The sequence below is a fragment of the Bos grunniens genome, chromosome 18, assembly GCF_055505025.1.
Source record: "Bos grunniens cultivar Pamir isolate PY7600 chromosome 18, Bosgru_T2T1.0, whole genome shotgun sequence".
In the NCBI taxonomy this organism is placed as follows: domain Eukaryota; kingdom Metazoa; phylum Chordata; class Mammalia; order Artiodactyla; family Bovidae; genus Bos; species Bos grunniens.
In genome coordinates this window covers 47,522,886-47,644,223 of record NC_141182.1, presented here as the reverse complement: position 1 = coordinate 47,644,223, position 121,338 = coordinate 47,522,886, and the positions used below count along the sequence as shown (strand labels likewise).

Sequence of the window (121,338 nt, the reverse complement as noted above, 5' to 3'; positions counted from 1 at the left end):
AACCCTCCTATACTATTGGTGGGATGTAAATTGGTGCAGCCACTAGAGAGAACAGTATGGTGGGTTGTTAAAAAGAACTAAAAACAGAGCTACCATATGATTCAGCAATCCCATTCCTGGGCACATATCCCAAGAAAGCTCTAATTCAAAAGGATACATGCACCCCAATGTTCATAGCGGAAATGTTTACAATAACCAAGACATGAAAGCAACCTAAATGTTCACTGACAGATGAATACATAAAGAAGAGGTGGTACATGTATACAATGGAATACAACTCAGCCATAAAGAGAGATGACAATGCCATTTGCAGCAACATTGATGGATCCAAAAATTATCATCATAAGTAGGTCAGAAAGAGAAAGACAAATACTATGTGATATCTCTTATACATGGAATCTGAAATATGATACAAATGATATACAAACCAAACAGAGAGAACAGATTTGTGGTTACCAAGGGGGAGGGGGATAGAGGAAGATGGAGTGGGAGTTTGGGATTAGCAGATGCAAACTATTATATAGAGTGGATAAACAAAATGGTCCTTCTGTATAGCAAAGAGAACTGTATTAAATATCCTGTAAAAGGGAATTATCCGGCACTCCAGTGGTTAGGATTCCATGCTTCTGCTGCAGGGGCACAGGTTTGAGTCCTGGTCGTGGAACCAAGATATGGCAAGCTGCACGGTGCAGCCAAAAATTAACAATATCCAGTAATAAACCATAATGGAAAAGAATATGAGAAAGAATATATGTAGACATATAATTAGGGCTTCCCTGGTGGTTCAGATGGTAAAGAATCTGCCTGTGATGCAGGAGACCCGGGTTTGATCCCTGGGTCAGGAGTATTCCCTGGAGAAGGGAATGGCTACCCAGTCCAGTATTCTTGTCGGGAAATCCCATGGATAGAGGATCCCAGCAGGCTATTGGAGAAGGCAATGGCACCCCATTCCAGTACTCTTGCCTGGAAAATCCCATGGACGGAGGAGCCTGGTAGGCTGCAGTCCATGGGGTCGCTGAGGGTCGGACACGACTGAGCGGCTTCACTTTCACTTTTCACTTTCACGCACTGGAGAAGGAAATGGCAACCCACTCCAGTGTTCTTGCCTGAAGAACCCCAGGGACGGGGGAGCTGTCATGTTTTGGGCTGCCATCTATGGGGTCGCACAGAGTTGGACACGACTGAAGTGACTTAGCAGCAGCAGCAGCAGGCTATAGTCCATGGGGTCACACAGAGTTGGGCACGATTGAGCAACAAACAAGAAAGAAAGATACATATAACTGAATCGCTATTGTACAGCAGAAATCAACACAATATTTTAAATCAACTATACTTAAAACTTTTTTTAAAAAGCATAAAAATTAATTGCCTAATTATCCAACTTAAAATGTGGGGGAGAAAATGGCAATAAACCAAAAGAAAGTACAAACAAGGGAATAATAAAGATAAGACTAAAAAATAAACCTATATACTGGAGAAGATTAACAAGGTCCCAAATAGGTCTTTGTGTTATCATATACCAAAAACTGTTAATCAAGAAATCAATCCTGAATATTCATTAGGACTGATGCTGAAGCTGAAGCTCCAATACTTTAGCCACCTGATGTGAAGAGCTGATTCATTAGAAAAGACCCTGATGCTGGGAAAGATTGAAGGCAGGAGGAGAAGGGGACGACAGAGGATGAGATGGTTGGATGGCATCACTGACTCAATGGACATGAGTTTGAGCAAACTCCAAGAGATGCTGAAGGACAGGTAAGCCTGGTATATTGCAGTCCATGGGGGTCACAAAGAGTTGGACACGACTGAGTGACTGAACAACAACAATCAAGATCATGTACATATTACAGGAAATAATAAATTAATCAACAGATTGAATAAAGACCCTCCCCCATCAGTTCCATACATATACGTTAATCTAATTTATGACTGTCAATAAGAAGGGAGATGATGGCCTTTTCATGTTCTGGAACAACTGGTGTACACACACGTAAATTATACTCTTTTATCTTTCAGAAACTGATTCCAAAAGATTTTATAACAACCAAAAATGTGGAAGGCAAAACAATAAACCTTTAAGAAGATAATGTAGGAGACTAAATTTAAGACCTTGGTGTAAGATATTGATTTCTTGAAACACAAAAAAAGAACAAGTCTTAACATTTTTTTTTCATAAATCTGACATTAGAGAACTTCTACTTATTGAAAGATTCCCTAGAGAATGAAAAGACAAGCTTTCAACACATATGACTAACACAAGATAAACATCCAGAATATTTTTAATAAAATTCTGTAAGACAATTTAAGAAAAAAATGAGCACATAACTTTAATATGCATTTCATATTAGACAAATGGCCAGTAAATATTTCCAGATAAAACCTTAACCTTAATTAGAGAAATGCAAAGTAAAACCAAAATGAGATTTCATCTCATATCCATCTACCAGATTGATCTAAACTTAAAATTCTGACAATTTCAAATGTTAGTAAGGAATAAAAGTTGAAAAATCTCCTTTGGAAAATACTGCATTGTCTAGTAGAGGTGATAATATTTGCATGTTCCAAATACCCTATGTTCAGTGATACAACATTCATAATATACATCCTAGGACAAAGGCCGGCAAACTATAGCCACCCCCCTCCCCAGCTAAATCCTGCCACTGCCTGTTTCTGTAAATAAAGTTTTATTGGAACACAGTTACACTCATTCATTTTTATACATATAATTTTTATTTATTTATTTTTGGATGTGCTGGGTCTTCATTGCTGTGCAGGCTTTTCTCTAGTTGTGGTGAGCAGGGGCTGCTCTCTAGCTGCGGTGCACAGGCTTCTCATGGAGTGGCTTCTCTTGCGGAGCACAGGCTCTAGGGTGCACAGGCTTAATTAACTGCTGCACATGGGCTCAGTAGTTGTCCTTTATTGTGCTCATCTTTGCATGAAATGTTCCCTTGGTATCTCTAATTTTCTTGAAGAGATCTCTAGTCTTTCCCATTCTATTCTTTTCCTCTATTTCTTTGCACTGATCACTGAGGTAGGCTTACTTATCTCTCCTTGCTATTCTTTGGAACTCTGCATTCAAGTGGGTTTATCTTTCCTTTTCTCCTTTGCTTTTCCCTTCTCTTCTTTTCTCAGATATTTGTAAGGCCTCCTCAGACAACCATTTTGCCTTTTTGCATTTCTTTTTCTTGGGGATGGTCTTGATCCCTGCCTCCTGTACAATGTCACAAACCTCTGTCCTTAGTTCTCAGGCACTCTATCAGATCTACTCCCTTGAATCTCTTTGTCACTTCCATTGTATAATTGTAAGGGATTTGATTTAGGTCATACCTGGATGGTCCAGTGGTTTTCCCTACTTTCTTCAATTTAAGTCTGAATTTGGCAATAAGGAGTTCATGGTCACAATCAGCTCCCGGTCTTGTTTTTGCTGACTGTATAGAACTTCTCCATCTTTGGCTGCAAAGAATATAATCAATCTGATTTCGGTATTGACCATCTGGTGATGTCCATGTATAGAGTCTTCTCTTGTGTTGTTGGAAGAGGGTGTTTGGTATGACCAGTGCATTCTCTTGGCAAAACTCTATTAGCCTTTGCCCCGCTTCATTCTGTACTCCAAGGCCAAATTTGCCTTGGCGTCTACCACACAATTGCACTCATCTCACATGCCAGTTAAAGTAATGCTCAAAATTCTCCAAGCCAGGCTTAAACAGTATGTGAACTGAGAACTTCCAGATGTTCAAGCTGGATTTAGAAAAGGCAGAGGAACCAGAGAGAGATCAAATTGCCAACATTCGTTGGATCATCGAAAAAACAAGAGTTCTAGAAAAACATCTACTTCTGCTTTATTGACTATGCCAAAGCCTTTGACTGTGTGGATCACAACAAACTGGGAAATTCTGAAAGAGATGGAAGTATCAGACCACCTGACCTGCCTCTTGAGAAATCTGTATGCAGGTCAGGAAACAACAGTTAGAACTGGACATGGAACAACAGACTGGTTCCAAATCAGGAAAGGAGTACGTCAAGGCTGTATATCGTCACCCTGCTTGTTTAACTTATATGCAGAGTACATCATGCAAAATGCCAGGCTGGATGAAGCACAAGCTGGAATCAAGATTGCCGGGAGAAATATCAATAACATCAGATATGCAGATGACACCACCCTTATGGCAGAAAGTGAAGAAGAACTAAAGAGCCTCTTGATGAAAGTGAAAGAGGAGAGTGAAAAAGTTGGCTTAAAACTCAACACTCAGAAAACTAAGATCACAGCATCTGGTCCCATCACTTCATGGGAAATAGATGGGGAAACAGTGGAAACTGTGACAGACTTTATTGTTTTGGGCTCCAAAATCACTGCAGATGATGACTGTGGCCATGAAATTAAAAGATGCTTACTTCTTGGAAGAAAGCTATGACCAACCTAGACAGCATGTTAAAAAGCAGAGACATTACTTTGCCAACAAAGGTCCATTTAGTCAAAGCTACGGTTTTTCCAGTATTCAGGTATAGATGTGAGAGTTAGACTATAAAGAAAGCTGAGCGCTGAAGAATTGATGCTTTTGAACTGTGCTGTTGGAGAAGACTCTTGAGAGACCCTTGGACTGCAAGAAGATCAATCCAGTCAATCCTAAAGGAAATCAGTCCTGAATATTCACTGGAAGGACTGATGCTGAAGCTGAAACTCTCAATACTTTGTCCACCTGATGCGAAGAACTGACTCATTGGAAAAGACCCTGATGCTGGGCAAGATTGAAAGCCACAGAAGAAGGGGATGACAGAGGATGAGATGGTTGGATGGCATCCCCAACTCAATGAACATGAGTTTGAGTAAACTCCAGGAGTTGGCAATGGACAGGGAAGCCTGGTGTGCTGCAGTCCATGGGGTCACAAAGAGTAGGACATGACTGAGCAACTGAACTGAACTGATGTGATATACTAGGATGCATACAGCAGTGCTTCTAGTATTCTTGTCAAATATATTTAAATGTAACCTAGTCGTGACAAAACAAGGAAATTCAGAATGTTAGGCTCAACATTCTAGCCTCTTCAATTCTTTAAAATGTTATTATGAAACACAAAACAAGTGAAGGGAATGCTGCTGCTGCTCTTGCTAAGTTGCTTCAGTCATGTCCGACCTTTCGACCCCATAGATGGCAGCCCACCAGGCTCTGCCGTCCCTGGGATTCTCCAGGCAAGAGTACTGGAGTGGGTTGCCATTGCCTTCTACGGAAGGGAATACTGCTCTGCATTAAAAAGATAGGCCCTTTTTTCACCATGTGAGAAAACAGCAAGATGGTGGCCATCTGTAAACCAGGAAAGGCTCTCAGAAGGAACAAAATCTGCCTGTATCTTGATCTTGGACTTCCCAGCTTCTAGAACTGTGAGACAAAAGCCGGTCCACTGCAACGTGTGACTTTGATTTGGAGTATGTATCAGTTTTTAAAATGCACATATAGGGTATCTGGAAACAACTGGGACAATGTAAAAGCAGATTATATATTAGATGATATTATGAATCAATGTTAAATTTTTTATGTATATTCATGGTGTCGAATACTCATAATATTGCACTTATAAATAGAGCAAAAAACAAACAAAAATAGGTAAATAAGCATAGACAGATTAAGAGAATGGTGCAAAATGTTAAAAACTGGTGAATCTAGGTAAAGGACATAGAGTATACATCATTATAATATTCTTTTGCTTTTCCTATAGCTTAAATTTTTAAAAATAAAAACAGTGAAAAATAATTATAAAAATACTTGAGAACCTGAGATCACTGAATAAATGCTTGACTCATATGTACTGGTATAAATCTAATCTATTGCCAGCATTGATAAAGAGTTTTAAAGAAAATGACCCAATGCCAGGAAAAAGAATATATTTACCAGTAATGTTCATGGGCAACCACTACCATGGGCTCTAGTTGCTGGGCTCAAGCGATAACTAATCCTTGAGGGTCTGGGCCATAATGTAAATCTGAAACTGCCCGCTAATAAACAGGGAACCTGGGTCTTATGAAAATTATTGCTTGTGTATTCTTTCCCCTTTGCAGTTTTCTCCATGGTTTTTCTGGATTTTATCTTCTTCCACAGAATTTAGGTTCCTTGACTCATTTCTTGCTCCAAAATCTTCAACATCTCCATTTTCTTTGAATTTTAAGATTAAAATTTCCATACATGAGTAATATGTTTTCCTTGTAAGGAAAAAAAGAGATTATCATTAATACCTAAAGTCCTCTTTGACACTCTCCCCCTTTACAATAAGTCCTCGCTTCTTGCCTCAAAGGTTACTATTGACAGAGGGGCATATCCTTCCAAAAATATATATTATTTTTTATATTAAATATATCATATAGTATGCTGGAAAAAGATCCTCCTCAGCTTCTGTGATCTTTATTTCTAAAGGTCTTTAGTTCTGGGGGGGGGGTCAAAGTACCTCTGTGAATCAGATAAAGGTGCCTCTACTTTCTCTGGAAAAGAAAAATCACATTTATACACATACAAAATGTCATAAGTTTAATATACAATAAGAAACCCATCTACATAGAATCTATTCATCTCAGGTTAGTAATTCCTGTTTTTTAAACAATAACCTTTTTTTCTCTTGCAAGCAATCATCACAACTATTCAAAAGCCAAAAGAGACAACAGACAATCAAGATGTGGCTTGAGACCTATGCACGTCTGTCTAATTTGAAACCAGAATGTGTCACCTCTTTAAAAAAACAAACTACATTTCCTATGTATCCTCTTGAAAAAATTTTGGTCCACTCTGACATTCTGACCCACTCTAAGTCAGAGCGATTTGACTATCTCTATTTCACATAGCTATACTGGATCAAGCACACAGGTTCATTCACTCAACAATCTTGGTTACCAAACTTGCTACTCCACAAAATTGGGAAGAAATCAAAGTATTTGGTGCTGCTGCTGCTGCTAAGTCGCTTCAGTCGTGTCCGACTCTGTGCGACCCCATAGACGGCAGCCCACCAGGCTTCCCCATCCCTGGGATTCTCCAGGCAAAAACACTGGAGTGGGTTGCCATTTCCTTCTCCAATACATGAAAGTGAAAAGTGAAAGTGAAGTCGCTCAGTCGTGTCCGACCCTAGCGACCCCATGGACTGCAGCCTACCAGGCTCCTCCGTCCATGGGATTTTCTAGGCAAAAGTACTGGAGTGGGGTGCCATTGCCTTCTCCTAAGTATTTGGTAAATGGTCCTAAAAATCAGATAAGCTTTATTAGTTCTTGATCTTCCGCCCCCTAAGCAGTGATGAAACGACAGCTCCATCTCTTTTGGGCTGGATGTTCACAAGTTTATGATTTTTTTTTTTTAAGAACAGGAGGTCACGAAGTAAGTGAAGACAAGCCCAGGCTTATCAACAGACCTACATTAAGTTCCTTTCTCTCTCTGAGTCAAGGTACGCTCATAGAATGGAGAAGGAAATAGCAACCCACTCCAGTACTCTTGCCTGAAAAATTCCATGGATGGAGGAGCCTGGTAGGCTACAGTCCATGGGGTCACAAAGAGTGGGACATGACTGAGCAACTTCACTTTCTTTCTTTCTATAGTTTCTTTTGGAGAAGTAAATGGCGACCCACTCCAGTGTTCTTGCCTGGAGAATCCCATGGATGGAGGGGCCTGGTGGGCTGCGGTCTATGGGGTTGCAGAGTTGGACACGACTAAGCAACTAACTCACACATGCTCATAGAAAAGGGGAACAGGGTTTGACCTAGAATTCAGGAAATCTGACTAATGCTGGACTCTACTGAAATTTACTCTTCTTATGTATAAAGTTATTTTATTGTTTTATTAACTGGATGCCTCTCAACCTTACCCAACAAAGTCCCCTTAATAGTAGAAAAGAATGAATGCCTACTTTGAAGGGCTGTGGTGGAGGAAAAAGCGGATACCCTAAGGTTGCCTTTGAAAATATGCTTCTTAAAAAAAAAACAACAGCCGACTAAGTTGATTTTGCATTCTTCCCCATAATTACATGTATTTGATCCAGTAGAAAAATCAGGCCTAAATTATTTGCCAAATGAACTGATGACCTTTTCCAGATTATCAAATTGGTGTTCAAGGAAGAAATAATTTGACCATCCATCTTTTTTTCACAATCACATATATGTTCTTTTGCTAGTCACACTCCTACAGACGTTCAGATGTAGGCATGATAAAAGTACATTTATATAAGAAATCATCACCAGTCACACAACCACTCTCAATTATGGACACAAAACAAACTACAAAGGCAGAGGCTCCATAATCTCTCAGACAATCCCACACAGTTATAAAATGCTATTACTATGCAGCTTCTAGTACGAATCACCTGACATCCAGCAGCACATAGAATCACACACAGGCAGAAACACAATCCTACACCCGGTCACTGAGGGACTCCTAGTCCACCCGAAAATATCTCGCAATGTCTCGCACATATTCACCTGCACCAAAGGGACACACAGGGTCTCGTGTCAATCTGACGCTCAAACTGATTCCCTGCATCTGCCCTATCTGCCTGTCCCACTTTGTCCTGACCGGCCAACACCACTCAACAGCAGCCGCAGTCTTTGCCCCAAAGGCTAGAGCCAAGCGCGTCCCACGCCTGCGCAATGAGCACAGGCGGGCTCTCCCAGAAATCTCCGGGGCGCGGCATTTGGAGCTAACTGGTTCTAGCAGCAGTGGGGTCCACGAAGCCCGCCGGGAGTTGGTGAACTAGGTCTCCTAGCGTCCTGGCCGTCAGCCACAGCCTGCCCGGAGTTGGACTACATTTCCCAGAGCCACCGCGTCCCGAAGCGGCTTCATTTCCGTTTTTTTCGCGTGATTTGGGGACGTCGCATGGGGAGAGGGCTGCGTCCCTGGAGGAGTTTGGCCTGGCTCCCGCAGGGCGGGCGAACCCGAAACCGGGCAGGGACTCCGGGCACCAGATCCTGGGCCCTGAACTGCACCCTCTATCGAGGTATGTCCGGAACGCCAGGGCGGAAACGCTCCGAGGAAGCGTCGTGGGGTGGGGGGGTGTGTGTGTGTGTGTGTGTGTGTGTGTGTGTGTGTGTGTGTGTGTGTGTGTGTGTGTGTGTGTGTGTGTGTGTGTGTGTGTGTGTGTGTGTGTGTGTGTGTGTGTGTGTGTGTGTGTGTGTGTGTGTGTGTGTGTGTGTGTGTGTGTGTGTGTGTGTGTGTGTGTGTGTGTGTGTGTGTGTGTGTGTGTGTGTGTGTGTGTGTCAGGCAACCTGGTATTGGTTACCGTATTGGCGAATGGGCGTGTACTACTGTGGTTTTGTGTGTAAGCGTTTGTGTGAGTGTGAGTTGTTTGTGACTCTGAGGATGTGGTAGTTCTGCTTTGACTGTATTCCTGACCGCTTGCTTCCCTGAGTGGAAATGTGCTTATGTGACAGTATAATTGTGTGTGGACCGTTTGTTCAAGACTGCGGCTTGCGACAGTGTTGTTGTGACAGGCTGTTTGGAAGTGCTTGTGTTACTTTGAGGTTGTGTGTGTGTTACTGGGGTTTGCCTGTGACTTTGAGGTGTTATGATCGTGTTTCTGTAACACGATGTTTGTGATTGCCTGTTTCCTTGAACTGGTACTTGGTTGTGTTTTTCTGACTATCTGATTGAATGACTGTGAAAAGAGTAAAAGTGTTGTTGTGAAAGGTTATTTTGGGCTTTGTGTGTCCCCAGCAGGGTGCTTGTATGTGCTTGAGTGATGTGTATGTTCGGTGTAGGATTGGATTTTCAGACTAGATGGTCAAACAGTGAAGTGTTAACTTGGTGATTGTGACTGGCTGTGAGACTGTGGAAATGTGATCGTGTGTGACTCTGTAAGTCATTTGTATGTTTCATAGCCTGTGACCTTATGGAAGTTTATCTGGATACAAAGGTAAAATTGCATCTTGGTATTTCTGGATTCATTCTGGGGCTGAGTCTGCCTATGGATCAAGAATCCCATGTGGGTACCTCCCTGGTGATCCAGTAGCTAAGATGCCCTGCTTCGGATCCAGGGGGCCTGGGTTCCATCCCTGGTTTGGGAATTAGATCCCACATGCTGCAACTAAAGATCCTTCATGCTGCAACTAAGATCTGGAACAGCCAAATAAATAAATATTACAAAAAAAACACACAAAGAATCCCATGTGGTCCTCTGAGGATGACTTCTTTCTCTTTTGATCACAGTGATTCATTTCCCCTCTTTTCACACATTGGCTGTGGTGCTTCATTTTTCATATTTATCCTTAGTTTGCTGTGGAATTTAAGATGTAACTTCCCTACTGCTTGCTGGTGCCCTCTCACCTTATAACCTTCAGGGTTTTGAATGCAGAAAAGTGACAGGAAGGAATAAGTCAGAAATTTGAACTCCTGATTCAAGAATATTAGTTATTTCTAAAGCACAGATTCTTGAGATGAGAATTTTAGAACTGATGGCACCTTCAAGACAGGTCACTGGGAAATGTAATGGAATTCCAGGAGTGGAAATACTTCCAGAGAGTGTTCTAGAAGAGTCAGTGAGAGACTTGGGAAATTGTATACTCCACTGCAGCTTGTCTCCAACAGACAGCTTTGAATTCAGAAACAGATTCTAGCCCAAGATGGCTGTGATCTTGGCCCTTCTTTCTAATACAGAAAGTGCAGAACTGTTCTAGTTTCCTTCTGATTTTCCTCTGTATTAAATGAGGGGTAGATTAATGGGGTGGGGGTTCTAATTTAGAGTATACCTTCAGAAAGGGCCAGTATCTCATGGTTCTTTTTTTTTCCCCCTCTGAGAGTAGCACCCAGAGGAAGGAAGAATGACTGTTGTACAGTCAGAAGCAAGCTTCAAGGTGTGTATATGTTTCCTCTTTGTTTCATGAAATGATTTTGTTTTTTCAGGACGTAAGAATCTTTTCTTTTTGAAATGTCCCACCTAAGCCTTCTCAAATGATGGAGGGGCCAGGCAATTTTCTGTAGACTGGGAGCAAGGAATTTATGTGCAGTTAATTGTGATAGATGCTTCCTGCTGCTGCTGCTGCTGCGTGGCTTTAGTCGTGTCAGACTCTGTGCGACCCCCACAGACGGCAGCCCACCAGGCTCCCCCGTCCCTGAGATTCTCCAGGCAAGAACACTGGAGTGGGTTGCCATTTCCTTCTCCAATGCATGAAAGTGAAAAGTGAAAGTGAAGTCGCTCAGTCGTCATGTCCAACTCTAGCGACCCCATGGACTGCAGCCCACCAGGCTCCTCTGTCCATGGGATTTTCCAGGCAAAGTACTAGAGTGGGGTGCCATTTCCTTCTCCAGTGCATGAAAGTGAAAAGTGAAAGTGAAGTCGCTCAGTCGTGTCCGACTGTAGCGACCCCATGGACTGCAGCCCACCAGGCTCCTCCGTCCATGGGATTTTCCAGGCAAGAGTACTGGAGTGGGGTGCCATTGCCTTCTCTGTAGATGCTTCCTGCTACTGCTAAGTCACTTCAGTCGTGCCCGACTCTGTGCGACCCCATAGACGGCAGCCCACCAGGCTTCCCCATCCCTGGGATTCTCCAGGCAAGAACACTGGAGTGGGTTGCCATTTCCTTCTCCAATGCATGAAAGTGAAAAGTGAAAGTGAAGTCGCTCAGTCGTGTCTGACTCCTAGCGACCCCATGGACTGCAGCCTACCAGGCTCCTCCGTCCATGGGATTTTCCAGGCAAGAGTACTGGAGTGGGATGCCATTGCCTTCTCCCAGATGCTTCCTAGCAGTGGTTAAATTGAGGAAGAAGGACCTTGAGATCCATAAATTTCAAAAGGAAGAGCTCTGTTGTGTTATTTCTGACATAGCAGCATTCTGTTTTAACTTTTTTTTTTTTCAGAGATACACAAAAGTGTAATGAACTATCACATGCCCACCTTAAAAGTTATCACTTGGTAATCTTATTTCAGTTATTCTGCCTTCAGTTCATAATCCCTCCTAATTTGCCTTTGGATTTCTTCTTTGTCGTTATGGGGTTATTTAGCAACACTTTATTTAGTTTTCAAACATTTTAAGGATCTTCCAGATGTTTTTCTGCTACTGATTTCTAATTTCATTCCATTATGTTCAGAGAATACACTTCATATGACTTGAATCGTTTTAAATTTATGAACATTTATTTTATGACCCAGAACGTGTGGGCTCTCCTATAAATGTTTGGTGTGCACTGAAAAGACTGTATTCTGTCACTGTTGGGCGGAATGTTCTGTGAATACTTGCTAAGACTGTTGGATTGGTAGTGTTTAAATCTTCTGTGTGCTGTACTCAGTCGCTTCAGTTGTGTCCAACTCTTTGCATCCCTATGGACCTGAGCCTGCCAGGCTCCTCTGTCCATGGGATTCTCCAGGCAAGAATACTGGAGTGGGTTGCCATGCCCTCCTCCAGGGGATCTTCCCAACCCAGGGATCAAACCCACATCTCCTGCATTGCATTCTTTACCCCTGAGCCACCAAGAAAGCACCCTTAAATCTTCTGTACTCTTATTGAGTGAGTTGGATTTACCTTTCTTTGTAATTTCTATCAGTTTGTTTCATTTATTTGGAGGCTGTATTATTAGTTACATAAATATTTCAGACTATATGTCCAGATGTTGAATTGACCCCTTTATCATTCTGAAATGGTTTCCTCTGGTAATATTCTTTGCTTGAACATTTAATTTATCTGATATTTAATATAGCCACTTCAGCTGTTTTTCATTAATGTTAGCATGGTATATCTTTTTCTGTGTTGTTACTGTGCAGGTGCTAAGTTGTGTCTGAGTCTTTGAGACCCCATGGACTGCAGCATGCTAGGCCTCCCTGTCCTTCACTATCTCCTGGAGTTTGCTCAGATTCATGTCCATTGAATCGGTGATGCTATCTAGCCATCTCGCCCTCTGCCGCCCGCTTCTCCTTTTGCCTTCAGTCTTTCCCAGCATTAGGGTCTTTTCCAGTGAGTTGGCTCTTCACATCAGGTGGCCAAAGTATTGGAGCTTCAACGTCAGTCCTTCCAATGAATATTCATCGTTGATTTCCTTAGGATTGACTATTTGATCTCCTTACAGTCCAAGGGACTCTCAAGAGTCTTCTCCAGCACAGTTCCCCACAGGCATCAATTCTTTGGCACTCAGCTTTCTTTAAGGTCCAGTCTTTTTCTGTACTTTTAACCTGTTTGTGTTCTGATAAAGTACATTTCTTGTAGGCAGCAGTTCGTTGGATCTTGTGTTTTTATCCAGTTTAACAATATCCGTTTTTTAATTGGAGTGTTTTTACTATTTGTATTTAGTGTGGTTAATGGTACAGTTTGGGTCAAATCTATCATCTTGCCATTTATATTTGTTTCATCTGTTCTTTCTTTTTCCATTTTTTTCTGCTTCCTTTTGGATTGAGAGGAAGAGTTTCAAAATAACAAGGCCAACATTTTTGCTAATCTTATAAATACAGAAAACAGCCCAGACTTCATGTAGTTCAATAGGACATAACCCACTAAAGGATCTGTAATCAAATTCTATGTTTTTAAAGTCACCTATAATAACCTTTCTTATAGGTAAACCATCAACTTGAGAGACACAGGCTCCTTTGTTTCACCTTGCTTTCTACTTTTAGGGATTGTCTTCCCACCACTTTGATTTAATTTTGTTTTAAAATCACATAAAATATTTACATATTTCTAAAATCAAAACTATAGAACAAGGTGAATTTAGAGAAGTCTAGCATCCATTCCTGTCCCTTTCACCTTGTCTCTTCCCTCTGTAGATAACTCCCTGTACTTGCCTTTATTCTTCTACTTTTCTTTCAAGTGATATATATGTATGAGTGCATGTGTTTGTATGTATCTGAAGTAGTGAATAACATTTGGTTGTTTCCTTTATATGATGTTAGCAGCCATTGATAATCTTTCCTTTAGAATCCATTATTTTATCAGAAGTTACAGAATATTATTTAATTCTATAATTTCTTCTGCATTTATTAGCTGGGATACTTCTACAAAGGGAACCATCCTCTCATCAGTGTCTTAGTTACTCTGAAGTATAGCTTATGCAAAAAAAGTAGAATAGGGAATTCCCTGGTGGTCCCGTGCTAGCACTCGGTGATCTCACTGCCCAGGCCCAGGGTTAGTCCCTGGTGGGAGAACTAAAATATAGCAAAAAAAAAATAGGATGAGAGCTTAATTTTACATCTCATTATTTTTCAGTGTCTTTCAAAATTTATCCTATGTTTTTCTTTTAAATTACCATTAAGAACTTGTTGATTCAAATATGTTTGGTATGTTCAGTCTGTAGCAGTTATTCTTATTAAAACTTAAATTATCTTTTACCAGTGGGATCTTCTTTACTACTTTACTACTTCTGACTTGGCTCTTTTTGAATTCCTTATGATGGCTTTTGGAGTCTTTGGTAGATTCCAAACTTTCTGGTGTGACAGGATGTTCTAAGCCCATATTTTCCTGTGTTAAATATGAAATCAGCCACTTCTATATGGAGCTGTGGTTCCTTTTAGTGGTAAACTGTTTTAAAAAGCCACAATTAGGGTGATAGTTTTCATTGCTTCTGGTTGTTATTGCTTGTAGGTTTTTTTGTTTTTTTTTTTTTTCTTGTAGGTTTTTATAGAGCTGGTTACATATGTATTTTTTAGAAGGAGAAAAATAGATCCTGAGTTTATACTGATATTTCCAATGAATTTAAAGGTTATAGTTTTTCTTAATTTTTACATTTGTATCTCTTTTTGTACTCTGGAAATCTTTATTCTTAATAACATTAAGATAACTACATATTTGCTTCATTTTCATTGATATTTGTGTACCTGATGTTATTATTTCAGAATGTAAATATTTTAGAATAAGAATGCCAATATAATTAATAACAGTATAGCTGCTGAAAAACAGTTTATATTTATTTTGTCTGTAGGTTATATTGCACTAGGAATCTAATGTCAAATGTATATATTTTAAAGTTCCTTGAAATAAACACTTCCTTTGTGTGTTTACCCTGCTAGTATTATGAACAGATAAGTTTGTTTCAATTTGCTTTTGGTTCTTAGGGATTTTTTTTCCAGTTTGATTTAATTTTGTCTTATATGAAACACAGTTCCAAAGTCAAATGGAGTCTATTTGATATTACCTTACAATTTTTTGTGTGTCTGTGTTAATGAGAGATATTGAACTATAATTTTTTTCTTGTAATATTTTTGTCAAGTTTGGTATTATGGGTTTTTTGCCTCAAAATGTAAAAAAGAATGTTTACTCTTTTTCCTACTTTCTGAAAAAGTTTATGCAAGAATAGTACTATATCAGCCTTAAATGTTGGTAGAATTTACTGGTGAAGTCATCTGGGTCCTCTCTGTGGACAGGGTGTTTTGTTTTTTACTGAAAATTCAATTTCTCTAATATCTGTGGGGCAGTTTCTTTTTTGTTTCTTCTGTGACTTTTAATAATTTGTCTTTTAAGGTATTTGTCCATATCATTCATGTTGTCAAGTTTATTGGCATAGAGTTGTGTCATCCTTTTAATGCCTATGAAGTCTGTAGTGTATTCTCCATATTGGTAATTTCTTTTTCTCCATAGACTTGCTAGAAGCTTATCAATTGTATTAATCTTTTGAAAGAACACATTTTTTACTTTGTTGATTCCCTGTCAATCCATTTTGGATTTTAATGGATCCATTTTTAATCCATTGTGGATTTTGTGTTTATTTCTTTATTTCTTTTCCTCTTACTTTGAGCTTCATTTGTTCTTTGGCCAGCTCCTGAATGTGGGAACCTAAATCACTGATGGGATCTCTCTCTTTTTACCTATCATTTAAAGCTATAAATTTTCCTTTAAATACTGGTTTTGCTACAGCCCACAAAATTTGGTAATTTGCAGCTTGTGGAATCTTAATTCCCTGACCTGAGATTGAATCCATGCCCCCTGCAAGAGAACTGTGGAGTCCTAACCACTGGACTTCCAGGGAAGTTCCAATAAGTTGTGTTTTCATAGTCATTCAGTTCAATCTATTTTCTAATCTCCTGTGATTTCTTCTTATGGGTTATTTAGAAGTATGTTTAATTTGCAGATATTTGAAGTTCCTACTAAAACTCTTATTGTTATTTCTAATTTAATTGTGTGTGAACCAAGACCAGAAAATATACTCTGAATGACTCACACTTAAAATATTTTTAGTACTTTGGTTGTGGTTATCCTAAGGGAGTTGCAGTCCAGGATTCAGGGCCCCTCGCCAGTCATGCTCTTAATGCACATCTGCCTTTCTAACCCAAGTGCCTCCATTATAATCTCTCTCGCCTCCATTATAATCTCTCTCTCTTTTTAAAGAGTACATTTATTTTACCTATTTGGTTGCTGCTGTGCACAGGTTTTCTCTAGTTTCAGAAAGCTGTAGTTGTGGCGCTGTGCTTAGTTGCTCTGTGGCATGTGGGAATCTTCCCAGACCAGGGATTGAACCTTTGTCCTGTGCACGGGCGGGCAGATTTTTATCCACTGTACCACCAGGGAAGTCCTTCAATACCTCTTTATCAGGTACCTCTGCCAAGAGTTCCTTATCATGGATAGGGAGGCAAACCTTGATACTTTGTCTCCACTGTGACTTGGTACTCAATACTCTTCTGCTCCTAGCCCTTCCTCTATCTCCCTCTCCATGAAATGGGAGGGGCCTCTTTTTTTGGTACTCCTTTGACAGTGAGATGATTCCACGCATCTGTATTTATCCTTCTGACCCTCTTTACGTGCTGTTTCGTGGGGGAAAATGGATCAGTAGGGGAGTCAGCACTTTCTCTTGGCTAGCCTCTTGCTTATACTAGCTGATTAGTAAGTGATTAAAGATTAAGGGCTTGACTGGTACTTTATTTTGGCTGTTGTCTTCATCAGCTTTTCTAACAACTGGCAGCTCAGCTCACTCTAGCACATCTCAGCTTTTGACAGTTGAGTGTGATGTTCTTGACAGTTGGGTATGATAGCAATTATATCACAGTGCTTGATAGTTTTGAATAAATCCTCTATACTGTTACTAATTTTTAAAAATTTTTGTTGTATCAGTTACTGAGAGAAAGATGTTAAAATTTCCAAATCTGATTGTGGATTTGTCTATTTCTTTTAGTTCTGTCAAGTTTTGCTTTCAGTATTTGATATTTTTTTGTTAAGTCTCTACACATTTAGGATGGCTATGTTTTCTTGATAAATTTATCATTTATTTCCAGTATTACTCTTTGTCTTGAAATCTATTTTGCCTTATATTAATATGAGTATATAAGCTTTCTTTTTTTTTAAATTTTATTTTATTTTTAAACTTTACAATATTGTATTAGTATTGCCAAATATCAAAATGAATCTGCCACAGGTATACCTGTGTTCCCCATCCTGAACCCTCCTCCCTCCTCCCTCCCCATACCCTCCCTCTGGGTCGTCCCAGTGCACCAGCCCCAAGCATCCTTATACTTAGCGTTTGTATGATATATATTTCTCCATTTAACTTTTAACCTATCTGTGTCTTTGTATTTAAAGTGTGTTTCTTATAGACAGCATATAGTTGGAATTTGCTTTTTGTCTTGTTTTGATATTGTCCTTTTATTGAAATAATTGGATTATTTACCTTTAAGGTAAGTAAAATTTAGTTTAAACCTGCCATGAATGGGAGCATCCACATAGGTCTTTTAAGAAAAACTTGGCACTGTTTGGAGTTTAATTAGTTCACTTAAATTTGTATCTTTAGCTCTGTGATGCATTTTTAATTGTGATTTTCATTTCACCTGAATTCTCTTTTATTGTTATGACGGGCATAGTTACCTATTGCAGCTGGAAGAAGTGGAGTTTCTAATTATTTGTTGAGCACCTGTATCAGTGATTCTCTGTAGAGGCAGTGACTTTCTGCAGGGATGTTTTAGAAATATAACTGGGTGCTTGTCAATGTTAAGATAACTGAACTGAGGTTGAAGGCTTCTGGCTTTTGAAAGACTGAAGCAAACCATGAATCTAGATCATAGGTTTGACAGCTTTTCTGTATAGGGCTAGACGGTACATATTTTAGGCTTAATGGGCCATATGGTCTCTTGCAACTCTCAACTCTGCCATTATAGTGTGGAAACCACCAAAGACAGTATATAAATGAATGAGTATAGAGTATAGATGTATTTCAGTAAAGCTTTATTTTAAAAGATAGTTGGTGGGCAATAGTTTGTCCAACTTCTTGATCTAGATGTCCTGCAGTACACAACAAAAAAATTGTTCAGTGACCCACAAAATGAGGACCACAGCTGCGGGCGGGGTGGAATGTGTTTTTTATTATTTGGGTCTAGAATCTCTCACATACTTTTCAAATTGTTCAACTTTTCTCTTTTACTATTAATTGCATAGTTTTACTATTAGCTAAATCTTCCAGGAATGCTATCATGGTTTGATAAAAGATTGTACTTTGTTTTATTCAGAAATTTACTGAGTTTTTAAAAACTGTTTTAAAAAGTTACAGCACTGGTGGCAATGCTGCTTGTGATATTTGACTTGCCAGTTAGCTCATACTTGTAGAAGTCTCTGTTTGTAGTTAATGCGTTTCCTTGATTCTACAGACACAGACACACAGACACACACACATATGGCCTTTATTTTAAAATGTCAACTGTAAGTGATGTCAACAACATGTTTTCTGTGGTTGTAAGCATAAGTGTTTAACTGTTTGTGCCTTCTGTGTTGTTGTGTATGATCATTAACATATTAAAATGTAACAGGTGGGCATTCTGTCTTATTTTTGGTATGAATGAGTGAAGTCGCTCACTCATGTCCAAGTCTTTGTGACCCCATGGACTATAACCTACCAGGCTCCTCTGTCCATGGGATTTTCCAGGCAAGAGTACTGGAGTGGGTTGCCATTTCCTGTACTGTATATAAATGTGTCTTATTGCCTACAAGTTTCATTTTAGAAACAGAGAAGTTGTAAATATTTTATTTTGTATATTGAGAGAGCATTGAGTTTGACCACGGTAACAGCCATCACCTACCTCTTTCACCCCTGCTTAGTGTGTATTTTGTGGATAGTAGAAAGAGACAGGAAGAGGTAAACAACAAAGATAACTCTGACTTATCCATATGGAGCTTTGTACAAAGCATGGGCTCATGGTTTTGTTTTTCCCTCCCCAGCACTACCTTTTCCAGACTGTGCTTCTCTAAAATAGGAATCTAGAAGATGATCAATCATGTCTCACAGCTCTAAAAACCATGGCTCAGGTAAACCAGTACCCTCTTTAAATAATCACTTTTTTACAGAGTATGTGCATGTTTGTATTGCTTATTCTGAAAACTTCCTTCCTGACTCACTGCACTCAGAAATGTGCTTTCTGGTTTGTTCCGTTGTTATAAGTGATAGTGTTTTCCCTAAGTATGCCTTTCTAGTCTAATTTATACTCACATGCTTAGGCAAAAATCCAATGAGCATCTTTGACTGGGAGCACTGATATAACAAAAGCAGAGACACAGAGATGTTTACACACCACACAGGAGAAAACTTTGAAATTCTCTTTAGACCTAAGTTTCCTGGTTAGACAAGGTAGGATTTGCTGTTTACTGGGCTTAGTGTCCGTACATAGCAAGACCTCATGCTTTGTGAGCTTTTAAGATTATCAGCATAATTAGGGATTGAATACAGAGGGATCAGGGATCTACCCTGGGAATCCTTGATTGACCAGTACCAATAACATGAATAATTTTGAGATTCAGCATGTTGGGCTAATCTTGAATGTGTAAGTTTAGATTATCCATGCCACCTTTCTGTTGCTTGGAATAAGGAAAAAGGTGAGTTTTTTAAGTGATGAATAGCAACAAGAAAGATCATTATTCATATGATGATGCTATTGAGAATTATAAACTCCCAAAAGTAAGAAATGCTTACAAGGTTTTTATATAACCTAAAGTATTTAAAGATGCACACTTACTAAGTTAGATATAGTCATTATATGGAGCTATTGTATAGCCTATTTTAAGTATTTATTAAATTGTTGGTAATAGGAAAATGCTTATGATGTAATGTTCTTTTTTTTTTGATGTAATGTTCTGATATTAATATAATGAACCTGAGGTTTCAGTAAATTCTTTCATTTTATACAAATCTTATAGAGATTTTATAAGATTTTACAGAAATATTTACCAAGTGTTTTTCTTTCTTAAATGGAGAAGAAAGAGAAACTCGCATTTATTGAGCATGTATGTATGGTATATAAGATACATATTATACAGGGTACTTTGTGTGCTATTTCTTTTAATTGGGATGTTTCATTTACTTTATGAATTTCCAGATTTATGTGTATAATGAGATATTCTATATGCAGCAACATAGATGGATAATCTATCTACAGCGACAAGCATAAAAAGAAACTTGAGAAGCACCAATTTGTTTAGTGTCTCATCCATGTAAAAGACTGCCCAGCCAAATTGCTCGGTTCCCTTCTTTGTAGACAGCTCTCTCCATCATCTCCCCTTCCATTGAAAAAGTATTTTCTTTATTTTCACAACTACTATTATGTTTCTGTTTCAGAGATCAGTGATGTTCAGGGATGTTGCCATTGACTTCTCTCAGGAAGAGTGGGATTGCCTGGACTCAGCTCAAAGGGATTTGTATAGAGATGTGATGTTGGAGAACTATAGTAACTTAGTTTCACTAGGTAAGAACATCTACCCCTAGTATTTCAGGATCTATCTTTGGAATGGCTGTTTTCGTTTCCATTATTTCAAGGTTGTTTTTAAGTAATTAACTGCATTTTGTATTATTCTCAAAGGGATAGTTTTAAATTGCTAGAAGTAGAATGGATAGTTTCATTCAGTTCAGTTCAGTCGCTCAGTTGTGTCCGACACTTTGCGACCCCATGGACTGCAGCATGCCAGGCCTCCCTGTCCATCACCAACTCCTGGAGTTTACTCAAACTCATGTCCATCATGTCAGTGATGCCATCCAACCATCTCATCTTCTGTCATCCTCTTCTCCTCCTGCTTTCAATCATTCCCAGCATCAGGGTCTTTTCCAGTGAGTCAGCTCTTCGCGTCAGGTGGCCAAAGTATTGGAGTTTCAGCTACAGCATCAGTCCTTCCAATGAATATTCAGGACTGATTTCCTTTAGGATGGTCTGGTTGGATCTCCTTGCAGTCCAAGGGACTCTCAAGAGCCTTCTCCAACACCACAGTTCAGAAGCATCAGTTCTTCGGCGCTCAGCTTTCTTCACAGTCCAACTCTCAAATCCATACATGACGACTGGAAAAACCATTGCCTTGACTAGACAGACCTTTGTTGGCAAAGTAATGTCTCTTCTTTTTAATATGGTATCTAGGTTGGTCATAACTTTTCTTCCAAGGACCATGAGTCTTTTAATTTCATGGCTGCAGTTACCATCAGCAGTGATTTTTGGAGCCCCCAAGAATAAAGTCAGCCACTGTTTCCACTGTTTCCCCATCTAATTGCCATGAAGTGATGGGACCGGATGCCATGATCTTCGTTTTCTGAATGTTGAGCTTTAAGCCAACTTTTTCACTCTCCTCTTTCATGTTCATCAAGAGGCTCTTTACATCTTCTTCACTTTCTACCATAAGGGTGGTGTTATCTGCATATCTGAGGTTATTGATATTTTTCCCAGCAATCTTGACTCCAGCTTGTGCTTCAATGAGCCCAGAGTTTCTCGTGATGTACTCTGCATGTAAGTTAAATAAGCAGGGTGACAATATACATCCTTGACGTACTCCTTTTCCTATTTGGAACCAGTCTGTTGTTCCATGTCCAGTTCTAACTGTTGCTTCCTGACCTGCATACAGGTTTCTCAAGAGGCAGGTCAGGTGGTCTGGTATTTTCATCTCTTTCAGAATTTTCCACAGTTTGTGGTGATCTACACAGTGAAAGGTTTTGGCATAGTCAGTAAAGCAGAAGTAGATGTTTTTCTGGAACTCTCTTGCTTTTTTGATGATCCAGCAGATGTTGGCAATTTGATCTCTGGTTCCTCTGCCTTTTCTAAATCCATCTTGAACATCTGGAAGTTCATCGTTCACATATTGTTGAAGCCTGGCTTGGAGAATTTTGAGCATTACTTTACTAGCGTGTGAGATGAGTGCAGTTGTGCGGTAGCTTGAGCATTCTTTGGCATTGCCTTTCTTTGGGATTGGAATGAAAACTGACCTTTTCCAGTCCTGTAGCCACTGCTTAGTTTTCCAAATTTGCTGACATATTGAGTGCAGCACTTTCACAGCATCATCTTTTAGGATTTGAAATAGCTCAACTGGAATTCCATCACCTTCACTAGCTTTGCTTATAGTGATGCTTTCTAAGGCCCACTTGACTTCACATTCCAGGATGTCTGGCTCTAGGTGAGTGATCACACCATCGTGATTATCTGGGTCATGAAGATCTTTTTTGTATAGTTCTTCTGTGTATCCTTGCCACCTCTTCTTAATATCTTCTGCTTCTGTTAGGTCCATACCATTTCTGTCCTTTATTGAACCCATCTTTGCATGAATCGTTCCCTTGGTATATAATTTTCTTGAAGAGATCTCTAGTCTTTCCCATTCTGTTGTTTTCCTCTATTTCTTTGCATTGATTACTGAGAAAGGCTTTCTTATCTCTCCTTGCCATTCTTTGGAACTCTGCATTCAAGTGAGTTGGAACTCTGCATTCAAGTGAGTATATCTTTCCTTTTCTCCTTTGCTTTTTGCTTCTCTTTTCACAGCTATTTATAAGGCCTCCTCAGACGGCCAGTTTGCTTTTTTGGATTTCTTTTTCTTGGGGATGGTCTTGATCGCTGTCTCCTGTACAATGCCATGAACCTCCATCCATAGTTCATTGGGTACATTTATCTCCTCTATCCTTTAAATATAATTGCTTATCGTCCTTCTGTCTTCCCTCCTGTCTTCCTTGATGATCAGGGGAGAGAAATGAATTCTGGGACACTTGTGGTATTGCCAGAAAAAGCAAGCTATGATTCATTGTTAGAATTTAGATCTACCAAAGCAACTCTAAATATTTTTTAAATAGGTGCAGAAATGTATGGTTTTTCTGACAACAGAAGAGCTTATAATTAATATAGTGAGACAGAGGATCAATGTATTTTACTAACTATTCAAGTAAACACAGTTCATTACAAAAAAATTCTCTTATTTGTGTTGTGTAGTTGAATATCATATTTTAAGAACTGCGTATTTTACAAAGAATGAATATGCTAGAACTGCCTTTTATTGGAAATTAGCTCAGGAAGAACCTGTGATTGTTGAAGAAAGTTGATTTTTTTTCCTATAGCAAAATAAGGAACAGAGCCTATATCAATGAGAACTTTAATAAGTGATTTTCCTACCTAAATAATGACTTTAGTCCTTGGACTCTTCAAGTCACTAGCATATAATTGTCTCTTGCTTCTTCCCTCCCCTTCTCCTGCCCCATAACAACCCTTTTATATAAATTTGAGGGTCAGTTACTTTCCAGACTTTTCTGTATTTAGATTTATTGCCTCCATTTAAAAAACTATGTTTGTTTATTCAAAATATATTTATTTATTGGGAAGACTATTCTCTGCCAATGATTGTAGTAGGCACTGGAGAAATAATGATCTAAACAAGGATCCTATTCTGCTGAAACTTACATTCTTGTGGGAGAAATACAAAAAAATAAGGAAATAAAAATATGTATGTGTGTGCATGTATGTGTACATACATTTATTTAATAAATATAGCAATTGCAGGTAGCAATAAAGAATATGAATAAAGATAAAGTAGAATAGGCAAATAACTAAATGGCAAATGGAGGGGTGCATTATTTTAGGTAGATTTTGGAAAAACCTCTCTAAGAAAGTAATACTTGAAGAAAGACTTTACCTGAATAAGGGCATGAGTCAGGGGGAACAGTATTCCAAGTAGATGGAGTAAATAGTAAGTATAAAGGGCTTGGGGCGGGCATTAACTTTGTAGGAAAAATAGGAAAACATTTTATCTAAAGAAAAGTGAATGACAGAGTAATAAGAAATGTAGTTAAAGAATAGAAAAAAAAGAGTTGACATTTTATTCTCTAAGGTGATGCCCTCTGAATCCTGGCCGAAGCAAATGCATATTGTCTCTGAAGCAAAGTAAGAGGGCTTTAAAATTCTCACAAATTAAGATCAACAAAAGATGAGCTCACAAATATCATCAAACTCACAAGGAAACAGGTCACAGGTGAGTGATAGATAATCTAAGGAAACAACAGATTATGTGGCAAATGATTTCACATATTGGAATTTTTAAATGTAAGTATAAACTAGTGGTGAAATATTCAAAGAAATAAACTGAATCACAAAGATGACAAGCAATAAAAGGTTTTTATAAAGGAACAGATTTGGAGGAGAACCAAATTGATTATTTCTAAAGGTTCTGTTTAGTTCTTTTAAAAAATATTAATAATCATTCTAAGATTGATAATTTGACTGCATGGAAATTATTCTCTTTATAAAAAGACATAAAAGATAAGCCTTGAATTTGGTGAAGATACTTGCAATGCATATTCAGAAGAATTAAATTAGTATGTGGAATATAAAAATCTTCTATAGATGGTTAAGAAAAAGGTAAAAGACATTTATAGACAGTTCAAGGAAAAGGGAATGCAAATAGCCAATAATCATGAAAAACTTTAACCTCATTAGCAGTCCAGAAATGCAAATTAAAACCAGTGAGATAATTGTTTCATACACACTAGATTGGCAGAAATTAAGAAGTATGACAGTATCAAGCGTTTACAACTATTTAAGGCAGAAGTATTATATACTTCATTATTCACAATAGCAAAAAAATGGAAATGACCCAAATGTCTGTCAGCTGAATGGATGAATAAAACTGATATATCCTTATAATGGAATATTAGTCAGCAATTAAAAAAGAATGAAGTTGTGATACATTCAACATGGATGAACCTTGAAAATATGCTAAATGAAAGAAGCCAGACACAAAGACTATTTATATGATTCCCTTTAAATGAAATGTCCACAATAGACAAATCCATAGAGAAAGAAAGTGTATTAGTGGTTGCCCAGCCCTGGGGTGGGGGCTGGGAGGTGAGGGTGGATAGAAAAGTGAAAATGGGGGAGTTGAAAATGGCTGCTAATCGATATGGGGTTTCTTATTGAAGTGATAAAAATGTTATAAAATTTGATTGTGATGATTGTTGCACACACAACTCTGTGAATATAGTAAAAGCTGTTGAGTTGCATGTATGCTAAATGAATGAACTGTAGGTATATGAATTATACATGAGTAGATCTGTTTCTTTTAAGAGTTCTATACCTTACTGACATTGGTATCAATTGGCATAACCACTTTGGAAAAATATTTAGAAATTATTTCCAAACTTATATACACTTTGGAAATAGCAGGGTTCCTTTTAAAATTTCAGGTCCAAAGCCACACCCCAGACCAATTAAATCAATGAATACAGGACACTGATATTATTTTTTTGAAGGTTCCTTAGGTTCAAATAAATGTTCTGACATGTTTGGTGGCTACTGTAATATGATATTATCTGAGAATTTATATTTTAAATTTAACTGTTATTGTCAATATGAATATGTTTGGATTTATTTCTCTCCTGTTTTAATGCTTTAGGTTAACTCTTTTTTTTTTTTTTTTTGAGTGTGTGGCATGCAAGGTCTTAGTTTTCCAGCAGGGATTAAACCTGTGCCTTCTACAGTGAGAGCACAGAGTTTTAACCACTGAACTACCAGGGAATTCCCTTGGCTTACTCTCTTGATCTTCTTTGATTCCTTTTAAAATCTTTCCTTAATTGGGATGGGTAGAGTTATTTTTTTTAGGTCCATTTCCTCCCTTGTTTAGTTTGGAAGACATATATCATTTATATGCTCTTACTGGTTATCTTTAATTTTTTTATCACATGCACTTTATTCATTTTAATGCAGTGCAGTTTTGTAGTTTACAGTAATTGTAATATTTGAAAAATTTTACATTTTAATGGAAGTTAAATATTTTACTAGATATTAACTGTTTTAATTAATAGTAAAACATAGTATTCTTTCCACATATAATATTTGGTTTGAATACTACTTTGCAGAGGTCTTGTGATAAACTATATGCCTCACTCTCATACCTAGGATTTCAGGGGCAACAATTAAAAACCACAGATATAAAGGATTGTTCAGTTCAGTTCAGTTGCTCAGTTGTGTCCGACTCTTTGCGACCCCATGAACCACAGCATGCCAGGCCTCCCTGTCCATCACCAATTCCTGGAGTTTACCAAAACTCATGTCCATCAAGTCGGTGATGCTATGCAACCATCTCATCCTCTGTCGTTCCCTTCTCCTTACACCTTCAATCTTTCCCAGTATCAGGGTCTTTTCAAATGAGTCAGCTCTTCACATGAGGTGGCCAAAATATTGGAGTTTCAGCTTCAACATCAGTCCTTCCAATGAACACCCAGGACTGATTTCCTTTAGGATGGACTGGTTGGATCTCCTTGCAGTCCAAGGGACTCTCAAGAGTCTTCTCCAACACCACAGTTCAAACCATCAGTTCTTCGGCGCTCAGCTTTCTTTACGTCCAACTCTCACATCCATACATGACCACTGGAAAAACCATAGCCTTGACTAAACAGACCTTTGTTGACAAAGTAATGTCTCTGCTTTTTAATATGCTGTCTAGGTTGGTCATAACTTTCCTTCCAAGAAGTAAGTGTCTTTTAATTTCACGAGTGCAGTCACCATCAGCAGTGATTTTGGAGCCAAAAAAAATAAAGTCAGCCACTGTTTCCCCATCTGATTGCCATGAAGTGATGGGACCAGATGCCATGATCTTCGTTTTCTGAATGTTGAGCTTTAAGCCAACTTTTTCACTCTCCTCTTTCATGTTCATCAAGAGGGTCTTTACTTCTTCTTCACTTTCTGCCATAAGGGTGGTATCATCTGCATATCTGAGGTTATTCATATTTCTCCCAGCAATCTTGATTCCAGCTTGTGCTTCAACTAGCCCAGCATTTCTCGTGATGTACTCTGCATATAAGTTAAATAAGCAGGGTGACAATATACATCCTTGACGTACTCCTTTTCCTATTTGGAACCAGTCTGTTGTTCCATGTCCAGTTCTAACTGTTGCGTCCTGACCTGCATACAGATTTCTCAAGAGGCAGATCAGGTGGTCTGGTATTTCCATCTCTTTCAGAATTTTCCACAGTTTGTGGTGATCCACACAGTCAAAGGCTTTGGCAAAGTTAGTAAAGCAGAAATAGATGTTTTTCTGGAACTCTTGCTTTTTTGATGATCCAACAAATGTTGGCAATTTGATCTCTGGTTCCTCTGCCTTTTCTAAATCCATCTTGAACATCTGGAAGTTAACTGTTCACATATTGTTGAAGCCTGGCTTGGAGAATTTTGAGTATTACTTTACTAGCATGTGAAATGAGTGCAATTGTGCGGTAGCTGGAGCATTCTTTGGCATTGCCTTTCTTTGGGATTGGAATGAAAACTGACCTTTTCCAGTCCTGTGGCCACTGCTGAGTTTTCCAAATTTGCTAGCATATGGAGTGCAGCACTTTAAAAGCATCATCTTTTAGGATTTTAAATAGCTCAACTGGAATTCATCACCTCCACTGGCTTTGTTTGTAGTGATACTTCCTAAGGCCCACTTGACTTCACATTCCAGGATGTGTGGCTCTAAGTGAGTGATCACACCATCGTGATTATCTGGGTCATGAAGATCTTTTTTGTATAGTTCTTCTGTGTATTCTTGCCACCTCTTCTTAATATCTTCTGCTTCTGTTAGGTCCATACCATTTCTGTCCTTTATTGAGCCCATCTTTGCATGAAATGTTCCCTTGGTATCTCTAATTTTCTTGAAGAGATCTCTAGTCTTTCCCATTCTGTTGTTTTCCTCTATTTCTTTGCATTGATCGCTGAGGATGGCTTTCTTATCTCTCCTTTCTATTCTTTGGAACTCAGCATTCAAATGGATACATCTTTCCTTTTCTCCTTTGCTTTTCACTTCTCTTCTTTTCACAGCTATTTGTAAGGCCTCCCCAGACAGCCATTTTGCTTTTTTGCATTTCTTTTTCTTGAGGATGGTCTTGATCCCTGTCTCCTGTATAATGTCACGAACCTCTGTCCATAGTTCATCAGGCACTCTTGTCTATCAGATCTAGTTCCTTAAATCTATTTCTCACTTCTACTGTATAATCATAAGGGATTTGATTTAGGTCATACCTGAATGGTAGTGGTTTTCCCCAGTTTCTTCAATTTCAGTCTGAATTTGGCAATAAGGAGTTCATGATGTGAGCCACAGTCAGCTCCTAGTCTTGTTTTTGCTGACTGTATAGAGCTTCTCCATCTTTGGCTGCAAAGAATATAGTCAGTCTGATTTCGGTGTTGACCATCTGGTGATGTCCATGTGTAGAGTCTTCTCTTGTGTTGTTGGAAGAGGGTGTTTGCTATCTACCTTGAAATGAATTGGTGGCTGCTGTGGCAGTGAGTAGAGATTTATAAAAAGATGTGAAATTGACATGTCTATGTCAAATACACATTTTATTTTCACAAAATTCTTATCAGGATTGTACCAGCAGTGTGTGACTGTACTCTTTTTCTACACTTTGATGAACATTGGATAATCATTACATTAAAATATGTGTCAATTTGTAGATAAAAATTTGAATGACATGAGTTTAAATATTTTAGGAGTATTTCTGTCTATTTTGGTCATTTAATCATTACTATTATTGTTTGTGTCACTTAAAAAACACATCCTTAAGAAAGGTGACAATATCTCCCTTCTCCCAGGACAATAAAGAATGTTAGAATACTTTCATTTTGATTAATCTTTCCAATCTGATATGTTATTTTTGACTAATATTTTAATTGTTTCCTTTAACCCCCCACAGTGGGCATTAATTTTGTTTTATAGTGGTAGTATTTGGTTGTAGATTTATTTGCATGATTATCTTTTTATTTGCACACTGTTCCTCTTCCATCATACCTTCCTATTGGGATTGAAATACATTAGGCAAGACCAATTATTAGTAAATACTCTTCATTTTATATTTTTTGCTTCACCTTTATTTTTACCTGATGATTTAAGTGGGTATAGAATTCTATGCTGACAATTATTTTTTTCTCAGTGCTCTGAAGATATTATTCCACTGTCTTCTGGCTTCTGTTGTTGCTCTTGAGAAGTCTGCCATCTGTCTCATTGTTGTTCCTTTTGTAAGTAATCTGTATTTTCTCTGTTTTAAGATATTTTCTTAAGATCTTAATATAATTGATTATATTGTTTTCTTTATTTCTAGAACTTTGTTATTTTCCCTCTCCTTTAGATGTTTTCATTTCTTCTATATTTCCTCTCGTTTTGATTTTATATTTTCATATATTTCAAGCATTTATATTACATGTATCATTCAGTAATTACAGTTCCTGGGAAACCAGTCTAATTCTTCAGTTTCTTGCAAGCATGGGGGCTCTTGTGTAATAATAAATTATCCATAACACTTTTTCTTCATTTGATAGAGATTCTAGGGCAAGATAAAAATGTTCCTTGTCATTTTCCTTTGAGGTCAGATGGATCTTTTTCCTTTCTCTTTTTCCTTTCCTTTCTCTGTAGGCCTTGGACAGTTCTGATTTTGTGAAGAGAAGCAGTGCCAATCCTTGACCTTTTTGTCTCTTGGGTTTTTTCTATACCGTTAAGATACAGACATTTAGGCAAGTGAAGTCAGCAAATGTCCCAAGGGTAGCTGTGACTTCAGAGCTAACCTCTGGCTTCTGATGATCTCTTCATTTTGCCCCCTTTGGATCTGCTTTACTTTTTTTTTTTTTTTCTTTTTTGAGGACTTCCCTGGTGGCTCAGACGGTAAAGCGTCTGTCTACAATGCGGGAGACCTGGGTTTGATCCCTGGGTCGGGAAGATCCCCTGGAGAAGGAAATGGCAATCCACTCCAGTACTATTGCCTGGAAAATCCCATGGACAGAGGAGCCTGGTAGGCTACAGTCCATGGGGTCGCAAAGAGTTGGACACGACTGAGTGACTTCACTTTCACTTTACTTTTTTTTAACTGTGGAATACTTGTAAAAGGAATACTTGTAATACTTTGTCATATATTACCTAGCATTTCTTGGTGTTTTGGGGAAATCTGACCACTGTTCATCTACTTGCAGTATTGAATCCTTCTACCTTTGAACATACTATATCTACTTTTCTTTTTATGTCCTCTATAAAGTTTCATTGCCTTTTTAAAAGATCTTGCACATTTTTTGGTAAGTAATTTCCTTAGTACTTCATAAATTTTGTTCATATTATAAATAGGAATATTTTGTTCTGTGAAAAAATTCATAGATATAAATACACATACATAGATAGAGTGAAATATTCATCTCTGTAAATTGATAATAACCTTACAGAAGTATCTAATAGTTTTTCAGTGGATCATTTTGGATTTCTAGGTTGATAATTTGCTCTCCGCATTTAATGTATGATCCTTTTATTTTCTATATGTACCATTAAAAGAAAACTAATCAGTAGAAGGAGCTGAGTATTTGAGTATATCACATTTTGAAAACAGTTAGTTTTGTTTTTCAAACTAATTGGGGGTGCTTCTAATGTTTAATTTAAAAATTTTCTATTAAATATGTTTATGTAGGTTTCTGGTTAATACCCTTAATTAGGTTAAGGAAGAGCCATTTGGTCTTAGAGTCTTAAAATACATTTTCTGATGTTGAGCTATTTCTGTGTTTGTAGGATAAACCTTATTTGATAATGATGTATTAGTCCTTAAATACACAGCTAGATTCTCTGTTGCTAATATTTTACTTTTAAAAATTTACCTATGTTTGTTTGTGAAATTGGATTGGTTTTCCTGAGCTTTCTTTGTCCAGTTTTGTTACCTGAGTTCATTTAATTTTGTAAAATGACTTGGATGGATTTCTATATTTTTATATGTTCAAGAACAGTTATATATGATCTTGCCAATAATACTGTCAGTCATCAGTATCTATTGCCTTTTAGGAGCATAGACATTGAACTCAAATTTTAAATTCTAATGTGGTTATTGATATATATTCAGATTTTCTATCTTCATGGGTCATTTTAAAAATTATTTTCACCCATTTCAGCATTTTTTAATTTACTGTTTAGTTATATATAGTTTTTTTTTGTCATAAGCACTTTTTAATTCCTTTGGATTTGGGGGATTTAAGGTCTTTTCTTTTCCAGTGTTTTGGCTTTGTGCCCAATCTGATTTTTTTCCTACATGTCAAAGTTCTGTATCATGTATTGGTGTTTGCAAATAATTAACTTGTAGTTTTGCTAGCCATTTCTATTCTTTCTGCATTCTAGTTTACTTGTTTATTGATTTTTAGATAGCTAATTGTTTTATTTCTCTCTCTCCTTCTTGAGTTGAACCTTAATTCTCTTGTTTTTAGTTATTTCTTATTTTCTAATAAATGGAGTTAAGGCTATAAGTTTTCTGTGGTACATTAGCTGAATCTCATGGGATTTCCCACAAGGTTGCTCTTGGTATTTAGTTTTAAATTGTGGGTTTTACTTTTCTGTCATTTTCCTTTTATGATAATCATTATATGGAAGTATCTTAATTACATTATATATTTTTTGCATGCTTTTGTAATTTCTAATTTTGTTGTAATGTGTTAACATGTCATCAGTTTTACCCATCTACCCATCTTATGTTCCAGTCTTCTCTGTCTTTATTTCTTGTCTGTTTATATTAGGTCCTAAAAGGGGGTAAGATACTGTTTCCTTCTACTTACACAACACTTTTGATCCTAGATGTGTGGATTTTCCCATACCAAACAATTCTCTAGTTCTTGGTGGACACCAACTGGGTATTCTAAAGTTTAACTCAGTTCTGACACTGACTCCCCAGAGTAGTACAGACACCACAAGTTAAGGACTCAGTCCAATAAGATTGACCACCACTTCAGATGACAATTCCAAGTTCCAAGTTGTCACAGGTACTTCTGACTGACTGGCTGTAAATCAGGGTTTCTCAGTGGCTATAAATCTCAGGTTCAATAATTTGCTAGAATGGTTCACAGATCTTAGAGAAACATTGACACTTAACAGTTTATTATAAAGGATACAACTCAGGAGCAGCTAAATGAAAGAAATGCGTAGTTTTTACTGTTTATGCTGGAATCAGCCTATCAATAATCAATACTGTGGCCAGACCAGCCCTTGTAGTTCTTATGATGATTGCAAGTATGTATCAGTAGTATGTATCAGGAAAACTTTAAGAAAATAGAAGTTTATTTACTTACAGGACCTGGAAATTACACAGCACATCTGAGGCCATACAGTGAGGTTATTAGGGAAGGGAGAATGCAGGAGAGAGAAAGAGAGCCAGCACACAGGCCTGTGTGAGCCTGGGGTTCTGCTTTAACTGGGATTGAGGATTTCACAGGCCCACTCATTAGTGAATTTAAAACGTGGAATTGGGAGTCTAAAGCGTGGGAAGATAAAAAACAAGTGGCCCAGTTTACTGAAATCAACTAAGGTCTCTAAAACAAAGGAGCTCACTGTGGGGATGCAGCCTGCCTCAGCCTGCCTCTACCTAGTTGTGTGGCTGGCAGCGTGTTTATTGGTGCAGACATGCTTGAAATGAATGCTTTGACAATCAAAGTTTAACTCATACTCTTGCATTACAGAAAAGAAAAAGAAAAAAAAAAAAAACACACCAACTGTAAGGCTTATACCATAGGAAGGTATGGAGAAGAGTTGCAGAGCTTCCATACCCTCTCCAGGTATACCACTCTTTTAACACTTCAGTGTATTCACTGACTCAGAAGCTCTCTGAATCCCTTCTGTTAGGACTTTTCATGAAGGTTTCATTACATAGGCATGACTGATGAACTCACTGGTCATTTGTAATTAATTCAACTTCCAGGGGATCTTCCTGACCCAGGGATGGAGCCCACATCTCCTGCATTGGCAGGTGGGTTCTTTACCACTGGGCCATTAGGGAAGCTCCAGCAACACATTACTGTGGCATGAAATCAGTTTAGTGGTTTTTGACTCTGTGTGTGAGAGAAGATGGAGTGGAGAGGAAAAAGATGACTAAAATGGTGTAGTATAGAATAAAATAGAAAACAGAATAGGCATTGTTTTATAAAACCAAATATATATCAGGTTCTGATGTGAAAGGTAAGTAGTACACAATGTTTGGAAAACACTGAGGTTATTTCCTATGGATATTATTTCCATATATATTTTTTCATATACAGTCTTTTCTACTATGGAAGTTCTTTTGAAATGACAACAGAAATTTTCCTCTTACCTTTCAGACTTGCCCTCAAGGGGGGCAAACAAGCTCTTATCTCCAAAAAAAGACATTTATGAAACAGGATTATCCCAATGGGAAATGAGTGCCAGACTTGAAAACTGTGATCTTGAGAACTCTAGTTCCAGAGATTATTTGGAAGTCAAAGGCACATTGGAAAAGCAACAAGAAAATCAGGCATATTTCAGTCAAGGAATGATCATATATGACAACATGTCTATTTTCAACCAGCATGCTTATTTATCTCAACATCCCAGGTGTCATTCTACTGAGAAACCCTATAAATGTAAGGAATGTGGGAAGGCCTTTAGACGAGCCTCACACCTAACTCAACATCAGAGTATTCATACTGGTGAAAAACCCTATGAATGTAAGCAATGTGGGAAGGCCTTTAGTCGTGATTCACAGCTCAGTCTTCATCAGAGACTTCATACTGGTGAGAAACCCTATGCATGCAAGGAATGTGGGAAGGCCTTTACTCAGAGCTCCCAACTTATTTTACATCATAGAATTCATACTGGTGAAAAACCATATAAATGCGAAGAATGTGGGAAAGCCTTTATTCGAAGCTCACAACTCACCCGACATCAAAAAGTCCATACTGGGGAGAAACCTTATGAATGTAAAGAATGTGGGAAGGCCTTTACTCAGAACTCACAACTTACCCTGCACCAGAGACTTCATACTGGTGAGAAACTCTATGAATGTAAAGAATGTAGGAAGGTCTTTACACAACTCTCACAACTTATTCTTCATAAGAGAATTCATACTGGTGAAAAACCCTATGAATGTAAGGAATGTGGCAAAGCTTTTATTTGTGGCTCACAGCTTTCTCAACATCAGAAAATACATAATGGGGAAAAGCCATATGAATGTCAGGAGTGTGGAAAGGCCTTTATTCGTGGCTCATTACTTATGCAACATCAGAGGATTCATACTGGTGAAAAACCCTATAAATGTGAAGAATGTGGGAAGGCCTTTATCCGTGGCTCACAACTTACTCAACACCAGAGAATTCATACCAATGAGAAGCCCTATGAATGTAAGGAATGTGGAAAGACCTTTAGTCATGGCTCACAACTTACTCAACATCAGAGAATTCATACTGGTGAGAAACCCTATCAGTGTAAGGAATGTGGAAAGGCCTTTAATCGTGGCTCCCTCCTTACCCGACATCAAAGGATTCACACTGGTGAAAAACCCTATGAGTGTAAGGAATGTGGAAAGACCTTTAGTCGTGGCTCAGAACTTACTCAGCATGAGAGAATTCACACTGGTGAGAAACCCTATGAGTGTAAGGAATGTGGGAAGTCTTTTATTCGTGGCTCACAGCTTACACAACATCAGAGAATTCATACTGGTGAGAAGCCCTATGAATGTAAAGAATGTAGAATGGCCTTTACGCAGAGTTCACATCTTTCTCAGCATCAGAGACTTCATACTGGTGAGAAACCCTATGTATGTAATGAATGTGGGAAGGCCTTTGCTCGTGGCTTACTACTTATACAGCACCAGAGAATTCATACAGGTGAGAAACCATATCAGTGCAAGGAATGTGGGAAGGCCTTCATTCGTGGTTCACAACTTACTCAACATCAACGAATTCACACTGGAGAAAAACCCTATGGATGCAAGGAATGTGGGAAGGCCTTTAGTCACGGTTCTCAACTTACTCTACATCAGAGAATCCATACTGGTGAGAAACCCTATGAATGCAAAGAGTGTAGAAAAGCCTTTACTCAAAGCTCACATCTTTCTCGACATCAGAGAGTTCATACTGGTGAGAAACCATATCAGTGTCGGGAATGTGGGAAGGCCTTTACTCGTGGTTCACAACTAACTCAACATCAAAGAATTCATATCAGTGAGAAATCTTTTGCATATAAGGAATGTGGGATAGACTTCAGTCATGACTCACAAGTTTATATATGAATTACCTGATGCTTGTAATTAATATAGAGAGCCTTCTCTGGTCATTAATTCATTATTATCAAAGAATTCTTAAAATGTGAACATGTAAACACATGTGCTTCATAAAGTTCAGAATCAGTGAATTTGTATGGGGGAAAGATAATGCTAATGTAATCCATGTAGAAAAACCTGTCATTACTGGAAACCTACTCAAATTTAACAAATTATAATAGACAATAATTCTGTTCATGTAAATATAGGAAGACTTTTAGCCATAGACATATGTCTTTTTCAAAATTATCTGACTCTTTCAGTTGCTTTCCTTTGTGACGTTTAACATGATAATTAACTGCTGCTTTGGTTTACTCAGTTATCAGATAGACCTAAGAAGAATACCTTCCTTATAAGATTCTCAGAAGTATTATATAAGTTATTAAATGTAAGGTTCTTAGACCAGTGCCTTCAACATAGCATTTTACAAATATTAGCTATCATTATTACTCGTGTTATTTTAGAGAATTTGCACGAGAAGACATTTATGAGTATAATGAATATTGAGAAATCTTTCACTAGCCCTGAACCTTGATTATTTGAGAGGAGGGCACTGTATGCTGTAATGAATATGAGAATGCTTTCATTCACATCTTGTCCCATATGCTGTAAGAGGAAATTCATAATGAGAAAAAGAACCCTATAGATTTAATCAGTGAATCGTTGAAGAGATTTGAATTGTAACAAAGTCCAAAAGCTCTTATTTTCTGCCATCTCTGACCACTAGGTACGAGTGTTACTTAGAAAGGAAAAAAAAAAAAAAATGGATAGCCAAAATAAATCTTTCTACGAAGAAATTTTTAAAAATTTGAATGCACAGCTTTTGAGTTAAACTAAAAAAACTGATATTATAGGCTATTTTGCAATTAAAAATGATGTGAATCTGTATCAGAGACTATTTCCCTACCCCAAATTCATTCTTTTTTCTTCAGTAATAGAGTTCTTGGCTGAAAAACTTTCTCAGCCTCCCTTGAAGATCTATAAGCTGGAAGAAGTGTTTGTATGAATAGAACATTTAAGAAATAATTTCCTTTTTTGCACTTTTTTGTTTCACTGCCTACAATGTGGATATTTAAATCTGCAGCTCTGGCAATTCTGTAGGAACTTTGAGAATGGTATCTGAGTATTAAGGATGATGGAACAGGATTACAGAACATGTCTCCACTTACATTGATTTTATGGAACAGCCATACCATTTTGGGTCTGCCTGCCTTCTGTATTTCTTTATATAAAATTAAACTTGTTTGTTGATGCTGTTGTCATTTTGTTATTGACACTAAAAATTACAATGGATATAAAAGTTTGTACCTGAAAGTGCAATGCTGTGGGTAAAAGAAATCTCAAATATGGCATTAACTTAGGGTGATGGGGAATGAGGATATATGCTCAATTCTGGCTAGAGAACTGAAATGAGCAGTCATCTTACAAGAAAGGTCTTGTACCAATTAAGGCTTTAATGTTAGAAGAAATGGTAGAAATGACTCAGAGTGTGTGTGTTGAATGTTTTTTGCTGCTTTCTTTCAGTAATATCCTGTGAAAGACATAAACTTAGTGTAGAATTAGCTAGAGAGAGCCTGCTAGCAGAGATTGAAAGCAATATTGCTTTATTAAGAGATGCTGTCTCAGGGCTGCAGGTGCTCAATCCAGTTTAATGGTACCTTCTTAATTTTGGAACTTGTGGGATTCAAAATAACAAAATTGATTCTCCTAACTGAAGCCACTTTAGAGTGGTCTTCAATAGCAGTCTGAACAAAAAAAATGAGACCATTGCCCCATCCATGGAAAGACACTGAGTCTCCTTCAAAGACTTTAAAGTATTTTCCCCACCCAAGCCTGTCATTTTAAAACTAGTTATATTTACTACGTTCCAGCTACTGTCTTAGGTGTTAGGATATATTAATGAGAATTCTAGCAGAAGGAGATGGAATAATAAATTGTAGAGTATGTTAGAACATAAATGGTATTGGGGGGGGTCTTTAAAAAGGAGTTGGGAGGAATATGATAATATTTGTTGCTGTATGAAATAGAATGACCAGAGTAGACCATGGAGAAGGAAAGATCTGAGTCAAGATTTGAAGGTGTGAGGGAGTAAGTCTGGTTATCTAAGGGAAGAGCATACTAGACAGAAAAAGTTAGAGCAAAGGCCTCACAGTGGAACTCTGCTGGTGTATTTGAGGAATATGGGGGAAGTTATAGTAGAGGTCTGTGTAAAGGGATGATTGATAGAGGAGGTCAGGTAACAGGGCCATATCTTGTAAGTCATTGTAAGCATTTTGGATTTTATTCTGAGGGAAATGGACAGTCCTTGGAGAGTTTTGAATGGAGGACATAATTTGTCATGTTGCTTTTGTGTTAAAAAAATAAAAACTGGGTACAAGACTATGGTATTAATTCAGATAAATGATGGTGGCTCAGACCAGGGTGATAACAATGGTGAGAAGTGATTGGATTATAGATACATGTTAAATATGATGGAGCAGGCAAAATCTGTTTAGGGAAAGGATGTCAGTTGTGAGAGGAAGAGAAAAGCCCAAGGTGACATTACCTCAAAGGTTTTGGTTCCAAGCAACTGGCAAGATATGTTCCCATCTGCTGAGATGCGGAAAGCTACAGTTCCATCAGTTTTATTGAGTAACCACTTGGATATTCTAGCTTGTACTAGTCTAGAGATGATATTAATTTAGTAGTCATTGCCTATGTATATTTAAATTAAGGAGGCAGGCTAAGATTATTAAGGACCTACATGTAAATGAAAGAATAGCAAAGACTGATCCACAGTGTGTTCCAACATTAAAGAGTTCATGGGTAAAAGCACAGACCAGTAAAAGATGCTAAGGAAGACCAGTGAGATGGAAGGAAAACCGAGACTGACATTACAGAAGCCAAATGAAAGTGAGTCAAAGAAAGGATAATCAGAGATACAGATACCTTTGGCCAGTTACATAATTGTGTAAGGCTTGAGAATTGACTATTGGATTTAGATGTTACTGTTGACCTTGAAAAGAGCAGGGTTATTTCTGATGTCTCTGTTTTGGAGTGAAATGAAAGCCTGATAAGAGAATAGAAATTGGAGACAGTATAGAGATAACTGTTTGGAGGTGTTGTGCTGCAAAAGAAAACAAATAATAATTAGTTAATAATTAGTGTAGCAGTAGGAATGGGAGTGTTTTGCTTTCAGGATGGGAAAGTAACAGCAATTTTGTATGCTGATTGGAATAATCCAGTAAGGGACAAGGATGGATGATTTAAGACAAAGAAGAAAGACTTACTGGAGCAAAGACCTTGTGTAGGTGAGAGGGAATAAGATTAGAGGATGGGAGGATTAATTTAGGTGATACCATGGGTGACTTATTCCTGGCAATAAAATGGCAGAATATAGAGTGCAGATGCTGGGAAGTGAGTAATGATGTAGAAGTCTTCAGAAGTGTTCTTCTGCTCCCTTCAGTGCATTCATGAAGTGGTAAGCAAGGTTAGCTGGAAGTATGAGAGATAAGTTTGGGGTTTAAAAGAAGAGAGATATGAAATAGTCACTAAAATGAGATACTTAATGTACTGTATAATTAGGAACATTAAAAGGCAAACAGGCTAGTAAAAAGAATCATAAAGTTTAAAACTATGTTAACACAAGACCTTTGGAATTGCCATTCAGTTCAGTTCAGTTCAGTTGCTCATTCATGTCTAACTCTTTTCGACCCCATGAATCGCAGCGCACCAGGCCTCCCTGTCCATCACAAACTCCCGGAGTTCATGTCCATCGAGTCGGTGATGCCATCCAGCCATCTCATCCTCTGTCGTCCCCTTTTCCTCCTGCCCCCAATCCCTCCCAGCATCAGAGTCTTTTCCAATGGGTCAACTCTTCACATGAGGTGGTAATTGCCATTAAACAGTAGCAAATAGTTTGAAAGGTTCCTGTTTTTGAGGAAATTGTTCTAATTAAACCCAGTTGTAGCCTGCCGCAGTCTGATTCAAACCCCTCAAACAGTCCTCATACTATGATACAAACCCATCAGGAAATTATCCATTTATGTAAATTCTCCATAGGAAACTATGTAAGAAAAAAATATATACATCTATACCGCATGTGGTCTTTCTTCATTTGCTTTTCAAAATAAACTATTACATATATATATATTTTAATGTGCTTTGCTTTTTCACTTATTTTGGCAGTTGTTCAAATTTTCTGTTGCTGCATTAACAACTGCCCCAAACTTGGCTTAAAAAACAACAATCATTTATTTAACTCACACATCTACAAAAATTTGTCAAGACTTAGCAGTGACGTCTCAAGTGGAGTAACTTGAAAGCTGGGAGTCATCTGATGGCTAAAGGCTAGAATCACCAAAAGACTCACTCACATGCCTGGCATTTGATTCTGGTTGTCCGCTGAACCGCAGAATAGTTGGCCACAGTAACTACATATGATGTCTCTATGTGGCCGCCTAACCTGTGACTTGAGTTCCAAGAGTGTATCCCAAAGAAGGTGGAAGTGCATACAATTACTATTATCTAGCCTCAGAAATCACATAACATCATTGTATCATACTCCCTTGGTTGAGGCAGTTTTAACTCAATGAAGTATCATAAAGTAAAAAGAGCTTGTAGGATAAGATACATTGTGCTATATGTGGAAAATACAATATGCCACAAAGATGCTTCCATACTTAACTTTGGAAGTCACATAATCTCACTTCTGCCATTCTCCATTGCTTTAAGCAGTTACATTTTTTTTTTTTTAAATTTCTTAAAAAAAAAAATGGCTGCACCAGGTCTTAATTGTGGCACATGAGATCTTTAGTTGCGGTATGTGGGATCTAGTTCCCTGACCAGGGATCAAACCCAGGCCCCCTGCACTGGGAGCTTGGAGTCTTACCCAATGAACCACTAAGGGAAGTCCCTCAAAAAATTTTCTGAAGCACTCATTTTTTATTATTTAACTATAATTGATATACTTTTATTAAATTTCAGGTATATTACATAATGATTTTGTATTTGCTAAATGGTCACCATGATAAATCTAGTAACATCTGTCCCCATACAATGTTATTACAGTATTATTGACAGTATTCCTTATGATGTGTATTGTATTCCCATGGCTTATTTATTTTATAACTGGAGATTTGTATCTCTTTATCCCCTTCACCTATCCCCTGCCCCAAATACCCATTCTTCCCTTTGGCAGCCACCCGTTTGTTTTCTATGAGTGTTTTCCTTTGGCAGCCACCCATTTGTTTTTTTTGTTTTTTTTTGTTTTTTAATTTTATTTTATTTTTAAACTTTACATAATTGTATTAGTTTTGTTTTTTAGACTCTACATATAAGTGAAATCATATGGTATTTGCCTTTATTTTATTTAGCATAGTACCCTCGATGCAAACGTTATTAAAATGGCAAGATTTCATTTTTATGAAATGAGTAATTCCATTGAGTATACTGAGTTGAATATATATATATATATATATATATACACCCACCCACACACACACACATACCACATATTCTTTATCCATTCATCTATTACTAGACACTTAGGTTGCCTCCACATCTTGGCTTGTAAATAATGCTGCAGTGAACATTGGGGAGCATATATCTTTTTGAATTAGTGGTTTTTTCTTTGGGTAAATACCCAGAAGTGAAATTTCTAGGCCATATGGCAGTTCTATTTTTAATTTTTGGAGGACCTCCCATAATATTTTCCATAGTAGCTTCATCAATCCCGTCAACAATGTGCAAGTGTCCCCTTTCCTCCACATTTTTGCTAAAACTTGCCATTTGTTATCTTTTTTAATGACAGCTATTCTGACAGGTGTAAGGTGGTATCTCATTGCAGTATTAATTTGCATTTCCCTTATTAGTGATGTTGAGCATCTTTTCATATGTCTGCTGGCTATCTGTATGTCTTCTTTGGAAAAATGTCTCTTTGGGTCCTCTGTCCATTTTTTAATTAGGTTTTTTTTTTTTTTTTTGATGTTGAGTTGTATGGGTTCCCTGTATATTTTGGATTTTTACCCCTTATTGGAGATATCGTTTGCAAATATTTTCTTGCATCAGTAGTCTGCCTTTTTGTTGACAGTTTTTACTTTCATTGTGCAAAAGCTTTTGAGTTGAATGTAGTGGCATCTGTTTTATTTTGCCCTTTGTTTCCCTTGCATGAGGAGACAGATCAGAAAAAGTATTGCTAAGACCAGTGTGAGAGATTGTACCAGGCAGATACATCTTAATGGGATGGTGTCATGTTTTAAGAAAGCATATAAGATGGGATATATTTTAGTAGCATTCTTGGAAAATATATTTTGTCCAGGAGATTCAGATATGAAGAGTTTCTTTGTGTTTATGGTGGTATATTATTATTATAGCTGTATATTATTATTTTGTTGGTGCACTTTGGCAGAATTCCAAAATTCTCATTTTCTTCCTGGGAACCTGGCTACCAAGCCCTGTACCAAATTTTCCATTCTCCCCTACCAGTTATGGTCCTGTGACTAAGTGAAATGTCATCAAAAGTGATACACAGTTCCCCTCTCATTTGCTCAAAGAGTAATTTCCATGAGTATAGAAATAAATCCAAATGAATCATTAATTCCCATTAAGATAAATATTTAATGTGGCTATTAAAGGATACATTTTACTTCTGGTTCTGGACCAAGATGGAGTATAAAGAATTGTTAAACTATGGTAGAAAAGTAACTATAAGATATAAAAACACTGTTGTTTTAGTTGCTAAGTTGTGTCCAACTCTTTTGCAACCCCATGGACTGTAGCCCACCAGGCTTCTCTGACCATGAGATTTCCCAGGCAAGAATACTAGAGTTGGTTGCCAATTCCTTCTCCAGGGTATCTTCCGGACCCAGGAATTGAACCCACGTCTCTAGCATCTCTTGTATTACTAAGCAGATTCTTTACCACTGAGGCAAGGGAAGCCCAAAAGAACTCTGAAGAATACCTAGAGGCTGAGGGAGAATATCAAAGGAAAGATAAATTTTGAAGGTGAGTCCCATCTTTTAACTCTGGGGTTCAGTTCAAATTTCACAGAAGATGTGGTTTCAGCCCCACTGGATGGTGGAGAATTTTGGTGGGTTTCCAGGGCCAGAGCTGATCTATAGTCACTGAGCAAGCAGGAGACAAACCTTTGGGACACAATTGAATTGCAGCTGGTAGAGTTGAGGTGCGGGTACATGGTTTAGAAAAAGAGTGTCTGCATTGAAAGGGACATGGGAAATTGCCAGGGCATAAGTGACTGACAGCTGATGTGTGGGCACTAAAGCTGCTGTAGCCCAAGGACTACAGTTCACATTATGTACATCAGGAAGGAAGTTTGTTGGCTTTGGTTGGGCTGTAGAGTTGCCAGTCACAATGGAATGAAACTATTAGAAATAACAGTAGTGGTAGGAAAGAGGGAAATCCACAAAAAATGTGGAAATTGAACGTACTCTTAACCAATATATCAGATAAGAAATCACAAGGGAAATTAGAAAATATCTTGAGACAAATTGAAATAAAAACACAAGACACAAAGACATGGGATGCATCCAAATCAGAGGGGAATTTATAGCTATAACATTTACATTAAAAAAAGAGCTCAAACCAATAACCTAACTTTACAACATATGAAACTAGAAAAAGAACAAGCTAAACCCAAAGCTATCAGAATAGAAATACTAAAGATTAGAGCAGATATAAACCGACAAATAGATTCATGGGATTAGATTTGATAAGACAGAGTGCCTGAAGAACTATGGACAGAGGTTCATGACATTGTACAGGTGGCAGTGATCAAGACCAGTCCCAAGAAAAAGAAATGCAAAAAGGCAAAATGGTTGTCTGACGAGGCCGTACAAATAGCTGAGAAAAGAAGAGAAGCTACAGGCAAAGGAGAAAAGGAAAGATACCCATCTGAATGCAGAGTTCCAAAGACCAACAAGAAGAGATAAGAAAGCCTTCTTAAGTGATCAATGCAGAGAAATAGAGAAAAACAATAGAATGGGAAAGGCTAGAGATCTCTTCAATAAAATTAGAGATAACCAAGGGAGCATTTCATGCAAAGATGAGCACAATAAAGGACAGAAATGGTATGGACCTAACAGAAGCAGAAGATACTAAGAAGAGGTGGCAAGAATATATAGAAGAACTGTACAAAAAAGATCTTAATGACCCAGATAACCACGATGGTGTGGTGACTCACCTAGAGCTAGACATCCTGAAGTGTGAAGTCAAGTGGGCCTTAGGAAGCATTATTATGAACAAAGCTAGTGGAGGTGATAGAATTAAAATCCTAAAAGATGATGCTTTTAAAGTGCTGCACTCCATATGCTAGCAAATTTGGAAAACTCAGCAGTGGCCACAGGACTGGAAAAGGTCAGTTTTCATTCCAGTCCCAAAGAAAGGCAATTCCAAAGAATGTTCAAACTACTGCACAATTGCATTCATTTCACATGCTAGCAAAGTAATGCTCAAAATTCTCCAAGCAAGGCTTCAACAGTATGTGAACCATGAATTTCCAGATATTCAAGCTGGATTTAGAAAAGGCAGAGGAACCAGGGATCAAACTACCAACATCTGTTGGATCATAGAAAAAGCAAGAGAGTTCCAGAAAAACATCTGCTTTATTGACTATGCCAAAGCCTTTGACTGTGTGAATCATAACAAACTGGAAAATTCTTCCAATGATGGGAATACCAGACCACCTGACCTGCCTCCTGAGAAATCTGTATGCAGGTCAAGAAGCCACAGGTAGAACTGGACATGGAACAACGGACTGGTTCCAAATTGGGAAAGGAGTACATCAAGGCTATATATTGTCACCCTGCTTATTGCAGACTTATATGCAGAGTACATCATGCAAAATGCCTGGCTGGATGAAGCAGGAGCTAGAATCAAGATTGCTGGGAGAAATAATCATAAACTCAGATATGCAGATGACATCACCCTTATGGCAGAAAGCTAAGAGGAATGAAAGAGCCTCTTGATGAAAGTGAAAGAGTGAAAAGGCTGGCTTAAAACTCAACATTCAGAAAACTAAGATCATGGCATCCAGTCCCATCACTTCATGGCAAATAGATGGGGAAACAGTGGTAGACTATATTTTGGGGGGCTCCAAAATTACTGCAGATGGTGACTGCAGCCATGAAATTAAAAGATGCATGCTCCTTGGAAGAAAAGTTATGACCAACCTAGATAGCATATTAAAAAGTAGAGACAGTACTTTGCTGACAGAGGTCCGTCTAGTCAAAGCTATGGTTTTTCCAGTAGTCATGTATGGATGTGAGAGTTGGATCATAAAAGAAAGCAGAGGACCAAAGCATGGATGCTTTTGAACTGTGGTGTTGGAGAAGACTCTTGAGAGTCCCTTGGACTGCAAGAAGATCAAACCAGTCAATCCTAAAGAAAATCAGTCCTGAATATTCATTGGAAGAACTGATGCTGAAGCTGAAGCTCCAATACTTTGGCTACCTGATGCAAAGAACTGACTCATTGGAAAAGACCCTGATGCTGGGAAAGATTGAAGGCAGAGGAGAAGGGGATGGCAGAGGATAAGATGGTTGCATGGCATCACCGACTCGATGCACATGAGTTTGAGCAAGCTCCAGGAGTCGGTGATGGACAGGGAAGCCTGGTGTGTTGCAGTCCATGGGGTTGCAAAGAGTCGGACATGACTGAGTGACTGAACTGAAACTGAGAATTCCATATAAAAATAATAATAAACCCAGAAGCTGGTTTTTTGAAAATAACTGCAAAATCGGCAAATCTTTCTCTATGACTATATATATAGAGATAGAAGACTTAAATCACTAAAATCAGAAGTGAAAGAAATACTATAAACAGTTGTAGACCAACATACTGATAATCTTGATTGTTGGGAAGCCCAGTACAAAATAGCCGGTTGGAGGAAGTCCTTGCAAAAATGGCGAAGGGCCAGAAATACCCTGGCTTGGTGTGCTTGGGCAGAAAAACATCTCCTGCCTTTGGTTATGCCCGGCGCCAAGATTTAATAATAAATATTAAGGATGTTGCTTGAGAAAACGGGTTATGGGATAAGCACATGGGTCACTTAGAGCGCGCTGTCCTTGAAATATTTTTACTGATTAGGTGTTAACCCCGTACGTGCTCTGCTGGCTGTATACTCTAAGCTCTTTGTTCCTACTTCTATAAAAAGGCTTGACTGCAGAAATAAACTTGTCAGTCCTTGCAAGAGACTGTCCGAGTGTTCTTCTTTCAGGTTCGTGGCTTCCAAGTCCTGGGGAGAAAATCCCCAACAAGTGGCGCCTGAACAGGGACTTGAAAGGAAGGCTGAACAAAGCGACGAGCCCCTGAAGAAAGAGGTAAGCAGGATGGGACAACATAGCAGTAAAATTCCTTTCATTTCTATAATGCATCATTTTTTGAAACAAAATGGTGTTAATGTTTCAAGAGACCAGTTGAACGACTGCTATCATATTTTACTGGAACAATTCATGGTTCCCATCTAGACATATAGAAAAGGGTTAAAAATAATGTTTTGCAAGCACATCGGCAAGGGTTACATGGTCACTCATACGGGCTATCATAGAACAAATTGAAGGGCATAACGTTAATTTGGAAGTAAAAAACTATTCAATCTTTACATGAATATGAGCATAAGGAACAAGATATGCAAGGTGCTTTGAAATATAAGAATGTTATGCTCAATCAGACACAATCCTTAGAAAAACAACTTAGAGGCATACATACAGGATATGTCAAAACTGAAGCCACTTAGAATGGAGGTCATTTCATTCAACGGACAGCCCAAATCTGAGGTTTTTCCTTCTGCTTCGCCTGTAACAGCAATTGCTAACTTTGCTCGTACTAATCATTTCACTCCTCCTTGGGAGATGCCTACTTGTGCTTTCGCTTTCCCAATGCAATTTAATCAGCCTGCCCAAGACCAAAATACTTGGGCTAATCTAGATTTTGGCATGTTGTCTAGCTTTAAGAAAGCATGCACTCTGTATGGACCTACTTCTCCTTACTGTATAGAATTTCTCAGAGGATGGGCTGACCATTGGATGCCATATGATTTTTTTCAAATAGCAAAGATAATTCAAAATCCTCAACAATTACTTCAATGGCAAATATGGGTTAAGGATGAGGCCCAACAAATGCTGATTGACCAGCAATCTCATGGTAACCCTGCCAATTTAACCTATGATATACTCACTGGAACAAGAGCCATGGCCGATATGATTGCGCAATTAGCTAATATTACCCCTCAGATGTTACATTTCACTAAAGAATTGCCTGCAAGACATAAGCAAACTCATAAACATAACTCTGATGGTTCATTTGTTAAGATTATTCAAGGACATGAAGAGGAATATTCTCAATTTATAGGAAAATTCAAGGATGCAATTGAGAAATCTAATAAGGATGTGACTTTATAAAATATTATTTTAAAACAACTTGCTTTTGAAAATGCTAATGAGAAATGTCAATCCATGCTTAGACCAATTTAAGAGACTAGCTCTCTTAGGGAATATTTGAAAGCTTATAAGGATATCAGATCTAATTCCCATAGAGCAAAATTGGCAACATTAGAAAACTTTAATGTACAGAAAGCTACTAATGCCAAATGTTACAACTGTGGGAAGCCCGGCCATATGAAAAAACAATGTTGCATGCCAACACAGGCTGGAAAAAATAATACTAATAAGAAGAGACCTCCAGGAGTATGTCCAAGATGTAAAAAGGGGTTCCATTGGCTGAATGAATGTCATTCTAAATTTGATAAGGATGGAAACACTTTGAACCCCGATGCACAACAACAAAAAAACCAGGGAAACTAATAAAGGGGCCATCTTCTAGCCCCACTACAAAAGGAGGACCTAGCATTATGACGCTACAAACAGCTACATCTAAGAGTGCTTGCATTGATGTACCTAGTCCTTATGATATGGAACTAATAGATTTATACAACCCCCACAAAATTCCCACTGGATATTATGGCCCAATTCCACCCGGGACAGTGGGACTGATTTTGGGATGTAATAGCTGCACAATGAGAGGTTTAATGATATTGACTGGTGTTGTGGATAAAGATTATGAAGGGGAAATACGTGTTATAGTAAATGTTGTGAAAATGGGAAATATATACTTACAAAAAGGGGAACGTTTTGCACAATTATTACTTTTGCCAATGAAGGCATCTGATAAAGTTCGGCAGGGAGGCTTTGGCAGTACCAACCTTACTGCTGCACTATCCACCTCATTAAAGGAACATCAGAAACCCATACTTACTTTACACATACGGGGAAGAAATTTCACAGGCATGTTAGATGCTGGAGCTAACATTTCAATCATTAGAGCTGCAGAATAACCCCTTGATTGGGGTAAGATTATGGCTCCTTCTAGACTATTAGGAGTGAATAAAACTGATGCCACACAAACTTTTGTCAATGCATCCTATTTACAAATGTATGGCCCTGATCAAATTGTAGCTTATCTTAAACCATATATTACTAATATCCCTATCAATTTATGGGGATGGGATTTTCTTGAACAAACGAAAGCCACAATTTCTTTAAATGAACCTTCTTAATGGGGGCCATTGAGTTAACACGGCTGCCTTTCGATTGGGAATCTGATACCCCAATATGGACACCTCAGTGGCCCCTAACTAAAGAAAAATTGGCAACTCTTACACAATTAGTAAATGAACAATTACAAAAAGCTCATATAGAACCTTCATTTTCCCCATGGAACTCTCCTATTTTTATAATGAAAAAGAAATCAGGAAAATGGCGAATGTTGATAGATTTAAGAAATGTTAATAATACCATGTTACCTATGGGGCCCTTACAACCCGGATTGCCCTCCCCTTCTATGGTACCAAAAGGATGGTCTATAATTATTATTGACTTACAAGACTACTTTTTTTTACTATACCTCTGCACCCTAAAGATAGAAAACATTTTGCCTTTTCAGTTCCTTCTATAAATCACATGGCTCCTATTAAAAGATTTCAATGGAAGGTGCTACCTCAGGGAATGATGAACTCTTCTACCATTTGCCAATATCTCATATCTGTTTTATTACAACCTATTAGAGATAAATGTCCTACTGTGTTTATAATTCGTTACATAGATGATATTCTTCTTTCTATGGAATCTGAATGCTATTTGCAAAAGTTATACAATGAAGTTACTACTACTCTTCAAAATCATGGCCTGCTTATTGCACCAGATAAAATTCAATGGAAAACACCCTTTAATTATTTAAGACATGTTATGGAAGAATCTAAAATCAAACCTCAAAAAACTCAAATTTCTGTACAGTCTCTACACACGCTGAATGATTTTCAGAAATTGCTAGGAGATATTAATTGGCTGCAAGGAGATTCAACCAGTCCATTCTGAAGGAGATCAGCCCTGGGATTTCTTTGGAAGGACTGATGCTAAAGCTGAAACTCCAGTACTTTGGCCACCTCATGTGAAGAGTTGACTCATTGGAAAAGACTGATGCTGGGAGGGATTGGGGGCAGGAGGAGAAGGGGACGACAGAGGATGAGATGGCTGGATGGCACCACTGACTCAATGGATGTGAATCTGAGTGAACTCCGGGAGTTGGTGATGGACAGGGAGGCCTGGCGTGCTGCGATTCATGGGGTCACAAAGAGTCAGACACGACTGAGCGACTGATCTGATCTGATTAATTGGCTACGGCCATCTGTTGGCATCCCCACCTATGCCTTACAAAATCTATTTAAAATTTTAGAGGGATCCCCTGACCCTAATAGCCCTAGAAAGAAGAACTGGCCTTAATGGAGAAATGCATTCAACAATCTTTTTCAACTCAGCTAGATTATGATCAACCAGTTTCTTTGTATATATTCCCCACTGAACATTCGTCCACTGCAATTATAGCTCAGCATAACCCAATAGAATGGGTATATTTACACACTAAACAGTCTAAAAAAATTATATCATATATTGAGAAAATAGGGCAATTAATTATGTCAGGAAGAAGCCATATATACAAACTTTGACTGGATTTGATCCATATGCAATACACGTTCCCTTGACAAAAAAGGAATTGGAAATTGCCTTACAATATAACTTGACCATGTAAATGGTATTAAGTGATTTTCAAAATGTTATCTCATTTCATTTGCCAAAAGGAAAATTATGGGACTTTCTACAATGTACTAAATTCATTGTAACTAATATCATTACATCCCAACCTATTTCCAGTGCACCCACCTATTTCATTGATGGCAACAAGAAAGGCATAGCAAGGACTGTCGGCCCTGATATCAAAGAGAAATTACCCACTACCTATTCTTCAGTACAAAGAGTTAAATTATATGTTTTATATGCTCTTTTGTCGCTTCAACCATTATCCTTCAACGTATATACTGATTCCAAATACCTTGCTTCCCTTTTTCCTGATTTTGTTACCGCCTTTTTATACAACCTAGATGAAGAATTATATACTCTCTTTTCACAGACTCAAGCTTTAATTCGCTCACGTATGGAACCTTTCTTTATTGCACATATACATGCTCATTCAGGTTTACCTGGCCCTCTAGTTGCAGGAAATAATGCTGTTGACAGGTTCATAGCTCCCATTTTACGTCTGCCAATGACGAACATGCTAATCTTCATACCAATACTAACAGATTGCACTCTAAATACCATATTCCTCTCACGGAAGCACGGCATATTATTAAAACCTGTGATGTCTGCACCCCTCTGAGCTTACGAACTACAGTTTCAGGAGTTAATCCCCAGGGGCAACAGCCTAACTCCTTTTGGCAATCTGATTTCACTCACTGCTCCTTAGGAAAGTTTTCTTTGCTTTTTGTCTCAGTTGATACATTTTCAGGATTTATCTGGGCAGTACCTGTCTCTTCAGAATCCAGTAAACACGCCATTTCCGCACTCTTACTCACCTTCCCCGTTATGGGGATTCCTTCTGTGTTGAAAACAGACAATGGACCTACATTCACCTCGCATTTGTTTTGTTCATTTTTATCAGAATGGAACATAACACACATTACAGGAATACCCTATAATCCTCAGGGTCAAGCCATTATTGAAAGAGCCCACCTCACCCTAAAAACTCATTTATTAAAACAGAAAGGGGGAATATGGAAGAGGAGATACACTTCTTATCCCATGAACCCTCAGTTACTATTATCTTTAACTCTTTATTCCCTAAATTTATTAAACCTAACAAAAAATAATTCTGACACTCATGCAGATAGACATTTTGCAGAAGACAAAAACAGCAAATTAGAAATCAATACACCAATATGGTATAAGCAATGTAATCAGTGGCTGCCAGGAATCTTATGACTCCTAGGCAAGGGTTATGGTCTTGTCATTGCAGATGGAGAGGAAATCTAGGTTCCCCTTCGCCATGTCCGTTACCGAGAGGGACCCCAAGACCGGACTCCCTCGGCAAGTGATGAAGCTGACACGAAGGGTCTCGTCAATAACCTTGGAGGAGCCAATGAGGAAACGCCATCGTCTGAATCCTTACCTGACATGGGCTCGAGTGAAAAACATGACTCGTCAGGCTGAGCAGACACTGAAGAACACTGGAACTCCTATGACTCCAGATAAGCTGTTTCTGGCAATGTTATCTGTTCTTTCCTGTTCCTCTGGGGTAAATGCAGAATATGTTTATTGGGCATACATACCCAATCCACCACTTCTCTCCATAGTGGATTGGGTAGCTAAAGCCCCTATGATCTTTACTAATGACAGCATGCATTTTCCAAGTCCCTGGTCCACAAAGCAACCAATTCATGAAGAAGATGAGGGAAAGCCAATCAACATTTCCGTGGGATTCAAAACCCTGCCTATCTGTTTCGGATCTCATCCCCTTTGCATGACTATCTTCTCACAGTGGTGGGCATACTCTGCCAACAGTGGGACTGCTTTGCGTCTGGGAACGTTTGCTTTGGCATCTTTCTTACTTATGGCTCCGAGCGACATTATCCAGGCCAGATAAGCCAACTATTCAAACTCGCTTTTTCAACCAGAGGAACCTTCATGTCATACTGTATCTTGGAGAAGAAAACAGGAGATACAACCATTACATTGGTTTGATTGTCAAGGCCAATTTGGGAAAGTTTCTATAATTCAGCAAAATCATACTAATCATACATTTAAATTTGTTGACTGGGGACCTCACGGTTTGTTTGTAAACTGTTCTGAAGAGCAGGAGGAACATCATAATTGCTCCTGGTTTAATAGATCAAGCATTGGAGGCTTTCATAAATCTAAGACAAGTTTCTGGACTGATAAGGACATATTGCTGAATTAGTAGAATGGGGGCTTATCACCCCCACGACCCAGGATTGTTGTCCCCATTGTGGGGCCAGAGCAGTGGCACATTTGGAAACTTCCAGCAGCCTTAGAGCACTTCGCTAGTGTTTATGGGACTGTGGGTGTGTTTCATCCTTCTAATTATACCTTCCTATACAATAGTACTGGTTATATTCAATCGTGTGTTCACCTTCCATACTTGTTTATTGTAGGGCATTTTGATATTGATTTATCGGCCAAGATTGCAATTGTACTGCATGTGCATTGTATACCTGCCTTAATCACACCATTTCATATCATTCATATTTCAATGCTAGCAGCTAGTTAAACAAAAATCTGAGTTATGGCTAGCTAGCTAGTTAAACAAAGATCTGAGTTATGGCTTCCCGTAAACTTAACTGAGCCTTGGACTGATTCTGTATTTCTTTCTGTATTGTTGAAAACTGGACTTAGGCGATCTAAGTGCATCATTGGGTGGATTATTACAGGCATCTTAAGCCTCATCTCTATTGTGACTGTAGGAACTTTGTCCAGTATGGCTTTATATATTTCTATACAAAATCATGATTTTATCACTGCTTGGCACAAAGACTCTCATGATCTTTGGACGCAACAAGCTCAAATAGATCAGCAATTACAAACACGAATTAATGAGTTACAAACTGTGGTTATCCACTTAGGAGATCAAGTGCAGCAACTGACTTTCCAAACATGTATACGTTGTCACTGGAATTTTACTTCTTTTTGTCTGACTAACATGCCCTATAATAGCACTGAATATCCTTGGGATAAAGTTAAAGTGCATTTGCAGGATCTCACAGATAACTCAAGTTTAGACATCAATTTGTTGAAACAACAAGTTGCTAATTTTCAAGTTAAGGTACCTAAGGAATTGTACAGCAATCAATTTTATGATACTTTAACCAAAACCCTATCGTCTCTAGACCCTAGAGCTTGGTTTTCAGGAAGCAACATTTTTATATATGTATTAATCACCCTGCTTTTTCTGTCATTGCTTATAGGATTCAGATGTCTCTCCTCAAGACTCCATGCCTCCTATGATGGAATCCAACTAGCAGCTGCTGTGCTTAAATTAAAAACAAAAGGAGGATATGTTGGGAAGCCCAGTACAAAATAGCCGGTTGGAGGAAGTCCTTGGGAAAATGGCGAAGGGCCAGAAATACCCCGGCTTGGTGTGCTCGGGCGGAAAAACATCTCCTGCCTTTGGTTATGCCCAGCGCCAAGATTTAATAATAAATATTAAGGATGTTGCTTGATAAAACGGGTTATGGGATAAGCACATGGGTCACTTAGAGCGCGCTGTCCTTGAAATATTTTTACTGATTAGGTATTAACCCCGTATGCACTCTGCTGGCTTTATACTCTAAGCTCTTTGTTCCTACTTCTATAAAAAGACTTGACTGCAGAAATAAACTTGTCAGTCCTTGCAAGAGACTGTCCGAGTGTCCTTCTTTCAGGTTCGTTACTTCCGAGTCCGGGGGAAAAAATCCCCAACATTGATGAAATAGGCAATCTTCTAGAAACACATGAACTACAAAAAAAAGTTCGAGAAGAAACAGATCTTGATGCTGGGAAAGATTGAGGCAGGAGAAGGGAGCCCTTCTCCTGAGGGCTCCCTTCAAAGGATAAGATGGTTGGATGGCATCATTGACTCAATGGACATGACTTTGAGTGAATTCCAGGAGATAATGAAGAACAGGGAAACCTGGTGTGCTGCAATCCATAGGGTCACAAAAAGTCGGACATGACTGAGCAACTGAAAAACAACAACAAATAGGCCTGTAACAACAACAAAAAAGGCAATTAAATCAGTAATCACAAACCTCCCAACAAAGAAAAGCTCAGGACAAGATGGCTTAACTGGTGAATTTTAGAATAACACCAATACTTCTTAAACTCTTCCCACAAATTGAATTAAATAGAAAACTAACAAACTCATCCTAAGAGGTCAACATTACCTTGATTTCAAAGCCAAAACAAAACAAAACAACAAAAAAACAAAACCAAAATATCTACTGGGGAAAAACAAAACAAAACAAAACCTGAAAGCCAGTAACCCTAATGAATAGAATGCACATATCCTCAAAACAGTACTGGCAATAATAATAAACTAGTGAATTCAGCACGCTATGGAAAGGACTAACATGTTCAGTTCAGTCGATCAGTCGTGTCCGACTCTTTGCAACCCCATGAATCGCAGCACGCCAGGCCTCCCTGTCCATCACCAACTCCCGGAGTTCACCCAGACTCACGTCCATCGAGTCAGTGATGCCATCCAGCCATCTCATCCTCTGTCGTCCCCTTCTCCTCCTGCCCCCAATCCCTCCCAGCATCAGAGTCTTTTCCAATGAGTCAACTCTTCGCATGAGGTGGCCAAAATACTGGAGTTTCAGCTTTAGCATCAGTCCTTCCAAAGAAATCCCATGGCTGATCTCCTTCAGAATGGACTGGTTGGATCTCCTTGCAGTCCAAGGGACTCTCAAGAGTCTCCAACACCACAGTTCAAAAGCATCAATTCTTTGGCACTCAGCCTTCTTCACAGTCCAACTCTCATATCCATACATGACCACAGGAAAAACCATAGCCTTGACTAGACGAAACTTTGTTGGCAAAGTAATGTCTCTGCTTTTGAATATGCTATCTAGGTTGGTCATAACTTTCCTTCCAAGGAGTAAGCGTCTTTTAATTTCATGGCTGCAGTCACCATCTGCAGTGATTTTGGAGCCCAGAAAAATAAAGTCTGACACTGTTTCCACTGTTTCCCCATCTATTTCCCATGAAGTGATGGGACCGGATGCTATGATCTTTGTTTTCTGAATGTTGAGCTTTAAGCCAACCTTTTCATTCTCCACTTTCACTTTCATCAAGAGGCTTTTTAGTTCCTCTTCACTTTCTGCCATAAGGGTGGTGTCATCTGCATATCTGAGGTTATTGATATTTCTCCCGGCAATCTTGATTCCAGCTTGTGTTTCTTCCAGTCCAGCATTTCTCATGATGTACTCTGCATATAAGTTAAATAAGCAGGGTGACAATATACAGCCTTGACCAACTCCTTTTCCTATTTGGAACCAGTCTGTTGTTCCATGTCCAGTTCTAACTGTTGCTTCCTGACCTGCATACAAATTTCTCAAGAGGCAGATCAGGTGGTATTCCCATCTCTTTCAGAATTTTTCACATTTTATTGTGATCCACACAGTCAAAGGCTTTGGCATAGTCAATAAAGCAGAAATAGATGTCTTTCTGGAACTCTCTTGCTTTTTCCATGATCCAGTGGATGTTGGCAATTTGCTCTCTGGTTCCTCTGCCTTTTCTCAAACCAGCTTGAACATCAGGAAGTTCATGGTTCACATATTGCTGAAGCCTGGCTTGGACAATTTTGAGCATTACTTTACTAGCGTGTGAGATGAGTGCAATTGTGCGATAGTTTGAGCATTCTTTGGCATTGCCTTTCTTTGGGATTGGAATGAAAACTGACCTTTTCCAGTCCTGTGGCCACTGCTGAGTTTTCCAAATTTGCTGGCATATTGAGTGCAGCACTTTCACAGCATCATCTTTCAGGATTTGGAATAGCTCAACTGGAATTCCATCACCTCCACTAGCTTTGTTTGTAGTGATGCTTTCTAAGGCCCACTTGACTTCACCTTCCAGGATGTCTGGCTCTAGGTCAGTGATCACACCATTGTGATTATCTGGGTTGTGAAGATCTTATTTGTACAGTTCTTCTGTGTATTCTTGCCACCTCTTTTTAATATCTTCTGCTTCTGTTAGGTCCATACCATTTCTGTCCTTTATCGAGCCCATCTTTGCATGAAATGTTCCCTTGGTATCTCTAATTTTTTAACATTAACATTGTGGCCAAGTGGAATTTATCCAGGTCCTGTGAGGGTGTTTCAACATAGGAACCCAATGTAATGTGCTACATTTATAAAATAAAGAGGAAAAATCTAAATAATCATATCAACTGATGCCGAAATCTGTCTGAATTAAAACTATAAAACTCTTAGGACAAAATATAGGTGTAAATCTTTGTGACCTTGGATTAATGGTTTCTTAGATATGATTCCAAAGGAAAGAAATAGACAAATTGGAATTTATCAAAATTAAAAACTGTTTTGCTTCAAAGGGCACTGCCAAGAAAGTAAAGAGAGAACCTACAAAAATGGGATAATGTTTATAAATAACATATCTGATAAGTGACTTGTCTGAGTCCTTTTGCTCTAAGGAATACCATAGCTGAATGGCTTATCCACAACAGAAATGTGTCACAGTTCTTGAGGCTGGAAAATTCAAGATGAAGGTGCTGGTAGATTTCATGTCTGGTGAGGGTCTACTTTCTGTTTCATAGGTGGATATCTTTTCACTGTGTGCTAACATGGCAGAAGGAGCAAGTGAGCTCTTTGGGCTCTTTTATAAGGGCACTACTCCCATTTGTGAGGGCTCTGCTTTTATGACATAATTGTCCTCTGAATGCCCCGCCTCCAAATACCTTTACATTTGTCATTAGGGTTTGACATGTGGATTTGTATTTGTGGGGGCGGGGGGACACAAACATTCAGACCATAGCAGAACTTGTATGTAGAGTACATGAAACACTCTGATAGTTCAACAATAAAAAGAACGCCATTGTTAGGGACTGAGTATGCCTATGTTGAAATCCTAACCCACAACTGGAAGGTGCAGCCTTTGGGAGGTAATCATTTCATAGTGTATAAATATACCAAGTGGGCTTCTCTGGTGGCTCAGAGGGTAAAGCGTCTGCCTGCAATGCGGGAGACCCAGGTTCGATTCCTGGGTCGGGAGGATCCCCTGAAGAAGGAAATAGCAACCCACTCCAGTACCCTTGCCTGGAAAATCCCATGGACGGAGAAGCCTGGTAGGCTACAGTCCATGGGGTCATAAAGAGTTCAACACGACTGAGTGACTTTAGTTTCTTTTCTTTTTCTCTCTAAATATACCAAAACATTACATTGTACATTTTAAATATATATAATTGTTTCAGTCATACCTCAGTAAAGCTGGGGGAAAAAAGAATGATGGGGAAAAAATTGTGTAGTAAGTAGGCTATAAAACTCTCAGCATAAAAATACAGTCATGCTCAAAACACTGATCCCTAGAGGAAAAGTCACCAGATTAACAGTGATTGCATTTGGAAGTCGATTGTATACAAACTTCTTTCTGAAGAAAATGGTGACTATGGGTTGAATGAATGGTGAATATGGCGTGTCTGAGGTACAGTGAAGAAATAACTGACAAAAGCAAACATTAAATGTTTTTTTTATTATGAAATAGTTTAAATATACAGAAAGATACAGAGAATAAAACCCCACAACCAGCTTTATTATTTTAGAAGAATTGGTATTTTTTCAACAAATGATTTCTCATTTTTCTCCCTCTCCAGAGGTCATCACAATTTGATGATTATTTCCATAAATGTTATTACAGTATTTTCATATGGTATTCAGCCATGAAAAAATACATAATTTTGATTTGCATGTTTTCAAACTTTATATAAATAAGTAGAACCATATCATACAAAATACCCCCTAGTTCAATTTCAGTATTGTTTCTCAGATGTATCCATGTTGACAGAAATATCTCTAGTTCCTTCATCTAAAGTCTAACATTTAAACCCCAATAATTTTTTTGATTCCCTAAAACTTTTCATTTCTACAAACACTGAAATGGGTCTTCATGTACATCTCCCTGAACCCAAGAGGCTCTGTAGAGGTTTAAGTTGAATTTCTGGGTCAAAGAGTATCCATATCTTCAACTTTACTAGATATTGACAAATTCTTTTTAAAAAACTACAGTAAGTCCCCTACACAGGAATGAGTTCTGTTCCAAGAGAATGTTTGTAAGTCCAATTTTTCCAAGTCCAACTGTTAGCCTGGGTACCCAACTGACAATTGGCTATATAGAACTCTACTGAAATAGCTTTCCCTGGAGAAGGGAATGAATGGCAACCCACTCCAGTATTCTTGCCTTGAGAATTCTGTGGACTATTCACACAAATAATACATAAAAAGCAAAAAATAAAGAACACATTTTTAATCTTATAGTACAGTACCTTGAAAAGTACAGTAGTACAGTAAAACAGCTGGCATACAGGGCCTGGCATCAAGGGAACAGGCAAGACTTACTGACTGAAGGAGGGAAATAGGATATGGTAGAACTGGATTGTCAGCAATAGAAGATATCAGCTACATCACTGCCTGCTTTTACACTTGCTTCTGGACATCCTGGACTTGAAACAAAGATACTGTACTACTGTGCTCTATACTGTGAAGTACACAAAAGCACAGCTACTTGTAGAGGATGGACGCGTGTCACGAGGTACGCCAGACATGTAAACTAACTTACATGACTGGACATGTAAATGCACATACACATCTTTGAAAGCTTGCAACTTGAAGGTTTGTATGTAGCGGACTTACTGTATTTTCAACTGCATTGTATGATTATTTCTCTTGCTCCACATCTTTCCAGTAATTAGTACTGTGATGCTTTTGAAATAGTTCATTGTGATTTTGTTTCCCTCACTGCCATGATGTATATCGTCAATTCTTTTACTACTCCCAAATCCATTCTTTCTCTACTGGTATTTAAACCATCTTTATCATATGCAAATTTTCTACAAATAGATTTGGTTCAATAATTTTATTGCTGTTCTTTAGAAATCACACTTCATAGACTAATTAAAATTAAAGTTTTAAGATTTTATGTGAAATTAAAGGGCAAAAAGGCCTATTGAGGAATTTTGTTGGAATTGCAGTGAATTTGTTAATCAGAAATAATGGATAACTTTATTATCTTGAGTCTCTTCAGCCTAGGCTACATAATACCCTTTGATTTATTTTATTCTTCTTCAGTTTTCTGGACCTAGAAAATCTATTAACTCCTTGAGGATCTGGTCTTTGTATTGATCATGTTGTCTCCTGTCTAAATCAGTGTGTGGCAAACAGCAGCTACTCAATATTCACTGAATGAATGAAACTGTATATATATGTGTGTGTGTGTGTGGTTTGTAATTTTCTTCTCAATCCCGTTTTGATTTCAGTTTTATAATCACCTGATAAAAATTTATAAACTTTGTCTTTTTTTCTGTAGTATCAAACAGTTTAGATGAAATCACCTAGATTAACCCATACTGTTACTTGGGACTGATGTCTTTTTATGCTGCAGTATGAATTCTTGAGGTTTTAGAGTTAACTGCAATACTCTCTGTGCTTGATCTAAATAGAAGTTCTGTATTTTTCTCATTTCTTTAATTACTTTATCTCTTTAGAAACCTAAAACCAGCTGTGTTATATAGTTCTACTTCTATTACTTGCCTATAGTAAAAACTCTCCTACATACATCCTAAAGTTTTTAGGTTGTCCCAGTTGTGACCTGCTGCTTTCCATGGATGTTCTTCTTTGTCTACTAAGGAATCTTGTTTTAGCTGTAAGGATTAAATGAGTTAATATATGTTATGTAGAATAGTGCCTGGTGCATAGTAGGCACTCAATACATGTTAGCTATTATTATTTAATTGAAGATCTGCTATATTTGATGCACTAGGTGAAGTACTTTGCATGCAAATTTCTTACTTAATATGCACCAATCTACAATAGACACTATTTCATTTAATATTCACATTTCTACACTACAGTGTCCTTTATTATCCCTATTTTAAGAATTAAAGAAAACCCTGAGTTTCAGACAAGTCAAGCAAATTGTCACAATGTCACAAGTCAAATTCACACAATGCCAGAATAGTAGGAGAGCTATGATTTTCCAGAATCTAAGCTCTTAGTCCTGGTAAGTGCTAGATCTAGTGCCTAGATCTGAGAGAGAAACAAATAAAATAAGGCTGAAAGGTATATTATAAGAACTAGATAATGAAGTTCCTCATAGACAGTTTTAAAGACTGTAGATGTTAAAGAACAACAGCAAGGCAGTGATGTACTATTATACTTGAAAATGTTCATTTTGGGTGCATGGTGGGAAATGAATTTAAGGGGACCAAAAATTGATACAGGAAGATCTGTTAGAAAGCTATAGAGTGATCCTCATGATTGGTCAACAGAAACGAATAGAATTCTATAGCTGAAACTACCATTTAGTAATCACTTTTGAAAATCCAGATGCACATTAGAAATAGCTTGGATGCTAATTAGATTAGAATTAGCTTGGATGCTAATACACAAATGCCCAGGTATTACTTTTCCCCCCAAAACTCCAGATGTGATTCTAATAAGCAGCCATGTTTAAAAACAACTGGACTATATGATGATCTTTTACTTTTATCTAGTTTCACTTTTTCTATTTCATATTCAGTTCTCCCATTTCATTTACTTGGTTTTCCAATCTCTGTCTCATTTTTTATTGTTCTCAAGCCTTTATCAAGTGTAGTAGAAAAGCTTTTGTATACATACATACATATATAATATTATAATATATGTATTTTTAAAATATGAATTTTTGCTTAGCAAAAAAATTTATGACATTTTGGCTCCACTTGTTTGACTAAGTATGAATAGAATGCTAGATTTCTAATTTATATTCACTCAAAACTTTGATATAGTCCCACTTATTCTGGCATCTAGTATTACTGGTAAAAGTCTAGAAAGCTTATTATTTTAGTGATTTAAAAAAATTTTTTTTGAATGATGCTTGAAACTTCAATTCCGAGAATATAAAGAAATACTATGTTGTTAAAAAAACAAACAAGAAATTAACACGTGATACAGTAACTATAGACTTGGTTCAAATTTCACAAAATTTTATGCTAGAGTCCATTATTAGTCTTCATATCTTACTCAAGATTCCACACTGTATTTAGTTGCATTGGGCATGAAACAAATTCTGATAAATTCTCTTTTCATTTTTATTGTTACAAATATTTTCTAATTTTCCTTGTTATGGTTTCTTAGATATACCCATCATTTAAAAGTGGACATTTAATTTCCAAATACATGGGTTTTTAAAGTATCCTTGATATTAATTTCTAATTTTGATATTAATTTCTCATTTACATGCTTTCTTCTGTGCACTCACCCTCTGTGCTTTTCCAGTCTTTTAACTTCATTGAAGCTTTTGATGGCTAAGTCAAAGATCTCTCTTGGTAAATGTCACATTGCACTTGAAAATATGTAGCTTATTTTCAAATATCTTTTCATACTGATTCCTAACATAATTCCACAGTGATAAAAGAGAACAGACTCTTTATGATTTAAATACTTTTAGACCATGAAACATTTGCACCTCATTTTACATCCCTGGATATGTTACAGAGTCTCTTGGTTTATAGTCTATGGGAACTTCAATAGAACTTATATCCTACTGTTGTGTGAAAATTATATAAATCTTAATTATGTTGAATTGGTTCATAAATAGTTCTTTTCTATTCTATATCCTTCTACTCTTCTGCCTATTCACTCTATTAATTTTTGAGAGTTTGATATTGAAACTCCAACTAAAAGTCTTAATTTATCTACTTAAAAAAATAATTGTAATATATAGTGGAACTATATAACTTTGTTTTGTATTTTCCAAGTCTCCTTTAAATGTGTTGTCATACTTTGATAATTAAAAATTTTTTTTAAAAAGAGAGCTATAGAGTGATCCATGTGAGGTGAGTCTTAAACTGGGATGGCAATATTAGAGAAAAGAGTATAAATTCCAAAAGTATTTATGAAATAGTCTAAAGGACTTGGTGACTGACTGGATTGGGTGGTGAGAGTGACTCCCCAAGATGGATTCTCTGATGATGAGCAAGGTGGGCATGCTGCCTGAAAGTTTTCTTGCATTCCTTACATTCATAGGGTCTCTCTCCAGTATGAATTCTCTGGTGTTGGGCAAGGGATCCACAGTAACTAAAAGCCTTTCCACAAACATTACATTCATAAGGCTTCTCTCCAGTATGAACTCTCTGATGTTGAGTAAGGGATGAATCATTGCTAAAAGCCTTCCCACACTTAATACATTCATAGGGTTTCTCTCCAGTATGAACTCTCTGATGTTGAGCAAGGTAGGCAATCTGGCTGAATGCTTTCCTACATTGCTGACATTTGTAAGGTTTTTCTCCAGTATGAATTCTCTGATGTTGAGCAAGGTGTGAATTCTGGCTGAAAGCCTTCCCACATTCCTTACATTCATAGGGTCTCTCTCCAGTATGTATTCTTTGATGTACAGTAAGGTATGCACGAAGGCTAAATGCTTTCCCGCAGACATTACATTCATAAGGTTTCTCACCAGTATGAACTCTCTGGTGTTGAGCAATAGATGATCTATTGCTAAATGCTTTCCCACATTCAATACATTCATAGGGTTTCTCTCCAGTATGGACTCTCTGATGTTGAGCAAGGTAAGCAAACTGGCTGAAGGCTTTCCTACACACCTTGCATTCATAAGGTTTTTCTCCAGTATGAACTCTCAGGTGTTGAACAAGGTGTGCATTCTGACTGAAGGCTTTCCTACATTCCTTACACTCATAAGGTTTTTCTCCAGTATGAATCCTCTGATGTTGAACAAGATTTGATCTCTGGCTGAATGCTTTCCCACATTCTACACATTTATAGGGTTTCTCTCCAGTATGAATTCTTTGATGAAGAGTAAGGGATGAGCTCTGGCTGAAGACTTTTTCACAGTCATTACATTTCAGAAGTTTCTTCTCTGTATAGATACTCTTGGGCTTAATGGCAATTAATTTTTTTTTTAAGCTTTTATGTGTGTTATGTTTATGTACTTTCTCCTCTTTGGGGATTATCTGTTGTGTATGAAGTAGTGTGTTGGGATGGAAACTTCTCCAAGTTTTGTTATATTCTTGTCCTCTTTCATTAACAGGGGCTTCTTCATGAGTGATTGTCTCTTCCTTGAAACATGCTTTCTTATTCATTGGTTGTCCTTCAAGATGGCCCTCACATTTCCATTCTTCTTTCAAACTGGAGTACTCAAGGCCATAGCTTGTAAGTTTTTCTATTACCTTCTGAGATGATTGTGGTTCATAAATGTCCTGCTTTGGGGTTAATTCTTCAGTCTCACACATAGATTCCCAGTCTGAAAAATAAGAATAATAAAAAAATACTCCTCTATTAAGTACCAGAAGGTACATTTATAAAAGTGCATCTATAAAGTGTGTGAATTTAACGGCACATAAGAACACTGGTTTTTGTAGTTCTGAAGAGTACAAAAACAATAACTGAAAATAAGTCATGGAGTAACTGGAGGAAAAGAGTGGAGAAGACTCCTGAAAGTCCCTTGGACTGCAAGGAGGTCAAACCAGTCAGTCCTAAAGGAAATCAACCCTGAATATTCATTGGAAAACTAATACCGAAGCTCCAATACTTTGGCCATCTGATGTGAGAGCTGACTCACTGGAAAAGACCCTGATACTGGGAAAGATTGAGGGCATGAGGAGAAGGGGGCAACAGAGGATGAGATGGTTAGATGGCATCACTGACTCAATGGACATGAGTTTGAGCAAATTCCAGGAGACGACGATGGACAGGGAGGTCTGACGTGCTGTTGTCCATGGTGTCACAAAGAGTTGGACACGACCGAGTGGCTGAACCACAACAACAAACTCGAGGAGGAATGATTAGAATTATAAGGAAATCAATACAGTAAATCATAGGTCAATAAGGATTTGTGTAGGTGGTTGGACCTGGTTATAATTTTATGCATGTATGAATAATACAGGAACTGAAATAATCTCCACTCTTATGGTTACTTCTTTCAAGAACATTCATTGAACCTGGTGCCAGGTACTGTTCTATATGCTTTCAGTTTCATTTCAGAAAGAAATGAAGATCCTTACCTTCATGCATCTTACACTCTTAGGGAGACCAGAAATAAATGCTAAATAAGTAAATTTTATTGTATGTTAGAAGGTACTAAGTGCTATGGAAAAAGAAAAGCAGGGTAAGAGAGATCAGGAGTGATGGTGAAGTCAAAGGAGGGAATCATAAATAAGTTAACACTGAAGCAAAGAATTGAAGGAAGTGAAAAAGTTAGTCACTTAGATATTCAGACAAAGAACATTCTGGACAGAAGAAACAGCCTAAAAGCAAAGGCATGTTTGGTTTGTCTGAGGAATAACAAGAAGGTTAATGTGGCTAGAGAGGGGTGAGATGAAGTCAGAGGTAAAGGATAATTAAGATTATTTAAGCTTTATAGGCTTCCTAAGGAACTTGGCTTTTACTCTGAGTGAGATGGAGAGCCACTGAAGTGGTATGAGTAGTATGAGTGGTAAGAGCCAATGAAGTGGTATGAGTACAGAAGTGACATCTAGTTACAGTTTAGTGAAATTACTGGAAGGTGGAGAGCAAGAAGAGAAGAAAAGGGACCTACTATTGTAGCAATCAATGTGAGAAATAATAATTATTTAGACCAGAGAGATATCAATGAAGATATAAAGAGGTAGTCAGATTCTATTTAATTTTTTCTCTTGGAAAGGCCAAGAAGATAGCCTTACAGATTGGATATAGAATGTAACAGAAAGAGATAAGATGAACATGCCTTCCAAGTTTATGGTTTGAAGAATGGAAAGATGGAACAGCTGTCAACATTGGCCAGTGAACCCTCCCACATTGACAGAGAACAAACTAGTAAGGAGAGGGACACAGGGGGATGCAAGATAGGGGCAGGGGATTTAGAGGTACCAACTGCAATGCATAAAATAAGCTACAAGAATATACTGTACAGGGCAGAGAATATAGAGAGTATTTTATAATTACTGTAAATGAAGTATAATTTATAAAACTTTTGAATCACTATGTTGTATATCTTAAACTAATGTAATACACTAAATCATCAACTATGAGTGCATGCTCAGTTGCTAAGTTGTGTCCAACTTTTTGCGACTCCGTGAACTGTAGCCTGCTAGGCTCCTGTGTCCATGGGATTTCCCAGGCAAGAATACTGGAGTGGGTTGCCATTTCCTTTTCCAGGGGATCTTCCCAACCCAGGGATCAATACTGTATCTCTTGCACTGGCAGGCAGGTTCTTTATCCTGGAACCATCAGGAAAGCCCACACTAAATCAACTGTACCTCAAAATAAAAAGAAGTCTGGATTCGAGATTTTTAAATTGGAAGTTGCCAGCATATAGATGGTATTTCACAAGTCTGTATTATCAAGAGAATGAGTATATATAGAAGAGAAAGGAGCAAAGGAATAAACCCCAGAGCACTCCAACATAAAGATATTCAGGAAAAGAGGAGAAACCAAAAGATATTAAGAAGGGCAAATGTAAGCAAGAAAAAATCTGAGGTGAGAACATTAATACCACATGATATTAAAGGTTATAATAGAAATCAACTTGTTCAATGATTTATACCAAAAAAGAATAAAATACACTTTCACAATAACATACACAGTTTGGAATATATTATTAAGAAATGACACAAAGGGAATTCTCTGGCTGTCCAGGGATTAGGACTCCATGCTTTCACTGTGGAGGGTCAGGTTCAATCCCTGGTCAGGGAACTACAATCTTGGAAACCAAACACAGCAGATAAAAAGATGAAAGAAATGTCATGAACATAATTAATAAAACAATGGCTAATAACAGTAATCATTAATAAGAATTATCTTTCTTTATATATAAAGTATACATTGGTACTTGCAAAACACCACATAGATAAAGGCACATAATAGAACATAGAAGCTATGTGGGAAAGTACTATACTATTTATACTTCTTTTTTTCAAATAAGAATATTATCTTGCAATTTTAGAATCAATTTTAAAAAGCAATAGAAGAAAGCATAAGGAAAAAAACTTTACAATTCTAATAAGGGACCACCCCCTAAAAACTGAATAAATGGAGAAGATGCACACCTTGCTTTTTATATGAGGAACCAACATGGTCAAGCCACAAAGTCTCATCAAATTTACCTATTATGTTCATTCAATTACAGTCAAAGCCTACTGTGATTTCTTAAAAGAACTATGCAATAAAGAATGTGGCAGGCCTTTGTCCCTGTTTCCCAAGAGGTAACCTCTAAGTCATCTGAACTCCTGGAAGGAGGTCTTTGGTTATTCATGGTGAGCCTCTTGGACTACACCTGATATTAACACTAATAAGGTGACTCATGATGACTCCTTAGGTAGTTTTTGCTAAGGAGATGACTCAGGCTGGAGGCAAACCATGTTGGAAAGACCAACCATACGATCAGAGGGTTGGAGCTTTGAGCCACCATATCAGTCTGACTTTTGGGAAAGGAAGAAAGGCTTGGAGATTGAGTCACATTGGGTAATGATTCACTCAGTCATGTCTACATACTGAAACAAAACAAAACTTAACCTCCTCCTGCTGCCCAGCCTCCCCAAAAACACTGAAAACTCTGGACACTGAAGCTCAAGAGAGCTTCCCTGGCTGGTAATATTCTTTTGAATACTGAGATGCCTGATGGGCCCTTACGACAACTGAAACCTTACATCTGCAACTTTTCTGGCCTTCCACCTTTGGGGCCTCTCCTTTTGGCTAATTCTGATCTGCAGTCTTTGTTACAGTAAAAGCGTAATCATAATAATATGCTTGAGTTCTGTGAGTCATTCTAGTGAATTATCAAACCTGAGGGTGACTGTAGGCATTCTCAAATGTGCAGCCAGCTGGTCAGAAATAAGGATGGCCCCAAGGATGCCCCAACTTGCAGCTGGTGTCTGAAATAAGCACAACCTTGTAGAATGCTGTCCTCTCAGATTTTACAGTTTGGCAAACTCTTTGCAAGAATTTTTTTCTTTTTTTGAAGAAATTCCCTGGTGGTCCAGAGGTTAGCACTCAACACTTTCACTGCCATGGGTCTGGGTTCAATCCCTGGTCAGGGAACTAAGATCCTGTGAGCCAAACTGTATGGCCAAAACAAAAATATTGTGACTTAAAAAAAAATTTATTTTTAATTCTAAAGTTCACCAAAAAATATACATGAATCTAGGATAGACTATATGTTAGCCCATAAAACAATCTTAATAAATTTTCAAAGAGTGAAATCATACTAAGTATCTTTTTTAATCATAATGGACTGAAACTATAAATCAATAGCAACATAAAAACTGGAAAATCCACAAATACATGGAAATTAAACAGCACACATTTACACAATCAATGGGTCAAAGAAGAAATCACAGAGGAATTTAAAAATATCTTACAATAAATGAAAATAAAAGTGCAACATACCAAAATTTATGGGATGCATCAGAAATTGTTATAGCTGTGAAGGTTTACATCACAAAAGAAGAAAAATATCAAATAAATATTAACTAGAAAAAGAGCAAACTAAACCAAATGTAGAAGAAAGAAGAAAAAATAATAAAGATTCAAGCAGAGATAAACCAAACAGAAAATTTTAAAAGCAATAGAAAGAATCAATTAAACCAAGAGTTTGTTTTTCAGTAAGATCAACAAAACTGATGAACCTTTAGACTGAAAGAGCAATTCAACTGAAGTCAGAAATGACTCCAGTCAGAGCAATTAGGCAAGAAAAGCAAATAAAAAGCACTGAAATTAGAAAAGAGGAAATAAAATCATTTCTGTTTGTAGACAACAGTGATCTTACACATAGACATTCTTAACACTCCACAAAAGAAAAACAAACACTTGTTACAACAAACTCAGCACAGAGTCAGAATACAAAGTCAACATACACCAATCAATTGCATTTCTATACATTAACAATGAACAATCTGAAAAGAAAATTAAGGAAACAACTCCATTTACCACAGCAACAGAAAGAATAAAATACTTCAGAATTAATCAAGGTGAAAGACTTATACAATGAAAACTATAAAACATTGGTGAAAGAAATTAAAAGATAATTGTAAATAAATGGAGACATCCTGTGTTCATGGATTAGAAGTTAATACTGTTAAGATGTCCACACTACCCAAAGCTATCTACAGATTCAATGCAATATCTATCAAAATCCCAGTGACTTCTCCAGAAATAGAAAAATCAATCCTAAAATTCATATGTAATCTTAATGGACTCTGAATAGTCAAAAGAATCTTGAAAAGGAAGAAGGTAGTTGGAGGTGTCACACTTCCTGATTTCAAAACATATTACAAAGCTACAGTACACAAAACACTGTGATATGACATAAAGATATGTGTGTGTGTGTGTGTGTGTGTGTGTGCGCGTGCGCATGTGTGTATAGCAAATAGAGAGCTCAGAAATAAATCCTTATATATATTGTCAAATGATTTTTGATGAGTGTGCCAAGACCTTTCCATGGGGAAAAGGACAGGCTTTTCAATAAATGATGCTAGAAAAATTAAATATCCACGTGTAAAACAAAGAAGTTGTTACACCACACATAAAAATTAACCCAAAATGGATAAAAGACTTAACCTAAAACTTAAAACTAAAATACTCTTAGAAGGAAACATAGGGAAAAATCTTCATGACATTATATTTAGCAATGATTTATTGGTTATGATACGAAAAGCATAGGTAATAAAAGAACAAAGTAGACAAATTGAACTTCATGAAAATTAAAGATTTACTGTGCATAAAGGACACAATCAACAGAGTGAAAGGCAACCCACAGAGATTATGGGAAAAAATATTTGCCAATTATGTATCTGAAAAGAGGTTAATATTCAGAATACATAAAGAACTGCTAAAACTCAACAATTACACAATTAGATTATTAGACTGGACAAAAAAATGTTTAGTTATATACTGTTCACAAAAGAAACACATAGAAAGTAAGAGAGTAAAGGAGTGAAGAAAACTACACTAAAGAAATAGTTACAAAAGAAGGCCTTTATAAAGTTCTATCAAGCTAAATAGTTAAGGGAAGAATCATCACTAAAGAGTAATAATAATAGAATTCACCAAAAGATAATCTTTCTGGGATTACCAGAAAGATAATCCCCAAAACATATTATAAAACACTTTCATAATACTGCTCAAGGGGATTTTTTAAAAAAATCAATAGACTCAGAAGAATTGACCAGCACAGTTATTGAGCTTAATCCAATGAACATATATCAAATGCTGTACTACACAAGCAGCAGACATTTTCCAGAACACACAGTTTATCAAAATTTACTCCCTAGGCATAAAATAGGCCTCAAAGTACTTCAAAGCATACTTATTAAACAGACCGTATCCTCCACCTGTAATGTAGTTAAAACAAAAACTTAAATTTGGAACTTAAAGCTTCCAAATAATTCATGGTCAAGAAAAAAAAATCAGTGGAAATTAGAAAATGCTAAGATATACATGATAACAAAAAGACTACATATTAAAACATGTGGACTCTATTCCTAACATAGTCTTAAATGCTTAGAAAAGAGAAAGCCTCTAAAACACTGAATTATCTAAGTTTAAAAGCTGAAAAAAAAAAAAACAACCCTGGTAGTATAGTGGATTTGAATCTGCCTGCCAATACAGAGGACATGGGTTTGATCCCTGGTCTGGAAAGATTCCACATGCCTCGGAGCAACTAAGCCTATGTGCCACAACTACTGAGCCAGTGCTTTAGAGACTGTGAGCTGCAATTACCGAGCCCACACACCACAACTACTGAAGCCAGTGTGGTCTAAGGCCCAAAAGCCCGAACACTGAGCCCACATACTCCGAGTACTGAGCCTGCGTGCCTGCAGCCTGTGCTCTGCAACGAGAAGCCACCACAACAAGGAGCCTATAGGCACAAAAATGAAGAGTAGCCCCCACTCACCCCAGTTAGAAAAAGGCTGCACGCAGCAACAAAGGCCAAGCACAACCAAAAATAAAATAAACAAAATTTCTATAAATATTTTAAAAGAGAGAAAATAGCATAAAAATGTAGGAGGAATAAAATAAAGGAGAACTACCTAACAAAAATTTAAAGATAAATTAGAGACAATCAGTGAGGTAAAAAATGTCTGAAAACATTAATAAGTTGAAAGATTTGTTTCTCTCTTTTTAGAAGGAAAAACAGGTCACGATTACATATACTGCTGCTGCTGCTGCTGAATCGCTTCAGTCATGTCCAACTCTGTGCAACCCCATAGACGGCACTGGAATGGGTTGCCATTTCCTTCTCCAAGGCATGAAAGTGAAAAGTGAAAGTGAAGTCACTCAGTCGTGTCCGACTCAGCGACCCCATGGACTGCAGCCCACCAGGCTCCTCCATCCGTGGGATTTTCCAGGCAAGAGTACTGGAGTGGGGTGCCATTGCCTTCTCTGATGATTACATATACTACCAACTTTAGATAAGAGAAAATAATAACTTTAATAAATTTGAAAACTTACATGAGAAGTATAAATCTTTAGAAAAATACCATAACTCCACAACTATAGGAGAAATAAAAAATAGATTCTTATAATAGTAATTGAATTATTAAATTCTTTTCATACATAAAAAATTCCAGGCCAAGATGAACAAAGTTCTACCAGACATCCAAAAACAAACATTTTTTATATTTTACCCAAAATCTTCTAAGGAAGAAAAAGATTTTATGAGATTAGGACAACTTTGATTCTAAGATCTGACAAGGAGTACACAAAAGGAAAATTGAAGGCCAACCTCACTGACACAGATGCAAAAAACCTAAAGAAAATATTGGCACATAGCAACTAGCTATGAATGGAAAAGATAAAGATAGGTCTGTCTCAGGAATACAAGATTGGTTCAACATTAAAAACATAATTCACTACATAAAAAAGAAAACATCGTCTAATCACTTACAGATATAGAAAAACATTTATTGAAATTCAAAAGCTTTCTACAATCAAAACTCTTAACAAATGGTAATGAAAGGGTATCTACCAGAAACCTTTAAACATCAGAATTATTAATAACAAAATATTACAGCACTTCCTAGGTGGCGCAGTGGTAAAGAACCTTCCTGCCAATGCAGGAGACGTGTGGGTTTAGTCCCTGGGTCGGGAAGATCCCCTGGAGGACGGCGTGGCAACCTACTCCAGTATTTTTGCCTGGAGAATCCCCATGGACAGAGGAGCCTCATGGGCTTACAGTTCATAAGGTCGCAAAGAGTCAGACACGACTGAAGTGACTTAGCATATACAAAACACTTCAATTGAGGCCAGAAATTGATAAAAATACCTGCCATCACTATTTTGATTCATACTGTATTGGTGACCTAAGGATAATAGAAAAAAGAAATTAAGGATTAAGAATTTAAAGTGAAGAAACTGCCATTATTCACAGACATACTCACCCACAGAAAAAGTAAAGGAGATCTAAAAATTACTAATAGTAGTGCAAGTTTTCCAATGTTGCTAGATATAAGGTCAAAGTATAAAAGTTAATTTTATTTCTGTGTATGAGCAACAAACTGAAAACACAGAGAACGTTTAACACAGGAACAAAATTTAAATGTCTAGAAATTAATCTAATAGAAGATGTGTGTGTCCTTTATAGAGAAAATTCTAAAACACATTGAAAGAATTAAAAAAATCTAAATGAACAGAAAGATAAACTATGTTTACAAATAGAAAAAAAAATCCAAAATCGGTATGTAGAATAAATAAAATTTAAACCAAAAGCCAATAGCTTTTTGTTGTTTTCTGGTGGAAACTAACAAGCTGACCTAAAAACTTCAGTTAGATGTCCAAAGGGCAAATTCTGAAGAACATAAAGAAGGTATAGGGACTTACTCTAACAAATATTCAGTTTTTACATTAAAAAAATTTTTTAAGATAATGTGGTACTTTCAAGAGAGAGGGGACATATGTATACCTATGGCTGATTCACACTGATATATGGCAGAAACCAACACAACACTATAAAGCAATTATCCTCCAATTAAAAATAAATAAAATGTTTTAAAAGATAGTGTGGTACTGGCGAAAGGAAACAGAATCAATGGAATGGAACAGAGGTCAAAATCAGATTAATAAATATACTATTATGTTGGCCGAAAAGTTCATTAGGGTTTTCTGTGGCATCTTACTAAAAATCCAAACGAAGATTATGGCCAACCCAATATAACCTGATATTTAAGAGGTAACATTCAGGACAATAAGCAAAGAAAGCTCACTTCTTCAGTAAATGCTAAGACACTTGGTTTTCCATAAGGAGTAGAAATTAAATACTTCAATCTCAAAAATCAATTTTTGGACTATGGCACTAAATGTAAAGAAGAATCTATAGAGGACAGTTTGAGAATACCCATATGACTTCAGAATGCAGAAAGGTTTCTTAAAATATGAAAAATCATAGGCTACACAAATCAAAACTACAATGAGATATCATCTCATACCTGTCAGAATGGTCATCATTAAAAAGACCAGAAATAACAAATGATGGTGAGAATGTGAAGGAAATGGAATCCTCCTACACTGTAGGTAGGGATGTAAATTGGTACAGCCACTGTGGAAAACAGTACAGAGGTTCCTCAGAAAACTAAATATGATCAGAAAACTACCGTATGATCTAGCAGTTCCATTCCTGGGTATATATCCAAAGAAAATGAAAACATCAATTCAAAAAGATACAGGCACCTCAGTGTTCATAGCAGCATTGTTTATAACAGCCTGTTCATTAACAGATGAATGGATAAAGCTATGACATACCGGGAGTGGAAGACTTAGTGCTTTCACTGCCATGGGCTCAGGTTTGAACCCTGACTGGGGAACTAAGATCCCACCAGTTGCACAGTGTGGCCAAATAAATAAATAAATAAAAGCAACAAGGATATATGGTATAGCACAGGGAGGATAACCAATATTTTGTAATAACTTTAAATGAAGTATAATCTATAAAAATACTGAATCACTATGTTATATACCTGAAATATATGTATATCAACAATACCTCATAAAAATATACATCTCTCTCAAACTGAACAAAGGACTGAGCAGGCACTCAACAGAAGAGGAAATCAAATAGCCTTTTATAAATTAGATCCCAAATATTTTTTAGTAATCAAGGAAATTCAGATGACAAGTATAAGTAAATATTTCACACATGTCAGATTTGCAAAAAATTTTAAATTTGTTAATTCTCAGTCTGGAGCAATGAATACTCGCACACACAGCTATTAGAAATGTAAGTTAGTACAAGTAATCTGGAAAGTAAAATAGCATTATGCAGTAAATTCCTGGCTATATTCTCTACATGAACTCCAGCACATGTGCACCATCAGTCACACGTAATAAGGTTCATAGCAGTAACATTTATAATAACAGAAGACTGAAACAATTCAAATGCCCTTCAGTGGATAAATGATGATTTTCACAGTGGAATATATTACATTTCACCAGGAAAAAATTTCAATGAAAAATAGTGACTAAAATCAATATAGATGAATCTGAGGAATATAATTTTGAGTTGAAAAAGTCAGAATTACCAGCACAATGTATTTCCATTTTCATAAGAAAATTGAAAATATGCAAATATAAATATTTTGCTTAGGGATATATGTGGAAAAACTACAAAGAAAAGTCAAGAAATGATAAGCAAAGTTGTAGGATAATGGTTACTCTAGTGAGGGGTAGGGATGGGCCAAAAGTAGGGAGCGATACATCACTAAGAAGGAACCCTCAAAGGCCTAAAATGGCACTGATAATCTTCTATTTCTTAAGTTAAGAAGTAGGTACATTTTTTGTTATATTATTACTTAAACTACATATTTAGGCTAATATATACTTATGTGTGTGTAATTTATTTAATAATAATAATTAATAAAATTTAGCCATGTCTTCTTTGACACTACAGTTCCACATCAAAAATTTTTCTTAGAAATCTGAACAAGAACATAAAAGTTTGAGGAGAGGTAGTCGAGATGGGGGTGGAATGAGATGGGGAGTAGTGTTGACAGAGATGTTTACAGAGACCCTAATTTTCTTCTGAATTTTAGTCTTCCATTTTACCTGAATGCATCCTATGTCTGTATGAAAATCATTCCTATACCACAAAGCTAAACTCTTAACCTCTTCTCTCTTAGATGTTTTCTAGCTTCTAACCTGTGTTTTTGTTAAAGCCTATCTTCTCAGTTAACCAGATTCTTCTCTCACCTCTCTCTGAGCTTCCTTTATGTCAGCTTTCTTTTTATATATGCTGTTAACAGCTATATTGTATTTCTTCTACAAGCCTATCAATTATTTGATTTTTTACATTTTTGTATAACACCTTAGCATCTTGCAAGTACTCTGTTTAAAGTACAAATTCAATAATCTTGATTAAAAGAATGAGTGAACTGACCATTAAGAGAAAAATGAGGCATTCAGAGATATATTACTACTATTATAATACTAGTAGCTATCAGCTTTTGAGCTCATAATATGAGACAGGAACTACTGAAAGCACTTTAAAAATATTATCCTAGTTTACAGATGAGAAAACAAAGGCACGGAGAGATTAAGTCAGTTGCTCAAATTTTCACTTCATGTAGGTGTCAGGGTTTGAACTTTACTTTGGTGTTACAGCTGTGCATAGAGCTCAAAAGGTCATCAGATTAAGAAAAGATTCTTTTTTTTTTCCTTTGGATGTTGAAAGCTTTATTTTGAAATTTCATGCAGACAGAAGATGGAGGGCCAGACACAGGGCTGAGGGAGGCTTGTGCACCTGAGCTTGGTAAAGGCTGGAAGAGGGGACTTCCCTTGTGGTCCAGTGGTTAAGAATCTGCATTCCAATTCAGTGGATGCAAAGATCCCATAGGCTGCCGAGCAACTAAGCACCACAACTACTGCGCCCCCAAGATCTAGGGCCCATGCTCTGAAACAAGAGAAACCTGCACACCGCAATGAGAAGCCTTTGCACTGCAACAAGAGAAGCTCTTGAGCCGAAACTAGAGAAAGCATGTGTGCTGCAACAAAGACCAAGCTCAGCCAAAATTAAAACAAAACAGAACAGAAAGGCTGGAAGATGCTTATGAAACTAGAAAAGGAAGGAGACTCAGAGAAGAGGGGGTAAAGTGGGCAAGGAGAGGCAGTTCAGAATATCAGCTTTTGGAGAACAACCTCAAAGGACTCAAGTTTCTACTAAGACCTAGAACATTTGAGAGGAACATGCCAACAACAGAGTGAAGAGGTGCTACCTTTGAGGCAAGCTGGGCTGTACCCTGCAAAGGTTTTCGCGTGCCTATTTCCTCTTCACTCACCTGAGCACAAGTCTTTTGTCATCTCTCTCTTCGCCATCCAGGGCTCCTTCCCTTGTTCCAACAATAATATCACGCTTGGTTTAGAAAAGCAAAGTCCTGCATAGATGAAAAGAAACCAAATTTGGTCATGCTGTAGATATCTGAGAACTCACATTGAATTATTTGATCATTGGGGAAGAGGGGGCTTACAGTAAGCCAGAGAAAAATTGATGAGGACATGCATACAACGGACAGGGAAGCTGAAACTTCCAACACAGATTAATAACAGAGCCATTCACTGCCAACTCACAAATATTAACCTGTTACTTTGGCACAGGCAGGAGACATTCCGCCAAACACTACAGATGCTAACCCCCAAAATCACAATGATACCCTTATGAGTAGAAGCTCAGTTTTGCAAGAAGACATTCTTACCCAGTGATACCAAGATCCTGTAGTTCTCCAACATCACATTACTGTACAGATGCCTTTGAGAAGGATTTAGGTAATCCCACTCCTCTTGGGAGAAGTCTACAGCCACATCTCTGAAGGTCACCAACTCCTGAAATGAAATGAAATAACCTTATCTCTTTCCATACTCACCTCATTCATTCTGCCCCAGGCACACAGGGCTCCCAGATATACTTTCAGATGTGGAGAATGTTCCCCCCCAGGGCTTTTGTACTTCTCAGATCATTCTGTATAAAAACAGCAATGTTCTTATCCCAGTTCCCTATTCCCCTAACCCTGCTTATTTTTCTCCATGGTACTTAATTATTCTGTTATTTATTGTCTGCTCCCCACCTCCACTAAAATATAAAGTCCAGGAGGGCAAAGTATGTTTTTGTTTTGGTCACTGCTATATCCCAGTTACAGAAAAGTATCTGACACACATGAGGCTTATTTAAATATTTGCTGAATAAACTGAATTAATGAATGAATGTTTTGCAAAAGTCAAGAAGCTATAAGAGGATGTAAAACAAGACCATAAAGTGCTTACTGTATCTCCCAAAATTGTATTATACCAAGCAAAACAAATAATCAATTCCATTAAAATGCAAATACTTTAATCCAGAATATTTAAAATTTTGTGTGAAGAAATGAGTCTTCCATTCAAAATAGTATTTTGGCCTATAATGGCTAAGCAAAGTTCTTAAAAACTTGGAGTTATGCTATGATTCAGCTGATTCCAGGTTTCCATAATGTGACCATCTAATGAAAACTAATATACATTATGTGTTTGTGTGTGGAGATATATACACACATGTAAATTATTTTCTGGTTTTTTATTTTTTACAAAATTAGAAGAGGTGAATCTGTCAAACCAAGAAGATTATTTTATTGGACATTTTATTCAATTTTGTCATAGTTTAAAAAACTCTCTCTGCAAAATAAAGTTTGAGCAAACTCTGGGAGATAGTGAAGGACAGAGAAGCCTGGTGTGCTGCAGCCCGTGGGGTCACAAAGAGTTGGACACAACTTAGTGACTGAGCAAGAAAATTAAGTATTCTTAAAGTGTTTTTCAACACTCAGCAACTATTTTTCTTAATTATATGAAGTAGTTTGTGAATTTCTCCCTCTTTGACCTAGCAATAACATCCCTAATATATTGCAGAAATGTTCCTGTTTGGTTTGGTAATATACATGCTTCCAAAAATGTTTTCCTTAGCTTACATAGATATGTATAATAAACACATACATTTTAAATATATGATATACACATTCTTCACTGAGTCCTTCATTTATACAGTCAATGAAAATAATTACAGTGTCAATACAAGGAGCTTAAATTCTAACCTTCAAATATCTGACCTCTAACAAAGAACCTCTGAAAATATTTGACCTCTAACCAAATACTTGGTTTCAAACTCCATTCAAAATTATAATCAAACCCACCTGAAGAAACAGTTCCCTTGACCATTTTGCCTTACAAACACATTGTTCTCAGCAGAGAAGACAACTTCCCCTGAGGCCTTGTCATGTATTTCTCACATCCCTTGTACTATAACACATGAAGCTGAGGTAAGTGACCTCTTAGCTCCTTATACTTGCTTTCAGACCACTGTCCCACCCTCTTCCCTAAAATATACCTAGTTTTCCATCTCATGAAATCAGGCTGTAGCTGTGTATGATCCCTTCTTCTTTTAATTATCCAGCAGTTTCTGGTAGATACCAATTCTTTGTCATTCCTTGAACACTTTAGTATCTTGTCTTACTGTCACTTTCTCCAATGCTATTCCCATTATACATAACCTTTGGTCACTTCAATATTCATAAAAATAACCCTTCCAACAACCTGGCCTCTCAGTTTTCTGACCCCACTTTCTCCAATAAGCTTGTCCTCCACATTTCTACAGTCACTTTCTTTTTTTTTTTTTTTTCTTTGAGCAGGCAGGAAACACGTAGCTCAAATGGCGATTATCAAGCAGCTGATCAGGCATGAATCATGCAGCTCAGCTGGCGATTATCAACAAGATCAGCCGGCAGGAATCGCGGGGCTCACCTGGCTATTATCAAGCAGCTGAGCAGTACAGTCACTTTCATGATCATGCCCTAGACCTTGTCATTATCAGTTAGTACCAACCTCACCATAATCTCAATTCTCCTACTCTCACTTTTACCACCTATATTGCAATTCCCACCCCCCGCCCCCGCCCTGGTACCCTAATTAGGATGGGCTTCCCAGTGGCGCTGGTGGTAAAGGACCCACCCACCAATGCAGGAGACATATGAGACATGGGTTCAAGCCCTGGGTTGGGAAGATCCCCTGGAGGAAGGCATGGTAATCCACTCCAGTATTCTTGCCAGGAGAATCCCATGGACAGAGGAGCCTGGTAGGCAATAGTCTATGGGTCACAAAGAGTAGGACAGGACTGAAGTGACTAGTATGCATACCCTAATTAGGATCATCCCTTGACCCCACTAGAACCTACAAATCATTAATCTTACATTTTCACTGCTCTTCATTCCCACATACCCTCACATCCTAGAACAACCATTTGTTATAATCACACCCAGGCACACACTCTCAACTTCTCTGCCCCCTTTTCACTTAACTATACTCATCTGGGCCACAGCTATCACTGAGCATACTTGGTTTCTGTACCCTGCACACATTAATTTTTTTTTGAGAAATAATTCTAACTGGTCTCATTTTAAATTCATAATCACTAACTTCAAGTGAACCACAATAATACATTTCTATCTACCTACATGATACAATTCTCTAGTCCATTCATTTCCCCTACCCTCCCAAATGACCATTTGATACTTTCTTCCCTCTCCTCACATCTTCAATCCCTCCATCCTTACTCTCAGCTAAAAATCTACCTTTGTTTCACTGAAAAAAAAAAAAAAAGCCATTTTAAGCGGATTTCCACAAATTCACACAACATCTACATTTTTACTTGCATGTGGGCCATACACTCTGTTTTTTTAATCTCTCTCTCTTTTTTTAATCTTTATTGAATTTGTTACTACTTCTGTTTTATGTGTTGGTTTTCTGGCTGCAAGGCATGTGGGATCTTAGCTCCCCAATCAGGGATGGAATCCATACCCCCTGCATTGGAAGGCAAAGTCTTAACCACTGGACTGCCAGGGAAGTTCCTGGCCCACACACTCTAACTGGATCCTATTACTGTAAATGAACAGCCCACTTACCTAGCAAAGGTCAACCCTTCCATTTGTATCCTAGGCTTCAAATCCTCTCAGCTACTCAAGCACAGCCTTCCAGCAATTCCCTCCTCTCTCCTCTTCAATTTCCCTTTCTGCTGCATCTTTAAATCAGCCCACAGACACATACCTGTCCTTAAAAAACCTTTTTGACTATAGTTTTTCCTCCAGTTACCACCTATTTCTCTTCTTTCCTTACAGCTAAACTATGTGAAAGAGTGGTCTCTACTTTTCATTATTTCTCTCCCTGTCCTGAAGAGGAATGACATAATGTGATGTGTAACAGGAACACTGTGGCTGCTCTGTTGAAAACAGACTAAAGACAGTAAGGGTGGAAGTAGAGGGACAAGTTAAGAGAGCATAGCAACAATCCAGGTGAGGAATGATAGTTTACATCAGAATGGAAACTGGTGATAGTAAAAAGAGGTCAGGTTCTGGATATACTTTCAAGGTAGGACAAACAATTTCCTGATGGAAGACTTTTAGCTTGAACATCTTAGATGGGAAGTATGTAAGAAGTTTCTAATTGGTTTTCCTGTTTCTATCCTTGTCCCAGTTTCTTTTCAATAGCAGCCAGAGTGATCCTATTAAATGGGAATCAGATCATGCCATTCCTATGCTCCAGAACTTCCAATGGCTCATTTCACTCAGTTTGAAAAATCTGAATTTGAGGTATCCATTCTACAACCTAATGAAGATGCTGAGTGGATAGCTGGATACATGAGTCTGGATTTCTGGAGAGAGTTCTGGGCTGTATACAGTTTGGTAGTTGTTGGCATATAGATGGTATATAAAGCCGTAAGACAGGGTGCAATCAACAAAGGAGTGAGTGTAGATAGAGCAGCAAAGAAGGACTAAGCCCTCTTAGTTAACAGGTACTCAGTAAAAAGTTTGTGGAATGAATGATCTTCTGGATGGAGACTAGAATGAAGAAGTTATTCTGTTTCTAGGGGAACAGCATTTTAGGCAGAGAGAACAGTAAGTGCAACGCCATGACTCCAGAATGTACTCAGTTCACTGCAAAGAAGTTAGCGTGGCTGCAACTGAGTGAGTGTAATACAGACAGAATGAGAAAAATTAGATGAGGTCACAGGGATAGCCAGGGACCAGATTATGTAGGGCCTTGCAGGTCAAGGCAAAGACTTCAGCATTTGTCCAGAATGAGGTGGGAATCCACTGGAGAGTTTTAAAATGTGACGTGATTGGTTACCCAAAAGCCTCAGCAGAAGGAAAATTAATGTCCGCCTGTTTTGAAAAAGGAGGAAAATATTTCAGGAAAAAGAAAACACCAACTCACCTGGTACATGGCTTTAAGAAGTCCAACAGCCATTCTTTACTCCCCTTGATTCTTCTCCTGGGGAATGGCAGTGTCTTTAGATGAGTGAGATGGGGAAGAGAACATGAGAAACCAGGCTTTCCTTGCAGCATACACAATCATCAGCCAAGAATTTTTCTGCTTTTCTTTCCTCTGTTGCACCCTTCCCTCCACTAGAAAGCATAATGGAGACCTAGGAATCTGCTTGCAAACAATTTAACCTGTGCCCAAATAACTTCCTAATTCATTATTTAAACAAGAAATGTTCCAGATTTTACAGTTAAAAACTCCAAGTGATGCAACCATTTGCATAAAGACACAGCTAATAAATAACAGCATTAAAATCAAATAAAGGTCTTTCTGACTCCACTTTCCTTCTCCTCTCCAGTAGGTAAGTGATTCTGTCTCCCCACCACTGCGCGGTTTGGGAGATCTTAGTTCCCTGACCAGGGACTGAACCCCGGCCAGGGCAGTGAGAGCACCTAGTCCTAACCACAGGATCGACAGGGAATTCCTAGGTCAGCGGGTTCTGAAACCTGGTGGCACACTGGCATCACCTGGCCGGCTTTAATAGATATTGGTGGCAGAAGAGTCTCATTCGGTCCCCCGCTCCTAAACACACACACACACACACACACACACACACACTCACAGATTCTTAAAAACTACAGCGCCAACCACCATCTTGCACAGATCAGAGCAGCCATGGGTACCGGCAGTTTCACCGTCACCCTCACCAATAGCCCTTAGTCGCAAAAACTATGATGGTCTCACTCACACACTCCAGTCACAAGGAGGCCGAGGACAGAGGAACAAGAGAGGCAGAAACTATCCTTCTGCCTCAACTCAATCTCACTCTCTGTGGCACCAACCATCGCTCACTCGCACACACATAGTCACATAGATATGATGTATACAGGCACCGCGGGTGACAGGCTCACACACCGTAAGGTAACAACCACCGTCTCACACGAAGTCACACAGAAAGCCAGGGGGCCAACGTCCGGGTGACCCACTTCCTTCCTACCTGCAGAACCGAACTGCCGGAAGACCAGCTCCCAGCCCGGAAGGCTCGCGTAACCTCCCCTCGGGCCCACCTCCTGGTCTGAACCTGATGGAACCCAGCCTCCGCGAGCCCGGAAAGAGGCGACTCGGCCTCCGGAGGACACAAAGGGGCAACGGGCCCAGTGCTCGCGGGGGCCACTGGGAAATGTAGTCCTGACCAGAAGAAGCCTTGGCGCTCTGGAGTTCAACTGCCCTGGGAGTTTGTACCACCACCTCCTCTGCCCCAGCTTTTGCCAAGCGGACCTCTCCCTGGACTTGCAGGAGGAGCCTGCACGTCTCGATCGATTCCTCTCAGCTCTGAGGCTGGGTCCACCACAGAGACTGCGTCGAGCGTCACCCTAATCTGTCGAGATTGAAGGACCCAGGCATAAGGGATCGGTCCACCTTCCTTAGCTACGCGTCGGAGAATTACAAACCGCTTGTTAGCCTCAGGGGCCGGGGCGGGGCCGGGGGGAGCGAAGTGGGCGCGTTCTAGTGCACGCGCGTCTACACAAAATGCATGAGAAGTGAGTTCCTCTGTTTGAGCTGGGGGACCTGAAGAAAGTGTGTATGGGGCAGTTGGAAATGGAATGCGCAGGTACGTTGGGCTGCATCCAGTCCCTCCTTCCCCAGGGCGTTCTTTCCCAGGGAATGGTTTGCCCTGAAAACAGGAGGGGAGAGGTCAGGATAGAGAGTGTCATCTTTTGCATATGATTCCTGAGTTTGTGATTTAGTGATAGTGGATGTGAATGTGTCCCCTCTTCCTAAAACGGCTCCTCTGTCGGGTATCTTCAAAGTTTGTTTACCCCCTACATTCATATACAAATGTTCTCTCAAGAGGACTTAGCTGATTACACTTCTCCCCCGGACACTTCACGGCTCCTTTGTTGTTGTTGTTTAGTCGCTCAGTCGTGTCCCATTCTTTGAGACCAAATGGACTGTAGCCTGCCAAGTTCTTCTGTCCATGGAATTCTCGAGGCAAGAATACTGAAGTGGGTTGCCATTCCCTTTTCCAGGGGATCTTCCCAACCCAGGGATTGAACCTAGGTCTCCTGCATTGCAGGCGGATTCGTTACAGAATTGCAGTCAGAGCCACCAGGGCTCCTTAACCTGACTCTATACCTGCTTAAAACAACAGTGTTTGTATTTTAAGGTTTTTACTTTTTTTTGCCCTGCTAGGTCTTTGCTGTGGCAAGGGCTCAGCAGCTGCAGTGCAGGGGCCCCAGTGCCCCACGGATGTGAGATCCCAGTTCCCCTCAGTTCAGTTCAGTTCAGTTGCTCAGTTGTGTCCTACTCTTTTCGACTCCATGGACTGCAGCAAGGCAGGCCTCCCTGTCCATCACCAACTCCCTGAGCCTACTCAAACTCATGTCTATTGTGTTGGTGATGCCATCCAACTATCTCATCTTCTGTCGTCCCCTTCTCCTCCCACCTTCAATCTTTCCCAGCATCAGGGTCTTTACCAATGAGTCGGTTTTTCCCATCAGGTGGCCAAAGTATTGGAGTTTCACCTTCAGCGTCAGTCCTTCCAGTGAATATTCAGGACTGATCTCCTTTAAGATGGACTGGTTGGATCTCCTTGCAATCCAAGGGACTCCCAAGAGTCTTCTCCAGCACCACAGTTCGAAAGCATCAATTCTTTGGCGCTCAGCTTTCTTTATAGTCCAACTCTCACATCCATACATGACTACTGGAAAAACCATAGCTTTGACTAGACGGACCTTTGTTGGTAAAGTAATGTCTCTGCTTTTTAATATGGTGTCTAGGTTGGTCAAAGAGTTTCTTCCAAGGAGCAAGCGTCTTTTAATTTCATGGCTACAGTCACCATCTGCAGTGATTTTGGAGCCCCCCAAAATAAAGTCTGTCGTTGTTTCCATTGTTTCCCCATCTAATTGCCATGACGTGATGGAACTGGATGCCATGATCTTAGTTTTCTGAATGTTGAGTTTTAAGCCAACTTTTTCACTCTCCTCTTTCATCAAGAGGCCCTTTAGTTTTTCGCTTTCTGCCATAAGGGTCGTGTCATCTGCATATCTGAGGTTATTGATATTTCTCCTGGCAATCTTGATTTCAGCTTGCGCTTCATCCAGCCTGGCATTTTACATGATGTACTCTGCATATAAATTAAATAAGCAGGGTGACAGTATACAGCCTTGATGTACTCCTTTCCTGATTTGGAACCTGTCTGTTGTTCCATATCCAGTTCTAACTGTTGACCTTAATACAGATTTCTTAGGAGGTAGGTCAGGTGGTCTGGTGCCGGGGTCCAGCCCCGGTGGATCCAGGGAATTCGAAGCGGGGACAGCGTCGGCGAGGATCAGGAAACAACTGCTTAATTAAACGTTTATTAAGGATATAAAGAGTGGTGAAATAAGGATAGCTCAGTGAAGAGATTCAGTGAAGAAAAGAGGCTGAATAAAATTCCAAAGCAGGAAATTTATGTCACCTACGAAGGCCGCAGGCGTCCTCCCATTCTCCCGAAGGAGAGGAGACACTAAGGCCTCCCTGGTCAGATCTTAGAAGCCCAGGCAAAATTAGTAGGCTTGACGAGCTTCCCTGCCTCAGAGGAAAAGTTCAGCTAGAAGGTGAAATAAAGGACATGGGGAGACCAAATTTCAGGACATACTTTATTTTCCAAAGTAGTCTTATACCTTAAGTTGTGCATAGAGGATAATGGGGGAAGGGGTAGAGTCATGCAAGGACAGCAGTTACTGATCCTTATCGAAGCCAGGCTTTCAATTTATCATATGCAAAAGTTTAGGTGATTTACATCAACTTCTGGCCAGGAGGCCTGTTAACATTTTAAGAAACTTATTTTTCTCTAAAGGTGGTTATTCTAAAGTCAGGCGCCAGCCTCCAAAAAGCACTGGATAAAGTTGCATTCCTATAGGGCAAAGGTGAGGTGGGCTCAGTCAAGAAAAGAATTAACTCAAGGGTCCAAGGTTACAAACATTGAGGCTACTACTTACATTTCTATACACCCATTATATCAAGCAATACACTGCCAAGGACACAGTAGGTAAGGGATATGGAGACTTAGCAGCAAACATTGGCCCAACAAGTGAAAAACCCTTCACCAATACAATTTCTAATCAATCTTTTAACTACTCAAAGGAATCTGTGTTTAGACAGTTTAGAACATCTCATGCCTCTCACAGTTGGGAGGCTCTGAACAATCATATGTGGCCGGAAAAACCTATTCAGGCAGGCTAGAGGATTTTCAAAGGAGTTTGTAGGTTGAAACACTGTCACACCCAGGAATTATTAACTGGAGCTGTAAGCTAACTCTTGTTTCAGAGAGAGGTAGTTGGGGACAGCCCCCTGTAAAGTCTGAGGTGTAGGTGAAAGCACAAAGCAGAAAGTAGGCAGACTCTGGTTTTGGGGGTAGATGCTTGAGAATTTCCAGGGAGACTCCTGAGGCTTGATCCCGCCTTTGCGTATGCCAAGCCTCCTTCCTCATGACCTTTGCCACGGGCGGAGCTTGCTCCCCGAAGTCTGGTATTCCCATCTCTTTAAGAATTTTCCACATTTTTTTGTGATCCACAAAGTCAAAGGCTTTGGCGTAGTTAATAAAGCAAAAGTAGATATTATTCTGGAACTCTCTGGCTTTTTCGATGACCCAACCTGCAGCTCCTTCATTGGAAGGTGGATTCTTTACCACTGGCCCACCAGGGAAGTCCCTATATTTTAAGTTTTTGTTTAATTTCCTGTCAACTGACTGTGACTTTGTGGGTGCACTACCCTTTGGTTCTGCCACCGTGTGTTTCATAGTGAGAGTCAGTCAGTTCAGTCAGTTCAGTCGCTCAGTCGTGTCCAGCTCTTTGCGACCCCATGAACCACAGCACGCCAGGCCTCCCAGTTCATCACCAACTGCTGAAGTCTACCCAAACCCAGGTCCACTGAGTCAGTGATGCCATCCAACCATCTTATACTCTGTCGTCCCCTTCTCCTCCTGCCCTCAATCTTTCCCAGCATCAGGGTCTTTTCAAATGAGTCAGCTCTTTGCATCAGGTGGCCAAAGTATTGGAGTTTCAGCTTCAACATCAGTCCTTCCAATGAACACTCAGGACTGATCTCCTTTAGGATGGACTGGTTGGATCTCCTTGCAGTCCAAGGGACTCTCAAGAGCCTTCTCCAACACCACAGTTCAAAAACATCAATTCTTTGGCGCTCAGCTTTCTTTATAGTCCAGCTCTCACATCCATACATGACTACTGGAAAAACCATAGCCTTGACTAGACGGACCTTTGTTGACAAAGATGCAAAACTGTGTGTGTGTGGGGTAAACATGGTGCATTTCTGTGACCATGTGTGTGATTGTGTTATTGTGTGTGACATTTGTGATGCTGTGCAAATGTGCTATAATAGAAAGTGACTGATGGAGAGTGGAGGAAGGGTGTGGTATGATAGTGCATGAGAAATGGTGAGGACTAGGCTAATGGATGTAGGTTTGTGCAAGGAATTCTGCTCAGTGGTATATGATTAGAAAGCACCTACTGTGTGCCAGATGCTGTTGCTGTACGTTGTACTGGGATAGACCTAGAAGAAAAATTAACTTTAAAAATGGAAAATAAAAAATCAGAGTAGAAGGGCAAATTCAAGAGGCCTATTATATGTGTATTTAGGTAACAAACAGATATCTGGATCAACACAAAACAGTGAAGAGCACCAAAGATGGGAACTACAGGGTTAACACACAACACTATTTCCTTTTTTAGTATTTATTTATTTATTTAGGCTGCCCCATGTTTTTGTTATGGCATGTGGGATCTAGTTCCCTGACCTGGAATTGAACCCTCACCCCTGCATTGGGATCTCAGAGTCTTAGCCACTGGACTACCAGAGAAGTCCCAGTATTTTATTATTTAATTCTTGCCAAAATACAAATTACTATTTAAGCAAAAATAAAAACAGTGTAGTCACGGTTTTATATATTCTTAATACATAAATTAACAGATATAGAAGCAAATTGTATGACAACAATAGCACAAAGGCCAGAAGAGAAGTAAATAGAAATAAACTATTGTAAAGGTTCCAGTATTCTATGGGGAGTAATGTAATATCCCCCATGCAATTTCCATTTTGTGTCAATCAAAACATACCATTGGCCCTGATTTCGTTTTTTAAAAAGTGATATATTTATGCATACACCAGTTACTGTATATATAATAAAGGAATGCGGAAGAGGAAAGTGAAAGACTAGAGAAAACTGTACTGCAGTAGTCAGGATATAGAACCAAATTGCATTTTTCTAATTGAGAATGTCCTCTTGGTAGGTAGGAACAGAATTTTGGAGTAAACTGGCAGGATTCTGTTTTAGTAGACACCTCTCTGTTGCTGGAACATACCAATTATATCTTCATCCTTCATTTCCAACTGTGTAGGTGAGTATGTCTCATTGATTGGCTGCCCATCAAATTGTATTCTGATCTGCCTTATTGACAAACTCAGTCATTCACTATAGACTTTCATTAGTTTACTAAGTGGTTGTATGCCTCTTAATCCTTTTAAAAAAATACTTATCTGTTTATTTGGCTGCATCAGGATTTAGTTGTGGGCAAATGAACTTTTTAGTTGTGGCTGGCGGGCTTAGTTGCTCCACAGCATATGGGATCTTAGTTCCCTAACCAGGGATCAAACCTTCATCCTTTCCATTGCAAGGCAGATTCTTAACCACTGGACCACCAGGGAAGTCCCTATGCTTCTTAAAGTGCACCACCTGCCACCTTCAAATTAATATGATCATTGTTCTCAGCCTTGACTCCCCACTTGGCCTTTTTGTCAGCCATGCCAAGAACTAATCTCCTCAGCTGCTGCTTCACTGGATCCACACCAAACACACACACAAGCGGCAACAGGAGCAGCAGCAGAAGCTGCTCGTAGCTTTGAGCTTCACTCCTTCTTATTTTTCTTATATCCCCAAGCTAGGCAAACTCAGGTGCTCTCTCCTTTGACACTAGCAGGTGATTTAAACTACACAAGCCTCTGCCATAAACACTCCAAGCCAGTTTCCTTTCCTTGCTTTCACAAGCCATTTGCAGACTTTCTTGGGATGCCTGCTTTGCTTTTCCTAGAAAGCTTCATTGTGTGAGTGAGAAAATGTTCATTTCTTCTTGGTGTTTGTGTGCGGCCTCATCCATCTCAATATCCTAACCAAATTTGGGGTTGGGATCCATTCTGTATTTGTCAATTTTAATAGGAATAGACACCAATGTCTTTTTTCATAGGTGACATAATCATCTCCGTAGAAAATGCAATGAAACCTCTAAATACTCTAGTAGAAATACTAAGTGAGTTTAGCAAGGTATCAAGCTACAAGTTACAAAAATCAATTTTATTTCTTATATACAGTTGGAAATTGAAATTTGAAAAAATACCAATTAAAATGCATCAAAAACTCTGAAATACTTAGGGGTAGACCTGACAAAAGATTTTGTTACCTGTACATTAAAAATACAAAACATTACTGAGAGGAATTTAAGAAGAGATATATTATGTTCATATTGTGTTGCATAGTTATGAGATTCACCATTATAAAGATGTCAGTTCTCCCCAAATTATCTATATACTGAATATAATCTCAGTGAAAATGCCAGATAGATTTTTTAGCGAATGAACAAATTCCTTCTAAAACTCTTCTTGGTGTTTGAAATTAAAAAAAAAATTGTGTATGAATGTATATAGCAGCTTTAGTTGTAACAGACAAAAGTTGGAAAAGCCCATATGTCCTTCCATGAGTGAATGGCTAAACAAACTGTAGTATGTTCACATGGAATTCTACTCAGCAATAAAAAGGAATGAATTACACATATAACAACATGTATGAATCTCCAGGGAATCATGCTGAGTGAAAAAGTCAGTACTCCAATTACATACTTTATAATGTATATACAATATATAATGTATATATACATTATATCAGGCTTCCCTGGTGGCTCAGAGGTTAAAGCGTCTGCCTGCAATGTGGGCGACCCGGGTTCGATCCCTGGGTCGGGAAGATCCCCTGGAGAAGGAAATGGCAACCCACTCCAGTACTCTTGCCTGGAGAATCCCATGGAGGGAGGAGCCTGGTAGACTACAGTCCATGGGGTCGCAAAGAGTCGGACACGACTGAGCGACTCAACTCACTCACTCATACATTATATAATATATAATGTATAATGTCACTTATGTAACATTCTTGAAAGGTAAAATTACAGAAAGGGAGAACAGATTAGGGTTGCCAGGTCTTACGGAGAGGGTTTCGGGAAAGAGAGAAGTGGGTGTGGCTATAGAAGGACAACATGAAAGATTCTTATGATGATGGAAGTGTGTTGAGAGTATCAATGTCAACGTTCTGATTCTGTGTATAGTATTGCAAGATGTTACCACTGGGGGAAATTGGATAAAAGGTATCTGGGATCTCCCTGAATTATTTCTTAAAACTACATGAGAATCCAGAATACTGGAGTGCGTTGCCATTTCCTCCTCCAGGGGATCTTCCTGACCCAGGGATCTAACTCTAACAATCTCTTGCATTGGCAGGTGGATTCTTTACCACTGCGCCACCTGGGAAATATTCTTGCCTGAAGAATCCTATGGAGAGAGGAGCCTGGCGGGCTATAGTCCATGGGGTCACAAAAGAACTGGACACAACTGAGAGTGTGAGTGCGCGCGCGCACACACACACACACACACACACACACACACACACACACACACACGAGAATCCAGAATTACTTCCAAACAAAAAGTTAAAATTTAAGAAAGTTAGGCCAAAAGGAAACAAATTCTAAGGTGGTAGAACAAAACCCAACTGCTTTATAAATGTAAATTTACTAAATATGTCAAAGAGTAAGACTGCCATTTATTTTAAAAATAAATATTTAATGAGACATACTTCAAAAATAAAACAGTTAAAAGAAAAAGTATAGAAAAAGATAATGCACTAGCCAAAAGAAGCATGGTGAAGCTATAGTAATATCAAAACAGACTAAGACAAAAACCAATATTATAAATAAAGGGTAAATTACATAATTTCTTTTTTTTTCATAATTTCTTTTTAAAAAGTATTTATATTTGGCTATGCTGGATCTTTGTTGAGGCATGTAGGAGCTAGTTCTCTGACCAGGGATCGAACCCAGGTCCCCTCCATTGGGAGCACAATATCCTACCCACTGGACCACCAGGGAAGTCACAAATTACATAATTTCTTATTGGATCAATTTAACAGGAAGCTAGTACAACTCTAAATATGTATCATCAACAAGAGAGCTTTAAAATATATAAAGCAAAGCTTTACAGAAATAAAAGGAGAAATGGACAAATCTGCAAGTATAAAAAATGAAATCAGGAAGCTGGATGGACATAGAACCAGCTCTGTTCTCTCCTCATCTTTTAACAAAATAATTAGCAAAAAACAACTCATACAGGTGACAGAAGAAATGTACTGCTGGTAAACACACTTGAGACAAATAATTAAGACTTATTTAGAGGACATGTTCTCTCTATGCAGTGTTTAGGAGTCTCTTTACCCTATCTGGGGCTTCCCTGGTGGCTCAGAGGTTAAAGTGTCTGCCTGCAATGTGGGAGACCTGGGTTCAATCCCAGGGTTGGGAAGATCCCCTGGAGAAGGAAATGGCAACCCACTCCAGTACTCTTGCCTGGAGAATCCCATGGACGGAGGAGCCTGGTAGGCTGCAGTCCATGGGGTCGCAAAGAGTCGAACACGACTGAGCGACTTCACTTTTCTTTCACTTCACCCTATCCAGAAAGAGATTCACACTATTCTGAAACAGTGCTGGTTATCATCTAGTGAAATGAAGCCTGTGAAAGGAAGATTATTTTTTTGTGCTTCCTAGAGATAACATAGTTCTTTAGTTTTGTGGCTTTGTATAGCTTTACAGTAAGCTTATGAGCTAGAAGCCTCTCTGATACCTTCAACAACTTCAAGTTCCTGATATTTAGCATGCTGTAGTCCGCAGTATTCTGTTCTCTTTGCCAACATACTATTGCATAAAAGCGTCGTGTTTTCATAGAGATTTTCTCCATTTTAGTCTCTACTGCAAAATTATTGTAGTGAGTCTTCAACTTTCATTGAAAACTTTTAAAATTCTTAAATCAGAGTGGAACTCGAATGAAATGTTGAAAAAAATCAGGTCTTTATGACAGGAGTGACATTAGAGTCTGGTTTGCTAGATTCTTAGGTTTTTGCACCTGGTTACTTCTCTGCTTTTCCACCTACACTTTTCACTCCTGATGTCGAGGCTACTTTGAATTATTGACATGTCCTTTCATCTGATGACTCAATGTCTTTGCCTTCTTCAATAACATCTTTCTAAATTACCTGTATCACCTTTGTCCATAAAACACACATGGACGTGGAATAACACAGTGTAAAAAAAAGTAAGGGTGTTTCCAGCAATACACATTCACAAAACTACGATATTTTTCCATTTAATATTTTGGTGACTGTGGGGTGTTGATATTTTACTAGGTGCCCGTCAGAAAAACAGTAACACAATGAACACAAGCACACTGTCTCTCAAAAACTGCAGGGTCAGAATTAAGAGGTCCCTAGAACAGACGACGCGACCATGGTCACAGGAATCAAATTCGCACGACTCCAAAATCACTGGACCTCAGAGTCTCTCGACCCGCTAGGCACCCTACCACAAATCCCACCGCAGAAATCTTTCACACTCGATCACCCAAGGGCACTCCTCCTTCTCTGACTGCCGCCCGGAGCTTGAGGGTCAGGCTGGCCCATCTCCTCGTCACGGTGCCCAGATCTTTTCCCACCTTGACCCCACTGAAGTCCAGTCCCAGGTGGGGCCGGGATCAAACGGAACTAAACCGACTCAGCGGTGCTTCCTTCACGGAACAGATACCGTAACGCCGAGAACCCGAAGATACACCAACTGCACGGAGCAAGAGACTTTTTGCGGAAAATAGATTTGGACCGAGGAGGCCTCTGGGAAATGTAGTTCTGGGCAGCAAAACCGCGGACCTTTTCAGATTCTCCTTAGCACCAAGTAGCACTCCCAGGCTCCGAGTGCCAGACTCATGGGAGGCAGCTTCTGCAAAACTCAGCTGAGGTCCCTCGGCCGATCTGAGAGCCCCTCCACGGTGCGGTGGGTCATTCCGGTTACCCCGACAGCGGGAGGGCCAGTCCCTCCTCCGCGAGCCGCGGGGGCCTCTGGGAAGAGTTAGCTGCATCTAACGGACCTGGGCTGGTGCTGCCTACCGCCACAGTCGGCGCTGACCTGAGTGGCAACCCTTCCTCGGGCCGCACCGGCTGTGCCACTCGGGCGGTGTTGAGGTGTGGAACTGTGGCCTGTGTCTGCGGGCTTGCCGGTGAGTCTTCGGGAAGCCGCGAGCTCAGAATTCGGGACTCTTTGTGCTGGATGGTTCAGGGGCCTGCGGCCCACTGGGTGCCTGTGTTGTTGGAGGAGGACTCCGGGCAGGGGCGGCGGGTTCCCTGAGGCCGTGGGAGTGGAGGGTGAAAAACTGAGCGTGTGACTCGATAGGACTTTATTTTCCAGACATTTGTCCGTGACTCATACGGCCCTGGAGTCGTGTGTGTAGGCAGATTTTGTGGATGTGTTTTTTCCTTTTCTATTTCCATATGAATGTGGCTTCAAACTACGAAGCCTGTGTGTGATTTGTGAGACTGTACCAGTGCTTCGTTTCTTTGGTTCTGGTCATCGTAAATATGTTTTTCTATTAGACATCAGTAGCCCCAACACGTTGTTTTAGTATTTGTTTCAAATTGTATTTTCGTGTATTCGCCATATTTTGTGTGCTTAGTAATTTCATGCTCCTTGCCCCCCACTCCCAGCCCCAATTCACAAAATAAAGAAAAGCTCCAAGAAAACAAGAATCATTCATACTTCTGCCAGCCACTATCAAATTTTATTTCCCATCTTTGCATTCCCCGTGAATATATTATATATATATGATCAGTAGCTTGAAAGTTGGAATCACACTGTACATACAATTGTGTAGTCTACGTATGGCATTTAACAATGTGCAATTAATATTTTTTCATTTAAACAATTACACATCTATGTGATCATTTAACAGGTTTTTTATGGTATACATGTTAATGCATTTACTCTTGTTGATGGGTAATTTGGTTCTTTTCAACTTCTTGCCATTGTAAAGAATGTGTTTATTAGCAACTGTTTGGCACATGTTATGATGCACTTTATTAATTTTCGGGGGACAGGGGGCAGGCTCTTAGAATTGGAACTGATCAGTTGAAGTGTATGTGCTTATTAAAGACTACCTGCGTTTGTGCTAAGTCGCTTCAGTCATTTCCTGACTCTGTGCAATCCTTTGGACTGCAGCCTGCCAGGCTCTTCTCTCCATGGATTCTCCAGGCAAGAATACTGGAGTGGGTTACCATGCCCTCCTCCAGCGGGTCTTCCCAACCTGGAGATCGGACCTGTGTCTCTTAGCTCTACCTGCATTGGCTGGTGGATTCTTTACCACTAGCGACACCTGGGAAATGCAAAGACTCCCTGCTGCTGCTGCTGCTGCTGCTGCGTCGCATCAGTCGTGTCCGACTCTGTGCGACCCCACAGACGGGCAGCCCACCAGGCTCCCCTGTCCCTGGGATTCTCCAGGCAAGAACACTGGAGTGGGTTGCCATTTCCTTCTCCAGTGCATGAAAGTGAAAAGTGAAAGTGAAGTCGCTCAGTTGTGTCCGACTCCTAGCGACCCTATGGACTGCAGCCTACCAGGCTCCTCCGTCCATGGGATTTTCCAGGCAAGAGTACTGGAGTGGGGTGCCATTGCCTTCTCCGAAAGACTCCCTAATTCTATCCAATTATTCTCTGGTAAAGTTCAATCTAATCTACAGTATTATTGGCATAGTATTAGATTGCCTATATTTATACACCCTTGATAACAATGGTTGTCATTAATATTAGTAACCTTTGTTAACCTCATAAATGTAAAATATTTCCTTTAATTTGCAGTTATTTGATTACTATTGAAGTCAACCATTTTAAAAATAATTTTTTGTGAATTATGTGTTTTCTAAGTTATTTTTCTAAAGCAGTGTTCTATTTTCAAATTTCTTTTCCAGGTTCTTCAGGTATTATGGATTTATTCATTCATCCACTCACCATTTATTGAATGCTGCATGTGACAGGAGTTAAAACATGCTTGGGATATAGCATTGAACAAAGTAGACAGACTCTGCTATCATGGTACTTAAATTGTTGTGGGTCAGATAATAAGGGGGGTAAGTAAATTTAATATAACATACATTACATACTGAAAAATTCTAAGAAGTAAAGAAGGAGAATATATAGAATCAGGGATAGGACTTTTAGATGGGGTAGCTAGAAATGCATCCTGAAAATGTAATAATAAGGATATGAAGGAAATTAGGAGCTAATTATGCACAGCACATGCGTATAATTAAGGGAAGAGGGAACACCAGTTAGAAAAGCCCAGGTGGAAATATGCCTGTTACCAAGAGGCAGCCCACTAGGCTCCCCTGTCCCTGGGATTCTCCAGGCAAGAACACTGGAGTGGGTTGCCATTTCCTTCTCCAGTGCATGAAAGTGAAGTTGCTCAGTCGTGTCCAACTCCTAGCGATCCCATGGACTGCAGCCTACCAGGCTCCTCTGTCCATTGGATTTGCCAGGCAAGAGTACTGGAGTGGGTTGCCATTGCCTTCTCTGTACCAAGAGGCTAGGGTGGCTGAAATAGAGCAGATAAAAGGGAGAGTAGTGGAGAAGGAAATGGCAACCCACTCCAGTGTTCTTGCCTGGAGAATCCCAGGGACGGGGGAGCCTGGTGGGCTGCCGTCTATGGGGTCGCACAGAGTTGGACTCGACTGATGCAACTTAGCAGCAGCAGCAGTAGCAGCAGTGAGAGATGAGAGGAGAAAAGTAATTGAAGGGCCGGAGGCCAGATCAGGTTGGTCCTTGAGGGCCATGTTAATGATCTTGACTTTTACTCAGAATGAGGTGGGAAGCTGTGGGAGAGTTTTGAACATGTGATTTTATCTGCTTATTATTTAAGAGGATTGCTTTGGTTGGTCTGATGAGAGGATTAGGGGAAGAAGACAAGGACAAGGGAAGAAGTGGAAAGACTAATTAGGAAACTATTGCATTAATCAAGGGAAGAGATGTTGGTGACCTGGACGAGAGTAGTAAAAATGGTGAGAAGTAGTCATGTATGGCAATTTGCTGATAGAACTGATGTGATGTATAAGTACGACAGGATGACACAGTATTTTTTAATATGAGCAACTTGAAGATTGGAGTTATTACCTGAGAAGGGAAAGAGGGTAGGAAAAACCTGGGACATAGGGAAATAGTGAGATTTCAGTTTGGAATATTATATGTGAAGTATGAGGTGCCCATTGGGTATTTAGGTGGAAATATTAAGTTGGCAGTGGGATATACAAGTCTACAGTTCTAAAGAAAGGTCTCAGATTGGAGACATACACTTGGCAGTTATTAGCATGTAGATGATGCACACGTGCATGCATGTGTGCTCAGTCATCTCCAACTCTTTGTGACCCCGTGGACTATAACCCGCCAGGCTCCTTTGTCCATGGAATTTTCCAGGCAAGAATGCTGGAGTGGGTTGCAATTTCCTACTTTTGAGGCTATTCCTGACCCAGGAATTGAACTCCTGCTGCTCTTGCATTGGCAGGCAGATTCCCAGGCACTACACCACCTGGGAACCCCTTTTAGGTGATATTTACAACCAGACTGGATGAGATCACGTTGTAGGGTAGATGGAAAATGATAGAGGTAAAGGACTTATCTTTGGGTCACTTCAACATGACAAAGTCTGGGAAATGAGGAGGAATCAGCAAAAGAGACTGAAAGGGACCAGCTAGAATGATTGAGAGACTCGTGATATCCTGGAAACCGAGGGAAGAATGTGTTTTAATGAAAATTGTGTCAGATGCTGCTGATAGCCCAAGCAAAAGAGGACTGAGACAGTAATGTTGAATTTAGCAACATGAAAATTGTTGGTCACCCTGCAAAGCAGTTTCAGTAGAATAAGGACCTATAGAGAAAACTGGACAAGATAAATTGGTGATAACAAGTATAAACAACACTTTAAGTTTTTTCTCTTAATGGAAGGAGCGAAATGAAGTGGTAGGTGGAGTTAAGAGGTAAATAATAACCCTGTTCATATACTGAGTGAAGTGATTCAACAGAGAGAGAAACTTGATAAAGGAGGAAAGGGGAGAAATGCTATAGACACCTCCTTAAATGGAAGAACAAACGTTAGGGTCTGAGGATAAAGGAAAAGAATAAAATAATCACTTAGGAGAGTGGGACAAAGAATAGAGAAATATAATATGATCTCCAGGCAGCATTGAAGACCCACTTGCTGTTAGTTTTCATGAATTTAAATTGAGCCTATTCCACGTGGTTGTTTGGTTTTTCCCCTCCTGTACTGTTCATATGCATGGTTGTCGCCACGGATAGGGGAGGGGAGAGTAAAATTTAACCAAAGTTGTTGGTTTCATGAAATAAGAAAGAATGATGTGAGAGAAAGGGGCAAGGGAGTCTAAGTTAGCAAGAATTAATTATACTAATTGACCGTGGCTTCAAGGCCAGGTAAGTAGAAAAGTGGTGGGAAGAGGGTGAGGGAAAATGAAAAACTATAGAATGAAGGAATGGAAGCTCCTGATGGTGGTGAAAAGTGGTTGAGTTGAAATGCAAGAGGAAGTAAGGTGGAAAGACAAGGATATTTTTCCCTTTAGTTGCCAAATGTTCAAAATAGGACAATCCTTCTTTTTATCACCTATTTGTTTTAGAAAATGTGGAATATTGTTAGCTATATTTCAGTAGGGATTACAAAATGGTGATATTCAAATCCTGTCATTCTTTATTTACTAGTTGGAATATTTTCCTAAGGAAAAAATGTCTGTCATCAATTCTGATTAGTTTAAGACACAGTTAGCATTTAGAAGAATTTGTTGTTTTCTGTGTAAATATTTAAGTCAATAATTGTAGTAGCTGATGTAAAGTATGCTTGTGTGTCTATGCATGCATGCCTGCTAAGTTGCTTCAGTCATGTCCAAGTCTTTGCAACCCTATGGACCATAGGCCGCCAGCCTCCTCTGTCCATGAGATTCTCCAGGCAAGAACACTGGAGTACGTTGCCATGCCCTCCTCCAGGGTACTATCCTGATCCAGGGATTGAACCTGAGTCTCTTACATCTCTGGGATTGGCAGGCAGGTTCTTCACTACTAGTGCACCTGGGAAGCCCTTCTCTGATACAGAGCTATTGATAAGTTCATGGGGCATCTCCTACATATGCACTCCTATTCTTGTTCACCGAATGTGCTTAAGCTCTCCATGATGTAGGAGTCATCTTTATAGCTATCAGCATCTTTGGGGAATGTATATTCTTGGCCTTTCTGATGGCTCCAAGTATCATTTTGCTACAGAGTGACCTTTAAACTACCTTGTGGGTACAGGTTTCTCAAACCACAAAGCAAACCTTGTCTAAGGTTTTTATTCTCTTTTATTCTCTTTTTCAGCTCTGCCTTCTCAGGCTCAGTCCATTCCCAGAAAGAAGAGGAAATGAATGAATTCCAGGTAAATTTAAAATAGCATATTTGTTCCAGAGTAGTTTAAGGGAATTGTAGTAATCCATACACTAAACTGGAAAATCCTATATAGATAAAACATATTTTCAGAGGAAACAGAGTTGGAAGATTAAAACCAGGAAAGTTAAAATATGATTATGCAGAAATGTATTCATTTAGAGAGATTAAAGTTGGGCTTCAGTTTTGAATTTCATTACTATAGGTAAACGAGCAGAAATTCATTATATATTTAAGTAAGTTTTTCATTGGCACCTAGGTCAATGAATATATTATAACATATATAGGGAGACTTTCTGTAGTTGGTAAAACAGCTTTTCTGATAGTCCGGGGTTTTCTTTATAATTTAAAAAAAAATCTTGGCTGTGCTGCATGGCTTGCAGGATCTCAGTTCCCTGACCAGGGATTGAACCCAGGCCACAGCAGTGAAAGTGCTGAATCCTAACCACTACCACCAGGGAGGTGGTCTGTTTTGATCAGGGATAAAGCAAAGAATATATGTTAAAATATCCCAGCATTGGAAATAACACAAATCAACATCAACAGAAAAAGAGATAGTATTTCATGCAGTGGGATAGTGTACACACACACACACAAAACCAAAACACACAGAGTACTGCAACTTACAATATGGATAATCTCACAAACATGTGGTACCATTTATATGAAGTTTGAAAACTGAGAAAACTAGTCTCAGTGTTAGAGAATAGTGGTTACTGAGCAGGTATTTACTGGGACGGGATATGAGGGAATCTTGTAGTATGCTGAAAATGTTCTATATTTTGATTGAGTGATGGGTACACAAATATGTAAATATATAAGAATGTCTCAGTTTGTGCATTTAAGATTAGTGCATTTTACCACATTATTCTATGTATGTCATACCTCATTTAAAAATAAAAAGCAGACTATCTGAAGAAATAGATGGGATGTGCCTTTCAAATGACCCTATATAATTATTTTTTCCATGTATGTTTGCTGTGACTTGGCCACAATCTAAAGTAATCATTTATGGTAAATTCTTTTACTTTCAGTCTACTAGACTGTGAACAGAGTAAAAGTTTTATTTGGTTTACTGCTGTATCTACAGCCCCTAGAACAGTGCTTGGTATACTTGGTTTTTGTGAATGTGGTTGTAATGAATCCATGGTTCCTTATTTCTTCATTTTACTCTTAGAGTAAGTAATGTCTGTTTCCTCTTCAAGGACATTTCCTCAGAACTTCATCCTTTTTCTTCAAAGTTCCTTTGGAATCTTTCTCTTTCAGATTTTATCCTGTACTCTTAGCTACTAAACATATTTCAATTTACTGCCTTTTCACTCTCAGCTCAAAGATTTGCTTTACTGAAACATACCTATCTTTGACCTGGTGCCCCTATCTTATAGCTTCTCTGTATGTCTAGTTTTTCCCTCAGTTAATTTTCAAAGTGAACACACGTTCGTAGCCAGCATTAAGCACTGGATAAAGAAATAGAATATTACCCTAACACCCATTGGACTCCTTCTGTACCTTTCCAAGTTATTACCCCTACTCCAGGGGTAACCACTGTTTAGTGTATATCACTATAGACTCTTTCTGCATATTTTTAAACTTTATGTAACCTATGTACTTGGCGTCTGACTTCGTTTAATATTTTGTCAGATTTATGTTGAATTGCTGCATGTAAGCTGTAGTTCACTCAACTTTATTACTGTATATTATTCAATTATATGAATAAACCATAATTTTATATATCCATTCTATCATTGATTGGCATTTAGGTAATTTTTATTTGGGAATAATTAAAATATTATTCCTGTGAACTTTCTATTAGATTTTTGTTGCACATACGTGCATATCTCTTTCTACCAAAGCAGAATTGCTGAGTCATAAGTTATGTGTAAGATTACCTTTTATTAATACTGCCAAACAGTTTTCCAAAGTGGTTGTCCAAAATTATACTCTTAACAGTGTATGAGAGTTCTCAGTTATTCCAAGACAACAACATCTTGAGTGTATTTTCTATGGTCACTAGCTTGTTTTTTGGTATAATATCAAATTCATAGGTAGTAAAACAGAAGCTCAACTAAGTTTGAGTACATAAAAATTACATTCTCCTGTTGATACAATCACCATAAATAAAGTAAATTTGAAAAACCTAACAATAATTTTAGTAATACATATGGCAGACCAAATCTGGTATTTAAATATTTACAAACTAAATTAAAATCGAATAGAAAACTGCATATAATACATGAAAATAAATCCACAATTGAAAAAATAAAAAAGAACAAATGCCCAGTAAAAACTGTAAATAATATCTATTGTTAATCAAAGTTTTACATGGATTACCTTATATAGTCTTCAAAAGAGTCTCTCTTTCCTATTTGTTTATGTTTTCATTTATTTCCCTCAACTAGTATGTAATTTCCAGGAGGACAAGAACTTATGTCTATCTTCCAGCTATATCCTTGGACTCTAAACCAGTGCTGGGCATATCTAGTAACTCCGTAACTTGCTGAATAAAAAACTATAACTCTAGGGCTCAAATATGAATTATTTTCTCATTCTCTTTAGTGGCAGTTAATACTCATAATGAAAACCTCAACTACTATGAGACCCTCAAATAGTCTCTGAGCTATCAAAAAACAAAAACAAAACAGGTTCAATTGTTTAATTCTCTGGTTCTACTACTTTAACACATAGAAGAAATAGAAGAGCTGAGATTTCAGTGGTATTGCAGAGACTGAATCAAATGAACTTGTTGATACATTGTACCTAGGTGTTGTAGAAGAGTTATGAATCAAAATATATGCTACAGTTCCATTCTGGGAAAAAGGGTTGGTGTTGTTATTAAGAAAGGTAAGAAAGTTAATGGCAAAAACTGCTGAGTATTATATTACTCCTCACAAACCTAATACGGAATAGGTATATGTTACCTGAAATAGTGAACTATTGATGGCAAACTACTAACTGGATTCTAAGTAGTAAATAAACATGATAATGAGAAAAGCAAAATTTTCTGTTAGAAAAGATTATTTTTACAGTCATAAAATCCAGTATTCATGAAAGAATCTCATCATTTTCTTTGGATGAAAACTCCATACCTGAGACACTGTGTGTGCATGCTCAGTTGTGTCTGAGTCTGCGACCCCATCGACACGATAGCCCTCCAGGCTCCTCTGTCCACAGAATTTTCCAGACAAGAATACTGGATTGGGTTGCCATTTGTTTCTTCATATACATTATTTTTTAAATATTCTTTTCCATTATGGTTTATCGCAGGAGATTGGATATAGTTTCCTGTGCTGAATATAGTAGGATCTTGCTGTTTATCCATTCTAAGTGTAATAGTTTGCATCTGCTATCCCCAAACTCTTTGTCCATCCCTCTTCCTTCCCTGCTACCCGTTGACAACCACAGGTCTGTTCCCTATCGTGTGTCTGTTTCTGTTTTGTAGATAAATTCATTTGTGCCATATTTTAGATTCCATGTCTAAGTGACATCATATGGTATTTGCCTTTCTCTTTCTGACTTAGTATGATAATCTCTCGTTGCATCCATGGTGGTACAAGTGGCATTATTTTATTCTTTTTTATGGATGAGTAGTATTCCATTGACTGTGTACCATATCTTCCATCCATTCATCCAAGACAGTAAGCTTTAAAGAAATAAAAAGAATGTTACTTTAAAATGCCGATTAGTGCATTAGATAATAAAGATAAATGGTTAGGACTACTTCTGCATCAAACTGCAGAAAATTTATTATAAGGAATACTGTGAAAAATAAGAAACATATCAGTAGGAAACTTTTATTGATCTGTCTTAGCTCATGGTAGACACAGACAACAAAATGAACATAACTACCAATAATAATTTGATAGAGCTAATTGATTGTCATAGCTTATAGCCTGGAAGCAACTAATATCCCCTTTTTAGATATGGAAAAACTAAAAGACTGACCATATATTAGGCCCAAATTCAATAAATTTGAAAGTACAAACTATGTTTTCCACAATGCAATTACATAGGAAGTTAATGATAAAACTTCAGAAAGAAAACATTTTCACATGGAAGTTTTAAAACTAGCATAAGGAACTTAGGATCAAGAAAGACAGAATTTAAGATCATGGTTCAGGCCCTAATACCCTAACCATACTTAATCTTAAGCTGGAAAAATAGCCAGTAGTGGCTTGAAAATAGGATGGTCTCAGCATGAATGCAGTAGTAGAACTAAAGATACAGAAGCTGGAGATTGTTCATCGATGATGCTTCTCATAGCTGGTTCTCCTGAAGGGGATCTAGGAGCATATTTTCATGGCTGCCAGAAAAATAGCACTTTGAAAAGTTCTCTTTCTGGCATGAGCATTTATCTGTCTTAATAGATTTACCTAGTGTTATTGACTGTCTCTGACAGAAATCTTACATAACAATTGCTTAAACAGGGCAGAATTTTGTCTTTGTAGGAATTCTGCTCAGTTCAGTTCAGTCGCTCAGTCGTGTCCAACTCTTTGCGACCCCATGAATCACAGCATGCCTGGCCTCCCTGTCCATCACCAACTCCCAGAGTTCACTCAGACTCACGTCCATTGAGTCGGTGATGCCATCCAGCCATCTCATCCTCTGTCATCCCCTTCTCCTCCTGCCCCCAATCCCTCCCAGCATCAGAGTCTTTTCCAATGAGTCAACTCTTCGTATGAGGTGGCCAAAGTACTAGAGTTTCAGCTTTAGCATCATTCCTTCCAAAGAAATCCCATGGCTGATCTCCTTCAGAATGGACTGGTTGGATCTCCTTGCAGTCCAAGGGACTCTCAAGAATCTTCTCCAACACCACAGTTCAAAAGCATCAGTTCTTCGGCGCTCAGCCTTCTTCACAGTCCAACTCTCACATCCATACATGACCACAGGAAAAACTATAGCCTTGACTAGACGGACCTTTGTTAGCAAAGTAATGTCTCTGCTTTTGAATATGCTATCTAGGTTGGTCATAACTTTCCTTCCAAGGAGTAAGCGTCTTTTAATTTCATGGCTGCAGTCACCATCTGCAGTGATTTTGGAGCCCCCAAAAATAAAGTCTGACACTGTTTCCACTGTTTCTATAAGGGATATCATAGTGTTTTCTTTCTTCATCTGACATGCCCATCCATGGGGTTGCCAATTGCAGGATCCCATCTTTCTCGTGGCAGAGTAATATTCCATTGTATATGTATGTATTACCTCTTCTGTATGCGTTCATCTGCTTTTTGGTCTCTGCTTTTTAATACACTCTCTATGCTAGTCAATAGCTTTTCTTCCAAGTAGCAAGTGTCTTAATTTCATGGCTGCAGTTACTGTCTGCAATGATTTTGGAGCCCAAGAAAATAAAGTCTGTCACTGTTTCCACTATTTGGCATGTAGTGATGGGATCAGATGCCATGAGCTTCATTTTATGAATGTTGAGTTTTAAGCCAGCTTTTTCACTCTCCTCTTTCACTTTCATCAAGAGGCTCTTTAGTGCCTCTTCACTTTCTACCATAAAGGTGGTGTTATTTGCATATCTGAGGTTATTGATAGTTCTCCCAGCAATCTTGATTCCAGCTTGAGCTTCATCCACTCCAGCATTTCACATGGTACTCTTCATATAAGTTAAATAAGCAGGGTGACAATAGACAGCTTTGACATACTCCTTCCCCAATTTTGAACCAGTTCATTGTTCCATGTCCGATTCTAACTATTGCATACAGTTTTCTCAGGAGGCAGGTGAGGTAGTAAGTATTTGTTCTTTTATTTTTTTAATAATTTCTGAAAATAATTTTTGGCTATGCTGGGTCTTCATTGCTGCATGAACTTTTCTCTAGTTATGACAAGTGGTGGCTACTCTCTAGTTGCAGTGTGTGGGCTTCTCATTGCGGTGGTTTCTCTTGTTGCAGAGCACAGGCTCTAGAGTGTGCAGGCTTAATAGTTGTGGCACATGGGTTTAGTTACTGTGAGGCACGGCATGTTGGTCTTCCTGGATCAGGGACGGAACCCATGTCTCCTGTATTGGCAGGCGGAGTCTTAATGGCGGAGCCACCTGGGGGAGCCCCAACAATATTAATTCTTTTGATCCACGAACATGGAATATCTTTTCACTTATTTGTATTCTCTTCAGTTTCTTTCATCTCCTTGGTTAAATGTATTGCTAAGTATTTTTGTTGTTTCTGATACTTTTGTGAATGCGTGCATGTGTGCGTGTCAAGTCATGTTTGACTCTTTCCGACCGCATGGACTGTAGCCTATCAGGCTCCTCTGTCCATGGGATTCTCCAGGCAAGAATACTGGAGTGGGTTGGCATTTCCTCCTCCAGGGGATCCTCCTGACCCAGGGATCGAACTTGCATCTCTTATGTCTCCTCTTCACTATTGTGAATGGGATTGTTTTTATTTCTTATTCAGATATTTTGTTGTTAGTGTATACAAACAGAGCTGATTTCTGTCTATTGATTTTGTATCCTGAAACTTTACTGAATTTTTTGATTTGTTCTAACAGTTTTTTGCTGGTGATTTTAGGATTTTCTGTATATAAGATCATATCATCTTAAAAAGACTTTTCTCCTTTTTTTTCCTTGCCTGACTGCTCTGGTTAGGATTACTCATACTATACTGAATAGGATTGATGAGAGTACCTTGGTCTTGTTCTGGTCTTAAAGGAAAAGTTTTCAACCTTTTACCATTGGGTATGATGTTAGTTATTGGCTTATCATATATTGCCTGACTTATGTTGAGCTACATTCCTTCTATACTCAATTTGTTGAGAGTTTTTATCACAAAAGGATATTGTATTTTGTCAAGTGCTTTTTCTGCCTCTCTTGAAATTATCAGACATAATAATTTCTGTCTTTCTATTAATATGTCACATGTATAGATTTGCATGTGTTGAACTATCTTTGCATCCCAGGATTAAATCCTTCTTGATCATGGTGTTTTAACATGCTGTTGAATTTAGTTTGCCTATATTTTGTTGAAAATTTCTGCATCTACATTCATTAGAGACACTGGCCTATAGTTTTCTTTGCAGTGTCCTATCTGCCTTTAGTATCAGGGTAATGTTGGTCTTGTAAAATGAGCTTCAGAGTGTTCCTTTCAGTTCAACTTATTTTTTTGTGTGAAAGTTTGAGAAAGATTGGCATCTGTTCATCTGTAAATGATTGGTAAAACTCATCAGGGAAGCCATGTAGTTTTTGGCTTTTCTTTTTTGGAGGGAGAGGAGGATTTTCTTTACTGGAAGATTTTAATTACTGATTCAGCTCCTTACTCATTATATCTGTTCTGATCTGTTTCATGGTTCAATCTTGGTAGGTTGTATGTTCCTAGGAATTTATCCATTTGTTCTAGGTTATCCACTTTGTTACCATATAACTGTTCATAATAGTCTCTCATGGTCATTATATCTGTGGTATCTTTCAGATATCACATGCCCCCTCTTTCATTTTATTTATTAGACTCCTCTTTTTCTTCTTGATGGTGTCCTTAGCACAGTTAGTACAATCTGCTTCTCTGTAATGTCCTCTGAGAATGTTATCTGCTGCTCTCTCAGACTTTTCAGTCATGAAGCTCAAATTTCAGTATGCTGGATATGATGAGAGAAAAATGAGCCTCTTTGGCACCATATCATATAGCTGAGAAAACAGGGTACTCACACATTTTTACTTTCCTTCGCGAGTGAAATCATGGGCCAGGATTTCTCTTGGCCCTAAGCTATGTTGCCTTGATGGAGGAGTGAGGTAGGTGAAAGTCAAACTGTTCCTCTTACCCTTTATGATGAGTCCAAACTTGTATATTTTGCTCCATTGGTGCACTGGAAATCTTTGCTAGAGACCTGCACTTTCACAAAGGCTGTCTTTTGTTGGGTGCTTGTCTCAGACAGTCATTTTCTGGGGGCTCCTGAACAGTGGCCAAAAGAGGCTAGAGTCAGTTCACATGCCTCTCAGGGGTCTACAGCAAGAACTGTGGTCTTTATGCTTATTTTTCAACATTTGGGTAGGCAAGACTCCTTCTGAGTACCTTGCATATGGTGCTGGATCCCGCAGTTCCCATAAGGGCACTTTTGTCCATGGATGGATGTCAAATTATTATTTTTGCAGTGGGGACTGAATGAGGGATGTCTTATTTAGCCATGATTGCCTTTGGTTTCTTAAGCCTGATTATTTACAAGTCCTTGCTCTTCAGTAGGAAGGGCTCCAAAAGAGGAGTTTCCATTATTCTCACAGCATACTCTGAACCTTAGTGAATGTTCATGTTCATAGGGTCCTTTTAGGACCTAGAAATTAATAATCAGAAACATTTTTTGTGAGTTTGCTCCTGGTGATTTCATCTTACCCCATCTGTCACAGAAATTCCTGAAAGTATAGGAAATATGGACAGCTCCCTTTATTCCAGTGCTCTTTGTCTTATGTTTATATTTTTGGGATATTTTGGTTTTTAACTAGAAAAAGTGCATTTGATTTCTATGTCTAAAGCACACTGCTTTGAAGAAATTTGTCACCATTCCTCATTTCTGACACTTTAAATCTTTCTTTGTACTATTTTTTCATAGTTCTGGTTGTAATTCAGATTTAGAATTTTAAAATTCTAAAATTTAAATCCATTTTAAAAAACTTCATTAACAAATCTTTTTTTCTGTATCTTTTCATATTTGTAGGATTCTGTTTGTGGCACTCTTTTTTCAGTATATGTGAACTCTGCAGTTTTCATGGCTGCAGACACATATCATAGGCTTATGAACAATAAATCTTCATTTTCAATTTAGATTTTTTCTGGCCTAATGAACAATATGTGCAACTGCTAAATCAAAGAATATCTCCAGTTGGATGTCCTACTATGTTTCAAAGTTTGTATACCATTCTCTCCCCTTTTCTGCTTCTATCCAAATCATATTTTCATGTGTTAGTGAATCACAGGGATCTAGTGAGTTCCCAAACCAGTTAACTTTGAGTGAAGTTTTATATTCCCCCAGTTTTTACAGTCAGTATAAATCGGTACCCAAGATCTCTTTAACCCACAGTAGTTATTAAAGATATGTGCTTGCTAAATCAATGAATGAACACAAACTGACAGGATATTGCTAAAATGATTTTTTTCTTTCAGACAGTAACAAAAACATAAAATTTATTTTATAGTCTCTTACCTTTGTGTATTACCTGAACAAGTTTCAATATGCTTTGTCCACAACATATAAGGTGGATGACTTCAGATTGAGTGGGAGTATGTTGTTACAGGACACGGTGACATTCAAAGATGTGGCTATTGACTTCACTCAGGAAGAGTGGCAGCAATTGGATCCAGCTCAAAGGAACCTGTACCGGAATGTGATGCTAGAAAACTATAACAACTTAATCACAGTGGGTAAGGGTAGTTTCCTATATAACTCAAATTCTGGGAGTAAAGTTCCCTTTTTCCCCCAGGGTTTCTGAAATGGGTCCAGCCTTCAAATGTTAGACTGAGTTTGGTCTTTAGATGCCTTTGTTCACATGCACATGCATGCTGCAGCTTTCAAAGCAAAATGTCATCTATGGTTATGTTTCAGGGGGCAGCATCCCTAGAAACAATGCTTTTCTTATCTTTCAGAAGGCCTTGGGCTAGCCTCAATTCTTGAATGATTCTTTTTTCCTACTATTTATGCCCAAATCTCACATCCCTTCCCTTTCACAGGATGTCCATTCACCAAACCTGATGTGATTTTTAAGTTGGAGCAAGAAGAAGAACCATGGGTCATGGAGGAAGAAGTGTTAAAGAAACATTGTCCAGGTTAGTGAGAGGGAACCATAGAGGTGAGGAAGGGCCAAGGCCCTTTAATAGCTAATATGTAAGTTCTTGGTCCCTCTGAAATATTCCAAAGGTATATTTTTTTAGGCCATAGAATTCCATACTGACAGTTGGTGTGAATTTTTTATATATGTAAGATGTCATTTTTGAAACTTTTTTTGAAAATTCACATTTTTGTTGTGAATTTAAATATCCTAACTCTGTCAAGCTTTGAAGTCAGTGGTACACTGGTTTCATAAGATTTAGAAACTTTCCTTCACATGCTTCACAATCTGTATAAAATTACTCATTGTGTTATTTATATCTTCCGTTAATTCTACAGCATTCTCAGCATCATCAAATATTAGCTCTCATTCATTGTCTTAACACTCTACCACTGAAACTCAGATAGATCCTAGACCTTTTTATTTTTTCCTCCATATTTTTAAATCTCCTGTTTTCTTCCTTTGTAGCTCTCTGTTGTCTTCTCAGTAATTACTTTAAATGTATCTTCCAGTTTACTAATTCTCTCTTCAATTGTGTTTATTTTAAACTCATCCACCTTTTAAAAAAATTATTTATTTTTGGCTTTGCTGGTTCTTTGTTGCTACACATGGGCTTTCTCTATTTGCAGCAAGCAGGGGCTACTCTAATTGTGGTGCACAGGTTTCTTATTGCAGTGGCTTCTCTTGTTGCAGAGAACAGGTTCTAAGTGCACAGGCTTAAGTAGTTGAGGCACGTGGGCTCAGTAGTTGTGGCTCTGGGGCTCTAGAGCTTGCGCTTATTAGTATTGTGCCACACAGCTTTATTTGCTCTGCAGCATGTGGGATCTTCCTGGACCAGGGATTGAATGCATGTCTCCCACACTGGCAGGTGGATTCTTTACTACTGAGCCACCAAAGAAGCTTAACTCATCCACCTTTGAAAAAAACTTTTAGTATAAGTATTTTGTATTTTTAGAAATTCCTTTTGTTTTTGCAAAAAATTCTCACATCTTTCTGATTCTTCCTAATAATTTCTGTGGCTTCTTCAGATTTGTGTTTTAATTTTTGCTTCTTTAAAAATACTGTACATAGCTCTTTTGTATTGTCTTCAGGTTTAAATGTCCTATTTTTGACGACTCAGTGTGTTTTGGTTCTTCATGTGCTCAATGATAGCTGATTGCAATTTGAGTTTTTTAAAATCTTAATTTATGATAATCTTCTTGTCCTAAATTGAGTTGCTTTCTTCTGAAGATGATTTACATGTGTTTCTGGTGGGCACCAATAGGCGTTTCCAGGTAAGGATCAGTTCTTTGAAGGTCCTGGCTTTTGGTAGGAACTTCAATTGAACTTTTCTTCTTTATTGATAGCCCAAGAGCCTTATATTTTACTTAATAAGACTTTGCATAGGTACTCAAGTCAGATCCATCTTCAGGCTACTTTCAGTTCTGCTCTCTTAGTCATGGTTTTGGCTAATACTTGATTTTGTTTTGTTCACTTTGTGTGTGTGTATAGTGCTCAGGTTGTTGGAGAATACTGCAGTGTTCTTGGAGATTTAGGCTACTTCCTATAAGCCCAGTAGTGCTTCAAAATTTCAGCTTTATCCACTGTCTAATTTTGCAAATGAGGTTACCCTATTGTAATTTCAATGTTAAAAATCCGTATGTAGTCTGTCTCTTTTATTCCCCCGACTTGCATGGTGTTTTTTGTTTTGGGTGATTTTATTTTTCTCTTTATTTCTTGGTTCTGCTGGTTAATCTTGTTTTAGCCCTTTTTGTTTTCTCATTGTTTCTTCCTCATGCATTTGTATTTCTATAAATATCTTTCTATATTTCTAGCTCTTGATTTATACCTGGTATTTTCACTAAGTTTTATCATTCATGGTAATATTCAGTCAAGATTTCATTCTGTATGTCATAATTTTCTTTAGCTTGAATTTTTGTCTGCTTTCTTTATATCATGTTTTTTTCTTTTCTCTTACATTTTTTAAGAGATATGATTTCAATACCTTCTCATTTTTGAGTGAGGATAGTTCCTTCTTAACCTGATTTTTAAAGAAGTATAATGTTAGGGAAGGAAAAACAGTTCTCAGATCTAGAGCACAAATCTGCAAACTAAACTGCTAACAAAACTGCAAACTTTCTTTTCTGAGGAAGAAAGTTCTCAGATTTAGAGCACAAACCTGTTGGCCAGCCACTTGTTTTTATAAATAAAGTTTTATTGGAATACATTCATACCAAGTCATTTACATCTTGACTGTTACTATTACAGAGGCAAGGTTGAATAGTTGTGTCAAAGACTATATGACTCATGAAAGTGAAAGAAAGAAAGTGAAGTTGCTTAGTCATGTCTGACTCTTGGCAACACCATGGACTGTAGGCTTTCAGGCTCCTCCATCTGTGGGATTTTCCAGGCAAGAATACTGAAGTGGGTTGCCATTTCCTTCTCCAGGGGATCTTCCTGACCCAGGGATCAAACCCCAGTCTCCCACACTGCAGGCAGGCTCTTTACCATCTGAGCCACCAGGGAAGCTCATATGACCCATGAAGCCTAAAATATTTGCAATCTGACCTTATTTAAGAAAGTTTGCCAACTCTTGATGTATAGGAGTACATCTGTGCTTCATACTAAAGCCTGTTATTCTGCATGGTTGTGTGAATATAAGTATGTTTAGGCTTTATTTCTTCTCATCCAAAAAGGAACTGTGGCTACAAGTCTCATAACTCTGAATCTTATACTCTCATCCCAAGACGTCTTCCTAAAAAGATAGTATTTCACAGTGTTTCCTTGCTCAGTCCTGGTTTCCTTGACATAGTTAGGGATGTCAAGTCTCTTGTAGTCAGTCTGCACTCCCAAATTTCCATGTTGTAAACATGGGTTAGTTCATTCTTCCCTTCAAGGTACGGTGTCCATTTTGACAGTGTCAGCTGTTTGCTCTGCCCACAATCGGTATGAACAATTATCGTCTCTTAGAATCCTTTTTCCCCTGTTCCACCCTTCACTGTATTTGTCAACATTAACTCATTATAATTGGGGTTATAGCCACCACCTAAGATCACTGAAGCATCGACGTTTCAATTCTTGTTTGTATACAGGAAAAGAGATCAGATAGTTTTTCATTCTACCATCTTAAAACATGGAGTCTTTTCTGTCACATTTGGTATTTTGATCTTGCTCCTGGAATTTGTCACTTCTACTTGGACACTACCTTAAAGACCTGATCTTGCCTTCTCCCTCGACCTCTTTTGTTTAATTGAGCTTTTCTGTTTCCCTAAACTGAGGTGACTCAAAAGCTTAAGCTCAGTATACTATTTTCTACCAAGTCTCTAACTTCCTGCTTTCACAAGAATCTTTCATTTCCTTTATTCTCAGTCTGGCAGAGAGGAAAATGGAGATTATTTTTTCCTCCCTATTTTTGAGCTAAGTAGCCACTACGGACTGGAAGTCTTACCCTTTGGTATGTAGATTTTCATTTATTCTGTTTGAGCCAGTTCCTTATCTCTGAATTCCTCTGCCTGGTGTCCTTGATGTAGAGCTATTCTGCTTATCTTTCTCAAGAGAGTAACCTCACATATTCTCTAGGATGGAAGAGTAGTCTTTGTCTTCATTAGTTTATACCGTTTTTATACTTTGCCTCATTTTCATGTGGTTTTGGGTAGGATCAGAGATAAATTCATATATCAATTAGGCCATATTTAATTTCTCATTCTTTGTTTTCCCTTTTGCTCAGTTGTTGTTTAGTCACTAAGTCATGTCTGACTCTGTTGCAACCCCATGTACTATAGCCTGCCAGGCTCCCCTGTCCATGGGATTTCCCAGGCAAGAACGCTGGAGTGGGTTGCCATTTCCTTCTCCAGGGGATCTTCGTTACCCAGGGATCTAACCTGTGTCTCTTGCACTGGCAAGCAGATTCTTTACCACTCAGCCACCTGGGAAAGCCGCCTTTTGCTCAGTACTTACTCCCTTTTCAGTCATGCTAGGTAGGCTTTTCTGCTTTTATATTCTGATTCTTTAATCCTATTTTTACCTTCCTGTTGTTTGCTCTCATTTTATTAATTACTGTAGTGGTCAGGTGAATTTTTTAAAAATATGTAGTATGTGCTTACAGTACAGATTTTTAAAGTACAAAAGGATACATATTGAAAACTAAATTTTCTTCTCTTACCCATGTCCTCCTCTATGCTGGCAACCTGTAGTATCATTTTCCTTTAAGCTATTACTTATTTGTATTTTCAAGCATTTTTATTGAAACCACTTTAAGTTGATAGGTTAACTTGTGAATAACTATCATCTCTGCTGTTGAATGTTCTTTTCCAAGAATGTGATATGCCTTTTGTCTTAGTTTCCTAGGGCTGCTGTAACAAAGTAGAGGCTAGAAATACAAATACAGGGTGTAAGTAGGGCTCATGTTCCTACTGAAACCCACAGAAGATTCCTTGCATCTTTCAGCTTCTTTTATCCCCAGATATTCCTTGGCTTGTGACAGCATAACTCCAATCTGTGTCTTTAACGTCATATAGTGTTTCCCTGTGTTTCTGTCTCTTCATGTGGCAATCTTCTTTTAAGAACACCAGTCAGATTAGGGGCTTACCCTACTCCAGTGTGACCTCATCTTAACTAATTACATCTGCAGTGACCTTATTTTCAAATAACTTCATGTTCTGAGGTACTGAGCATTAGGACTTAAACATATTTTAAAGGTGGGACACACAATTCAACCCATAATACTGTTTCATGTGTTCAAATCTGTGTGTGCATGTAAAGTTTTATAATTTGTGGAACTTTCTAATTAAATATATTCCCAATTTTTTTGTATTTTTATTATAAATGTAGTCTTTTGTTATCTTTTCTAAATAGCTATTTGTATATATGAAGGTTACTAAAACTGAGTATTAATTTGCTATAGTGAATTTAATGAACTTTCTATAAATTTTCAGGTAACTCTTGATTTTGCAAAGAAAGAGTTTTAATATTGACAAATAATGTGAATTTTTCCTTTCTAAGTTGTTTGTATGTATGTGGGAGGATGACCCATGCTGTGCAACACATGGGTCCCTAGTTCCCCAACCAGGGATCAAACCCATGCCCCCTTCATTGGGAGAGCAGTCTCAACCACTGGACTGCTAGGAAAGTCACCCTTTCCAAGTTTTTATACCTCATTTCTTTCTCTTATTTAATGTTCTACCCTGTACTATAATAATAGTTGTTATAGTACTCATCTTTTTCTTTTTCCTGACTTTAATGTGACTGCTTTGGGATTTTTCCCATTAGGAATGGTACCAAGGTTTAAGTTGTACTGTGATTTTTCTCTAGTTAAATATGTTTCCATTTTATAAAGTTATTTTTATGGAAAAATGCGTGTTGAATTTTTAATATGTTTTTAATATCTTTGGAAATGATTACTTGACTTTTCACTTTTGACCTGTTTACTATTACTACTATTTACTTATAGATTTCTCTAATATTGAAACATACTTCTATTCATGGAAAAAACCAACATATGTATGTCTTACATTTAATATGCTTCCGAGTCACTTTCTTTTCCTTCTAGGTCATTTTGAATATAGTTTTTGCACTGATATTCAAAAATGAAGTTGATGTATAGTTTGCTTTTTGGGTGTCATCTTTATCCGGTATTGGTATTATGTTTGTCTCATATACAAAAAAGAATTCTTTTTTCTTTTATAATATGTTGTATAGCACATGCTTAACAGCTGTCCTTTAGATAGTTGTTTAAATTCCCATGTTAATATCTATGGGCCTTGTCTATTTGTTTTGTTTGGGGGGATTTCTTTTCATAAATTTATTTGTGGAAAATGGTCTTTGTTTTCTACATCTTATAGAGTCAGTTTAGGTAATTTATATTTTTCAGAAATTATTTCCATCAAGCCATTTATGAAAGTTTATTTCCATAGAATCTTATAAAATACTTTTATGGTTTTTTAGCTTCCTGTTTTACCTTTTTCTCTATTGATGTTTCTTCATTTGTATATTCTGAATTCTCCCTCTTATTTATCCAATAGTTTTATATTTTTTATTTCAGATCCCATTAAGCAATCAAAGCTGTTTGTATTTCATAAATACCTGCCTCTACTCATATTTCCTTTCCTGGAATTTACTGAAGCTTAGGAAATAGGAGCTATATATAAACCTAGTATTTGCTTAATAGGAAATGAGGCTATAAGCTAAGAATCCCATACATGTATTTTTTTGGTTTTAATTATGTATAATTTTGGAAAATTTTACAAATGACATTTATTTGCAATTTCTTTTAGGAGAAATATGGGGGATGGATGAGCAGCTGAAAATTCAGGACAGACTTTTGACACAACTTGAAGATAAATTCACAAAAACACTGACTGATGAAAAAGTCAGTGAATGTCATAAGAAATTTGCAAATGCATTTCCTCTGAACTCAGACTTTTTTCCTTCCAGTCACAGTGTCTATGAATATGACTTATTTGGAAAATGTTTAGAACATAATAATTTGAACTATTATGAGAGAATCTTTATAGGAAAAGAAGACTGTGAATATAAGGAGCCTATGAAATCATTTGGCAATAGCTTATCCCATCTTGTAGTAACCCCCTTTAAGTGTAATCATTGTGGAAAAGGTTTTGATCAAACTTTGGACCTCATCAGACACTTGAGAATTCATACTGGAGAGAAACCCTATGAATGTAAAAAATGTAGAAAAGCTTTCGGTCACAAGGAAAAACTGATTAAACATCATAAAATTCACAGTAGGGAGCAGTCTTATGAATGTAATGAATGTGGGAAAGCTTTCATTAAAATGTCAAATCTCATTAGACATCAACGAATCCATACTGGAGAGAAACCCTATGCATGTAAGGAGTGTGGGAAATCCTTCAGCCAGAAATCAAATCTAATTGATCATGAAAAAATTCATACTGGAGAGAAACCTTACGAATGTCATGAGTGTGGAAAAGCATTCAGCCAGAAGCAAAGCCTCATTGCACATCAGAAAGTTCATACTGGGGAGAAACCTTATGCATGTAATGAATGTGGTAAAGCCTTCCCACGAATAGCATCTCTTGCTCTTCATATGAGAAGTCATACAGGAGAGAAACCTTATAAATGTGATAAATGTGGAAAAGCCTTCTCTCAGTTTTCCATGCTTATTATACATGTGAGAATTCATACAGGTGAGAAACCCTATGAATGTAATGAGTGTGGAAAATCTTTCTCTCAAAGTTCAGCCCTTACTGTACATATGAGAAGTCATACTGGTGAGAAACCTTATGAATGTAAGGAATGTAGAAAAGCCTTCAGCCACAAGAAGAACTTCATTACACACCAAAAGATTCATACTAGAGAGAAACCTTATGAATGTAATGAATGTGGGAAAGCTTTCATTCAGATGTCAAATCTTGTTAGACACCAGAGAATTCACACTGGAGAAAAACCCTATATATGTAAGGAATGTGGCAAAGCCTTTAGCCAGAAATCAAATCTCATTGCTCATGAAAAAATTCATTCTGGAGAGAAACCCTATGAATGTAATGAATGTGGGAAAGCCTTCAGCCAAAAGCAAAACTTTATTACACATCAGAAAGTTCACACTGGAGAGAAACCTTATGATTGTAATGAATGTGGTAAAGCCTTCTCTCAAATTGCTTCCCTAACTCTTCATCTGAGAAGTCATACAGGGGAAAAGCCTTATGAATGTGATAAATGTGGGAAAGCCTTCTCTCAGTGCTCACTGCTTAATTTACATATGAGAAGTCATACAGGTGAGAAACCCTATGTATGTAATGAATGTGGAAAAGCTTTCTCTCAAAGAACTTCCCTTATTGTACACATGAGAGGTCATACAGGTGAGAAACCTTATGAATGTAACAAATGTGGAAAAGCCTTCTCCCAAAGTTCCTCCCTTACAATACATATACGAGGTCATACAGGTGAGAAACCCTTTGACTGTAGTAAATGTGGAAAAGCCTTTTCCCAAATCTCATCTCTTACACTTCATATGAGGAAACATACAGGTGAGAAGCCTTATCGTTGTAATGAGTGTGGTAAAGCCTTCAGCCAAAAGTCACACCTTGTTAGACACCAGAGAATTCATACTTATTAGAAATAGAAACTTTATGAATCTTGTGAATATGGAAAAAGACTTCAGAAGGAATTTGCATTTCCTTGCACATTACATAATGGGATCTAGAGCAGAAAACTGTGAATGTGGGAAAGCCTTTTTAAGAAGCCACACATTTGTGAAACAGAATTCTTACCAAGGGGACAAAATGTATGAGAAAGCTGATTATCAAAAACCTTCAGTAGACATCTTACCTAATGATATTTATCCAGCATTCTCACTAAAATCTGAAACAAGATATTTGCTATCAGGTTATCAACATGATACTTTAGCTCCTAGCCATTGCAGAAAAAAGAAATACTCTTAACCTTTTTATACTAGAATAATAATAATTAGAAAATATGTTGATATAAAATATTTATGAATAAACATGATAATGAATTACAAGACATATATATGTAGTTAAATATTTTGAAGGTCACAAAAGAACACCTGAAATTTTGAGAAAAATAACATTGTCTAAAAAGACATAAAATTTCTCACAAATCTCTAAAGTACTTCCACTCAAAGTTGTTTTCTTTAACCAGTTATGTTTTTAACAATTTCACAAACTTATTGAAATTTTTTTTTTGATTGAAATTTTATATAGGAATGTAAATGGCCACAAATAGGTGAAATATGCAAAAAATACAAGAGAGAAGATACACCATTAGATATCATTTATTTAAAGCTGGTATCATTGTTTTTACACAATGTTCTTAAGGAGTATATCAGTGGAAACAAATTGAAGATTGGAGGAAGGAGATATGGGAATTTTGTGTATTATAGTGCTATTGAGATCACTGGAGAGAAAATGACCTATTAAATAAATGGAAGATTCATATTAACAAAAAATGTTAGCTCTCTAGTTTTTATCATATACAAAAATAAAATCCAAACAGACTGAAGACTAGAACATAGAAAGCAAAATTCTGTATGATGAAAATAAAATAGACTATATTTACTACCTTAGAGTAATAGGATTACTTTAAACATACATAAATGTGGAACATTCAGTTCTATTTTGGTGCATTGGCTTCAGAGGCACCCACATATGTCACAGAGATACATATATCTTTGTGTTAACTGGATCATGGTTTGTATTCCTCTAAATAGAATACATACATTTCCATTAATAGAGGGATAGAGTGATACAATATGGTTATTTCTATGATAGAACGTAATATTTAAAGATACAAATTTGACATAATTACACGGATAGACTCCATAATACTGACAGAAAAAGCAAAATGTACAATGAAATAAAACTTTTCTATAAATTTAATAAAACAATGCAAAGAACAGTACTGTGTGTTGATCATGGATACATATATGACATTGCCTTTTAGGAAGTGAAGGCAGTTGTTATATTTATCTGTAATATTTCTTTAATAAAAGACAGCAAATATGACAGTAGTAATGAATCTGGTTGTCAAAATTATGTTGTTTTTTAAAGTTATTATTTCTTGTCTGTATTTTCCTGTTTCTCTAAAATAATCAAGTGGATAGAGAAAACCTGGACCTATATGGATTCTTATTTTTGATCAGATATAACATTTACAGAAAGTTATCTTTAATAATGATACATAAACCAAACCTGAATTAAGACATTTTGCTTACCACCTCATGTTACTTAGCATACACAAATCAGAAGTATACAGCATCTACTTGAAGAGAGCTTTAAAATTTTTCATTTTTTATTTTAAACATGAGTTCCTCCCTATTTGAAACCAGAAAAGAAACAAATTTAGGAAAAAATATCACCTGCATTTGGGTTGGTTTCAAACTAAGGGGAAAAGACCACTCATGCATAATGTAAAATGTTAATGTTGTAACATATCAAGACAAGGATACTCATATTGGGACAGAAGAAGTGTCAAAGTATATAAACAAATCTTTCTTTGGCTTCTGAATTTTTAAATGGGAATTCAGATAGTGGTTATTTTTATGTGTCAGGTAAGAGCTCAGTGAATATGAAAGTTCACTTCTTCCTATACCACAGCTGTTTTATATTAATGCCTTTCAATTTTTTTCTAATTTTTTATTGGAGGATAATTGCTTTACAATATTGTGCTGGCTTCTGCCAAAAATGAACTCAAATATTTATAGTACTGAAACTTCTTTCCTCTGAATCAGTTCAGTTCAGTCGCTCAGTCATGTCCAACTCTGCGACCCCATGGACTGCAGCACACCAGGCTTCCCTGTCCATCACCAACTCCCGGAGCTTGCTCAGACTCATGTCCATCGAGTCTGTGATGCCATCCAACTATATTATCCTCTCTCATCCTCTTCTCCTGCCTTCAATCTTTCCCAGCATCAGGGTCTTTTCCAATGAATCAGTTCTTTGCATCAGGTGGCCAAAGTATTGGGAGCTTCAGCATCAGTCCTACGAATGAATATTCAGGACTGATTTCCTTTAGGATTGACTGGTTTGATCTCCTTACAGTCCAAGGAACTCTCAAGAGTCTTCTCCAACACCACAGTTCAAAAGCATCAATTCTTCGGTACTCAGCTTTCTTTATAGTTCAATTCACATCCATACATGACTACTGGAAAAACCACAGCTTTGACTAGATGGGCCTTTGTTGGTAGAGTAATGTCTCTGCTTTTTAATATGCCATCTAGGTTGGTCATAGCTTTTCTTCCAAAGAGAAGAAATCTCATGGCTTTTAATTTCATGACTCCAGTCACCACCTGCAGTGATTTTGGAGCCCAAAATAATTTCTCTGAATAGCCCATTCATATATTTTATCTTTTTCTACTGGAACTTCCAAAAATACTTTTATTTAGAAATTATTACAGATTTATATAAGTTGAAGAAATAATACCCTAAAGCAGGGGTCCCCAACCTTTGGGATGTAATACCTGATGATCTGAGGTGGAGAAGAAACAATAATAATAATAGAAATAAAGTGCATGATAAGTGTAATGTGTTTGAATCATCCCCAAACCATCTTCTTTCCCCACCACCCACCCCACCTCTGGCCCATGGAAAAATTGTCTTCTGTGAAACTAGTCTCTGGTGCCAAAAAAGGTTGGGGACCACTGCTCTAGAGGACTTTTAGTTTGTGTACCCTATATCTGCATTCCCCTAATGTTAACATTTTACATGACTGTAGTTATATATCAAATTTGACACTAATTAGATTCATAGGCCTTACCAGATTTCACTGATTTTGCGTGCATTTGTGTGTCTTGTTACAATTTTACCTAGTGTAAGTTTTTGTAATGACCACTACAATCAAAATATAGAACTTGGAACACCACAAGTATCACTTATTCTATCCCTTTGTAGTCATACCTTCTTTCCTCCCCTTGTACCCCACTCCTAATCCCTGACAAACACTATTCTCCTTAATTTCACTATACCAGGAGTGTTCTATAAGTGAAATCACTGTATTACCTTTAATATTTATATTTACCTACCTAATTACTATGTAACCTTTTAAGGTTGGCTTTTTTTCACTCAACATAATTCTTTTTAGATCAATTCCACTTGTTGCAGGTACAATAATTTGTTCTACTTTGATCTACAGAGTTCTAAGTACATTTCTTTGTATTAACTTTTTAGTAGTTTAGAACTTCTAGGTATTACTTTATACATACATGACTTATCACAGTCTACTTTCATTAACACTGAACCAGTTCAAAACTTTATTTCTCCCCTTTGATTGTATAGTTACCATAAATATTTCCTCTATATACCTTAAGAACTACATAAGATAGTGTAGCCATTTTTTATTAAACCATCTAACATAATTGGGAACTCAACATTAAATGTACCCATATGTATACTTTCTGTCCTTTCCTCACTCCTGATATTGAAGAACTTCTTAGATCTCCAGAAAAATTCTCAGTTTTCCGTTGTCTGAGCATGTCTTCCTTCACTTCATTCATGAATATTTTTTGCCAGTACGGAGTTCTGGGTTGACAGTTTCTTCAGCACTTAAAAAATGTGCTACTTCTAGATGTCCTGTGCTCTGATGAAAAATATGTTATTTAAGTCACTGTTTTTCTGTAGGTATAGATCATTTCTAACACTGCTTTCAATTTTGTTTTTAGTTTTCTGAAGTTGGATTATCATGTGTCTTGTAGATTTCTTTGGGTTTATCCTATTTGGGATTTGCTCAGTTTCTTGAACATGGAGGCTTACATTTATTGCCAAATTTGAGGAGTTTTCTGCCATTATTTCTTTGCATTCCTCTACAGACTCACACTCTCTCTTTTACTTCTAAGACTCAGCATATTTCTCCTCTCTTTTGCTCATATTGGGTAATTTCTCTTGTTCCATCTTTAAATTCCCCGACGGATTCCTCTGTCCTATCCACTGTGTTCTTGAGCATATTCACTAAGTCTTTTATTTCTGCCACTGTATTTTTCAGTTAAAATATTTCATTTTGTTCTTTATACTCTCCCTTTCTTTGCTAAGATTTCCTACTTTTTTTTCCATCTCTTTCAAGTGTATTCACAATTTGTTCACTGAAGCATTTCTATGATTGCTGTTTTAAATTTGTCGGGTAACTTAAATGCTGCAGTTCAAAAGGTGGCATGTGTTCTTCTTTCAGCTAACACCATAACTAGACAAATTGATGAAATAGAGGATACTGAGGTGCAGCTCTTAGGATTAATGAGTCACTGTGATACACAATTCAGGTCGACTAGTCTACCAATGTTGACAACAGGCAAAAATACTTGCTTTTGTGAGATATATTTGTCAGGAGGAAGTGTCATGTTATTCAGTTGCTCAGTTGTGTCTGACTCTGTGACCCCATGGACTGCAGCATGCCAGGCTTCCTGTACTTCACCATCTCCCGGAGCTTGCTCAAACTCATGTCCATTGAGTCTGTGATGCCATTCAACCATCTCGTCCTGTTGTCCCCTTCTCCTCCTGCCTTTAATCTTTCCCAGCATCAGGGTCTTTTCTAAAGAGTTGGCCCTTTGCATCAGGTGGCCAAAGTATTGGAGCTTCAGCGTCAGCATCAGTCCTTCCAATGAATATTCAGGATTGACTGGTTTGATTTCCTTGCAGTCCAAGGGACTCTCAAGAGTCTTCTACAATACCACAGTTCAAAAGCATTGATTCTTCTGCACTCAGCCTTCTCTATGGTCCAACTCTCACATCCATACATGACTACTGGAAAAATCATAGCTTTGACTATATGGACCTTTGTTGGCAAAGTGATGTCTCTGCTTTTTAATACGCTATCTAGGTTGGTCATAGCTTTTCTTCCAAGGAGCAAGTGTCTTTTAATTTCATGGCTGCAGTCACCATCTGCAGTGATTTTGGAGCCCAAGAAAATAAAGTCTGTCACTGCTTCCCCATCTATTTGCCATGAAGTGATGGGACCAGATGCCATGATTTTCATTTATTGAATGTTGAGTTTTAAGCCAGCTTTTTCACTCTCCTCTTTCACCTTTATCAAGAAGCTCTTTAGTTCCTCTTCGCTTTCTGCCATAAGGAGGGCATACCTGCATATCTGAGGTTATTGATATTTCTCCTGGCAATCTTGATTCCAGCTTGAGCTTCATCCAGCCCAGTATTTCACATGAATATAATCAATCTGATTTTGGTATTAACCATCTGGTGATATCCATGTGTAGAGTTGTCTCTTGTGTTTTTGGAAAAGGGTGCTTGCTATAACCAGTGCATTCTCTTGCCAAAGCTCTTTGTTAGCATTTGCCCTGCTTCATTTTGTACTCCAAGGCCAAACATTCCTGTTACTCCAGACATCTCTTGACTTCCTACTTCTGCATTCCGGTCCCCTATGATGAAAAGGACATCATTTTTTGGTGTTAGTTCTAGAATGTCTTGTAGGTCTTCATAGAACCATTCAACTTCAGCTTCCTCAGCATTAGTTGTTGGGGCACAGACTTGGATTACTGTGATACTGAATGTTTTGTCTTGGAAATGAACAGAGATCATTCTGTCATTTTTAAGCCTGCACCCAAGTACTGCATTTTGGACTCCTCTGTTGACTATGAGGGCTACTCCATTTCTTCTAAGGGATTCTTGCCCACAGTAGCAGATGCAATGGTCATCTGAACTAAATTTGCCTATTCCAGTCCATTTTAGTTCACTGATTCTTCTAAAATGTCAATGTTCACTGTTGCTATCTCCTGTTTGACCACTTCCAATTTACCTTGATTCATGGACCTAACATTCCAGGTTCCAGGAAGTGCATGAGGATATGTTATGTGCACTTTTGTTGTCAGTTAACACCCCAGCCACAGAATCTTTGAATGATTACATATCAGGAAAACTGAACTGGTTATTTTGTGTCGGTATGCATATGGACAGAACTGCTGCCATGACTGAACAGCTTTCTGGTTTCACAGGTTGGGCCAAAAAGGTCACTTCTGAAAGTGAATCTATGCACTGTGTCACCCATAAAGAAATGCTGAATAGCCAAAAAATGTCACCTGAACCTAACAATATTTTATGGGATGTGATCAAAATTAACCACATTAAAGTACATGCCCTTAACTCACATCTGTTCTTGCAGCTCTCTGAGGACATGGATGCAAAGCACACATGTTTTATACACAGAAGTGAGATGGCTTTCTAAAAGTGGATCGCTAGCCAGAGTTCTTGAGTTACAAGAGCTGCTCCAGAGATTTCTTTTAGAAAGCAGCCATCACTGGCAGCACATTTCATTGACATAGAATAGGTGGCAAAACCTGCTTGTGTAACATATTCAACAAACTCAATCCATCACTTCAGAGAAAGACAACTGCATTCAAGTTGGCAGATAAAGTGGCTGCATTCAAAATCAAACTGGAATTATGGAGGCAACAAGTGAATAGTGGGATTTTTGACACATTTCAAACATTAACAGATTTTAAGAGAGACTAAGAAGAGCAGCCTTCTTCACCCAGTCAGTGCATGATCACCTATCTCAGCTTTTGAAAGACTTTGAGCATTACTTCCCAGCCAAAAAAAAGACCCCGAACTGTGACGGGATGGATCCATGACCCACTTATGAATAAGCCAGGTGAATCAACACTGTCCGTGCTAGAAGAGGATCAACTGCCTGCAGTCACAAATGATGGTGGCCTTAAAGTATGTTTTTGACAACTTCAAATCTCCTTATGTTATGGATTAAAGTCAAGGGAAAATATTCCGAGATTGCCACAAAAGCAAAGAAAAGCCTGCTTCCATTTCCAACATCCTCTTTGTGAAGCAAGAGTTTTCTGTAGTGACAGCAACCAAAACAAGATTACAGAGTAGACTGGACATAAGCAACACACTTCAGGTGTCAATGACTCTGAACACCCCCAGATGGGACTGCATAGTTGGAGGAAAACAAGCTCAGGGCTCCCACGAATTCTACATTATGCTGAGATGTTTAACTATTTCATTATATATCACAATGTAATAATAACACTAATAAAGTGCACAATAAATCTAATGCTCTTGAATCATCCCA

The 121,338-nt window shown here is 38.1% G+C and overlaps 3 protein-coding genes and 3 pseudogenes across 16 annotated transcripts; 4 read left to right on the top strand and 2 right to left on the bottom strand.

Moving 5' to 3' along the window:
- The first annotated feature begins 8,616 nt into the window (after positions 1-8,616).
- ZNF420 (zinc finger protein 420) lies at positions 8,617-36,416 on the top strand. 4 transcript variants are annotated; one of them, XM_086351867.1, is made up of 5 exons: positions 8,617-8,958; positions 10,760-10,810; positions 19,073-19,159; positions 20,463-20,589; positions 33,208-36,416. In XM_086351867.1, the coding sequence occupies exons 3-5, from the start codon at positions 19,151-19,153 to the stop codon at positions 35,133-35,135; spliced, it is 2,064 nt and encodes a 687-aa protein (XP_086207993.1). In that variant the 5' UTR covers positions 8,617-8,958; positions 10,760-10,810; positions 19,073-19,150; the 3' UTR covers positions 35,136-36,416. The 4 variants fall into 4 exon arrangements, with proteins under 4 accessions (XP_086207993.1, XP_086207994.1, XP_086207995.1 ...); XM_086351868.1 differs by lacking the exon at positions 10,760-10,810 and having other exon boundaries at positions 8,659-8,958; XM_086351869.1 differs by lacking the exons at positions 8,617-8,958; positions 10,760-10,810; positions 19,073-19,159; positions 20,463-20,589 and adding exons at positions 23,974-24,106; positions 29,037-29,121.
- Positions 36,417-50,349: 13,933 nt separating this feature from the next.
- LOC147353743 (endogenous retrovirus group K member 25 Env polyprotein-like) lies at positions 50,350-51,844 on the top strand (annotated as a pseudogene).
- On the top strand, positions 51,807-52,902 carry LOC147353742 (endogenous retrovirus group K member 25 Env polyprotein-like; annotated as a pseudogene). Its single transcript, XR_015145871.1, has one exon. The product of XR_015145871.1 is annotated as an endogenous retrovirus group K member 25 Env polyprotein-like (transcript).
- Positions 52,903-56,730: 3,828 nt separating this feature from the next.
- Positions 56,731-81,088, bottom strand: LOC147353741 (zinc finger protein 570-like). 8 transcript variants are annotated; one of them, XM_086352058.1, is made up of 6 exons: positions 80,504-81,003; positions 79,459-79,532; positions 74,925-75,051; positions 74,511-74,606; positions 70,511-70,547; positions 66,442-69,650 (listed from the first exon to the last, which is right to left on the bottom strand). In XM_086352058.1, exons 2-6 carry the CDS (start codon positions 79,489-79,491, stop codon positions 69,644-69,646), a joined length of 300 nt encoding a protein of 99 aa, XP_086208184.1. In that variant the 5' UTR covers positions 79,492-79,532; positions 80,504-81,003; the 3' UTR covers positions 66,442-69,643. The 8 variants fall into 8 exon arrangements, with proteins under 8 accessions (XP_086208177.1, XP_086208179.1, XP_086208178.1 ...); XM_086352051.1 differs by lacking the exons at positions 66,442-69,650; positions 70,511-70,547 and adding an exon at positions 56,731-62,512 and having other exon boundaries at positions 80,504-81,088; XM_086352053.1 differs by lacking the exons at positions 66,442-69,650; positions 70,511-70,547 and adding an exon at positions 56,731-62,512 and having other exon boundaries at positions 79,459-79,515; positions 80,504-80,662.
- Positions 81,089-85,731: 4,643 nt separating this feature from the next.
- Positions 85,732-86,404, bottom strand: LOC147353740 (small ubiquitin-related modifier 2-like; annotated as a pseudogene).
- A 4,300-nt stretch (positions 86,405-90,704) lies between these two features.
- Positions 90,705-115,335, top strand: ZNF569 (zinc finger protein 569). 3 transcript variants are annotated; one of them, XM_086351890.1, is made up of 6 exons: positions 90,705-90,855; positions 92,594-92,752; positions 96,033-96,090; positions 105,313-105,439; positions 105,746-105,841; positions 112,095-115,335. In XM_086351890.1, the coding sequence occupies exons 3-6, from the start codon at positions 96,076-96,078 to the stop codon at positions 113,912-113,914; spliced, it is 2,058 nt and encodes a 685-aa protein (XP_086208016.1). In that variant the 5' UTR covers positions 90,705-90,855; positions 92,594-92,752; positions 96,033-96,075; the 3' UTR covers positions 113,915-115,335. The 3 variants fall into 3 exon arrangements, with proteins under 3 accessions (XP_086208016.1, XP_086208018.1, XP_086208017.1); XM_086351892.1 differs by having other exon boundaries at positions 92,594-92,717; positions 112,095-115,327; XM_086351891.1 differs by lacking the exon at positions 92,594-92,752.
- The last annotated feature ends 6,003 nt before the right edge of the window (positions 115,336-121,338 follow it).

Coding starts and splice junctions, on each gene's coding strand:
- ZNF420 (XM_086351867.1), top strand. Junction 20,590..33,207: donor TAGTAACTTAGTTTCACTAG/GTAAGAACATCT, acceptor CTTACCTTTCAG/ACTTGCCCTCAAGGGGGGCA.
- LOC147353741 (XM_086352051.1), bottom strand. CDS start 79,491: ATGGCTGTTGGACTTCTTAAAGCCATGTACCAG. Junction 75,052..79,458: donor TTCTTAAAGCCATGTACCAG/GTGAGTTGGTGT, acceptor ATTTCATTTCAG/GAGTTGGTGACCTTCAGAGA. Junction 74,607..74,924: donor CAGGATCTTGGTATCACTGG/GTAAGAATGTCT, acceptor TCATCTATGCAG/GACTTTGCTTTTCTAAACCA.
- ZNF569 (XM_086351892.1), top strand. CDS start 92,644: ATGCTGCATGTGACAGGAGTTAAAACATGCTTGGGATATAGCATTGAA. Junction 96,091..105,312: donor AGGAAATGAATGAATTCCAG/GTAAATTTAAAA, acceptor ATGTTGTTACAG/GACACGGTGACATTCAAAGA. Junction 105,440..105,745: donor TAACAACTTAATCACAGTGG/GTAAGGGTAGTT, acceptor TCCCTTTCACAG/GATGTCCATTCACCAAACCT.